Source organism: Panthera leo, chromosome C2 (assembly GCF_018350215.1).
Source record: "Panthera leo isolate Ple1 chromosome C2, P.leo_Ple1_pat1.1, whole genome shotgun sequence".
NCBI classification, from domain to species: Eukaryota; Metazoa; Chordata; class Mammalia; order Carnivora; family Felidae; genus Panthera; species Panthera leo.
The window spans coordinates 151,642,355-151,764,250 of record NC_056687.1 but is presented as its reverse complement, the minus strand read 5'-3'; the positions used below and the strand labels follow the sequence as shown (position 1 = coordinate 151,764,250).

The 121,896-nt window shown below is 53.8% G+C and overlaps 1 protein-coding gene across 1 annotated transcript; it reads right to left on the bottom strand.

Moving 5' to 3' along the window:
- Window positions 1-1,290: 1,290 nt before the first annotated feature.
- Window positions 1,291-95,227, bottom strand: SCN5A (sodium voltage-gated channel alpha subunit 5). Its single transcript, XM_042955342.1, has 28 exons — window positions 95,171-95,227; window positions 79,754-80,068; window positions 76,877-76,995; window positions 70,022-70,111; window positions 68,565-68,693; window positions 61,639-61,730; window positions 58,044-58,274; window positions 56,346-56,409; window positions 54,830-54,971; window positions 54,102-54,299; window positions 52,518-52,694; window positions 51,493-51,864; window positions 46,238-46,370; window positions 45,128-45,366; window positions 36,951-37,124; window positions 35,328-35,684; window positions 31,318-31,764; window positions 29,877-30,032; window positions 27,258-27,378; window positions 26,184-26,338; window positions 18,094-18,267; window positions 15,086-15,208; window positions 12,586-12,867; window positions 10,560-10,613; window positions 9,805-9,942; window positions 9,062-9,166; window positions 7,287-7,557; window positions 1,291-4,515 (listed from the first exon to the last, which is right to left on the bottom strand). The coding sequence occupies exons 2-28, from the start codon at window positions 80,024-80,026 to the stop codon at window positions 3,284-3,286; spliced, it is 6,048 nt and encodes a 2,015-aa protein (XP_042811276.1). The 5' UTR covers window positions 80,027-80,068; window positions 95,171-95,227; the 3' UTR covers window positions 1,291-3,283.
- Between the last annotated feature and the right edge of the window lie 26,669 nt (window positions 95,228-121,896).

Below are 121,896 nucleotides of genomic sequence, written 5' to 3'. Positions count from 1 at the left end.
GGGTGGAGGGAACCAGAAGCTGGCAAGGCCGTGAGGGGGAAGAGCCGGGGTCCCTGGGGGTTGGGGAGAGAGGACATCACGGAAGTTGGCGGGGGCCGGGGGCCGGCCGCGGCTTGCCTGGGCCCTGAGGCAACAGGAAGCCAGCGAAGGGTTTTATCCTGGAGGGAATGATCTTGGATTAAAACACTCTGGTAGCTGAGCGGTTGGGAATAGACAAGGACGGAGGGGGGGAGGCCCCTGAGGAGCTGCCCTGGTTTCAACCCCGGCAGCGGCCAGTGCAGGACACGGAGAAGGCAGCGCCGACGGGGCGTGGAAGAGACTGCAGTCGATGCTCCGGATGAAACAGAAGAGCCCAGGTTGGACGGTTGGGCTTGAAGGCTTTGCGGATGTCCCAGGAGGCAGCCGGATATGCCGGCCTGGGGCTCAGTGGAGAAAACTGGGCTCCAGATAAAGAGAGGACTCAAAGCTTGGCCGGGGTTGGGGCAGAGGGGGTTTCCTGCCCTCTTCCTGCAAGTGGGCCCAGGGCCTAACGCCCTCGGTCATTCAGGCGGATGCTGGAGGCCGTGCCCCCAAGGGAGGCGAACCCAGAGACCGGAGGAGAGCCGGGAGGGGCTGGCGCCACAGAAGGCCCGGGAAGAGCAGGGGCTGCTGTCTGCTGAGTTAGGTGCTGTGGAGGGGACCCGCAAGATGGGACAGAGACCCAGCCACAAGCAGGCCTCTGCTGGCCGCAGATCGCATTTGGTAGGGTGCAGGGGCCGTGGTGAGGAGCCAGGGGGAGGTGAGGGCGAGGAAGCCAGGGTCCGGTGTCCTGGGTCCAAGCCTGGCTTGACACAAAGACCATCTGGCTGTTCTCCATGACCTCCCTCTTCCCGACCCTTCCCATCGTGGGAGCCCCAAATCCCGGCCCTGCTTCTCTGCAGTGCCCCAGACTGGGGGTCCTGGAAGGCAGGACCGGGGTGACCCCACTTTTCCTGGACCGGCCACTCTGCCAGCTGTTTTCCCGGGAAAGCAATGGGAAGTCCCGCGTGATTCTCGGGATCTCATCCCGTCCCCCCTGTACCGCCACCGCTGTCCCGGGTTGCCATCCTCATCAAAACACAAGAACAGAGCCCAGGCCAGGTCATGTAAGCCATTTATTGGTTTGTTTTAAAAATATGTATCTTATTTATACACGGAGTTTGGTGAGAAGTGCTCGATTAGCTCAGACAACAGCTGGCACTTGACGCTCCCTCCTCTTCCTACCCTCCTCTCCCCTCCTGCTGGTCATCGTGCAGTTCTGGAAAAAAAAAAAAAAAAAAAGAGAGAGAGAGAGAGAGCCACGCTAAAAGCTAAGGAGTCGGGCCTAGCTCACCCTGCCTCGGCCACAGCCCGGGCACCTGTCTCAGGGCTCCCGGGCCGTCCGCGGACACATGAAACCACAGCCCCTTCCGGCCAGCTGGGCGGCCAGCCGGCCTGCCTCCAAACCCGCATTCCTGGCCTGCAGTGGGCACAGAGTGCCGGGGAGGGGCACACGCCTCTCGGAGCCCGGAGCAAAGCACAGGGAGCTACGAAAATAAGGTTTCCACTCGGAGAAGTGTGCCTGGGACGGTCAAACCACGTCCCACACTGGACTCAAGGGGAACACGGGAGAAGAGAAGTCCCTCGGGTGGGTGGGGTGGGGGCTGGGGTCGCCACCAAGGGAACTCGGGGCGACAAAAAGAAACGTAATACTCGACTCGCCGGCAATGCCCCCTCAGCACTGCCACGAGCTCACGATCGTCCAGCCCTCCGACGGCTTGGCGAGGTAGGTTAGGGGCAGCAGGCTTCCGGCTTCCCGGGCTGCCCCGCGAGGCGGGCGGCGGCTCTGCTGGAGACCTGGGATATCTCCGCCAGCCAACACTGTCACTCGCGGGGTGACAGGTCTCTGCGTTGAAAGATTTGCATATGCTAAATAGGATTGTCAGCAGCTGAAGAGGCCCCCGGGGGGAATTGGACTAGAAAAAGTATTTTTCCCTGAAAAGGCCTTCTCACAAGACCCGTGGACGGCCCGGACCCTGCCCCGGACTGTCCCGCGGGCGGGTGCCACCAGGACCCCAGGCTGAGCCAGAGGGGCTGGTCCGGGGCCACGCCGCTCTCTTCCCCAAGGAAGCCCACAGTCCAGGCTCCTCCCAGGGCAGGGAACAGTTTGACCACCCCAAGGCTCCTTCCTTCCCGGCACAGGGCCCGTGATGCCCTCCCTGCTCCATCTGGAGCGTCGCTGGGCACCGCGCGGGAGATCCCCCCTCCCCACACCCGCACACAAGGTGAGAGGCGGAAAGGTCTGGAAAGAGAGCCCTGGCCACGACAACAGATTCCCTTCCTCACACGGCTGAAGCCTGTTCAGCTTCTCAGCCCTAACGGTGCCGGGCTCAGACTTCTCTTCCCGGCCTGTGGGGCAGGGCCTGCCGGGTTTGGGAGCTGGGATAAGCTGGGGGCCGGGCCGTGCGTGGGGCTGGTTCCCTTGTGCCCTTCACCTTAATGTTAATACTCTTGCAGAAGACCGGGCCCTCCTGGGAAGAAAAGGCAACATCAGTGCCCAGGACCGGCCCTGAGACCCGGGCCATTCCCTCCTGGAAGCTTTTCCGTTTCGTAGACGTGACCCCAGTATGGCCTGCATAAAAACACGGGCGGCAGACAGGACCCTGGGGACCACGGAAGGCCAGAGTGAGCGCCCACTGACAAGAACCCCTCTGCCTGACACGTGCCTGAGGGGAGCCGGGGCCCTCTGTGCGTGGACTGCGTGCGCGCGCGCGAGGCAAGGGGGTCGGCCCTCCTGGCACCACAGCCCAAGCAGCAGGGGAGACCCCTTCTGCGTTTCACTTTTGCTTTGAGAACAGACCTCCAGCAGCTCCACAGACCCTCCCGTTTGGAGTGAAGAAAAGGCAGAGTGAATTACTGCCGACGTCCATGGAAAAAACGTTAGTTCTTTGCCCGAGTAAAAAAATATCAAATATAATAAATTTATGAAAGCCCCTTCACGACACGTACAGTCTCAGCTTTGTACTTCGCCTCAGCAGCTGGGACAGCGCTGCCTCGCAGGGCGCCGGGGTGCTGCCCGGCCAGACCCGGCCACCGGCGTGTGCCCCGTCTGGTCGGCTCGGCCAACGGCCTCTGGCCGGCGGCGTGGCGGCCACAGAAAGAGCTCCGCCTCGTCGATCCGTGGGGCCGAGGCCCGTCTCCCACGCCGGAGCCCAAAGCAAGGAGGGCCCAGGGGGTGCTGGCTCGTGGCTGCCTCCCGGCGCGTCCTGGCCGGCTGGGGTGCGGCTCACACGATAGACTCGCGGTCCCGGTCTGGGGAGGCGGGGAAGTCCGCGAGGTCCTCGCTGCGGCTGCAGTCGGACACCCTCACCTGGGGGTTATCGCTGGTGGCCCTGGTGACGCTGTCATAGGAGGGTGGAGAGGACGTGGAGGACGTGGAGGGCGGGCCGCGGCGCCGGGAGAAGTTCTCGTTCATCACGTGGGCGATGAGGCCCTCTCGCTCGGGGGCGTCCTCTTCGGAGAGGCCGCTGCTGCCCGCCTGCTGGCGGAAGAGGAAGGAGGCGTGCTTCATGGAGCGCTGCAGCAGGTGCCTCCGGAAGGCCCGCTGGATGATGGTGGCCGACACCTCCTCGTGCTTGCGCCGCAGCGTGGTGGTGATGGGCTCGTAGGAGATCTTGGACGGGTTGGCCGCCATGAACTTCTCCTCCATCTGGATCTTCAGGGCGTCCATCTCCCCGGACTCACCCAGAACCCTCTTGGTGAAGGCGAAGAGGATGTCCATGCAGTGGATACGGTCCCCGCTCACCATGGGCAGGTCCATGTTGATGAGGCTTATCTGGTTGGGCTTGGCGATGCGCAGCGGCTCAGACAGGGCATCGGCGAAGTCGGACAGGGCCGAGTACTCGATGAACTGGGTGGCCTCCGGGTCGAACTTCTCCCAGATCTCATAGAACATGTCGAAGTCGTCCTCGCTCAGGGGCTCAGTGCTCTCCTCCGTGGCCACACTGAAGTTCTCCAGGATGATGGCGATGTACATGTTGACCACGATGAGGAAGGAGATGATGATGTAGGTGGTGAAGAAGAGGATGCCCACGGCCGGGCTCCCACAGTTCCCCCGGGAGCCGTTGCTGTTGGGCAGATTGGGGTCGCAGTAGGGGGGCCCCGTGTTGAGGATGGGGCTGAGGAGGCCGTCCCAGCCGGCCGACGTGGTGATCTGGAAGAGGCACAGCATGCTGTTGGCGAAGGTCTGGAAGTTGAACATGTCGTCGATGCCGGCCTCCCACTTGACGTAGGCGAAGTTGGCCATGCCGAAGATGGAGTAGATGAACATGACGAGGAAGAGCAGCAGCCCTATGTTGAAGAGGGCAGGCAGGGACATCATGAGGGCAAAGAGCAGCGTGCGGATCCCCTTGGCCCCTCGGATCAGCCTGAGGATGCGGCCGATTCGGGCCAGGCGGATGACTCGGAATAGCGTTGGGGAGAAGAAGTACTTCTGGATGATGTCTGAGAGCACAGTGCCTATGGGAAACAACAGAGACCATGGCCACCCATGCACTTCTGTCCTGCCTTTAGCCCCACATCACTGGAGGGGGTCTCTGTACAGCCAGGAGCTAAGGAGAGGAGGCCATTTCAGGAGGACTGGGTTGACCGGGGCAAGCAAGGACCCTGCGTCCCCCCCACCTCTCTTGGTCTTTCATTCTCATCTCTGATGCAGGAAAGGAGGACCCAAAGAACCACATCCTTTGCAAAGTGCCTTCCCAGACCTCTCGTCCCTTAGTCTTCCGGGACTACCTGCACAGCAGAGCTGGACGGGGCCCATGTTCTAGATCTTGGGTTCTGAGGTCTGAAGGGACTTGCTCAGCATCTGGGTGGCCCAGCACGGACCAGAGCTCAGGCTTTTCAGCTTCTCATTACTCAAAGTGCGGTCCGAGGGCCAGCAGCCCTGGGATCTCCCGAGAGCTTATCACAAATGTGGGATCTCAGCTCCACCTCCAGACCCACTGCGTTTTCATAAGCCCAGACGATTCACGGGCACATTGGAGGGCAAGAAGCACCGGCCCAGAAGTCAGCGTTCTCCCCCACGCCACACCTGTCACAACTCAGCCTCTCTGAGATAGCTTCTGTCACCCTCCCAGGGCTTCCCACCCCTGGGTCTCTATTGACTAACCCTGGGTTTGCAGTTTGAAGAGGCAGGGATATAAGTTATAGGAGAAAGAGTGAAATACGCTTGCTTTGTATTGGCCCACGTGACCTTTCCAGATTCCTCACGTAATAATGTCACTGGCTGACACGTGTCCTGTTTACTGTCAAGAAGGCACTGGGCTGAGCATTTTATATCCATCCATTTAGGCCTTCCGGGCACCCTAGGGGGGAGTAAGCTGATACCATAATCCTCATTTTCCAGAAGAGGAAACTGAGAAGTGAGGTAACTTACCCATGTTGTCACCTAGTCAGTGAGACGCTGGGACTCGACTCAGACACTCTGGCTCCAAGTCGACCTGTTAACCAAGCCTCTGCAGTATGGCCAAGGACCAGGACCGGTAGTGTTCCCTGAAGCCTCTGAGAGTGTCCCTCATCGGCCCCCTTGCTGCGGCTGACATCCTGCATTCTCTAAAGCTTTTCTCTAGTCCCACCAGGCGTGCTCACCCTCACTCTTGCCTGGGACCTCCCAGAGTATTTCCTCACTCTACTTCCAGCTTCTAGCCATCCTCTGTCACTGCGGCTATGACAGCCCCTGCCTTAGCCCCCGTGTTTCCCTCTGAGTTCACCAAAGGCAAAAGCTGTACGTGGCAGAAAGAGGAAAGTCAGCCACCTCATGGCAGAATTGCACGGCGGAGGGGTCAAGAGTTTGGGCTCTGAGCCCGAGCGATGAGAGAAAAAAAAAATTGGGACTTAATCAAAATGAAAAACTTTGTGCTTCAAGAGACGATGACCAAGAAAGTGACAAGACAACCCACGGAATGGGAGGCAGTATTTGCAAATCGTGTATCGGGCGAGGGACCGGTATCCAGAATACGTAAAGAACTCTCGCAACTCAACGATAAAAACATAAATAGGCCAATTAAAAAATGAGCGAAGGATTTGCATAGACGCTTCTCCAAGACATCTCTCGTGTTACATACCAAGACAGACACACCACAGAAAATGACCAATGAGCACATGAAAAGATGTTCAGCGTCATTAGTCATTAGGGAAGTGTGAACCCAAACCTCAACGTGGTTATCACTTCGTGCCCACCGAGGTGACTATAGTAAGAAACTGAAGACGACGACAAGTGTTGGCGAGGGTGTGGAGTAACTGGAACCATTATACGTCGACGATGGGAATGTGTCTACTTTGGAAAACAGCTTGGCAGTCTCTCCAAATTTTAGATTAGTGGTTTCCAGGGGCTGGGGAGACGGAAAATGGGGAGTGGCTGCTAAAAGGGTATGGAGTTCCTTTTGGTGGTGAGGGCAGTCGTCTAAAAGTAGGCATGGCGGTGATGGTTGCACAACTCTGTGAATATACTAAAAACGACTAAATCTACTTTAAAGGGTAAATCTTATGGTATGTGAATTGTAGCTCAATGCAACTGTGCTGGTTATGAACCAGGAAAAGGACCCTCACCAGAAAACATGACCCTGCTGGTGCCTTAATCGTGGACTTTCAGCCTCCAGGACTGTGAGAAATAAAATTCTGTCGTTTCTGGGTTAGCCGGTCTGGTGTTTGGTTAGAGCAGCCCAAACAGACTAAGTGTGAATCCTCTCTCTTCCGTTCCCAGTTGCCTGATATCCTCGTCTCACCGCTGACTTTATAAGGCGGAATGCACAAGGTGAGTGATGTCTGAAGGAGCCTGGCCCACAGTGGTGGCTAGACTCTAGAATTTTCCATCTCCAGGGATAACTTCTACCCTAGAGGGCCACCTGCTCCCATCCCTGGAGACTCACCTCACCCTGAGTAAGCCCCTTCTTCCTTCAACCTAGGCTGCAGGCTTTCCCTCGGGAGGGCAGGGAAGTCTGCCCAGCCCCCGCTCTCCTTCCCAGACTCATTCTTGAAGCTCTCACAGAGAGCAGAAAGCTGTGTTCCAGGGTCCCATGGAGGGAGGGGGGGCGTGAGGGGGTGCCGGCTTCTCTGCCAGGATGGCTCCCCTGGACTGAGTAGGCGTTCCCAGACAAGTTCTCTGTGGCTGTGTGTGTATGCGTGTGTGGTAGGGAGAGGTGAGGAATGCAGAGAAAAGAACAAAGAAGACTAGTATACTTGGCATTAAGTACAGACCCGGGACTGGGGGAAAGGCCAACTTGCATACCCACCCACGATGGAGAGGATGACAACCACGAAGTCGAAGATGTTCCAGCTGTTGGTGAAATAATAGTGACGCAGGGCGGCCATCTTGATGATACACTCGCCTGTGAAGATGGCTACGAAGAGCAGGTTGATCTTGGCCAAGATGTTGACCTTCTCGGGGCTCTGGTCATCTGTCTCCACCATCATGGTCACCATGTTCAAGCAGATAAGGAACATGATGGTGACATCGAAGGCTTGCTTGGTCACAATGTCAAACAGGAAGCCCTGGTACTTGTTCTGAAGGGAGGGGAAAAGGATGGGCTCAGCAGGGGCCTCAGATGGGCTAGTAGGCCCCCTGTTGCTGCCCCTCTGCCCAGAACTTCCACCCTCCTGCTGTACCCTCCGCTGAGGCCGACACCCCAGCCAGACTGTCAGGGTGAGGGGAGGAGTCAGGAAATGGAAACAGCCGGTCTCTCCTGCTTCCAGGCCCGGCCCTCAGGCCCCCTCTTCTCTGAGGTCTTCCCGATCCACCTTCAGGAAGGGATTTCTCCTACCCTGAGCTTCCTTAGAACACGCACTGTGCTTCTCTTTTTGTTTGTACCGATGGCTCAAGGTCAGGTTTAAAGTTCAATCTGGAAATTGGATCGGCCCTCAGGTTAACAAATTTTCTCCACTCTTTATGGAATTGATTTTTTTAGCTGTTTATTTATTTATTTTGAGAGGGAGAGGGAGACGGAGAGGGAGAAGGAGAGACAGAGAAAGAGAGAGGGAGAGAATGCCCAGCCGGCTCTACACTGTCAGCACAGAGCCCAACACAGGGCTCAGCCTCACAAACTGAGATCATGACCTGAGCCCAAATCAAGAGTTGATGTTTAACTGACTGAGCCTCCCAGGTGCCCCTGGAATTGATTTTATTTATTCGATTAACTATATTTGTATGTCTTTAATCGTTAGCCACCTCAGATTATTTGGGGAAAAACAGAAGATTACAAATAAGTGAACACAGGGATGCCTGCGTGGCTCAGTGGGTTAAGCATCTGAGTTCAGCTCAGGTCATGATCTAACGGTTCATGAGTTCAAGCCCCACGTCGGGCTCTGTGCTGACAGCTCAGAGCCTGGAGCCTGCTTCGAATTCTGTGTCTCCCTCTCTCTCTGGGCCTCTCCCCCACTCACGCTGTGTCTTTCTCTCTCTCAAAAATAAACATTTAAAAAAAAATAAGTGAACACACACACACACACACACACACACACACACACACAGCTAACCTAGAATAAAGCATGGTGAAAGGGTAGGAATTAGATAAAATCGATGAGATGGATTTAAAAACTGGGCCTGTCACTTCCTAGCTAGTGATTTGGGTTGTGTCACCTAATTACTTTGAATACTGTCCTCTACCCCCTTTTCTAGAGAGTGGCTTCGTCAGTCAGCCCACGTGCCAGGGGACTCTGGGCCACGTCTGTCCCACTCAGGGGTTGCCAGGAAGAGGCTGTGAATGCGGGTGGGTGTGCAGAGGCCGTCCTGCTCTCCCTGGGAAAGGCTGCACTCCGGCAGGGGGGGAGGGGCGCTCGGAGGCAGAGGGACTCCTGTGGGAGGGAGTGCTCCTGGTTGTAACAGTCCTCCCAGGCCTTCCTCACTTTCTCCAGCAGTCTGAGGCCTCCGTGTGGTCAGAGGCCTGACCGAGGGCCCTGGGCCAGGCTGAGAGACTGTGAAGAGGCCTTGATAGCTGGTCCTGGGGAGGGGGGCTTCCCAGGCCCCCTCAGCACATCCTCCCCACTCTTGCTGAATCGGGAACTGGCTCACCAGAGGCCGAGGGATGGGCTTCTGGGGCTTCTTGGAGCCCAGCTTCTTCATGGCATTGTAGTACTTCTTCTGCTCCTCTGTCATGAAGATGTCCTGGCCCCCTAAGTGCAGAGAGACAGGCACCAGACTCATTTTGGGGTTCCTAGAGGCTCTGGCATGGCGGGGGGGATAGGGATCCTGCCTCCTTGATGAGGGTGCCTCGGTCGGCCTCCTCCTCACTTCCTCTCCTGCTGGAGAAAAGTATGTTGCTGGAGATTCGCCAGAGATTCCTCCCCAAATCTGCTTTTCCAGGGTCCCTGTCTCCCTTCACTTTGAGGGCTCTCTGGCTTTGTGAGATGCAAATCCACTCCCCATCTCCCCCCCTCCCCCCCACCGGCTCAGCTCAGCCACCCGGAGGTTCTCTCTGTCTACTTGGTCTGCCCACAACCCAATCATGGCCTGACCCGGGGCCACTGTCCCCCTTTCCCACCTTCCTGATCCTGGTGAATAGTCCCATCAGCCCAGCTCCTCTCAGGAGCCTCACCTGTCGGGTAGACTAGGGCAGGCCTGGGGCCCCTCCTTCCACTCCAACAGACTGGGCCTGTTACCTCATGGACGCCCCTCTCCCACCCACTCCAGCAGCAGCGGGAAAAGGACCATCTGCAGCAGGAAGGCCACGCGGGGCCGGGGCCCAGAACGGCTCCTCAGTGCCCCGGCCCCCAGCCCGGCCCTGCCAGCCCACAGGGGGCAGGCGCTCTACGTATCTTTTTCTTTTGTTGGTTGAAGTTGTCAATGATGACACCGATGAAAAGGTTCAGGGTGAAGAAAGACCCGAAGATGATAAAAATGACGAAGTAGATGTACATGTAGAGGTTGTATTCCCATTGGGGCTGCTCTTCAAACTAAGGGGGAGAAATCAGACAGGGGGATCAGACAGGCGGGAATGGGCGAGGGCCGGCTGGAGGTGTCCCCTCCACGGGTGAGAGGGTGTGTCCACAGGAAGGTCACCAGCACGGGGCTGTGTGTCTGTGTGTGCACGCGCGTGCAGAGCAGGGCCGGGGTGGGTGGGGAAGGGGTTCAGGAGGGTGACGGCTCAGGGCTGACACGGTGGTGCCATCTGGCTTCCACCCTGGGCCGTCGGGAGGTTCGAGTCTGTTCAGCACCCCCAGTGTTCACTGAACTATCAGTGTGATTGGGTGGGGTGCAAAGACACAGAAGAAACTTGATCTGCATTTCTATTCCTTCTACCCTGTCTCTCCTGGGGCAACACTAAGATTCAAGCAAATGACAGTGAATTTCATTTGAAAGATATTTGCGGATTTGGGGCTCCTTGGGAGACCATGCAACTCTGCCCCAGGGCCAGGCCTGGGCGTTCCAGACAGGCTCGACTGCAGGTTGACACGAGACATCTGGCCTGTATGGGGTGGGCTTCTGGGTGTGGACACGGATTCCCTAGTGGCCAAGCATCCGGGAGACTCAGGTGCCTGACTTGGTGGGAGAGGCCAGCGTGGTTACCTACCCCCCTGGAGTCCACAGCCGCATACATAATGTCCATCCAGCCTTTAAATGTTGCCTGGAAGGAAAACACAAGAAAATCACTTAACTTCCATCTATTGAGGTACTTAGGGCTCCTATCTGGACAGATGAGGCCAGGGACTATCCTCCTATGAGAAGCTAGCATCCCGCCCCAGCGCTGACCTGGCCCCCTTTGCCGTGTCCCTCAGAGAACCACGTGGCTTCTGCTCCAGGGCCTTTCAGGAAGGTCCTGAAACATCTCAACCTCCCCTCCCTCGTACCTACGGGGGTCCTCTTGCCACGGGTGTGTTGGTAAATGGCTAACAAATGGCCTTCCAGAAGCAAACAAAGCCCTGATTGTTGTGTTCGCCAATCTCTCGGTGTAAACACTCCCCCCCACAGCCCGTTTCAAGTTATCAACGTCTCCTTACTGAACACAGACTTGGGAAGAGACACACAGGAGCCTAGCATTACAGTATTTCCACTGTACAGCTATAGCTCATGTAAATAACCTCAAGAGCATAGAGAGTAATAGGCAGTAATGGTGAATTTTGAGTTTTTAAATTTATTTTAAGTGATCTCTACACCCAACATGGGCCTCAAACTCACAACCCTGAGACTGAGAGTTGCGTGCTCCCCCGACTGAGCCAGCCAGGTGCCCCATGATTTTGTGTTAATGTCATTTAGTGAATTATCAGTTTATAACATCTAATTTTTAATCAGGGCTTGCAAAGTATCTGAAAATGCAACAGTCAGCTCTTGTAGGCTACACAAACCTGCTCAGCCCACCCTCCAGAGCGGCAAAGGAGGAGGTCGCACGAAACGGGGCTCTGGCGTTGGCTACACTGTCTGCCCCAGTCGGGGCTGCTATGAAGGTTCAGGAAGGGCCTGAGAGACGTGTGGTGGCGAGGCCGACTGCCCAGGGGGATCTCACTTGTGTCCTTGGCCGAGGTCCAAACCTGCCCAAGCCTCCTTTCAGGGTACAGCTGCCCACACACACTTTCAGGCCTGAGAGTTCTTATGACACAGGTAGGGCAGATGGGGAAACTGAGGCTGCCCCAGAGGAGGCAGGCTACTTCAGCTCGCCGTGCCAGGAGGCCCTGCCCTGTGGAGAGAGGCCTGGAAATGCTCTGGAAACTGCTGGAGAGCATCCAAGGTGATGAGATGCTTGTGACTCTCTTTCCAGCCACTGTGTTGCTTTGTCTGGAACGGCTGGCAGTTCTCAGTCTACAAATTCTGTCGTCCAGAGGGAAGTCCCAGGAACAGAAGGCTCTCTGGGTTTGGCTTGAATCTTGTCCTCTAGGAGGTATTTCAGGGGAGTCTTTGGAGAGAGCTACCCCTGGGATTTAAGGGAGGCCCGCAAGAGTGAGGAGATGTACATTAGGTCCACTGAGTGTCCCTCTGCTTTGGGGACCAGAGACAGGTATCTGGTCTCAAGACCGGGGTGGCAAGAAGCTGTGGCTGTATGTGTTACGGCTATTTGTGGGTTAAGTTTATGGCATGTATCAGGCTCACTGAAGCCTCTGTCCTCCCAAATCAATGGAAACTTTGGAAAGACTGGGTAGGGTCATGTATGTTTCAACATCACACATCTTGCGCATCAGAGGTAGAAGTAAATATGTTCTCCGGAACAACACAGGAGGTATTATTACCTTTTATAACACAAGGCTGGAGTCGCAGCTTGGCTAATAGTTCCGGCTCTGCATGTCTATGGTCTTTGATTTTTAACCTGTGCCATCACATTGCCAAGCTGATGGCGTGAGGTTGTCCGCCTGACTACTGGCTGGGGGGTTGGTTCTGCGTCAGTGCTGAACCCCCAATGCCATGCCTCTGGGAGAATGTGGTATCTGTTCTAGAATGGAAAATCCAGAGACTTCCCAAGGAGCCACGAAGTCTCTGGAGAATCCTTAGCCTTCTTTGGGCACTGTGACCCTATCGTGAGGAACCAGAGTGGCCCCACTGTCCCCCTCCTGCCCACACTGTGGGTGAAGGTGCCTGTTGCTGGAAAACCAGTGGGAAGAAGGACTTACCACCTGCAGAAGGGCCAGGTACCCGGCCCCTACGTTGTCAAAGTTGACTTTCACCTTGGTCCAGTATAATTCGCCAGTCACATTGAAAGACTCACAGTCACTCTTGTTGTTCACGATGGTGTAGTTCAAGGGCAGGTCTCCTTCAGTCTGGTTGATGCACCGCCCAAACTTCCCCGCAAAGAGGTTCACGCCCATGATGCTGAAGATGAGCCAGAAGATGAGGCAGACGAGGAGGACGTTCATGATGGAGGGGATGGCGCCCACCAGGGCATTGACCACAACCTCAAGGAGACAGAGAAGAGGCTCAGTTCCTGGGGGTGCCCAGAACATATGCTCTTTTCGAGACCCACCCCTGCTCCCTCCCTGAACTTGTTGCCTGCAGGTCCCTGTGGGGGTGGGGGGGCGGGTGGAACACTTCCTGTCCCCAAGGAAGGGCCACCCCTGGCAGGAAGCCCTGATGGGGGGTAAAAGGAGAGATGATGGAGAGTGGGGCGGGGGAGAGAACACACACAGACACCTTTCTTATGTTTTTGGTCCTGCCCTGAATCCATGACCTTCAAACTGAATTTTCAACAGGGTCTGTCTGGTTGAGTGTGCCGGCGATCTGATGGGAAAGGGCCTCCGGAGACACATTCTCTGAGCTAAGTTTCTGGTTTATTTTGGGGTTGCTGCTACTAGGAAGGATGGGCGTTCTCCCTAAAGCACGCCCAGGGGACCTCTGTGCGGCATCTGGCGGGTGCTCTGGCAGCTCTCCGGGGCTGCGGTGAGAGCCGAGCGGGGAGGGCAGGGCGTGTGGGCACTCCCGGTGCCCCTCTCCCTCCCGGCAGCCAGCGGCTCTCTGACCCCATGGAGCCCTGGCGTCGTTCTCGTCATCGAAACTCACAGTGCCCGGCAGAAGCTCCCTTGGCAAAAGCATATGGGGCACTCCGCTCCACTGAGGGCCCAAGCGCCCAGCCGTCTGGGAGTCGGGAAGGTGTTTGCTGTGCAGACTGGAAGGGAGGCTGGTGCGGGGCTGTGTGGTGGGCCTGGGGCTGGACGGGCAGTGTGACACATGCAGATGAGAGAGGGCCCCTGGTCCCGGCAGGCGTGACGAACAGGGTGGGAAACCCAACTCCCAGGTTTGCCCTTGGCCGGCTCTGTGGCCAACGGCCACAACAGAGGCGTTCCTGGCAGCTCGCAGCGCCCCGTGTCCCTCTGGAAACAGATGCCCTCGCTCCCAAGAGACCTTTGGCTTAGGCAGGATGATTCACTTGCGAATGGTTTCCCACCAGGAATAAGTGACTTGTTTCTCTCTTGGGGGTGTGGGCAAAGGTCAGAACCGACAATAAGGAAGGCACCTGTTGGGACGAGCACTGGGTGTTACATGCAAGTGATGAATCACTGAATTCTGCTCCTGAAACCAATACTACACCTATGTTAACTAACTAGAATCAAAAGAAAAGAACAAAGAACTTAAAAAATAAAACCCCAACAAAATGGGGGCTGTGTGACGGTGTCTGCAGGGTCAGCGAGACTCAGGCACACAGATGTGGCTGCTGAAGCCACAACAGAACTGTGTATGTTTTGTAAAAAAACAAGTAATGCAAAACACACGCGCACACAAGTACACGTACGTGCGTGTTTTCTTGCTGCGTACTACAGGTAAAGTTTTTTTCTTGGTGGGGCTTTTAAATTTGCCTTGCGTGGCCATATTTGGTAAAATTTGGTGACCTGAAAAATGCTTAGGGCTCTGTACTTAAAAATCCGTGTAGGGGCGCCTGGGTGGCTCAGTCGGTCAAGCGTCTGACTTGGGCTCAGGTCAGGATCTCACGGTTTGCGGGTTCGAGTCCCGAGTCGGGCTCTGTGCTGGCGGCTCTGAGCCTGGAACCTGTTTCGGATTCTGTGTCTCCCTCTCTCTCTGCCCCTCCCCCCAGTTGTACTCTGTCTCTCTCTGTCTCTCAGAAATACATAAATGTAAAAAAGAATTACAAACGAAAAAGAAATCTGTGTAAGAGTTCACTAAGCAAATGACAACTAAGAGCTGGTGCTGAGAATACAGCTGCTTCCTCTGTTTCCTCGACCTTCATGACCACGGCCCTACTGCCCATCGCAGACCAAGGAGGGCAGCCTGTGTCTGCTGGAGGGCAGGGCGCACAGACGGGCACATGGAATCAGAACACGCGGGTGGCCCCCGCCCCGGAGCAGAAGCAGAGGGGCTCCCTGGCCAGTGGGGCTGGGCGGCAGCCGAGAAACCCACACCCAGACCTCACTTCTTTTCCTTTGTCGGGTTCTCCTGGCCCTCGTGGGGCCCACGGGGCTGGAGGTGACAGGCCTCGAGGGAGGGATCTCACAGCTCTCCACCCTCTGGGTGCCCGTGAGCCCAGCTGACCCTGTCCTGGAGGTTTTGCACCATGCTCCAACTGGGGCCGGAGCAGGGCCGCTTGGTCAGCGGGCGAACGTGGGGGCCCCTCAGTGCAGTCACCTCCCACTGCCCTGGCAGGAAAGCAGCCACTCCCCTTACCCTCATGCCCTCAAATCGGGACAGGGCTCGCAGGGGTCGGAGAGCACGCAACGTCCTCAGCGACTTGATGGGGCCCATCTCTGCGAAGCCCAGGGTGTTGGCCGCCAGGCTGATCAGCGAGACCTGTGGGAGGTAAGGAGGGCGGGAGCGCCATGGGGACAGCGCTAGAGGCAGGTGGGAGGGCTCCTGGCCCACCTAAAGCGCGGCTGGTGTCACAGGGCCAGCAGGCTTTCCCCGCGTCTAATCTTTGCTATTTCCGGCTGCGTCGTCTTCACGGGCTGCCGCGCCCTGGGCTGGCCTTGCTGGGGCCCACGAGGCTGGGCGTGAGGCCAGTGTGTCCCCGCTTTCAGATCTTTACTAAGGGCCTGCTCTGTGCACTCACTAACCCAAGGACTTGGGATGCCTTATCCCTATTCTCCTGTAGAAAACAGAGTTCCAAAGCCAGCCGCTGGCATGCAGGGACAGGCACACAAAGCCTGGGCTTTTGGTCCCCGCGGGCTTGCCTTCAGGTCAAATTCCTTTTGGGAAGGGAGGACTGTCCTGGGTTGACCGTGAGCAGACAGACCATCCTGGGGCTTTCCCCCAAAGCCATCGGCCGTCTTCAAAGAGGGTAGGCACAAGCGGAGCGTCTATGGCCCAGGGACCGGGTCGGGCCAGTCTGCCCAGCAGCGCACCCTGGTCATCATCTGTGCTTTCAAAGCTTGGGCCCCTGCCCCACTCAGAGCCCTTCCATCTCAGCTGACCGCAGCTCCCTCCTTCCAGCTGCTCAGGCCGCGAGCCTTGGCGTCATCCCCACCTCCTCTCCCTCTCTCACACCCTGCGTCCAACCCGGCAGGATTTCCTGTTGGCTCTGCCTTCGAAATACATCAGAAGTCCAAATATTTCTCACCATTTCCACTGCCACCACCCTGGCCAGGCCACGGTCATCTCTCCCCTGGACCGCCACCAGAGCCTCCTGACCCTCCTCCCTGCCTCCACGTGGGCCTCACCCCCCTCCCCCCCCACCAGCCCCTGTGCTCCTTCAGGAACATGTCACTCTTCTGCTCAGAGCCGCTGCAATGCCTTCCCACTTCGTTCTAAAGCCTGGCCTCATCTCCTGTACCTCCCTTCCCCACTCAGTCTGCTCCAGCCACTCGGGCCCCCTTGCCATTCCTCGAGTATGCCAGGCACGCTCCCACCCCAGGACCTTTGCACGGCCCCTCCAACCTCTGCTCGGAAGGTTCTGCAGATGTCTGCCCGGCTGACCCTAACTTCCTTCACGTTTGCTCCAACGTCGTCTCAGTGGACCCACCCTGGCCGGCCGATTTAAAGTTGTAACCTACACCTTCCCCTCGCCAGAGTCCCGGCCCTCCTCATCCCCTTTCCTTCTCCGCTTCCTTTTTCTCCTTCTCCACTTCCTTCTCCTTGACCTCGGACAAGGCCCCTCTCTGCTGTGGGCCTCAGTTTCCTTCTCCGCAGGCTAATTCTCCAGTTCTGGGACTGGGCAGCTCCCCACGGTGGCAGGTGGGAGGGGCTTGGTGGGCTTCCCCAGGAGTCTTTGCAAACGCCTCCTGCCTTCCTCGAGGGGAGTCGCTCTGCAGACCCGGCTTCCCAAGAAGCTGCAGAAATAGCTGGGTGGGGGCCTCAGGGCAGAGGCGCCAGGATCCCAGGCGCGGCCACGGCCCTGGGGCAGGAGGCCTCCCAGGCCCTCTCCTCCCTCTCAGGGAGGCTCTGAGGACTCCATGCACACGCTAACCCAAAGAGCCTCTCCTGTCACGGCCACCCACGGATTGGCCCCCCAGCAAGGCTGAGTCCCTCCCTGTGGCCTCTGAGTGGGGTGTGGGGTGGGGGGACTGAACAGAGACCTGAGCCTCTTCTGCAGCCACGTGAAGGACAGCCCCTGCTGGTGGGCGGAGCCTAAGGCCAAGCCCAGAAGCCACAGGTGCCCTCCGGAAAGCTCTTACCCGGCTTCGGATGTGGACCCACCTTCTGTAGGACCCGCTGCAACCAGATGGCGAGCCCTCACCTGAGCCCCTGGCCGTTCCCTCTGCCCTCAGTGAGTGCAGGCCCGAGGCTGTTCCACACCCTGCTCTCGGGCTCCCCTCTGGCTCTTCTCACACGCCACTGTGCTCAGGAGCCCAGGGGGACCCTGCACGCATCGTGCTTGGCACCCGGCAGCGTCCTGGGGCCTGGGTAGCCGTGGGGCAGGCCCCCCCCCGCCCCCCCGCTCCATCTGCCAACCGGGCGCTCAGAAGACGTGGCGCCTCCCGCCCTCCACCCTCCCGGGACAGGCAGGGAAGCTGTGCCCGCCTCCCCAGTCGTCCAGGGCACCCACCCAGAACCCCTCAGCCAGCGTTCGTGGCTTTCTGCCTTCCTGTACCCCTTTCTCATCCTCCCCAAGTGGTACCTTCTACCTGAGCCCGGAGGATCCCCCGCTGCCTGACCAGAATCCCTTCACCGGCCCTGTCCCCTCTGGCCTTTGGCTCACTCTGTCCACACGGCCTCCTACCATGTGTGGGCGCAGAGGATCCGAACCGGCGACCTAACTAGTGGGCCTGACAGCCGCTTCACAAGACGCGTAGCGGGTGCTCTGATACAGGCTGGTCTGCCCCCTGACTTCCGGCCCTCCTGGGAGGGGGCCCCACCCCTGTCCTGGCTCGCGCTCCTGCCTGGACTGCTCCTCACTCTCCCCCTTAGGGAGTCCAGTCTCCCCCAGAAGCCTCGGTCTCCCCCCCCCTCCCCCGGCTCCTCTGTCTCCCAAAACCGGGGTGCTGACGGCCAGACCCACGCTCCGATTCCCCCCAGACTGGGAACGTTATGGGCGGGGCCTGGGTCTCTCCTGCGACGGGGGCGTGGCCTCCTTCCCCTCTGCCTGCTCTGCGGCCCAGCCACGTGCCTCCGCGTCGGCCTGCGGACTCCCCCCCCCCCCCCCCCGCCCTGTCATTCTGCCCTTCCGTCCCTCCCATTCAGCTCCTTCCCACCCTGGCCACCGAGCTCCCCTCCTCCCGTCCCTTCCGGTCCACACTCACGTCCACGATGAGGAAGTCCAGCCAGCACCAGGCGTTGGTGAAGTACTTCTTGAAGCCGTAGGCCACCCACTTGAGCAGCATCTCCAGCACGAAGACGTAGGTGAACATCTTGTCAGCATACTCCAGCAGAACCTTGATGGTCTTCCGCTCCTCTAGGTAGATGTCCTCGAAGGCCTGCAGACCGGGCCAAGGGCGGCACCCGTGACGTCCAGACCACGGCCGATCCCGCTCCGCGCGAGACTCGCTCCCCTCATCCCGGCCCGAGGGGGCGGGAGCAGAGGGGAGGCACGTAGCGGAGGGGCCCTTCCGGGGTGATCACGCTGGACTGGATCCGCGCGCTCTCCCGGGAGCGCGCGCTCCGCCGGTGGCTCGTGGGGCGCGTGGACAGCAAGGCGCAACGCGCGGTGAGAAGGCTGCTCCCTTCCCACCGAGGAGCGAGGCTCAGTTCTGAGCCAGCGCACCGTTGAGACCTTCCTCAGACGTGCTGATCCCCCGTGTTAACCAGGAGCGTGAGGGGGCGCGGGCTCGGCCCACGGCCCTTCGGCCGAGAGCACCGTAAACCCTCTCTTTGTTGTTTTCATTCCACTGCGCCGTTCCTCTCTTTACGAGGTTACCTACTTTTCACGGGAAATGAAATTGGTTTCCAGTGGTAACGACCATTAGGTCTCTCTCTCCAATGCGTTTATGTAGAGACACAAAAGCCAGTGAGAGCTGATCCGAAGGAAAATTTCCGGTAAGCGCCGGTGAAGGCGGTTTGTCAAGAAGACGGTTGGAGGATGCGCGACTCATTATCCTGGGGATCGGGAAGCTCCCGCTTGCTAACACTCTCGAGTGTTCCTAACACTCTACAACGTGTCTTTGTCCACCGCCTCGTTCCCGCCTCAGCCCCGCTTCCTGAGCCGACAGAGGAACCCTTGCCCCGTCCCAGTTGCCCTCTTGCACCTCCTGTCCCCATCTGTCCCCGCTTGGTGTGCTCGGGGGATCCCAGTCTAGGCAACTGAACACGTCACTGGGGGCCCCGGGGAGCCACCTCCGCCCGTTGCTCTGGGCCTCCCTGCCTGCCCGCGGGGCCCAAGTGAGTCACTGGGGCCCCCGGTGGCCAGCGCTGTCAGCCCTGGTGTGCCCTGCCCAGGCATCTATATGGCTAGCCCAGTCAGCGTAGACAGGACACAGGAGAACTCAGGTCCCAAAATGGACTCTGGGAGTTGTTCAAGATGAAAAGTAGGTGTGTGTGTGTGTGTGTGTGTGTGTGTGTGTGTGTGTGTTTTCCTGATTACAAAAATGTGTGCTTCTTACAAAAAAATTAAATAATCTAGAAATCCTAAAGAAGAGCAGGAGGCCCTTCTGATTTCATGACATTACAGTTACCACTGCTAACATTTAGGTGAACATTCTTTTCAACACTCGCTACTTGTGTGCATATGACAGCACCCAATTTGCTAAGATATGCTCTGCTTTTAAGCTTCTTTTTCCACTCAACAATCTCTTGTGTTTACCTACTCTGTAATGTGACCGGCAGTAGCTACCTAGCATTCTTTTAGACGGCCGCATCCTGTTTCATTATTTGCACATAACTCTTGTTTACTGAGCTCACATGCCTATGAACGAACATTGCAGCTGTTTCCAATCTATCCCTAGTAGAAACAACATCGCAGCGAACAACGTGAATGATTATGTGTTGAGGATCCATGTCCAGAATTGGGGTGCCGGGTCCAAGGTGTACTTCTGGTACAGATGGGGAACAGGATCTCCAGCAGGGGAAGCCGATAGACATTCCCTGCACAGTCGAGGAAGCTGGCTCTTTGTTCCCCACGCCACTGACGGTGCTGGGGTTTCTCGTCACTTTTCCTAGCCTGAGGCATGGAAACTGCAATTTGTTACATTGTCATGTATTTTATTACTGGCCATGCTGACATCATTTCCTTGGATATGGGCAGTGTTCCTTGTGCGACCTGCCTGTTCATCTTCTCTAATTTTTTTTTTTTTTTTTTATTTGAGTGTCTGGTTTATTCAGAGACGTTATTCTTTGTTATATACAACTTGTCCTAGTTGTGTGCCTTTAAATCTTGTTTAGTTTATCCATTGCCTGGTGACTAATGAAGGTGTGGTACATCTATACAATGGAATAGCACTCAGCCACAAAAAAGAATGAAATCCTGCCGTTTGCAATGACATGAATGGAACTAGAGGGTATTTTGCTAAGTAAGTCAGTAAGAGAAAGACAGATCTCTGATTTCACTCCTATGTGGAATTTAAGAAACAAAACAGATGAAGGAACATAGGGGAAGGGGGAAAAAAAGGCAAACCAGGAAACAGATTTTTAACGACGGGGAACGAACTGAGGGTCGCTGGAGGGGAGGTGGGTGGGGAGATGGGAGAAATAGGTGATGGGGATTAAGGAGGGCACTTGTGATGAGCACGTATATACGTGATGAATCACTAATATTACACTGAAACTAATATTACACTAATAAAACTCACTGAAATTTAACTAAAAACTTGAAAGAGCAAAAAAAAAATTCAACCTTTAAAAAAAAATCTTGTTTATTTTTGTTTACCGTACGGAAGTTCCATACTTCATTTTCATTTATTATTATATCTAATGTAATCCTGTCATTCATTATGATTTTCACCTACTAAAACCTTCAGGATCACGTTAAGAAAGCCCTTACCTAGTCTAAGGCTAGGACAAAAGATGGCCCTTCTTTTCTTCTTTTTTCTTTTTAACTTTCTAGTTTCATTATTTTATATTACAACTGTAAAAATCCAATATATTTTGGTGAAGAGCAAATATCCATTTTAATATTTTTTTCAGAGTGGCTTGTCAGTGCTATGACGCTTTATTAAAGAATACACTTCCAATCCACAGATTAGAAGTCAACTTTATCATATAAACTACATTTCTGTCTTTGCTAAAATTTATTGAACCTGTCTGTGTGCTGTCCTGAATTAATATCATATGAATTTTCCTGGCCATTTTTAGTAATCTTCAAGATAAAATTTAGCAGTCTTTCGTCCAATTCCCTGAAAAATGTTGCAAACTTATCGTTATTGCACTTAATGCATTAACTGCATTAGGATGTAATATGGAACCTTCCTACCCAAGACCAGAGTATATTTATAGTATATTTATTGGTCTGTCTTTTTCTGCATTGCTTAGCTAAGTTTTAGAGTTTTCTTCATGTACCTCTTATACATCTCATGCAATATTTATTCCCACTTATTTTGTGTTTACAATGTCTGGCAAATAAGGACTATTCCAGAAATATTACTTATGACTAAATGGTTTCTGTTAGAATAAAACAGCAGCAACAATTCTTTGTGTATTTATTTTATAACTGGCCATGTAGTAGGTTTTAAAATTTTTCTAGCAATCATTATCTACAAGTAATGCTTCAGTTATATTTATTTCTATTATTTTAACTTATTTTATACTTGACTACCTTAACTCCAATTCTTCTATTTTCTTTCTCTTTCCCTTCCACCCTTTCTTTCCTTCTTTCTTCCTTTTCTTTCTTTTCTTTCTTTCTTTCTCTCTTTCTTTCTTTTTCTTTCTTTCTTTCTTTCTTTTTCTTTCTTTCTTTCTTTCTTTTTCTTTCTTTCCTTCCTTCCTTCCTTCCTCCCTCCCTCCCTCCTTTCTTTCTTTCTTTCTTTCTTTCTTTCTTTCTTTCTTTCTTTTTCTTTCTTTCTTATTTTGAGAGAAAGTGCAAGCAGGTGAGGGGTAGAGAAAAACAGGAGAAGGAGAGAATCCCAAGCAGGCTCCATGCTGTCAGCACAGAGCCTGATGTGGGGCTTAAACTCATGAACAGTGAAATCATGACCTGAGCTGAAGCTGATTGCTTAATGGACTGAGCTACCCAGGTGCCCCCAATTCTCCTATTTTCTAATTTTTATCTTTTATGTTTACTTTTATTAATTGGGCAGCTAGTGCTTCAAGATTATTACTAAATAATGGAACAACCACTAAAAAGTAGTTAAATCATCTTCCTAGTCCTGACTTTAATAAAAATGTTTCAAGTGCTTTACTACTAATGATGATAATAGAAGCTAATTTGAGAATGAGTTTTTCTCTAAACTAAGGAAATATATTTTATTTCTATTCTTACTAGAGTTTTAAAAGTCAGGCATTCATTGAGGTAACTACGGTTTTCATCTCTGTCCTATTCATATAAATAGATTTCCTAGTATGGCATTATTCTGCCATTTTAGAATATACTTGGCTATGATGTACTGACTTAAAAAAATATATTGTTGGATCTTATTTGCAAGTATTTCAGGATTTTTGCATCACTGTTTATAAATATGGTGTATGAAAACTGGTTTTTAAAAATCAGCATTATTTAACTTACATAAAAAGAATGTATAGACTTTCTTCATAGACTAGAACATTTTTATATTTTATTTTATTTTTAATTTAATTTAGTTTAATTTTATTATTTTATTTTACATTTTAGAGAGAAAGAGAGCACACAAGCAGGAGACAGGGGCAGAGGGAGAGAGGATCTTAAGCAGGCTCTATGCTCAGTGTGGAGCCCAACACAGGGCTCAATCCCATGACCCTGGGATCATGAGCTGAGCTGAAACCAAGATTGTACACTTAACAGACTGAGCCACCCAGGTGCCCCACACTAGAATATTTTAAATAGGATTGGAATTATTTTCTTCCTTGAGAATGCAGAAGAATTAATGCTTGGAGATGTGAGGGATCAGATTAGCTAGTGGTTTATCTGTTTTATTATTTTAATTTTTCAAGGAATCAGCTTTGGAATTTCATATCAGTTTTATTATTTATTTTCTGATTAATTTGTTTTTAAAATTTTATTAATTATTTCCTCATTTTCCTTAAGATGATTTTGTTGTTATGTTTGTAATTTCTTGAGTTAAATAATTAATCAATTTACATTCTTTCTGTTTAATAATAAAAGTGTTTAAGTCTATGAATTTTCCTCTTATTACAGCTTTGGCTGCATCCCATAAGCAGTACTCTCAGTATTATTATTTTCTAGTTTTTTATTCCCCCAGCCAGCTTTTTTTCTCTCCTTCTAATTTTTTTTCTTATTTTTCTAGATCTCAAGCGGACAGAATTGGTTGAATCATAATCTCTGATTTACAACACACTGTCATCTTCGGTCCATGAGTAGCCTCTATATTTTACTTATTTACTTACTTATTAATATAATGAACACTGATGAACCTACCACCAAACTATTTTCTGTTTGACCCAAAGTTTAAGAATGACTTTTACACTTTTAAGGATTATTGTTGTTATTGTTTTTTTATTTCTATTTTTGCCATATCTAGCACTTTCATTATCTGTAAAATAGACTTAATACTAGTACTTATCTCTTAGGGTTATTGTGAGAATCAAATGAATGAATCTTTGTAAAATGCTTACAACAGGGTCTGGTACATAGTGGGTGCTATTTAAATGTTATTATTTCTATTATTAGGTTAGATAAAATTGTATATACATATATTTTAGATCTCTCATTGTTTTGTTCTTTCTATGTGATTTGTCAAGAACTAATAGAAGTGTGGTAAAATCTCCCTGTACTGTTACACTGTTGCCACTTTTTTCTTGTCTTTTTATTCTAATAGTTTTTGTTTGATATAAGTGCTATGCAATCCCAAGCAAAAATATATTTATAATAGTTTTTTTTTAATTATAGCTTGGATCTGCTTGGTTTTATCTCAAGCTTCTTATGTTGAGTTAAACCTTGTTTAATGTTAACAAACAAAAACACTCTAGTTTTGTAGTCATTGTATTTACATTTGTCTGATATATCTTATTATTTTACATTTAATATTTCTGAGTGACACCATTTTGGTTTGTCATTTAAAAACACATAGTGGAAGGTTTTTTTTTTAATTTTGCTCTTAAATGTTTTTATTTATTTTTGAGACAGAGAGACAGAGCATGAGCAGGGAAGGGGCAGAGAGAGAGGGAGACATAGAATCAGAAGCAGGCTCCAGGCTGTGAGCTGTCAGCACAGAGCCCGACGCAGGGCTTGAACTCATGGACTGTGAGATCATGACCTGAGCTGGAGTCGGATGCTTAACCTACTGAACCACCCAGGCGCCCCTGTTTTTGTCTTAAATCCATTCAGGGGCACCTGGAAGGCTCAGTCAGTTAAGCATCTGACTCTTGATTTTGGCTCAGGTTGTGAATTCATTATTCGTGAGATCAAGCCCCGGGTAGGGCTCTGCATTGACAGCATGGAGCCTGCTTGGGATTCTCTCTCTGCCCCTCCCCTGCTTGTGCTCTCTCTCTCTCAAAATAGATAAATAAGTATTAAAAGAAATCCATTCAGAGTCCTTTCCTTTTAAAAGATGAATTTTATCCAGTTACTGTTATTATTAAAGCACATATTTGATTTTGCCTCCGCCATATTATTTTCTGTTTCCTGGTTTCATGTTTCCTTGTTCCTTCTTTTTTCTCCTATCTTTTGCTGTAAGAGCTCTGTTTTCTTTAAAAGAAAATTCCCTCCAACAGTTTGGAAGGGATATATAGTTTGCTTTCTGTTAAACAAGTTTATAACTTTAAATAACACACTCAGACTTCTTTTTCTCAATATATCATCGACGTGGTTTTTTTTTAAACTGTGCTTGGCTGTCTACCCTGATTAGATTCACCATTTGCTTGCCAAACCTCCTCCTCACTTATGCCAGGCTGAGTTTTTCCTCCACAGCCCAGACTACATGGCTCTGGCTGCCCTTGTTTGTGGCTGTTTAAAAACAAAACTCGTTAACATATTGTCAAATCATCCTTCTCTGAAGCCTACAGAGATTTGGCTCTAGCTGCCGATGGTAAAACAGCACGCAGCCTGCAAGTCATGGCTCCAGGCCCACTCTGGGACAGGGGAGGGCAGTACAGAATGGGGTGGGCCCAGAGATTTAGGAGTGACAGCCGCAGTGCCTCCCCATGGCCTGCCCCCGCAGGAGGCAGCACAGAGTGGAGGCACATAGCCTTGGGTCAAAGTGCCCCTCTCTCTCGCTCTACAGTTCAAAGCATTCCCTGTTTGCTACTCATCCATGGGGTTCTCACCTCCCCAGCAATATCAAGCGCTTCCTCCCTGCGGCCAGGAAAGTTACTATCTCTTCTGCCTGCTTGACCACCTGTCTCCCTGCTCACCAGCATCTTCTAGAACTCTCTCCGGGGCTGTCCCATCTCCTCCTAGAAGGACTGAGAGGTCAGAATCGGGTGCTTGGTCAAACCTCCTTGTCCTCCACAGTCCAGCTGCACTTGCTGTCTCCAGGGAATCTTCCTGACCGCTCCAGTCCCCCTGACCTCCCAGCCATTTACTCCATTCTTGTTCCGTTGTCTCTCTGGAGCTGATCTCTACCCCAAACCTACTGAATCTGGTTTCCCCAACTAGACTCTGAGCCACTGAGGCTGGGGTTGGGGTCTCCTCCTCTTGCTGCCCCCCATGGCTCATAGGCCTAGATACAAGGAGAGCTTAGAAAAGGCCTCTTGAACGAACAGAAGCTCAAGACAAAGGACTCTGGAATCTGACCGCCTGGGTTCAAATACCACGTCTGCTGCTGAGTGAGGTGGGACCTTAGGCAAGTCATTTAACGTTTTTACAAAGGGCTATTGTCAGGATCCAAGGTGATACTGTGTAGCCTGCAGAGCATGGCCTCTCGCCCTAGAAGACGGGGAATAAGTAAAACTACCAGTGTCACATCAGCCAGCATTGTTAACTGCACTGAAACGGCCTGACGGGGCTGTTTGCAGCTGGGTGTGTCACCGGAGCTTGGGGGGTAGGAGGCTGGTGACCTGCGACCTATGCCAGCTGGGTGCTGTGAACTGGGGGCAAATCACCCCCCTTTTGTGGAACACGGGGGTCTGGAAAGATGACCTCTGTGAGCCCTTCCTGCTCTGACCTCCGTACGTGCCGTGGTGTTGGGAGTTTGTGGGCTGACTCCCGCTCCCGGGGGGGGGGGGGGGGGCGGGGGAAGCACATCTTCAGCAGAGGCTCTGCCCCAGTTTCCGGTCTCCTCCCCAGCCTCTCCAGCGGGAGACTTCCCTTCCCCGCCCTCCTCCCCTCCTCCATCCCTCTCTGCCCAACCCTGCATCCCCAGGAGGGTACCAGTGCTCCGCTGCTGAGCAGGATCATGAAGATGATGAATGTCTCGAACCAGCTGTGCTCCACGATGCGATAGCAGGTCTTGCGCAGCCGCCACCAGACCTTCCCCGGGGCCTGCGTGGTGTCCACGGCGCAGCAAGGACAGCGCCGGACGCAGCCTGCGGGGGTGGGGAGGGGGAGGGGTCAGGCCCAGGCCGGGGCCTGCCAATGCCCACGCCCGATGGCGGAAGGTCGGATGGTGGAAGGAGTGACTGAGAGAAAGAGGGTATGATGTGGAGTAAAGAACGGGGCGGGCGGGGGTGGTGGACGGCAGGAAGCACCGTGGTGCCGTCCTCGGGGCCCACGCTCAGCAGGAACTCCAGGGAAAGGCCGCGTGGACTGGGCACCCAGTGAGTGGCTAAAGGGCCTGGCAGGTCTGGGGTGGGGGGAAGGCTGGGGCTGGGCTGGGCTCCTGCTTCTCCTCTGCTCATCTGGGAAACTCTCCCCCTGGGGAAATATTCCCGAACCCCTGGGGTGCTCTGGGGCGCTCTGTCCCCGGGCCTTGTCCATGTTTGCAGTTTTTGAACCTTGGGAAGGGCAGACCGCTCACTGAAAGCCCCAGATGACAGGCCACGCGTGGAGGGCGAGCTCTCATTTTAGCCCCAGCCGCCTTGCGAATACACCACCCATCCGTAGAGTTACAGACGCCGGCGACCAGCACGGCCACAGGTCACACCCACAGGTATTTACAGAAGGCCCACGGCGTGCCGGGCACCGTGCCCACCTGGGGGCACAGGTGAAGACGATGGCGTCCCTGCCGTGCTACCAACACAGTGTCACTACGACTACCAACGCAACGTCGCCGGTCCTCGGTGCCGCTGACCCACACTGCCCAGCCCAGCACTCCGCGGGCAGACTTGCCGTGATTCAAGTCCTGGGCACGAGGAGGGGCCCTGGGGTCACGAGGAATGGGGTAGAGAGGGCAAGCATCAGGGACAGGGTGCGGTGCCACATGGCCCCTGGCCCCAAATTGCTCCTGGTCGTCCTGCCCCTCTGGGCGGGGCAGAGGCCGGGGCGAAGGGCCACGCCGGGCAGTACCTTCGGTGAAGCAGTCCTCTGGGTCCTTGACATCCTCACCCAGGTCAGGGATCTGCTCCAGGAGGTCAGCAGTGTTGGTCATGTCTGCTGTGCTCCCTTCCGAGTAACTGTCCTCCTGAGTCTGTGGGCAGGGGTGTGGGGTGGGGTGGGTGAGGGCCATGAGGAAGCCTCCAGCCTGGAGCCCAGAGTCTGGGGCAGCCGGGGGCTCCCTAAGGGAAGGTGCCCAGACTACTTTCCATTACACACCCTGGAAATCTGAGCCCAGGGTGGACGGGTGGGTGGGGACCTGCCCCGGGCTGAACTGAGGCCCCTCGGGCGTCCTGAGTCTGTGCTGGAGTCTAGTGTGGGGTGCAGGGGGTGTGTGGGGAGGGAAGGCACTGGGGACGGGAAATGCATCCAGCCGGGAACAAACGGACACGGGCAGCAACACCGACACATCCGGCCAAGGATACACGGTAGTGGCTTGGCACACAGAGCCAACAGACGTGCCACCAGGGGAACAGAGTCAGGACCAGGAGCACAGGCACATACAGGTGTGAGGTCAGACACGCAGAGAACAGGCCAGCAACCCAGCCCGCACTTCTCACCCAGTTCACAGGGAGGGTCTGGAGTAAAAGCAAGAAAAGATCGGGAACGTCCCTGCCCGGCTGGGCGGGGTTCTGCTGCCCTGACCTTGCATAACCTGATTACAGCCGGGCATGTGCACGCAGCCTGCCCTTGTGAGTGTCTGTGTTAGTCTCGTGTGGGTTCCAGCGTGCAGGGGCGCAGTAGTGGAGCCTGCTGGTGCCCTGCCCAGTTCCCTCTTAGCCACGGCACCGTGAACGCCGGCTGCTTAGCTGGCTCCTTCTCCAGAGCCCGGTCTTCAGCCGGGGGCGGCCGTCCCTGGTAATGGCGTGGGGGCTACGGCCCAAGCCAGGGGCGGCTGACAGTGTTGCACCGTTATGGGAACACAAAAGGCCAGCCCCTTGCCTTGGGGTGGGACAAGGCCATGTGCAGCTCATGCTCCAGGGCTCCCAGCGGACCAGGCTGAGGCCTGAATCCAGCACTGGCCTTTCGCAGCTTCTTCCTTGGCCTCACCCTGCTTCTCCCATTTCTTTCCCTATCGGCTTCTCTGAGGGCGCTCCCTCGGTAAATCACTTGCACAGGAAGCCTGTCTCAGACTCTGCTTCTAGGAGCCCGCTCTACAGACAGCCATGGCACGGCCGAGGCAGGGGCTTCTGAGAAGGAAGGGAAGCCTTCAGTGGCTTCGGATCCCATCTACGCCGCCAGCTACGGGGGCAAGCCCGCATCTCCAGCTCCGCCTGGAGATGAGCTGGTTTGAGTTCCCGGGCCTGCCTCTGCTCCTGAAGCTGCCTTCTCTTCCCTTCCTCCCATGACTCACTCCTCTGGTTTCTCAAAGTCCTCTTAAGTTTTGGTGTTTGTGATGGGGAAGGGCTGGACGCTGGTGGGAAAGTCGAGAGGGCCCGGGTATAGGGTGGAGCCGTGGCCCTTTTGGGGTCCCCGTGCCTTGGAGGGCTTCCTCCTTCTGCCCCCAGCTTCACTACGCAGCGGAGCTGGGAAAGGCACGAGCCCGAGGAGGTCTCTGTGCTACTTCTTCAGACACCGGAGCTGCGTAAAGTCCGCGGGGCATCCGGTGGGAGCCAAGCCTTCAGGACCCCGCCGCAGGTGAGATGAGGGGTCCTTCTCCCAGGAAAACCCAGCCCACTTCTCTCTCCCTTTGATGGGTCCCACCACGAACTGATTTGAGGAAAGGAAGACGTTTCAACATTCCAGTACGAGAGCCCCCCCCTTCTCTGCGACTTTTGTGCCCCTCCTGTTTCCAGGTGCCTTTCTGCGTCAGACCCTCCAGGGGAGAAGTGCGACCCGCACCGTCAGGGTGAAGACCGTAGCGGGCGCTCGTGCTCCAAAGATGACCATGATCGCGAGGCCTCCCACGAGCCCATCCCGTGACAGGGACCCGGCAAAATGGGTAGTGCTCTGCTGGGGCAAGTCACAACTGCCGGCCAGGGCCAGGCTGCAGGGCCAGAGCCACGGAGCGCTGTCTCTGAACGCCTGACCTCCCCCTTCCGTGGTGAGTGGGGGTGGGTGTGCAGGGTCGGGGGCGTAGTGGGCAGAGCCATGGTCCCTTAGCTCAGGGGCTGCCGACTCCAATGCTTACAGGGGCCAGGCAGGTGGTGGAATGAAGTCAGGCAAGTGGGGTCTGTGGCAAACCAGAGGGCTCCTGCCAGTGTCAAGGAGGGTGGGCAATGTGCCAAGAACTTGTTCTCAGGGCCCCCTGAAGTTCCCTGGGATGGGGTAATTCATAGGACAAACGTTTGGCAGAGAGGAGCAAAGCACAGGAACTGAGTGAGGAGGGGTGAACACAGGGAGGTGTAGGGTTAGTCCTGCATCAGGGGTCTCGGCTGGCTGCTTCCAGAATTTCCCGGAAGCCCTGGGCCCCAAGCCATCCCTCCCCCCATCCTGCCCACGTTCCCCTCCGTCGACGGGTTTCCCACGCTGCCTATGACAGCGGCTACGGTTCCCACCAGCAAATGCAGGCGTGTGCCAGGGCCTCTCACGGCCTGGCTCCAGTCCAAGCAGCAGCACCCAGCCGGCTTCAGGGACAAAGGTGTGCGTTACCTCACTGCACCCTGGGGCCGGGGGCTCCACTCTCCGCTGCTGCCGCCAGTCTGCCTGAGCCACACTGGCCTCGGAGGAGGGGGTCTCTGACACCTGGCTCCAGGCCCTGGGCTTTGGGAGGGCCTCTGGGCTGCCGGAAACAGGCTGGGATTCCTGCTGAAGAGACCCCCAGCCCGTGAGCCACCCAGCCAGAGTGTTTTCCAGGGCCCTGCCTACGCGACTGGAACACTGCCTCCTGCCCTCTTCATGGGGCCTCCTCTCACTGAAGATCAAGGGCCTCCAGGGCCGGAAGTGGGCCGCTGGGAGGCTCCTGGCCAGCCTGGCATAAATCTCCCCCTCCTCCCATTCCCTGGAAGGGTGCAGCTGGGCTGTGATGCCCAGCTCCAAAGTGCTGGCAACTCCACTTAGGAAGGATACGCTGACTTCTCCCATGAGTTCCCACGGCACTCCTTACACACACACACACACACACACACACACACACACACACACACATCCCAGGGAGCCAGAGTCAACAGGCTCAAGAGAAGGAAGGGAAAAGGAAAAGGAGCATCCTGGAGATAACTGGAAGCCGTGGTCCTGGCAACACCCACGTTGCCCTCTCCCAACTCATACTGTCACTGTCCCGCAGCCTGGTCTGACTCAAGGGGCGGAAGCTGGCCTCCGGGACCACTGGGAGGCAGAAAGCTGTGGAAGCTAGCCCGAAGCCTCAGATTCACTTCTACACACGGGGAACCGTTGTTCCTCACAGCAAAGCCGCTCAGGGCAGGCCTAAATGAAGCAGCCAGGACAGGCCCAACCGGACAGAGAACCACTCACTGTCTGACCTGAAGACCTAAGGAGAAGCCATCTGAGCCTGGCTCAGGCCATGGGAAACCTGAGGGGGCGGGGGGCACCGTCTCTTTTGTCCAGACTCTGGTCCTAAGTGTTAAAAATAACAGGTTGGGAGATAAGATAGTGCTGTCTCTGACACCTGCCATCTCAGGGAGGCTTATTTTTAAATCTCAGAGTTAGCCCTGGGCCTGGGAGGAGGGGAAAGGGCAGTGGCGAGGTCAGGAGACTGCACTCCTTCCCCACTAGGACATTCTGGTCGGGGGTCCAGGATGTCTGGCTCTGTCGCAGGTGCATGAGGAACTCCTAGCAAGCCTCTCTCTTGCCGTACCTTGGTTCCCCTTTCCGTGCGATCAGCTCTCATGGCTAGCATCAGATGAATGATGGACAGCAGCCCGTCCCTAGGTCCCCTCCGGGCTGGCTTGGGAAGAGAGGGTTGACAGCTGGCCTCAGCACCCCTGTGTGAGGCTGCCCTTTGGGAGTGGCCTGTCGTCTACCTCCATCCCGTTCCTGCTGGGGCAGCTGCTCTGAGCGAGGCTGGGATCCCTGGACAGCAGACCCCTGGGCCCCGTATGTGCAGGTGCTGCACAGGTGGGCGGGGGGCACTCACCTGCTTACTGGACTCTTCCTCTGTGCCCAGGCTGTTTTCCTCGTCCTCCTCCTGCTCATCTGTGTCTGACTCAGCCACGGCAATGGGCACACACACAGGCTCTGTATCCCCCGGGGTGCCCTGGCCTGGCCGCTTGTCTTCCTCAAACCGTGTCTCCTTGCGGGCCGGAGGCGCCTTCTCTGGCTCTGGGGGCGGTGGGGGTGGGGAGCTGGAGGTGGCCACACAGCGGGGCGGCTGGCCGTGGGCGGCAAGGGCCGCGGGCTTCTGAGGCCCCCGCTGAAGGAGCCCACAGCAGAAGTCCCAGGTGGTCCGCTTGAGGAAGCGCAGGCCACGCTGGATGCGTGCCAGGGCCAGCTGGAGGTTGTTCATCTCCCCGTCGTCGTCGGGGGCCGTGAGGTTGTCTGCACTGAAGGAGCTGAGCAGCAAAGCCAGGAAGAGGTTCAGGACCTGTGGAGGCAACAGATCCGGCCCATCGGGGCGGGCACCACACCAGAGGCATTCGGCCTCGGGTCCGTTATGGGGAAACTGAGGCCGAAGGACCTTAAGGACTGCCGCGGCAAACAGCTCTGGGCGCGAGCCCTGGGCCCTCATCCTAACGCTCCAGGTGTCTTGAACATAGTGAGTTTGGCTATAAATGAAAGACCAATTCCCATCCCTTTTCCCAAGGGCTCGGATACAGTCTGAGTTGAAGGCATTCGGGCCCAGGGTCAATGGGAGAACCATGGCTTCCTCCAGACAGGGCCTGCTACCTTGCAAGACAGAGCCTTGCTACCTTGGGAGTAATGGAGGACTGTGGGGTTAGGAGGGGCACAGCGTTGCTCCCTGGGAAGTGGGATCCGGTCTGGGATCACCAGGGACAAGACAGAATCCCACCCAGAAGCAGTCTAGAATTCCCGGAGACTTTCCCGGGAAGGGACTTCTACATCTGTTGGCGAAGGAGGGGCTGGTGATGGGCCCCTGAACTGGCTCGACACCTGAAAATCTGGGGCTTCTGCTGTGGAACACACTCTACCTGTGTCCTTAAGAGACTCCTTAAGTGAGGTGTGCAAAACCCGTCTCTCTTTGCATGGTCTGGACTATTGCTCGCTGTTAAACCACCCTGCAAGTGCAAAGCTTTAGCTTTTAAAAAAAAAAAGAGAGCACTTTTGCTGAGTGACAAGGGGGTGGCCGTGGGTCCATTTCCCAGCCTCGTGGAGGGTAAGGGAAAAGGGTGGTGGGCTTGTTCCCACACGTGTCGTCAGGCTGACAGGCCAGAGACACAACCTCCCCACCTGGGGCTTGGTGCTTTTTCCTCCCAGCTGCCCCCAGAAGGGAGTTCCCTCAACGGGGGCCCCCTCGGCAGGGAGCTGTGTGACGATGCGTGTGCAGTTCTCACTAGTAACCCACTCTGGGCCCCTCTCTGGCTTCTCACAAGCCCCTAAGACATGCCTCGTGCCAGTCCGAGAGCTAGGGATGAGAATTCTGAAGAAAGCAGCAGTCAAGTTGGAGCGCCAGGAGTCAGAAACACGCCTTTAAGGAGTGCACATTCACAAGGACAGTATGGGAAGGTTGAGGAGCAGGATCTGGCATTCTGCATGGGGAGATGATCGCTTTTGACACCTGGCAGCCCTTTTCATGTCACCCCTGGGGGGTGGGGCACGTGATGTGATTCAGGGCTGCTGTCTACACTGACCTCTGGCCTGGCCCCTGGCCTCGGCCACACTGGCCTAGGCCTGGCCTGCTTCTGCTCCCAGTTGCCCAGCCCGGACCCCCTGCCCTCCCCCGTGCCTCGCCTCCAGGTATCTGGAGTCTAGGCTGGGGGGCAGCGAGGGGGGGGGTGCCTGGGCAGCCCTGTCCACCCTTACCAGGCGCCAGGTCCTCCCTTGTTGCCTGCTTCTGAGGCTTGGTTTCTTCCAGCGCTTTCCCCGTCAATCACGCTGCCGCTCCCCAGCCCCTGCCTGATCATGACTTCCCATTTCAATGGCAATCTCGCTTCCACCCACGCCCGGCAGCGGCCCAATTCCTGAGGCGACCAGGGTGGGGGCTGTGTGCGCTGCGTTAGCTTCCCTCCTCCAGCGGCCTCTAATCTTCTCATCCCAGGCAGATCCGCTAGGAAATCGCAGGGCTGTATGCGTGAGGGCAGCGGGCCTGGCCCCGGGCTGAGAGCCTGGCATACCCGCGTCCTCCTTGGAATACACAGTGTGGTGGCCCCGGGGCTGGGCCAGGGCTCAGTGAGGCTCCATCCTGAGGGGCGGCCAGCAGAAGGAAAGGAGGGGGGTGCACTGTGCACCGATGCCCTGCCCCCTCTCTGGGCTCCACCTGTGGGGCTGGGGGAAGCCCGATCCCAACCTGAACCGGGCCCACCCTTGCATGGTTAGGGCACACTGGAGGAGAAAGCGGGCAGGCTTGGGGAAGGGCTCTGGAGCCTACAGCCCACGGTACTTGAGCCAACCACAAGCCCTACACTGTGAGTCTACACGGCCCACACAGCAGGAGTCAGGCCGTGCGGGTGTGATGTCTGAGCACGTACGGACCACCTATGTGCTCAGGCGGGTAGCTTCACGTCCGCAGTGGACAGTGACTTCTTCCTGAACCACTCACTCGCCTCTTCCAAGAGCTCATTCTCTGGCATTTGGATTTTTGATCTCCCTCAACTCCAGAATCCCCCACATTTAAAGATACAAGGCAAGAAGCACATGTTCTAGGACAGACAGGTGGACATGGGAACAAAGGCCTGCGTCCCTCATGACAGGGTAGCAGGGACTGCCAGCATAGCTACCCAGGATGACATACGAGATCCCATGGGCCCTGCCTTACCTGGGCCACCACCTGCTACAGCTGTGCTTTACTCCCTCTGCTCCTTCCCACTCTAGCATCACCTGTCAGGTCTGCTCCAAATCCTCCTCTAGGAAGCCTTCCTTGATTTCCCCTGCTGGAGGGGATCAGTGCCCACGGGCTCTTCCTTAATGCTTCTGATCCTTCTAACCAGATTGACAGTTATTTCCGGCCTGTTTGAACTCTCCACTTCCCCACTCTCCCGTTGGTGAGCAATGTCAGGGCCACATTCACCTCTGCATGCCCAACGGCATCTGCCACAATATTTTGTATGCAGCAGGGGCTCAGTAAATGGCTGTTAAGCTGAACTGAAAAACGATGTGATACATCATTGGTGGTAAATAACTAATATAATAGCGGGTAGATGAATAAATAAATAAGTTAATGGATACAAGACGAGTATACAATAAATAAGCAGGTAAAGAGGTGGGTGATTGAAGGAAAAAACAAATGAAAAGTGATGTGAAGGGATGGGTGGATCAGTGAGTGAGTAAGGAGAGAGCTGGATGGAAAATGGGCGGATGGATAGGACTGGTGAATGAGTGAATGGACGAGTGCGTTGCCAGATGGATGTGGGGGTGGATTAATGAGTGGAGGGACAGATAAGAGAGTAAGAGTGTGGGCGATGGATGGATGGACAGATGGATGGACAGGTGGATGGACGGATAGGTAGGGGTGTGCGTGTGCGTTTAGGAACGAAGAGGGGTTGATGGATGGGTTTGGATGGGCAGAGAAGTGGGGGGGTAAAAGAATGAGGAAGTGGGGACGGCCGGAGGAGTGAATGAATAGATAGGACTGGTAACTGGGTAGACAGAGCGACAGAGAGGTGGACAAGTGGATGGGCGAGTTGGCGGGTGGGTGACTGGTAAGTAGATGGGTGGCTGGATCGGGAGGTGTGTGGACGGGCAGAGGGATGGAAGAATGAGCGGATAAGTGAATCGATGGACTGGTGATAAGCGCGTAGGGGGATGAGTAAATGGGTACAGAGGTGGTGGATGAGGAGACAGACGAAAGGATAGGTAACGAACAGGGGGACGGATGGATGGGTAAAGGGATGATGCGAGACGGATGGGTAGACGGATAGTTTGATGGAAGGCCGAGTGAACGAGTGGATGCACGGGAGGAAGGCCAAGTGAATGGACAGACGGGTGACCGGGCGGGTGAGTGTGTGTGTGGTGTATGTGTGGCCAACTTACCACAAGGTTGCCAATGACCATAACGAGCAAGAAGACCAGCAGGCACAGTGACTGGCCAGACACCTCCATGCAGTCCCACATGGTCTCGATCCACTCCCCACAGAGGATGCGGAAGATGATGAGAAAGGCGTGGAAGAAGTCCATCATGTGCCAGCGAGGCAGCAGGCCCGAGTCGCTGATGCGGTGCCTCAGCTCTGAGTAGTTCTTGCCAAAGAGCTGCATGCCCACCACGGCGAAGATGAACACGATGATGGCCAGCACCAGCGTCAGGTTCCCCAGCGCCCCCACTGAGTTCCCGATGATCTTGATGAGGGTGTTCAGCGTGGGCCACGACTTGGCCAGCTTGAAGACACGCAGCTGGGGAGGGAGGCGTCATTGTGAGGCGCTCTGGTTCCCGCTGCCCACGGACACCCTTGCCCCACTAGCTCCCGCCTGAAAACCCAGGGAGCTTGTGGGCACGTGTCCCCAAGAGCGCACACTGCTGTTCGTCTCTACAGCCCGAGGGCAACCGCCCTGAGCGCTGCTCTGGGAGTCAGGTCACCGTGTCCAGATCACCCCCCGCCCCCCATCAGCCCTGCTCTCCGTCCCTACACCGGCTTCCGACTCAGGCTCACTTCCAGGAACTTCCCGGTAGATTCCTCCAGCTTGGAATGTCCTTCCTCTTCCAGGCTCATCCTCATCAGGTCAAACCATCTCTGATTTGCCCAACTGCCTCCAACCTTCTCTCCTCTCAGTTCTCACGGAGAAAGGGGGCAGGCGCTTAGCATTTAGTGGATACCTGCTGTGCCAGGCCGGGGCTTAGGATGGCTCACCTCACTCAGGATGGCTCCCAATAACCACATGAGGCCGGCACTCACCTCCTCTGACAGATGAAGAAGCCAGCCCTGAAGGGTGCAGCAACTTGTCTGCGTCCATTGGATCATGGCAGCGGAGTCGGGGTTAGAACTCATAGCTTCCACTTTCTCGACTGCCCCTACCATCCTGCCTTCCAAGCCCCCAGTGAACCCAACATTGCCCAGACCTCTTCCAGGAAGCCTTCCCTGATCTCCTCCAGCCCCCTGCGTGGACGTCGCCGGCATTCTGCACTCAGAGTGGTCCACAGACCAGCAGTTTGGCATCACCCTAGACCTACTAAACGAGTGTCTGTGGTTTCACAAGATCCCCAGATGATTTGTATGTGCATTAGAGGTTCCCACATGCTGACTCTGAAACCAGGAGGCAGGGGAGCTGTCGGCAGACCCGGCTCCCACCTGCTCCTTGCCACGTGGCTTTGGGAAATTCGTTTCACTTAAGCCTTGCTCGCCTCATCTGTGAAATGGGTATGCAGTAATACTAGCTCCTGTCCTGGGATTCTATGAGGACTAAAGGAGGCACGGTGAGCCACAAAGAGCTTTGCAAGTCGTCAGGACGCCACCCCAATAGTCCCCCCAGAGGAACCTCTCCGATCTTGCCCCTCTCCGGACCCCCCACGTCACCAGCGCTGGGGTACCCAGCAAATAGCTGTTGGGCGAAAGCACGATGGGTCCGAGCAGGGGAAACTGAGTGGTGACCTCGGGGGAGGGGGGGTGGCCGCAGTGCCCCGGGCCCTCACCCCACCCCCCTGCAGCGGGCCCAGCCGGGTACCAGGCGGAAGGAGCGCAGCACTGATAGGTTGCCCATGCGGGACAGGCCCAGCTCCATGAGGCTCAGGATGACAATGACGCTGTCGAAGATGTTCCAACCCTGCTGGAAGTAGTAGTAGGGGTCCAGAGCGATGATCTTGAAGGTCATCTCTGCCGTGAAGATCCCCGTGAAGACCTGGGGAGGCACACAGATCGGGGTGCCCAGTGTTTGGGCTGGAAAGACCTTCTGGCCAGGAGGGGCGCCCTGCTTTCTGACTCTTGCAGCCCCGGGACCCCCACCCACCGGGCTGCCAGCTCTGGCTGCACCCCGGCTCCCAGTGGGTGCTCGCTCGGCCACGGCCCAGCCCCTCGGGGATACCTGCAGCCCTAGCTGCCTCTTCAGCTCACCACCCGCGACCCGCTGGCCTGGCCCTCAGAAACAGCCGGGCCCGCCTCAGGCTCTAGGCAGACTCACAGCTCTAGGAGGCACCTGGGGGCAGGGGAGGCCGAGGTGGGGGTGACACCACCCAGCCTGACACCTTCCAGCCCGTGTCACCGCCGGAAGCGCTCTCCCTCCGCGAGGGCCAAGTACACGCACTCCCGCCAACACTCAGGGCTCTCATGTCTCGGGGCCTTTGCCCCTGCTGTTCCTGCTCTGCCTTGTCCACGCACTGAACTCTCGTCACTGCAGTAACAGCCAGCCCCCCCCTTCTTGAGGCCTTGACAATGTGCCAGCCCCGGGCTGGAACGCTCCTTTTAACACAACCAACAACCCGACGAGGAAAGTATCATTATCCCCATTTTACAGGCGAGGAAACGGAAACACAGAGAGGTTAAGTAATGTGCTCGGGGACACGTAGCTGGTACCTTCGAGAAGCAGGAAATGAACTCAGTGTTGTGCTTCAAGATTTAGAGGAACCGCCTCTGCCTCCTGAAGAAAGTTTCCAAGAGGCAGAGGCTGGGTTTCCCTTGGTTCGTTGACACAGTTCGGAGCCACCCAGCCTGGGCCAGCAGAGCCCCGCGGTCCAGGAGCCCATCGCGTGGTGGGCCAGGCAGCCGTGATCATTACCAACTGCTCTGCAATGTGCCAGCTGCCTCGACGGGAACGTGGCTCCTGGAGGTGGGGATGGCCTGTGCAGGCACGGCTGGCAGGAGGTTGGGGCCTTCTTGGAGCTGAGGGGGTTATTGTGAGGGCAGTGAGGAGGCACTGGGGCGTTCTGTGGGCGAGGGGCCAGACCACCCCTGGGGACAGTACCAGGGCTTGAGCAGCTGTGAGGGAGGTAGAGGCCAGGGATGGGAGCCTGAGGTAGCTTGCCGGGGTCAGTAAACAAGAGGGGATCACCTAGCCCTTGGCACCCTGAGGGGGCTCTGAGCCGAAAGGAGAGACGGAGGGGTACCTGCATCAGCCCCTTCCCCTGCTGTCTGGATAAGGGGGGGGCTGGGGGCAGGGATTGCTACTGGCCAGGGTGGGGGGTGGGGCAGCGGTGGGGTGGGTGGAGCGAGGACCAGATGACAGGTGGGCGGGCCCCATGACTTCAGCGGTCCCAGAGGGAACTGTTCCCCCACCAGCTGTGGTCTTGGGAAAGGGAGGGCCCCCCAAATCGCTCAGCCTCAGCTCCAATGCCTGGGCTGCCCTCACATGTGGGGAGACATCCTTGGGTTCTTCTGCCCCTTTCCTCCGCACCCAAGCCGGTCTCCGGGTTCTGTACGCAGAACCTTTCCATCCCCCTGACTCCATTCTCCTCCTGCTCTTCCAGCCATGCTGGTCTCCTCCCTGCTGTTCCCTCCTCGGGGCCTTTGTATGTGCCGCTCCCTTTCCCTGGGCCATCCCCCCCTCCCCCAATCACCGGGCTCATTCCCTTCAGGTTTGGGCTTAAAAGCCACCTGATGGACGAGGCTTCCTGATGCTTAAAATCATGACCCTCTCCCACCAAACTCCTCATCCCTCTTCCCTGCTTCATTTTTCTTTCCCTCACTTACCACCATCCGACATACTGTGTATGTGGCTGCGGATTTGGCTAGACTGGAATCTCCACAGGAGGGACCATTTCTGTCTTACTGCGACAAGAACAGTGCCCGGCCAGCGGGCAGTCCACCAATATTTGTCGAATAAACACACAAACGGTTGGGCTTCCGACCTTCAGCTCCTGCAGTGCCCGGTGTCCTGCCAGCCACACTCCCTGCACTGGGTGTCCCTGAGAACCCCTAAGGGGGGGGCCTGGGAAGCCCCTGCCTCTGACCCCGGCTGGCCCTCTGGTCTCCCCCATCACCTGCCTGAGCACGCCAGGGTAGGTGGGTTCTTAAGGCCTGTTCGACAGACCCACGGATGCTAACACTCATTTCTGGGAAAGGAGTTCAGGAAAGATCCCTGCCTCACTTTGCCCAGGGGCAAGGCTATTCTGGCGGCAAGAGAGCAGATATTAGCTGGCATTGGAAGTCAGAAGAAAAAGACAGCAGAGGCTCTTGGGGAATGCCTCTTGGGGGAGTGATCACTGGAAGCTCTTTAGACACGCAGCATCTTGAAGAGCCCCGATCTGCTCAAGCAGAACCTGCATTCTGACTAGATTGCCAGGTGATTCGAACACTGGTTCTCAAACATGAGGCACTTGGGGAGCTTTAAAAATACTGATGCTTGGGTCCCACTCCCAGAAATTCTCGTTAATTGGACTGGAGTGCAGCCCAGGTATTGAGCTGTCTTTTGTTTGTTTTTGTTTTTAACTTCCTAGGTGACGCTAACATCCAGCTAAGCTTGTGAACCATTGCTTTACAAATGCATACATTTTGGTGCCGGAGTCTTCCTTCCAAAGGACCAGCTCGGGTTTTCTAAGGCCTTGTGATCAAAGCTTGATGGTTTAAGACACACAGAGAATGGCAGCCAGACCCAGGTTTCAAAGCTGGATCTGCCACTTTATGATCTTGGGCCAGTTTCCTCATTTCCCGGAGCCTCAAGTGTCCTCATATGTAAAATGGGGATAATAACAACCCCATAGGAGATCTCTAAGGGTTAGAGCTAATGGATGCAAGGCAGAGGCTCCTATGAGAGGGCCATTATTGTTATCAGCAGCAGCTTTTATTATGATGGATGCGAGTGGCCAAGAGTGCCAGGCCTAGGTAGGGTCTGCCTTCAATTCTGCCTGTTTTATAGCCTCACTGGGATCTGGTAGGCAGAGGCTGTGTGGGTGGGGACGTGCTTTCCTTGACTCCTGGCAGGGGGGCCACTGCGCAGTGCTGATGGAACCCTAAACTTGCTTTTACAATTTAATTATTTGTAAACATCCTTCAATACCAATTAAACATGATCTATGGCATCTTCCTTCCTTCCTTCCTTCCCTTTTCCTTCCTTCCTTCCCTTTTCCTTCCTTCCTTCCTTCCTTCCCTTTTCCTTCCTCCTTCCCTCCCTCCCTTTCTTCCTCCCTTCCTGAACAGTTGTGGAATATTCCACTGTACAGATATGCCATAAGTAGTTTAACCATCTTCCTGCAATGGGCATTCTTTTGTTCCTATTAAATACATTGCCATAATAAATATCCAATCACATACATGTTTTAAAACATCTTGCCCAGTTCTGTTCTTAGGATAAATTTCTGGAGATGGAAGTGCATAGTCAGTGAGATTCTGACACATATATTTCTAATTTAATTGCACAGTGGTTGGAGATTGAAGAATGCATGATACCCTGTCTTTGCTGCAACTTGCTTTGAGACATAAAATGTGGTCATTCTGTAAATGTTTCCTGTGTATTTTCTTTAATTGTTGGGTGCTGTGCTCTGCACATTCAATAAATGAAACTTTTTATTCCTGTTAGTCAAGTCCTCTAGATCCTTGGTGATCTTTTGTAAGCTTGACCCATCAGTTATGGAGGGTGGCCTCTCACTAAGATTGTGGTCTTGTTAAATTGATCTCACTGTCTGCTTTACATATTTAGAAGCTATGTAATTTGGTGCATGAAGGTTTAGAGTTCTATATTCCTGGTGAATCGTTCTTCCATCTTTATGTTTTGGATCTCTTTATCCCTCAATAACACTTTCTGCTTTAAAGTATTTTTTTGTTTGATATTAATATAACTCTATTAATTTTCTTGATAGTATTTGACTGTTTTATCTTTTTTCCATTTCTTTTTCTTCAATCCCTTTTAGGGATTTGTCTCCCAAAATATGTTTGGGCATCTTTTGTAAAAAAAAAACATATAGCTGTGTGTAATTTCTTTACCAAACTGACGATCTGTGTCTTAACTGGTGAGTGCAGTCCCCACTTCTATTTATTGCGATTTCTGGTATATTTGGACCTACGTCTTCATTTTATTTTGTGCTTCTATTTCTTTTTCTTTTGCTTCCTTCTATCAGGTTGAATTGTAAAATCGTAAAATTCCTCTATTTTCCTCTCTACTGGCTTGGCAGTTAAGACTTTCCATTCCTATCCTCTTAGTGGTGGCCCTAAAAAGTTTTAACAATCAGTCTTGAGTTCATAACATCTAAATTAATATTTCATAGTGTACATGAACTTAGGCCATCCTACCTCCAATCCCTGTTCCGCGCCTATCTTAGATGCTGCTGTTGTTCAATATTTTAGTTCCTACTTTTTATACCCTCCAATCAGCAATCCTTATTATTATTGTATTTACAGTCAATGCTTGCTTGGTTTTTCCCACATTCTTACTATTCCTTTCAGGATCTTCTCAAATCCTATTTCTGCAGTCATTTTACCTCTTTCTGAAGTATAAATTTTTGTTATTGTTTAAGAGAGACAGTCTGTGTGTAGTAGGCTCTTGGTCTTTGTTTAGCATACCTTTGTCAATGGTAGGATGATGGGTATAGAATTCTAGGGTGTCTAGTGTTTTCTCCCTGAATTGTGAAATGATTATGTCCCTGCCTTCTGGATTTTGTTGAGGCAACTGCGGACTTTGCCGTCTTTCTAACTGTTGTTCCTTTAGTAGGCAATCTTTCTTGTTTTGGTTGCTGTATGATGTCTTTGCTTTTGATGTGCAGCATGTCTAGATATCTTATTTATCCTGTGCAGGATGTAATTCCTGAATCTAAGGGTTCATTTCTTTTATCAGTTCTCACCTATTCTTTCCCTGAATATTCCTTTGCCCCCATTCTCCTACTTTCTCCTTCTGGAACTCCTATCAGCTGTATGCCTTACCTTCTCCTTCTGACTCTGTGTCTCTGAACCTTGATTTCATAATTTCTGTCTCTTTACTTCCATGTTCTACATTCTGGGCAACTTCCTTAGATCTAAAATTATATTAATTTAATTCTCTCCCCAGCTATATGAATGTGCTATTTGATTTATATATTGAGATTTTAATCCCAATGACTGTTTTCCATTTCTAGAGATTTGATTTGGTTCTTTTCCAAAGCTGTCTTATTCTTTTATGTTTTTAATTCCTTCTTTTTTTAATGTTTTATTTATTTATTTTTGAGAGAGGGAGAGAGAGAGAGAGAGAGAGCGCACAAGTGGGGGAGAGGCAGAGAGGAGAGGAAGACAGAGAATCCAAAGCAGGCTCCAGGTTCTGAGCTGTCAGCATATAGCCCGACACAGGGTTTGAACCCATGAACCGTGAGATCATGACCTGAGCCAAAGTCAGTCACTTAACCGACTGAGCTACCCAGGTGCCCCTTTAATTCTTTCTTTTATGTCCTTAGTTTTTACAAACATTCTTACTTTATAATCTCTATTCGACAGTTATATCATGGGACATTCTTAAGGGGATAAGCCTCCGTGTGTGTGTGTGTGTGTGTGTGTGTGTGTGTGTGTGTGTATCTGCTGACTCTTCTTCATAGTGGGGTATTTCCTTGTGTATTTTGTAATTTTGAGAATACACTTGGCCTGGGTTAAAAGTGTGTCTTTTCAGAAAAGTTTTGTGCTTGCTTCTTGCAGCAACATATCAACATATCATAGGATCACTTTATCTGTTAAACTTTAGGCATAGGTTCCAGAAACACTCAGCTATAAACCTGAACTCCACATCTACAGAAGGCCAAATTCATTGTCACAAGCTTCCAGGGGTTACTTTTTCCTCCTCTTCAGTCCTGGCTGAGACTGACAAGCTTCCTTCTATATCATTTCCCAGTTTCAGTGCCAGGAGTTTTTTCTGGTTCACTGTTCTGCCAAATGTAGGGCTATATTCTCATGGGGCTACTCAGTTCCAACCCCTACTCACAATGTCTAAAGACTTGTCTTGTCTCTACATGTTCACTGAAATCCAAATCCCCAGATTACCCAAATCGGCAATATCACCTGCTCCCGACCCCCACCCGGGGAACTACAGAAACACCTCACCTGTAAACTGCTATGGTTTTTAAGTTCCTTTCTGTTTTTGTTACTTGGGGATTTTTGTTATTTTCTCATGAGCTTTGATATGCATTTCAAAGAATACGTCCTATATTTTTAGTTGTTTCCTAGTAGGAGACTCATCAGGGTTTTTGGTTCACTGTGTTAGGAACAAAAGTTGCATTTGCTCTCCAAGTGATGGGCTAAAAGTCAAATCTCGCGATCTTCTCTTTTACGGAATTGGTCTTTGACGACATGCTTGGAAAGGTTTTTCCCATACCGAGGTTATTTTCCCATGCTTATCTTTATGGTTTGTTTCTTTACATATAACATTTAAACCACTGAGGATATATTAGCTTCAAGACAATCAAAACCTTACGTAGCAGCAATAAAGCTATCCAAATGAAACACAATGCAGCTATAATCCAATTACATGACTTATTACTAATAACAGAGCCCCAAGTTTAACACACCTTCGCTTCAGTCACAACTCAGTGATCCAGGGAAGCCACCAGTGTTCTTTATCACCTTGATTTGCTGCTCGCCCCAACTCAGCTGGTCAACATTCCAATAAAACTGCCTTCAACTGCAACCCACCTGAAGACCACCCAACACGAGCCAGGCGCAATTGTTCCGTGAGACACCTACAGACTATAATATAGCTTTCTATATGCATATGGAAGAAGGAACGAAGTACAATTATAGCAAAATGGACTCACGTTTGCGAAAAAAATTTGAGTAGACCCCAAGGTAACTATCTAGAGTTCTAGATATGGGAAGTTATAAACGAAGAGAATCCTTACAGTCCTTGGTGTAGGAGACCTGCCTGCCTGGGGTGGGGGGGGGGCACCACCTGTGACACCAAGATAGGGCGGTCTCTGTAGTAAGAGAACGCTTGGGCTGAATGACCCTCTCCTTCACCCAACCTCAGTGATGATCCCAGGAGCTCCTTTCAGAGGCCACTGGACACTTTGCCAGAGTTCACCTGGAACCCCCTGGGAATGGCTGACTGTGCTTAGCTGGGCAGAGCCCGTAGGGCCCTGCCTGTCAGAGTCAGGAGACAGTAGTTACATGCCCAGCTCTGCCACTACTATGTCACCTCTTGAGCCTCAGTTTCCCATCTTTAGAATCAAGAGGTAGGAACTGATTTGATCTCCAGGGGAAAAAAAAAACATCAGAATTAGAACCCAGACATCTGACTTCCAGGGGCAGTCTCTTTAATAACATCAACAGTGACAATAACCACAGACCACAGCTATCATTTATTTCGAGTGCTTACTGTTTATCAAACTCTGAGCCAAGCACATTACACACATTATCTTATTCAATTCTCATTAGCTTCCTATGAGCTTGGTATTGTCATACTAATTTTACATTTATTAAATTAAACAAATCCTTATTTTGCCAATGACTGAGACTAAGTAATTTGCTTGAGGTCACATAGTAAGAGCTGAGTCAGAATGCAAATCTGGCTCTGCCTGATTGATTCACTACACCCAACTATCCATCAGTCCATCAGTCCATCATCCATCCATCCATCCATCCATCCATCTTTCTATCCTTCCTCCCACCTCTCCATCCATTCATCCTTTCCCTAAGAGAACTGCCTTTTATTGCATAGGCTCCTCCTCCAATCCTAATGGCCGTATGTCCCTGCATATTTCAAGTTCTCCTTCAACTCGCTTTTGTTTTCTAGCCTGTGGGCATCTTTATCCCCAACTTCTCACTCTCATCTACATCTCTCAGCTCCTTAAAACCTGATCCTGACACTTCCTGCTCCAAGATGTTTTCCATGATGACTCCCACCTTCAGAAGATCCTGCTGTGCTCTGAATCCCCCCTCGCTATCCACGAAGGCTGAGCCAGCTGGCCAAGAGCCCTTCACACTAGGATGCCCATTTGAGAGTCGGCTGCCAGTGGCCCTTACCAGGTTTCCAACCTGCAGCATCTCCTCGAATTCAGTTGTCATGTTGTAGTGCTCCAGTGCCATGAAGAGCGTGTTAAGCACGATGCACATAGTGATGGTGAGGTCAGCGAACGGATCCATGACCATGAACTTCACTCTCTGCTTGATGGACATCCACAGCGGGCAGCATTCCCAGATCAGGTAGCGTTGGGCGAAGCGGGTCCAGCATGGTGGACATTTGCGGTGAGACTCTTCCAACTCTGGGGGCAGCCAGTGAGCAGGTTTGTTTTTTGTGGACTGGCTCACATATAATTTGGTATTCCAGAAAAGACCTATGACTTAGCTGGGGAGATGGCAGGGCTGCTACGTGACAGGGGGACCGTGAGAGGGGCACGGAAGGCCAAGGAAAGGTGTGGCTTGTGTCCTGGCCCCTTACTCTGGAAATATGAGAGTGGAGGGCCACAGGGACAGGAGGTCAGGATGGATGTGGGGACAACTGGGACGAGCCAGATTAGGACAGATTTGGGCTCCCTCGAGACAACAGTCTCACATAGACATGGGGACGCTCAGAGGAGGACAAGCTGAAGAGGATGAGACAACATCTGAGATAGGCAAGTTCAGATCTAAGGACACGCAAAACAGAAGAACAGACGTGGGCATCTGGGACATGTTAGGACAGATGGCAGGTGCCTGGAACGGGCCAGAAGAGAGATGAACACATATGGGACAGGAGGGAACAAGACTGGGGAGTGATGCCAAGTTCAGACTGGAATGGCTGGGGGTTGCCTAGGGTGGGAGTGGCCGGGACAGATGTGGGATGCCTGGAATAGCCTGTGGTAGGCATGGAATGGCTGGGAATAGTCTAGAACAGGCATGCTGGGCCAGGGTGGTCCCAGGAAGGCATGGGGATGCTTGGGAGAGGACGGGATGAGACTGGTAAGCACTTGGGACAGGCCAGGACAGCTAGGGGGAGGTTTGGACGAGACACAGACGTGGTGAGGACAGACAGGCAACAGAGACCAGAAAGCCTGGGCCAGCTGTGGGGACGTCCAAGGCAAGCCAAGCAGCTGGGGGATGTTTGGCTCAGGTCAGGCTAAGGAGGAGCGTTTGGATGACGCCGGGGGTGCTGACCTTCCAGGGCGCTGGTGAGAACACTGACTGCGCTGAGCGCCCGCTGTCGCTCTCCTGGTCCCTCGAAGCCATCGGCACGTGGAGCGTGGGGGTTCAGCATCTGGGGCCTGCCCGGCTCCTCCGACGGGGTGGTCTGGGTGCAACCAGCAGACAGGCATCAGTCTGGGCGCCAGGGTCCTGCTGAACCTGGGGAAGCTGCTGGGCCTGGGGCATCTGTCCCGGACAGATCATCAGGTCTCGGGGGCCACAGGGAGACAGGATGGGGGTCTTTATGGGACACGGATGCTGGGTTTCTCTGCTCCCAGAGAACTCCCTCCCTGTTAATAACTCCCCCATCCCTCTCGCCACTCATTATCTCCTTCATTCTGCTTTTCGTCGTCTGCTCTCGTCAGTGGTGATTCTTGAGCGTGGACAGGAAACTACATGTAACCAGATGCTGTCATTATACATTAGGACATGCAAAACCAATCTGGGAGTCTTAATTGACCACAAGGTCCCTAGAGTCAAGAGCATAAAGAAACAGAAAAAAAATCTCCCGTGCTCTAAGGTGACATTAATAGAAGCATAAAGCACAATGCTTAGACACAGCTGGTGGGAGCTTCTGTGGAGGCAGCTTGGCTCTCTCGGCCAAGAAGATGTTAAATTGGCTCTGCAGTTCCTCATCGAGCAAATCTACCTTCATAAATAATTATACACGTGCACCAAAAACATGTACGCAACGATGTTCACCGCAGCATGCTTCCTAATACCATAAAAACAAAACTAATCAATGCAAAGAATCCTAAGATCAATTATGGATACAGCCCAACTCTGGACTCGGATACGGACGATAAAGACAACGACGTAGTCCCGTGTGCGTTCCCACGGGAGCCCCTCCGAGACGAAGAGTTTGTGGAAAAGCCAAGAAAAAGGTCTGGAGGACACACACGGAGTTGTTCAAGGGAATGCTTCTGGGGGCTGGGGTTGGGAGGAGAGGGGGAGGCCAAGGAGAGGGCGGAGTTGCCCTTCACCTCTGCACTTCTGCGCTGGGGGACTTGGTCGCAGTGCACCTGCACCGTTTTGGTAAGTGAAAGAAGCAGATCTAGACATGGAGACGTGGTGTCTGAGGAGGGGAGGCGGCAGCAGGCACTCTGGGCCGGCTCAGAGCCCCGCCTCTCAGCGCCACGGGGGGAGCCCACAACACCGCCACGGCGGCATGGCCCTGCGTGACCGGGGTCCACGAGCCCGAGCCGGGGCTGCGCAAGGCACCGGGCTGTTCAGCATGCAAGGGTGAGGCTCTACGATCTCTGTGGGTCGGAAGCAAGATGGCCTGGGCTCCCCGGGGCGGCAGAGCCAGGGCCTGGGGTGGCTACCAAATCCATCCGCGCTCAGGCCAAAGTCAACCTTTGCGATCGGTGGGACTGGCCTGAAATGTTGCCTCGGGAGGGAGTGAGCTCCCCAGTCGGGGAAGTACTCAAGCAGAGGCTCCTGAGAGGGCCGCGGTGGCTGCTGTAACAGTAGTGGCTCCGGCCCAGTGGAGCCACAAACAGGGCCCCCTTAACCCACAAGCATGTCTTAAATTCTGCCAGCTTCTCTTCTCCTCCTTGACACTCTGCAATAGTCCGAGTTATCAGTTAGTGAGTATTTACTTGCTGCTCTCCCACTGTGGGGTGAAGTACCCGTCCCTGTCCCACTGATGACACACGTGCTTTGGCCAATGGGATGTTAGTGGACGTGACGTGAGCAAGAGCACCTTAAACGCCGTCTGCCTTGCTCTTGCGCTCCGGTAACCGTCTATGAACACAGTCTCCCCAGGTAGCTGCCACCCTTTCGGCCTGAGCCTCAGCACAGAGACATATGGAGCAGCGCTGAGCCTGCCCCACAGTGTGCTGACCGAAGCAGAGCTGCTCAGCCAAGCCCCACCCAGATCTGTCAAACCATGGTCAACCTGCAGATAAGGGAGCGTGAGAATAAAGGCTTACTGTTAGCCACTGACTTTCGGGGTACTTTGTTACACAGCATTATTGTGGCAATAGCTGACCGATACACCACCCTGGTGCAATCTATCATCTCTTCCCTCTATTCTCTACCCAGCAGAAAGGGATTCCCTTAAAAAGTGAATCAAGGGGCGCCTGGGTGGCTCAGTCGGTTGGGCGGCCGACTTCGGCTCAGGTCATGATCTCGCGGTCCGTGAGTTCGAGCCCCGCGTTGGGCTCTGTGCTGACAGCTCAGAGCCTGGAGCCTGTTTCGGATTCTGTGTCTCCCTCTCGCTGACCCTCCCCTGTTCATGCTCTGTCTCTCTCTGTCTCAAAAATAAATAAAAAACGTTAAAAAAAAAAAAATTAAAAAAAAAAAGTGAATCAAGTCATAACAGTTCTCTCCTCCTCTCACCCCACGCTTCCCATCTTAGAGTAAACCCACACTCTATTGCCTACAGGTGCTGCACAGCCCAAATCCCTTCTTGCTGTTTCCACCACACCTGACCCTGCCTGGCCCTCTCATGCCTCGAACACGGCAAGCCTACCCTTCTTGGGGACTTGCTGCTTCCTCTGCCTACAACACTTCTCTTCCGTATCTTTGTGGCTTGCTCCCCAAATCATTTGCCTGCCAATTTGAATGTCACCTCTTCAGGAAGGACTTCCTGAGTATTCTAAGAGCCATCCCCAACCCTCCCCCTAGCAACGTTCTATCCCATGACCCTTACCGCTATCTGGAAATATTGACCAGTTTGCCATCTGTCTTCCTGACCACAGTGTAAACTCAGAGCTCAGAGCTCTTGTCTGTTCACTGCTATATTCCTGGAGCCTGCAACTCAACGCAGCAAGGCTGGCACTGGATAAATGTTGGTTGGGTGAATAATTACTTGGGAATCAGGGGCTTGGGTTTAGTTCTAGCTCTGCCCATAACTTGCCAGATGACCAGGGGATAGGAGGATGCAGTCTAACCTGTGGAGGAAGAAGAATGGCCGTTCCCCACCCCCATCTGGCCTTCTGGGACAGGCACTCTCATATAGACAGCTGACAGAATACATTTTCACCCTCCACCCCCTCAATCGGGATAAATTAAACATGAGCTGTCTGTTGGGCTGGCCCTTCCTCCCCTCTCCTGTGTTGGCTGAGCACCCACTATGTGCCCCACACTGTACCCTGTTTTCAGACTAGAAGTGAGCAGACGTGTCTCAATCAGATGCGGCGGAAGCTGCGAAGGCATTCCCAGGGGCCTATGCCTGCGAATCTCTTTAACTTTACAATGTCTCCATCCTGGTCTGCTAATTCCTTTAACTTTGCAAATAAGCCCCTTGGCCTGCTAATCCCTTTGAGGTTACAAATGGGCCCCACAGAAGTGAGAAAGGGTGAAGTCAGAGTTCCCAGTAATGAAGTGTTTGAACTTGGATTCCTCCTGACGTGTGCAGCACAATGAGATGATTTTCTCCCTAATGAGATTAGGAAATTCTATTAGTGTTCTGGGCTGCTGAATCTGATTCCACAAGGCTGAGGCTCCAGGGCTGGACCTGGAGGGGAGGCCTAGACCACCAGGATGGGGTGTTCCTGGGAGGCCAGACATCCTGCCTTCCAGGTGATGGCTAGGGCCTTCCCAGGCCCTCCCAGACGCTGTGATCTGCCCCCAGGGCACTCCCAGGACCCTGTCCTTGACCCCCTGCTCCAGAGGAGTGTGAGGGCCTCTGGCATACTGCAACGCACCCCGGGAATCCTTACTCCTTCCTCCTGGATAGTAATGGCAACAGATAATAATTACTCGAACCTGAGGCAAGTACAGGTCTAAGCACCAGACAGGTTTTCACCCTTTTCGTCCTCACCACAACCTGCTGACGTGGATATTATTTTATTTCCACTTAAGCGACGAGGAAACTGAGGCACAGAGAGATTCGTTAACCTACATCAAGTCCCGCAGCCAGAGCCAATGTCTGAGCTGGAGCAAAACTGGCCATTTGGCCGTGAGGCCTCTCTCTTCAGCCCCACCTCCACCTTCCTGATCAAGGCTCCGGTCTTGTCCTAGCTTCCTTAGAAAGTCTCCCCTCCCCCGTCTCCTGCAGGCCCTGGCGTATAAGCCACACATTTGCCCTTTTCCTGGGTGGGCTGCCCTGGGCACTGTGTTGGGGGGCAAGGGTCAGCAAGGACACTCCAGGGCTGACTGGGCAGTCATCGGTCGGTCACGGGCTCAGATGACCGAGTGATAAGAGCTCTGGCTGGCCTTTCACACTTTGGCAGGTCCCTCCACTACCTTTTTGATGGTAACTTCAACTCCTTTCCTCTTTGCTCCCTGGGTTCCAGCTATTCCGACCTCATGGCATTTCCTTCAAAAGGGTGGGCATGCTTCTGCCTCAGGGCCTTTGCACTGGCTGTTCTCTAGGCCTGGAGCATGCTTTCCTCAGATGCTATAATGATGGTATATTATTATGACATTATCACAGCATCAGCAGGCTCATGATGTCCTGATATCCATAGCCACGTGAGCCCATTCGTCCCCACGACAAGACGAGATGGGTGTTTTAAATTCGTTTTACAGATGACAGACATACAGAGAAAGAAAGTAACTTGCCCACTGCCATTCAGCTCGTAAGCTATGAGCTGGGATTGAAACCCAGTTTGTGTCCAGAATCTGGGTGCTATATCACCCCCCCCGAGAGTTTCAGAAAGCAGCCTCCGGCTCCCACTCTTGCCCCCTTTAGGTCTTTGTCTAAATGCCTCCTCATGAGTGAGGGCTCCCGCTCTTCCACACTTATTTGCCCTCCTACAACAGCACTTCTTAGTTGGGCTAATGTTGACCAGTCTGTAAGTTACTGAAGTATTTCAGGCTTGGTCAATTACTGTTGCCCAGAGCCCTGTAAGTAACCCCTTGCCACTCTGGCCCCTTTCCCAGAACCCCCTGCATTAAGCAGGATCCAGCAACAACACGGGCTGAGAGCTGGCACACACGGGGCCTCCAGGACACGAGTCCTGTGTCACCATGGCATCTCGGTGCCCGAGCTTTACCAGTTGCTACATATTTAACTATTACCCCCGTCTATCAACGTTATATACCACGTATACATATATACTTATTTTTCTTCTTTCGTTGATTTTTGCCTGTCTGCCCCATTATCATGGAAAATCTGTGAGGGCAGAGATTTTTTTTTTTTGCTAGGTTTATTCAGCCCCAGAGCCCAGTATACAACAGGTGCTCGGTATATACTAGGTGAGTGTTTTGGACCCGGCACTGGTGGCCAGTTTGGGAGAGCAGATCTGCCCTGGGGCTGCATCACGGGGCTGGCTCACCGTGTCTGGGGGGCGATCCAGCATCACAGGGCGGAGCAGGCGGCTCCCCGGGGAGGTGGCCTCAGGGTCGCCTGTCCCCAGCAAGGAGACCACTCCGTTGCAGTCCACGGTGCTGTTCCTTTTACCGTTGAGGGCGTGGCCGAGAGCCGAAGTCCCGGGGCTGGGCTGTCCCTGGGCACTAGGCCGGCGCAGAGGCCACGGCACGAGCAGTGACGTGCGGTGGCTCTCGCTGTCCCCCGCTGTGCTGTTTTCATCATCTGCAAAATCTGTCTCCGAGCCCAGGTCTCGCCTGCGAAAGGTGAAAATGCTCCCACGGCTGGAGCGTGGCTTCACGGAGGTCCTGCTGAGGCCATGGGCGCTGCTCAGACGGTTCTGGGGGCACAGGGAGAAGCCCGCTCTTCATGTGCTCGCAGCCTGTCCCTTGCCGTGTTCTCTGAGACCGAGAGAGCTTCTCAGAGCATCCGGGGCTTTCGCTGGCCACACGGGAACTGGGTGGGCTGCGGCAGGGTGCGTTCAGAGCGCAATCCTGCGCTACCTGGGATCTCTGCTCACCTAAAGCTGGTGCCACGGGGCCTTCGACATTCAAGCTTAGCTGGGGCTGAAGATGGGGCTCTGGCTGGGCCCGGGGAGAAGGAGGCAGCAAAGCTCCTCGTGGTGCAAAGAGGCCCGGCCCGAGCAGGACCTGGGGCGGTCGGCCAGGCACCTGACTCACATGGGCATGTCCTCGGGCGCCTCCCGTCCACACCACAGGGTGTGGTCTCAGCCCTAGTCTCAGCCCTAGCCCCAACGCTGGGGACTTAGCTGAGGTTGAGGACACCATGACACCCAAATCTAGCTCGGCTCTCTGCCCAGACGCCCTCCACTCCAAGAATGGGCATGGGAAACAGGAAGGGCTGGGAGGGGGCTCGAGGATACTCTCCTCGGGGAGCAGCTGTGAGGGGCTGTGACGGCACCAGGGGCCCAACATGATGGGCTTTGGATGCCAGACCCACCCAGAAAGGGCTGGAGCCCCCGCCGGGGATTACCATTGCTCTGGGACCGTCCTCCGAGTCGGATTTGGGGAACCTGTCATCTCCACACTCCTCTGTCCCTGAAGACATTCGTTTGCTCCTCTTGCGTCTTCTTTCATGGGTTACTGGGGCCAAAGGGGACATCTCCAAGGAGCTGCGGGACACGGTATCCACACCCCTGATGGCGAGGGCCTGGAAAAGGTGGAAGGGGGATGTTTGGGTTATTGAGATTTTGTGCAGCCTCAGGCTAAGTAAGGCAGGCCAGGCAACTCTCAGTATCTGTTTCCCCATCAGGAAGTGGGCTTGAACGCTCACCCCAGACAAGGGCGTCACGGAGAGATGAGCCCAAACAGACCCAGGCTGTTTTCAGAGAAATCAAAGTCCCGGGAAGAGGAAAGAAGTGGCTGATGTGGGCAGCTCTCGGAAGAGGGGAGTGTGAGGGACAGCCGGGGGGAGGATGTTGATGAGCAGAGGAAGTGACAGAACTAGAGGGCAGGAGATCTTCTAGAAGGTTCAGCTGGCTAAAACAGGGGCTGGGGGGAGGTGGCATGGGGCAGGGAGAAGAAAGTGGATGTCCACATGGCTTCTAACAGGCATGCTCTGTAATCAGCCTCCAGGACCTGTGTGTGGAACTATGAGTAACCATGGCAGCACCGCCAGGGCTTATTTTCTGAGCTGGCTCAGGCCTCCAACCTTGGACCTTCCTCACTAAGCTACCAGAGGCATCCCTTAACTAGGATAAACTCAGTCCTTAGACACGTGGTTCTCTTTTATCCGGCATGCATAGGCTCCTTTACCCAGCAGGCATCATTTTTACCCGACAGGCACCATTTTTTACCCAGCAGGCACCACTTTGACCCAACAGGCACCATTTTCACCCAGCAGGCACCACTTTGACCCAACAGGCACCATTTTTACCCAACAGGCACCATTTTTTACCCAGCAGGCACCATTTTTACCCAACAGGCGCCATTTTTTACCCAGCAGGCACCACTTTCACTCAGAAGACACCACGGTCATAGGGAGCGCTTCTCTCAGCACGAACCACACTCCCAGGGCCCACCTTTACCCGGGGGGCACTCCTTTTACCTCTCAGGCACCTCATGAGCAGGCACCGTCTTTACCTAGATACCAAAGCTTTACCTACCAGCCACCACATTCACATAAAATACCTTTATCAGCAGACACCAGCTTTACCCAGCAGGAACTGCTCTTTATCCAGCAGATGCCAAGCTTAAACACACCAGATTCACCCAGCAGGCACCACGCTTACAGGCACCAGCTTTATGCAGCAGGAGCCATGCCCACAGGCACGTTTTACCCAGCATGCATCACACTCACAGACAGCAGCTTCACCCAGCGTGCACTGCGCTTATAGGCCCCAGCTTTATTCAGCAGGCGCCATGCCCGTGGTCATCGGCTTTGCCCAGCAGGCACCGGGTTTACAGGCACTAGCTTCCCCCAGCAGGACCTGCCTTTTATCCCGCAGAGGCCACACTTAACAGGTTTCAGCTTTACCCAGCAGATGTCATGCCCACAGGCACCCACGGTCAGGCGAGGGGTTGGTCTGGAGGCTTCCTGGCGGCACTGCTCACCCACCTCATGCTCCTTCTTGAGCATCTCCATGGCTTCCTGGAAACGCTTTTCCTTCTCCTCGGTCTCGGCGATGGTGGCTTGGTTTTGCTCCTCGTAGGCCATGGCAACCACAGCCAGGATCAGGTTCACCAGGTAGAAGGAGCCCAGGAAGATGACCAGCATGAAGAAGATCATGTAGATCTTCCCTGCAGACCTCAGGGTCTGAGGGAGTAAGGGGAGAGAGGTTATCTTCACTGGGGCCCCTTCTGGGTCATGATCGCGGAATTTCAAGGTGTCCGGTCTGGCTGTGCCAGGGGTTCAAAAGGCCACAGCCTGGGGAGGGAATGGAGCATATTCTACTGGAGAGGCAAGTGTTCTAACCCACAGAGAAGAACGACCCACGCACAGGGGATAGTGTCCCACCCGTACAGGGAGGCAGAATGTTCCAGTCAACGGAGGAAATGTTGCATCCACAGACGGGACTATTCCATCACACAGGGTGGAGAAGGGTCCCCCTCACAGAGCACAGAGTATCCCATATGAAGGAATGGGTACCTGGTCACCAGCAAAAAGAAAGTTCCTTGGCTTACTGTGTCCCCCTCCCTCAGATGCAAGCGTCCCTGTCCCCCGTTCCTTGAGCCTCCTCAAGTCTTGCCAGTGGAGAAGCTGCCGGGGTCACTTCTAGCTGATCACTCGTAAGTGGGCCCCTGGCCTGTTCCCGGTGTCCCCCCGCTGTCCGCGCACCCACGTACCTGCTGGTAGAGGCGTTCCCAGCAGTCCTGCGTCATCAGGCGGAAGAGCGCGAGGAAGGCCCAGGCGAAGGAGTCGAAGCTCGTGTAGCCGTGGTCAGGGTTCTCTCCCGCCTTCAGGCAGCGGTAACCCTCTGGGCACGTCCTGCAGTCAGACACACAGACTCTGTCCCATGCTGTAAGGGGCCCCCTCCCCCTGAGATGCTCCCTGGGCCTGACTCCTCTCCCTGGGCAGCCCAGCAGAGGCCCCACTGCTTCACGAGGCCGAGTTTCACGAACTTGGTACCGCACTGCCGGGCCTGACACCGGGACTTTTCGTGCTGTGCCTCGAGCCTGGGACACCGTCTTCCCCTTCTCCCTACCCATCTGTATTCAGCTGGGCCTAAATCCAGCTCCCTTCTGCCCACACAATACACCATCCCCGCTGCTATCTGAGTTTCCTCTCCTCTCACAGAGGAAGTGCCAAGGGCTGGCTCACAAGTCTCTTCCTCTGGCTGCTTACCCCACAGGGAGATGGGCACAGAGCAGGCATGCGGTGGGGGGAGGGCAGGGAGGCTTGGCTGAGCAGCATGGAGCCCAGGGCGAATGCCAGGCCACGGGGCTGAGGGATGGTTCTGGGGCGGACGGGCAGGGGCCTGGCCACGTCCGGAGAAGATGCCCATTTGCATGACTGCACACGCAGACAGAGTGAGGCACGTTGATGATTCGCAGGGCTCGATGGGACAGCCTCTCTGCTCAGAGGGACTGCTGGGCTGGATTCACGAGCGTGAGACGTAGAGGTGGGGGGAAGGGGGACTCGGCGAGTGGGAGGCTGCTGCAAGGGGCCTCCGTGCCTTTTGCTAACGTCCTAAGACCTTCCAGAAGATCTCTTTAGGGACAGGAAGGGCTGGAACTTCGTACTGAGCAGCCCCACAGAGCCCCTCCCTCGCCAGGTAAGCCTGTGTGTCCCCTTCTCCTCACAACTGTGGCACAGTCACGCTGACCCAGACCCCGTATGCCCAGGGCCCTGGGAGCTGCACGTGGTCACCGGGCATCTCTGGGCACCACACTCAGCCTGCAGGTGTAGGCTCTGCTTGTCCTGGTGGAGAGTCTAGGCCGTTGAGGGGTAGCCATACTCACTCCTGACCCAGAGGACAGATGGGCAGGGAGGGAGTAAAAGACTGGAGGGGAAGAGAGCGGCCCTGGGGGGCGGGGGGCTTCTGGAAAGGAATGGAACCAGGGTCGGGCTGGTGGGAGGCACTGTAGGCTCTGTTCGCCCTCCCTGCAGATCTGAGCCCCCTGCCTTTTTTTTTTTTTTTTAATCCCCTGATAGCTGTCTTCCCTGTGGTGGGGGTGGGGTGGACAAGATACCAGGGCTCCGGCAGGGAACAGAGGTAGGGGAAGGCCTGGGGTCAAGGGCATACACTCAAAGCACAGTCAGTTGAGAAAGTACCGGGGGACACCTCCCCCTGCCCCCGCCTCCCTCACCTCACCTCACCCCTTCTGGGTGAGGTGGCTCCGGGGGAGGGGTGCCACATACCCGGCATCAGAGCTGTTCCCACACAGTAACACGTCGGAGGTGCCGTTCTTGAGCAAGTAATTTTCTGAAAGAGAAACATCCGACGGTGAAGGGCACGCGTGGCCCAGACTCGCAGGGTTCTCGCTTGGCACCCAGGGCTCTGGGGAGGTAGAGACACCGTTGGTGGTCTCTCCTCTGCCCCTGCCCTTGACCCCCCCCCCCCCCGCCCCCGCCTGGCTAGGCCTGAGGCAATTCCAGCTGCTTCCCTGGCCTGCTTCTTCTCCTCCTCAGACATTCAGCTGCCAGTGGTCCCCACAGTCCCAGAAGACCCAGGAAGTCCCCGCAGGGAGCTTCTTCCGTACCCTGCCCTGAGCCACTCAGGGGGACAACTGGGGCCAAAAGAGGCCCTGAACCAGAGGAGCTGAGTCACTGCATGCTCTTGGAAGGCTACTGCCCAGCTCTGTCTGGGCCCACTTTTTTTTTTCAAATAGGATCCACACCCAGTGCAGAGCCTGACTCGGGGCCTGAACTCACGAACCCGAGATCAAGACCTGAGCTGAGATCAAGAGTCAGACACTCAACTGACCAAGCCACCCAGGCACCCCTGCCCGGGCCCACTTCTCTGTGCACAGGTGGTGCAAGTGATACCTGTTACGTTCACCGTGGCATGCCTCGGTCTGCTCAGACAGGGCTGGGCTGGACCGGGTGACGTACGTGCCACCAGTCCTGTCCCCTCCTCTCTGTGGCCGTCTGTCAGTCCCCGTCACCCGCCACCACCCGCCTTAGTTTTCTGCAGCAGTTCTCCAAGTGTGGTCCCCGGACCCGCGGCATCGAGCACCAGTCGGGGCCTGGTTAGCAACGTGACTTCCCGGAGTGCCGCCCCCCGTCTACTGACTCAGGAACTCCGGGGCTGGGGCCCAGCGGCGAGTGTTTTCCGGAGCCCTCCAGGTGACTGGGACACATGGAAGTCTGAGAAGAGTCACTGCGTTTTTGTCTGTTCCTTTTTTCCAGAGTGGATGTCTGGGGTACAGAAGAGGCCCTGACTTCAGAATGCCCCTTGGGGTCCTTGAGGCCTGGGACCTGGCCTCGCACCAGTGTCTACCCTTGATCCAGGCTGACGGCACCGGGTAAGAGAGGTGCTAGTCATCAGCCTGGAGAACAGAAAACCACGTATCAGTGGAACGACGGGAGGGGCGTGCACGAAACTGTGCAATCACTGAGTTTGTTCCCACCCCCTCTCGGGGTTCTGGGGGGCACGCGTATGGAATCAACATCCTGGCACGGAACACCGTTGTCAGCTGAAACATCCCATGTCGGGCAGGCGGGGCCTCCCCTCGGAAGCCTCGCACGCTACCCTGGCTCAGTACCCCTCCCCTCGGCAGGCGGGCCGGTCTTCTCCCCATTCTCGATTCTCTAGGGTCAGTCCCACCTCCAGCCGTGGCAGCTGCCATCCCTTGTCTGCCTCTCTAGCTCACTCCCTCCGTCCTGTTCCTCCAGCGTCTTGCCATCGAGCCCGAGAACTCGCAAGGGCAGGCCCAAAGTCTGCTCCCCTTCCGTCCTCTCCCGGAGGTCCGAAGGGCAGGGGCTGGGATCCTGAGCACACCTCTGGGTCTCCGGGGGATCAGGCAGGGCCTGAACGGCCCCGGGGGAGGTCTGCCCCCTGGCGAGGCCCGTGAGGCCTCACAAAGCCCTTCCCCGGGCCACAGACCAAGCCTGCACCTGGGTCGTTGAGGTAGAGGTCCAGCGACTTCCAGACCAGGCCGTCGGCCTCCACGGAACCGTTGGTGTCGTTGAGCGCCGTGAAGTTGCGGACACACTTGTGCCTCAGGTTGCCCATGAAGAGCTGCAGGCCGACGAGGGCGAAGACACTGAGGCAGAAGACCGTGAGGACCATCACATCGGCCAGCTTCTTCACGGACTGGATCAGGGCCCCCACGATGGTCTTCAGACCTGGGGAGGCAAGAACGAGCGGCGGGGGGGGGGGTCACCCACGGGCACCGTGCTCCCCGCTCCGTCGGGTGGGGGCCAGGCCTGAGGGGGTGCTGGGCCAGATGGGCAATCCTGAGGTGGGGGCAGGCGAGGGAAGCCTCTTTCGGGCTTTCCAGACCCAAACCCCCATTTCCTCCACGACTGAGATTCTGCCCTGATTCCCCCAGGGCAGAAGTCCAGTCTGGCCTTGTATTTTCAGAGGGCCCCCGTTCTTTTCGCTTTTCACTAGCCACATATATGAAACGGGTGTGGGAAATGCTGGTTTCTTGAGGAAGAAAACGCCCAAAGCCTGTCCCCGTCTGGCCGGTCCCAAGGTATGCGAGGCCTTGTCCTTTAAATGTGACCCTTGGGAAGGACGCTTAAAGGTAACCTGTGGGAGGTCCAGGCCCATTCCAGGGCGATGGAAAGGCATCAGCCTTGATCCCGGAGATAGAGAGACACAAGCCATTCCTGGCAGAGGAATGCGGTGTGTGCATGGTGGATGGGGGGCTGTCAAGAGGTGTGGCAAGGTCATGGTGGGTGATGTCCTAAGGGGTCTGTCCTGGCCATGGGAAAGGTTCACGGACAAGAAAGGGGCTGACCTAATTTGCATTTTCCTCCTCTGCCCTGTCCCTCTGGGACCCAACCCCATGCATCCCATTCCCCCAAAGCCAAGAGGCCGTGACACGTTAGTTGCACGGCCCAGCTCCCTGCAGAAGCCAGCACCACACAGCGAGGTGACAGAACAGCACGTGTAGACGCCTTTGGTCTGACACTGAGCTACTGTCCTATGACAAGTTCGAGCCGAGCATCGGGAGTGAGGGGGCTTCTCTGCCAGCAGCAGGGCCCTGCCTCCCACCCCCACTCCCCACCCCGCATCAAAGCGGCCAGATCTCAGATTAAGCTCCATCCGTCCGTCGTCCAGCCGGTTAATATGTTAGGAGCACCCGTGGTGGCCGTGCCCACAGCTGCTGTGCCCATGACCTCGAGACAGGGAGGCAGCGAGGGGCAAACGGGAGAGGGGGAGAGGAAGCCCTCCCACCGTGCCACTGGAGCTGCCACCTGCCCACAGCTCAGAGGCTCTCAGCGTGCTCTGTGGAAATCGTCCTGGCAGATGTTGGCAACCGCCCCGGGCAGGCGCGGACCTTGCGGGGGTCCGGGCCTGGAGTGGTGGGGGTGGGTTCCCGTGCTGTCGCCCAGCACCCCTCACCTCCAGCAGAGGTTCTGGGACACCTCAGTGAGCGCGCTCTGGTCCTGCTCACCGGGCCCGGGGACCCTGCCCGTCCTGTAGGTGGCGGGGCGCACAGAGCAAGAGGTAATGGGCAGCAACCTGCACACCCAGACTGGACCCTACCTCAGCTGTTAGGCTAAAATATCTTTGGTCCAGAGCATCCAGTTCAAGGCCCAGCAAAGCACCTCCTGGTCTGTGGACATGGTGTCCGTGCGGACAATCAGTTGGTGAGGCACAGGATCCAGTCCTTTAAATAGTTGTCATTGATGACAGAGTTCACTTGCAGCAAGAATGAGTCCAATGAAGCAAAGGACTTCTTTCTGAAAAGACCCAGGAAGGGAAGAGTCCCGGGGATCAACTGGGAAACTCTCCTGCCACCGAGGTTCTAACAGGCTGGGCAAAGAGCCCCAACCGTTCTGATTTCATTCCCATTTTGTGGGAGAGGAGACCGAGGTCTGGAGAGGGCCAAGGCTCTTTAAGCCTCGGCTCAGGGGACCTCCTCCAGGGAGACTTCCATCATGCTGACCACAGCATTTTTCTAATGGCCACATTCACAGTCTGTTGCCCGCTGTCTCACTGGATTGCTGGATGCCTCGAAGAGGTCCTGGTGGGGCTGGGTTGAGGTTGGCAGGCTTCCTCCTTTTCCCCAGGACTGAGAACTATTTTCCTCTGCTAGCCTTTCTTATAAAACAGACTGGAACTTGCCTTTTCTCAACTGCCGTGGTCAGTGTGCTTCTCGAATCTTGTGGGTATGTGATGCGAGGTTGTCCCTGGGACCCCGGAGGACAGGCCCTGAGGCTTCTGAGCATGAATGTGGGCGCCGAGGCCAATGACAATGCCTGTCCCAATGGAGGTGGCTCCGTGCACGGAGCACAGACCGCCCCACCTGCTACTGGCTCTTAGCAGGAGTCTGGGCCACTTGCGGGGAGCATGGCAACAAGAGGCCCTGTGCACATCCCATGGGGTTCAGAGGCCAGGAGGAGCACTCAGAGGCTCAGTTTGAACCCAGCATAAGTGGGGGGTCCTCCTATAAGGTAATTAGCCCCACCAAAGGAGAGTCTGAACTCCTCCAGGTTGCTCAGAGCAGAGCCCCTGCCTCCCTGGGGGCCGCTACGGCTCCATGGGCCCAGATCAAGGGCCCAGGACGTACGGCTTTCCAGATCAGCAATGGATGCGACCATCTGGTTCACTTACTTCTACCCTCGGCTCTGATACCTCCCCAGATCAGCGGCATCCAACCTGTCTCTAGCTGCCTTCTTAAACCAAGTGCCTTCTCCAGTTCTGATTGTGGCTGCATCCAGAAAAGGCCCTGGAAGGAACCTCTGGGCACTGCCCTCTGGGCTGTGAAATCATCATAAGCCTCTTGAGAGCCTTCCTGGATGGATGGGGTGGCCTGGCTTTCTAGAGAGGCCATCCGGGCTTAGATTTCCCGGGTACAATTGCCAACATCTGTCGAGGAGAATTTCTTCCTGAGGCTACCATGCACGGTTTGCTAAACCTCTACCGCACCATGCAGTGAGGGCTGTTAGACGCCAAGGCCCGATGACACCTGTCCACAGAGTACACGCTGTCTCACAAAAGGAGGCTGCAGCGGCGGTGGCTGCTATGTCACCAGAGGGGGCACAATGTCGGACCGGGCACTCAGCCCTGAGTTTTCCTTTTTGGCTCTGTGTGTGTGTGTGTGTGTGTGTGTGTGTGTGTGTGCGGTTTCTCTCAAGTCCAGTTTTTTTGTTTCCTTATTGGAGGACGATGCTTCAGGTGGAAGCAATTCATATACAAGCATTTAGCTATTCAAAGCACTGAGTTCACTTTGGGAAGGACATCACTATCTCGGGAAGAATTTGGGTTCAATGCAGGACCTGCCAGGGGTGCCGTGTGCCCCCCTGGCATCCGTGAAGGTGGGCTTTGCCGGGGTGGGTAGCCCCGAAGACGCTTTGTGAGGCTTTGAGGGCACAGCCGTATCCGCCGCCGACAGCCCCCCCACCCAAGCTCTGGGAAAGGTATTCTGGTGACAGGCACATTCGGAGGGGCCTTCCCAACGGTTGCCTTGGCCCCCGGGTGGCTGGGAAGGCCTGAGTGTGTCCCTCCAGCCTTGGCGTTTAACCTGATTTTCACCTGAAATGACTGATATAGTTTTCAGGGCCCGGAGGACTCGGAAGGTACGTAAAGCCGAGACATTGCCCAGGTCCACAAATTCAGTTGTGTATCTGTAACAAGGGAAAGTCACACACAAGACAGTGACAACAGGCCAATAGGAGACACACGGTTGGGAGGGAGGGAGGGGAGACAGAGAGAGAGTCACTTGTAGCTGAGATCTGAGAGGCAAACCTGGGCATCTTACCTGGGATAACTGAAATAGTTTTTAGAGCTCTCAGGACTCTGAAAGTTCGAAGAGCCGACAAATTGCCTAGTTTTATATTTTCTGATACATACCTGCAGAATCAAACCACAGTTATTGGGAATTACAAAGCAGCACCTCAGCCGGCCCTCCCCCACCAGCCCGCTCCCTTCTCCCCCTCCCACAGGGAGGGCTCCGGATGGCCCAGGGCTCCCTCAAGCTTTCCTCCTCATTTCAACCCTCCTGACGCCAGGACCTCGGTGAGGTGACTTAAGGATGTCCACACGGGAAGCCCCACACAGGAGGCGGCTCTCTCGGTGACGGTCCCGTAACCGGCCCCAGGAGGCGACTACCCTGCCTCACTGTCCATGCCACTGGGGATGCCGACACGAAGCCACACGGCGGGGTCTGAGGCTGAGGACACAGCAGGGTGGATAGGGAAACCATTTTCCAGGGTATCAGGCCAGGTGACAGGGGAGCCCAGTTTCTGGTCCTGGTTTTGTTCCGCATCTTCTGGGATCTGTGATCAGCTGGTGCCTGGCTGCCTTGAGCCGTGGGATCCTCGGGTCCTGGCTGAGATCATCATGGAGGCACAGCAGCATCTCTGAGGGCCGAGGCCCCCTCAAGTCTCACCCCAAGACCTCCGGAGACTCCCAAGGATGGCCCTGGGTCTTCACAGGAGGAGCGACCTCAGGAGCGAGCAGCCTTCTAGGTCTGCTTGGGCCCGAGGGACACTCGGCAGGGCCGGGTGACGGAGGCGATCCTACCTACAGCTTGGACAGACATCCGTGCGTGGTCCTCACAGGCACAGAGGGAAGGAGTCGGTCTCTGGGGGGCAGGGGACTGCCCAGAGTGTGAAGGCATGCGTGGATGGGCCACGTGACCAGGGTGTCTAAGAGCTGCGTGGACGGTGTGCGACCAGGGCCGTCGGGACCTTGGCAAGCGACTTGTGATATTTAACCAAAGAGTTCACATCCAGGGTATCTGACATTTAAGCGATGGTGTCTGATGTTTAACAAAGGACGGGGGACTCAGGATATCTGATTTTTAACCAAGTGTGTCTGACCTGGTGGCTGAGTGCCATCAGACCCAGGATGTCAGGCCAGCGAGGCCAGGTGAGTGTCAAGGGTGGGCTGATAGTGCAGCTGGAATCAGTCCGCCAGTCTGGACCTCCGGGCCCCTCCACTGGCTCAGAGCTTCTGAATCTGCTTCTGGGCTGTGGATGTCGGCAGGGAAGGACTCGGTCGGCTGTGTCAGGGCACAGTCCTGGAGCCAGCCGGGTCCTGCCTGGTCCAGCTCGGACGCTCGGTTCACACCAGCTTCCTCCATGTTCGCTCATATGGCCCTCCCATCTTCCCATGCCTGCTCCCTCCTTAACTCGCCACATCCCTTCGGAGATGGGAAGTCAGCAGACACATTCTCAGAGCTTTCCCTCTGGCTACGCCAGATCCCTTCTGTGGTGTGGTTTCGGTGCCGCCCCCTGAAGCTACTTCAGCTTGTAAATCTTTCTCTGGTGCGGCAATCAGAGGCAGCCCCAACATCCGATGCGGAGTAGACGTCACCTCCCTTGTTCTGGCCCATCTACACCTATTCATTTGGTCCAAGCTCCCTCTCTACTTGTAACGGCTATTCCATTCTCCGTGATGACGCAGATCCCCAAACCTCTGCCGCCCATTCTCCTCTCAGGCTTCGACTCTCCATCCAGATGTGGTGCTGCCACAAGCCTGTCAGGTTTAGAACACGGCTGAGGTTGCCATCACATGCAATCCACGGGTTCAGCCTGCCGGTGGCTCTGGGCCCCATTTCCTGCTGCCGGACAAGTGAGCGTGGCCGGGGCCAAAAGCTCTTCTTGCTCAGGACAGTGGTTTCGAGGCTGTCTCTTCTGGTCACAGGGAGTGAGCAAAGTGCCGTGCAGATCGGAGAGAGTCAACCGTCCCTGCGTCTCCGCTCTCGTCCCTTACGGGTCCCGCGTGTCCCCCCACGTCTCCAGGGAAGCCCTGTCTGTGCGAAGCTTGGATTTTGCCTGTCTGTGCCTGTCCCGCTGTCCCCACACCCTCAGGCTCGCCCTCCATTCATCGTCTGCCTCCTCAGCAGCTGGTACTGAGCACAGAGGAGCCAAGATCCCGAGGCGTGTGCTCCCTCCCGGCAGGCTTAAGGCCGGCCGAGTGGCTGAGAACGGGAGTGGGGCTGGTGGCCGTGTGTCTGTGAAGGCAGCACACGTGTGGGAGAGCAATCCTGAGAAGGAAGTCTCGAAGGTGAGACGTGGGGCTGGGTGAGGGCTCTGCGTGTCTCTGGCCGTGTCTATGACATGGGGGGCTGCTGTCCCTTTTATGTGCCCTGGCTCCTTCTGCCTGGCTGCGTCCCATGGCGGGGGGGGGGGGGGGCCTAGACCTCCAACGAGGCCTCTCTTGGGGCCCCGAGGCGTGTGGTGAGAGACCCTGTGTCTGGCAAAGGGCCAGGCTCATCAGTGGCCGGGTTGGGGCTACAGCTCTGCCCCTGTGAGGCTAGCAAAGCGTTCCTCCAAGCCACTCTATTCTTTGTGCTCTGGCCACGTTGCCGGGCAGGGGCGGCCAGCTGGGGTGGTGATCCTGGGCCCTGAAAGAGCAGAGGGTGCTGGGTGAGGGTTCCCGCTGGCACACCAGCCCAAAGGCAGGGGGATGCCCTTTTGGAAGCTGAGGAACCGAGAGCAAGGGCCCCCCCTGGCCCCCCTCCCGCTCCACCCCCACCTTCCGGTGTAGCCCTCCTATCGATGCAGACCCCCCCCCCCCCAGGGCTGCTGCTGGGCAGAGGTAGATCCCACCCTCTCCTCTCTGCCCTGCCTCCCTTCCCCTCCAGGTTCGGTTTCCATAACAACCCCAGGAGGTAGGAGGCTGTGCTAACTGGCAGGTAATGCCCAGCCGGGAGGGGCACCGGGAAGAACTCTGGCCCGGGGCCGGGTGGGGGGGAGGGGGCCGCCTGGCAGGCTTCCCGGCAACCCGGACCCTCCCACAGCCTCTACACTGAGTGAGGGAGGGATCAGGTGGAAACCTGGCCGGAAACATCAGACCTCCGTGCCTCTCCAGTAAGGAGACCTGGTTTTAGTTCCCGCACTGCTGCTGATTCATTTCATAATTTGGGGCAAGTGGTAGGCTCCCTCGGAGCCCCAGTTCCCCATCTGCACCACGGAGGATGGGGAGTCTCATTGACTCCAACATTTCCGCCACCCAAGGCTCCTCTGATTATCCTGGGAGCCCCACGTTCCCGAACCCCTTTGGCTGCGGCAGGATGCATGCCGCTGCATCACCACGGCAGTCCCTGTTTTCATAAGGCAGAACCGCCGTCATTCAAAGCTGCCAGGCCAATCCAGCCCGGAGCAGAAACCTGACATTCCGGTGGGTCCATGCGGCCCCAGGGGAAGTGAGTGCCATTTCTGTGACATGCTCAGGAACTTGGAAATAGCCTGCTGGCCTCTGAGGCTCCCTTCTGCTTTGTCACCGCTGGCCCCGGTACAGAGGGGAGGCAGGCAGGCCTCGGTGAGGCACACCTAGCTGCTCTATGATGCCAAGCGGAAGAGGCAGTGTCCTTGGGGAGGGGGGGGCCGGGGGTCGAGACCGAGATTCTCTCATGAGACGAGGCAGCAGGGCTTGCTAAAGGCCCGAGGTCGTGCAGAACATCTCCCAGAGACATGGGCTGAAGACAGGCCAAAGCCTGGCTCCCACTGTCAAACAAGAGACCCAGGGTCTGGGAGCAGGGCTGCTGTGACACAGTCCTGTTTGGGCTCCAGGATGGGAAGGTCGGAAAGACTCACGCAGATGCCGTGTCCTGTCCTGCCAAAGCCCCCTTCCTGTGACACCAGGCCCTCAGGGGGCCCATGGATCACTGCCCGCCTCCCACAGGGCACCCCGGGGCCTGGGCCTGGCATGGGAATCCCACCCCCTTCCCAAGTCAGTGCAACGTCTCGGCTCTGCGTGGAGAGGGCTCCCTCTCTCCTCAAACCACAGACATTCTTCCCCACTCTGGGTTCTCAGCTGATGATCCCGCTTCTCACCGTGGAGAAAATAGAAGCAATCGGAAGAGAAGTTCCTCTTCTCTCATCACCGACTCTACCAATCCGTCTGAAACTCTGCCCTCCCGGCTCTTAAGGCCAGTGCCCTACTCCACCTGGGCCCTGGACTCCCAGCCCTCGGGCCAGCTCAAGGGCTTTGCTCCTGCGACGCATCCCCCTCCAACGCCAAGCTTCCCTTCCCCCCGCCCCCCAGGATCATGCGCACCCCCTTACAAAGACACCTCCCTTCTTTACTCGTGTTCCTCTGCCGGTCTCCCCAAGCCCAGCCAGCATCTTATGTGCAGTCCTGTTTATAGCCAACCCCACAAGGTGGATGTCTACACGTGCCCTACTCTCTCTTGAGCCCTGTTTAATCACTCCTCTGGCCCCTCACTCCTCTGGCCAAGGCCATCAATGCTGTCACGGTCATCGGCGGTGTCACGTCGTGAACTGCAACGGTCCTGCCGTGGATCTCACCTTCCTCAGCCTTCTCGGGGCTTCTTTCAAGTGGAGTCACGCTCCTCAGCTGGCTTTTCAGGACAGTCCTCTGTCCAGGCTTTCCTCCACCCCCTCTGGCAGTGCCCTCCAGGCTCCTTTGCTTACCCCTTCTTTCTTGACCTCGAGATGCTGGAGCGTCCCCTGGTGTGGTCCCCAGGCGCTGTCCCTTCCCCAGCCATGCTCACTCTAGATGATTCATCTGGTCTCCCGGCTGCAAGCATCATCTGCACCCTGATGGCTTCTAAATATATACCTCCACCTTGGACCTCTTTCCTGATCTCCAGACCGGAATATCCAGTTGCCTGCTCCATATCTCACCCTGGCTGCTTTCAAACTTAATGCATTCTGATCTGGACCCTTGATTTCCTCCCTCCCTCAGCCAGCTCCTCCCTTCACCCTCCATTTTAACAAATGGTAACCCTGTTCACCCAGCTGCCCAAACCGAAACCACCTTGGGGTCTTCTTTCAGCCCTTGAAGTACATCCAGAATCTATGTTCCTCAGCTCCTCTACTTAAACCTTCGTCCCAGCCGCTGTCTCTCTCCCAGCTACTGAAACAGCTCCCCAGCTTCCGGGTGAACTTATAAAATGTAGTTCAGGGAGCCCTTGGGTGGCTCAGTCGGTTAAGCATCTGACTTTGGCTCAGGTCATGAGCTTGCGGTTTGTGGGTTCGAGCCCCACATCGGGGCTCTGGGCTGACAGCTCAGAGCCCGGAGCCTGCTTCGCTCGCCCTGCTCGCGCTCTCTCTCTCTCTCAAAAATAAAATAAACATTAAAAAAATGTTTTTAAATGTAGCTTAGCTCACGTCACTCCCTGCTCTCAACTGCCCGTGGCTCCCACCCCCCGGGGCTCGCAGGATGGCCTGCAAAGCCACACGGCTGTCCTCCGCTGTCCTGCCTCCTCCCCCACTACGCTCTCCCTTGCTCACTCAGCTCTGCCCAGGCCGAGGTCTACACTGGCTTTGGGCAAGGGGCAGCACCTCTCTGAGCCTCAGTTCCCCTACCTGTAAGCTGGTGAGCTGGAGTCGGTCTGCAAGCAATGCACCTAGAAACACAGGTCCTGATGCATTTTCTAACCACCAGACTCTCCAGCTAGCTGGAAAGTGCCCCATCAGCAGGGTCCGGCTGCCCACTCTCCCCTCCCTTCCCCATGGCATGGCTGAGCTGACAGCAGGACTGCTCATATCCGGGGCAAAGCGGACCTAGTCGCGAACGGGCGGATGCGGTGAATCTGAGAGTCTGAGAAGGTGGGCGCTGAACTGAACCTTTGATTCCAGCCGGGCCAACACTGTGCTTCCAAAAGTTGGAGAGCGGAGGCTCGGCTTCCTGCCAAGGTGTGGTGCCCAGGCCTGGGCACACGGGGTCTTGCACGCACATCAGGCTTTCAGAAAGGGCTTGAGGACCGAGCCCGGGCCACGACTCCTGCCCAGGAGGCCCGCCCTGATCAGCCACCCCCACCAGAACGCAGCATCCGTCGCCGGCACACCCCGAGTGGAACGCGTCAGCCCAGCCTCAGCAAGGGTCTCTTTCTAGACAGAGAAGCGAGGCCCCAGCCTGCACGGCAGCAGGGCCGCGGCTATTCACACTCACTCTCTGGAAGGCTCCTTGTGTGTCCTTGGCATCTGTTTTCTCATCTGTCAAATGGGGACAAGGAATCCCCATCGGCGATACCTCTCTGGCCGGTGTGAGGAACCCTTGGATCATGTCAGTGACCGGTGCCTTAGAACGTGCCACATGGGGAGTCTCTGAGTGGAGACGGCACTGGTGTGCCTGGCACGGGCTCCTGGGGATGCCCGGTCACTTCTCCAGGCTCCTTCTCTTTCCTGCTGATTCATTCTTAATCCCCGGGGAATCCAGGTCGTTGTTCACAGCGGCTCAGAGATTTGGGGCTGCGACACTGGTTTCCCTTGGTGGAAAGGGCAGAGGATGCTAAGCCTGAATCTTAATGATGTCCCTGGCTGCCACGGGGCCACAGAGGCGCCCGTAAGCCTGCCCGCCACGGCCCGCCAGGATGAGCTCAGGGCGTCCGTCCTGTCTTCCTCTTGCTCTACAGAAATGCAAAGCTCTACACGGACTGGAGTAGGGGGCCGAGAGGGCCCGGCGGTCGGGGGCCAGGGAGGGTGCGCACGACCCTCTCTGCGGCCTGGCGTGGCACGGCGCGGCCCAGAGAGCAAGGTACTTACGCCATGACAATCACACTGAAGTCTAGCCAGTTCCATGGGTCCCGAAGGAAGGTGAACGCGTGTAGGCAGAACCCTCGAGCCAGAATCTTGACCAGAGACTCAAAGGTGTAAATGGCAGTGAAGGTGTACCTGGGAGGAGAGACCGGCGGGGCTTCTCAGGGCGGCCGAAGCCCGCAGGCCAGGGCGGCCAGGTTCCTCACAGGCATGCCACGGGCCCTGGATGGCCCCTCTCTTACGGAGCCCTCGGACCGGGGCCTCTGCCACGCCCCGTGAGCCGGAGCTTTGTTGCAAACATCGGGCCAATTCTACAGCCACGTGCTCCTTCGGCGCTGCTGAGGGCCCGCCGCGTGCCCACCTGAACTTTCCATTTTGCCCCTTGGCTGTCTTGGCCAAAGAAGACCCTCGACTCCTCTCCTCACCCCAGACCTGGGGGCATGTACCTCACCGGGAAAATGGTGGCCGCTGGGTCGGCCCTGGGAGGACACTCAGATCACGTCACTCCCTCCCCCTTGCTGCGGCTTCTCCGCGGCTAGAGACAGCCCATCCCCAACTTCCTGCAGGAGGGTGTATACAACGGCCCAGGGTGGGCTGGGAAAGGGGGCTGAGGCTGTAGCACCTGAGGCTGGGTGGGCTGGGCTGAAGAATCCCAATGCCCGGATGCCAGGGCTGTGGCCCACGGACTGGAATGGGAGCTGCCCCACCCCGGTGCGACCTCCCTCATCCCAGAGGCACCGAGGACACTGGGGGTCCTGTGTGAACACAGAGAGCCACAAGGCAAGCCACTCTGGTAAGAGAGGCTTCCCTAACATTCTGTCAGTTCCCCGAAAACCGGCACCGAATGCCCCAAGGGCCTATTAGGTCTCTTTAGAACTTGTGGGCAAGGTACTGTCATTTGAGAAGAAAGGACTAGAAGCGGTTTTCTGAAACTGCAAACGGTCACAGGAGGCAGTACAGACAGGGCGGAAATGGGGACCGTGCTGGGCCTTGCCCGGCTGCCACACCCCCTAGCCACGTCACGTCGGACGAGGCGCGCTTCCCATTCCCAGCCTCCTCTCCTGTCAAAGGGGGACAGTGGCCGTACCCATCCTATCGGGTTGCCCCGAGGGTCAAAGGACATGAGGCTTACCGTTCTGTGGCAGGGCCCGGCATACACTAAGTGCTCGATAAATTATTAGGATTTTATTTCTGAGCCTTCCCCAGTGTGCTCAGTCCTTGTTAGGGCGGGTCAGGGAGGAATCTCCCACTTTGCTAACCCGGAGGGCTTCCTCCCCTGACGACACAGCTCAAGGGGAGAAGTCGGCAGGACCAGGAGGGGCCAGAGAAGGAAGGGGCTGGGCCAAGGACCCTCCAGGTGGGCAAGTCCCTCGGGCGACTACCGGGGTGACCTCAGGGGCCCCCGTAGGGGCTGGGAAGGAAGGGAGGGCGGGGCCGGCTAGAGAGGCCCTGAAGATACTCACTCAACATACTTGGTCCAGGGCGGGGGGTCGTGCTGGGCCATGAACACACAGTTGGTCAGGATGGTGCACATGATGAGCATACTGAAGAATGTGGCGCGGAGGTCAAGGAAAGCCACGTGCAGGGGGCCGGCCGGGCCACTCCCACCCGAGGGTCCTGCCCCTGGGGTTGTCACCGCCAGGCCGGTGCCACCAGATCGATGAGGCGGGGGCCCCGAGGGGGACACTCTGGGGCTGTGCCAGTCCCTGCCGGCCTCTTCCCACCCAGGCGGGTCCTGTCCCCTCCCCTCCCTGCAGCCCCCGCCAGGGACCCGGCAGCTGACACCGCACCCTTAGTAGAGTTCCATGGAGGGTCCATCCTGGAGGGCAGGGACGAAGACACCCAGACCACGGAGGCTTTCACCCACGGCCGCGTCGGAGTGCTGTCCTTAGCGCCGTGACAGGGAAGTGGGATTTATAAACTGTTCCTCGGGGGCCACGGCTGGGGGGAGAGGAGGACCCTGGCAGTGGGGCTCCCAGGTCTCTCCCCCACTGCCCCAAAAGCTTTTCGCCTTGGGCCTAGGATTTCGCTGAAGGAACGTTCGGCTGCGAAAACTCACACACCTCATCAGGACACGCTGCCCGAGGGTGCAGGTGACGGCTTCTCGAACTGCTTCCTGCCTTTGCACACGCTCCACCTAGTGCCGTCCTCCTCTGTCAAGAAACTCCTCAGCAGGAGCACCCCCTCTGAGCAGGAGCACCCCTTCTGAGCAGCCTGCTCTGACTACTGGGTGGCTGCAGCCTCTGCACCCCGGGGCATTGGGCATCTCTTCTCGTGTGCGGTTGCTCCCAAAATAGCAATGCCCATCTGTTCCCCAGGAGAAGGGGAGCTCCTCAAATGCTGGGACTGCGTCTTGGGCATCCTTCTGGGCCCTTGGCCTTGAATGAACTGCCGCAGGCCTTGGGTGATCCCCGACCCTCTGGCTACTTCTCTGCCGTGTCAAGCTGGAGGGAGCTGTAACCGACCTCCACGGTCTCTCTCACCTCGGCAAGGCCTATGGAGGAGCAAGGGGCAGGCCCTGGGCCGCTTAAGGGCTAGGGCACCCCCAAGGGGCCTGATCCGGAGCAGGGACACTCTGGTACTCTCACAAATTCCCTCCCCAGCCAAAGAAGAGAGGCTGAGACCGCGGCTCCCTTTGGCTGCCCCCAGACTCACGACCCGGCCCCGGCCCCGCGTGCAGCAGCTGGCCGCCTGCGATCCCCAGGAACCCCACGGGCTGCCAGGGAGCTGAAGTAATTGAGCCCTCGGGGCCTGCCTCTTTCCTCTCCAGTAGAGCTCCACCCTTTTGCAAGGTCTGAGCCGGAGCCTGGTGCAGTCAGACTGGAGACTGGGCTGAGCTGGGGTGCTGACTTGTGGGGGGAGTGCGGCGCTGCCCCAGCTGGGGAGGGAGGGGAGGCGAGGGAGGCCTCTCGGAGAATCTAGGTGCGAGCCCTCGGCGCTTCTAGTCGTCTGTCTAGGGAATCTAGGGGACTAGGAAATAGCACCCCAAGCCCCACCCCCAGTTTATAATGAATTCTCCAATTTCTCACCTGAGGTAAAAGAAGATCAGGCGTTGGGAATCTCCCTTAGTTAAAGCAGAGCCTTTCAGCTCACAGCCGTGGCTCCAGGAAGTCCTGATTCCTCCCTGGTGGGAGGACATCCCTCCGGGGATGGGGGTGGGAGTGTGTGGGGGGTGGGGGAGGGATGTCCCTCAGCCCGACAGCTGCCCGTCCCTCTGCCTGTGTTCAGGTCTCCAGGGCCGAGCCTAACTCCTTCTCCCTGACACATGCATACGTTCCCCACACCCTGGCTCTGTGCCAAGGCTTTCCTTACTGGGCAGGTAACTCGCCCCTCAGCCAGCTTTACTCACCCCCATGGATCCACTACTGGGGATCCCAGGTGACTGCCGGAATATGAAAGGAACGACCCTGAAGAGCAAATATTTATTGAGCCCTTCCTAGGGGCCAGGCTCTGCTCTCTGTAACCAACCATTAACGAATTCAATTCTCCCCACAACTCTATGAGGGGGGATTTGGTCTCCCTTTCGTACGGGGGGAGACTGAGGCACAAGGCTAGGCTGCTAGTGACTACAGCAGGTCGAACAGCAGCCCTCCACCCCCCACCACCCAGACAACCACATCTTAATCCCTGACAAGCACGAATGTTAATTTATATGGCAAAAGGGACCTTGTGGGTATGATTAAATTAGGGGTCTTGAGAAGGGAGATTACCCTGGATTGTCTGGGTGGGCCCAATGTCAGCACAGGGTCCTTCTAAGTGGAAGAGGGACACAGGAGCCAGGTGGGAAAGACTCCACCAGCGGTTGCTGGCTTTGCACACGGAGGGGCCACAAGCCAAGGAGTCCGTGCAGCCTCTACAAACCGGGAATGACTAGGAAACAGATTCTCCCTGGTGCCTCCAGAGAGGAACCAGCCCCACTGATACCCTGATTGGAGCTCAGTGAGAACTTCTCGGACTTCTGACCTCCAGAACCGGAAGATGATGAATTTGTGTTGTTTTAAGCCGTCACGGTTGTGGTAATTCCTTGCGGCAGCCACAGACGACCGCTGCAAAGCTGGTCAATGCACGGCCGGGCTCGGAGCCCCGGCTGGCCCAGCACAGAGCACCCCACGCTGAGCCCGGCTGCCCTGTCTCTGCATGACGACACCGAGGGTCCAGCCAGAAGGGCTGGGGGGAGTCCCGCTGCCTTAGGTCCCCACCCGCCAAGGGGGAATGCTACCCCGCACTTGGCTTCTGCCATTCTCAGGGCAGTAAGCCAATGAGTGACGGGCTCTGTAAAGTGTGAGCAGACTGCCACCCGGGGGGAGGATCGCAATTAGCTGCCATTTTAAAGAACAGACCTAAGGAGCACGTGTACCTGGCCCCGGGTGGGAGACAGGGAGGCGTCTGAAGAGCTCCGAGATAGGACGGTATGAGAAACGACACCCGCCTCTGGCCGGGCCGGGCAGGAAGGCTTCCTGGAGGAGTCATTTAGACGGGCACCCACGGCTGGGCAGGGGTGGTCTCTTCCTGCCTAGAGGTGCTTGGAGTCCACGTGACTCTGCCCAGAGCATCCCCAGGTCCCCCATGGAACTCAGCGTGCAGCCGATACCAGAGGGATGAGTCAGGGGCACAGCCGGCCAGGGCACACCTGCTTGCATCGTCTGGCAGTTTCAGGCCAATGACTGAGCCGGCCCCGTGTGTGGGCAGAGGCAAAGGCCAGCTCTCGAGGTCTGAGCTCAGCTGAACATCTTCAATCCTGTCGTGTCATTGTCCCCAAACACCCACTCCCAGCCTCATGATTAAAATGCCAGCAAGGACTGCCTGCCTGGGTGGTGGGGAATGCCTGAAACTTGGCCCGTCTATCTTCAGATCCCGGGGAGTCAAAAAAAAACCCAAAACCCTCCCAAACAGAAGGGATGCCGTGGGGGGCATGTTCATATATTTGTGCTATTCAATGAACATGCACACACACACACGCACACACACACACACACACACAAACATGTGGTTTGATTGCCCATTTGAATCTGCTAGAGAAACGTGGGAGGATTTTGTGAACAGATCCTGTGCACCCAGGAAGGCAGAAAGCTTCTCGGCGTGAACGTGAGGCCTCTCTGAATGTGGCTGCGGTGCAATCGGGGGTTCAGTTGGTTTCTTTTATTTGATTCTGGCAGGAACACATCCTGCAGGATTATAACAAAAATACATTGGAAAAAAATAATTCTACATACCCATATTTACTTTGTAGGCCACTTCCCAGGGACGCGTTGCAAGGGCGGAGCACAGAGCGAAGCTGGGCGGAATTACGGGGCGCTCGCTAGCACGTCCCTGTGAGTGCCCGGACTGTTACTAGTGAGTGGGTTTTGAGAGCAGGGGCTGCCCTCCTGCCCTGTCTTAAGTTTGTCTTTGCTCCCTTGCCCTTTCCGAAGGGCCCGGCGCAGAAATGCGCACCTGTGTGGCTCGGTGGGTGTCAGCGGATGTGAAAACGGGAGCCGACCATGGGTGCAGACTTTCGGTTTTGCAAGACGCAGAAGGGTTAGGTAGAGCTTTGCTGCGTGACAATATGCATATAGTAAACACTGCTGAACTGTATACTTAAATATGGCTCGAGATGCTAAATTTTGGGGTGTGTGTATGTATGTGTGTGTGTGTGTGTGTGTGTGTGTGTGTGTGTTTTACCACAATACAAAGGAATGTCAGCAGAGCGAAAACTCACTATTCAAAACACGAAATCTGTGTGCATTCGAAACGCATAGCGACTGCTAATGGGCACAGGGTTCCTTTTTGGGGTGATGAAATGTGCCGGAATTGGAGAGCGGTGATGGTTGCACAACCTTAGGAATACATTAAAATCCGCTAAATGGTACATTTTAAAATGATAAATTGTGTGGCATGTGGATTATGTTTCAATTACGAAGGAAAGGAATACACGGAAAGCTAGTGGACTCCCAGGCCTCCCACCGGGGATTCTGGTCTGGAAAGGGCCAGGAATCGGCATTTTAAATGATGGGGCCCTCACAGACCGACACTTGTAAACGACTGCCCAGGGCGGCGTGTGCCCGAATCACGGGGCCCTGGCGAAAATGCAAGGGGTGGGGTGGGGCCCGAGATTCGGCAGGTCTTACAAGACCCTCGTGATGCGGGCGTCACTGGTCTGTGCCCCACTCTTTGAATGGCAAGGCTCAAGGGCACGGAGGCTGCTCCCAAATCCTGTGGATCTGGACCCTTCTTCTCCCCCGCTGCACTGAGCCCACCAGGGGGCGCACCAGCAGAGCGCTCCCATCCCCACGCAGTGGCTTGTCAAGGCAGCCCCTGGGAGACCGTCGCGGGGCCTCAACGATGGCAAGCCACTTCCCTGGGGCAGCGACCCTGGGGGACACAGGCCGGCGCTGAGGCCTCAGGGTGGGTCCCGCCGGGTGGAACGAGCACCCCACAGGCTGGGCCTCTGCTCCATGGACACTGGCCAGGCTGGGGACTCCAGTGTCCCGACTGCCTCCCTGGCTTCGTCTGCCTACCCCCGCCCCCGCCCGGCCCAGAGCCTTGCAGGAGGAATCCTGGGGCTGCTGTCGCATCCCTGGGGGCCCGCTGCGGCTGCCAAACAGTGCTGGGTTGGTTAGATACCTGCAGGAGAAGCCCCAGGTGGGCTTTCAGGGAGGCCCCGCCCCTGGAGTGAGGCGGGGACCAGCTCAGAGCGAGCAAGAAGGCCGGCCTTCCCTCCCGCTGCCGCTGTCCCCACCAGGCTGTGCCCACACGCTGGCAGGAACGACAACCACAACCGTTCCTGTAGCTGTCTTATCACTCTTAGGGGGACTGCAAAACTCCCACGGGGCCAAGCACAGAGTCTTATTCAGCTCCCTACACCCCGGTGCCCAGCAGAGTGCCCGGGCATCTACGGGGCGCTTAGAAGCAGTGGGCAGAACGGCTCAAAACTCAATCTCGAGCTACTGGCGCCTCGCTTTGAAGGGCAGGCGGTCCCCGGAATATGGCCCCTCCCCCCACGGCGTCTGTCCACCCTAGAGACCACCCTGCAGTTGCCACAGCCGCGGCTGGGGCTGCGGGTGAGACTCTCCCTGGACACACACAGGTCTCTGGAGCCCTGTGAGAAAGGCAGGAGCCAGCGGGAGGAGGGGAGAGCGCGGCTGCGTGCAGAGAGCAAATCTGGCAAAGCGCCCCTCGGCTTAACCCCTGGGGTGAGGCTCAGGCACAAGTGGGCAGCAAGTGCAGCCAGGAAGCAGCACCCTTCATCCCCGCCTGGGCGGGAGAAGCCCCTGAGCTGTCCGCCTCTTAGCGGACACGGGGCAGGGTGTTTTCCCGAAGCCTCCTGCCCTGCCCAGAGGTGAACGGGTCTTTGCCTTGGCCTCAGAAAAGGTCCATCCAGAGTGGGGAACGGAGGGGGGCCCTCGGGGAGGGCTATTGGGCCCGCCTGCCACACCCACGACTCATCGCACCGCCGCAGAGCCCAGCGGCCCTGATTCGATTAACAGCCCAGCCAGCTGCCAGCCCAAGGAAGGCTGCCCAGGCGGGCGCACTGAGACGCAGATGCCTCCGGCTGCATCCGGACCCCCGCCTGCCCGCCTCCCCATCTGTGGGGCCCCTTTCCCGAAGTCCGCAGAACCGCCGCGATTGGGTGCCGGCGCCCCGTCCCACGTCCCACGTCCCACGCGGCGGAACGAGGCCCCCCTGGGGCCCCGAGGCCAGTCCCGTCCCTTATTACACTGCAGCAGTCCCAGAGCGCTCCTCCACAGCCGGCAGCTTTTTTAGGCTGTGGTTTATATAATTTAACGCTAACCGGAGTTCTTTGAGATAACTCTGAAACTGCAAACATTTTGTCAACACCTAATCAAAAAGCAAGTGTCGCCTCCCTCGAAGGATGCCCACGTGTGACTGCACCAGAGGCCTCTTTACCGGGAAGCGGTTTCTCCTTGGCTGAGCCCCGGTGACCTGCTTGCCGTCCCTGCAAGGGGGTGGGGAGGCAGCGGGAGGGGACTTTGGAGCCAATATCGGAGTCAGGGGACCCTGACAGGCCTGTGTCTTCTTAGTAGGATCCCTACTAAGGATCCCTTAGTAGCTTGGCTTCCAGGACGTTTCTCTCCTGAAGAAGCAGGGTTTCCCAAACTTTCCCGTGCCTGAGAATCCCCTGGGAGGTTGTTGAAACGCAGAGGCTTACTCGGCAGGTGTGGGGTGGGGCCCAAGAGCCTGCCCATCCAACCGGCCACCAGGTGATGACTGTGCTGCCTGGGCCCTCGGGACGGCCCTGCTCTCAGCCTTAAACACCCTGCCCACCTCCTCGTGGGGCCCAGAGAAGATGCACAGCACGGACCGACTGCAAAGGATATGAATGAACCAGAATCTTCACAGCCGCTCTCCGGATAGGGTGGAAGGGACTGAGGACATACAAGGCATTCGTGGCACTGAACCGGAAGATGGTCTTGCCTTTATTCAGCACGATGAAGGTCTGTGAACAGAGAGGTGTTTTAGGTTGGGGCGGTGGCCCCTCGGCCCTTGTGGAGAGAGGATTCTGGGGGGCAGGTGTTGGCTCAGAGCCCTAGAACCCTGGCTAAGGGGTGGGGTGGGAGAAAAAGAGGGACTGAGAGAGGGGGAGGGGGAGGAAGGAAGGCAGCTGGTGTGTTTGGCAGGTCAATGGGCCCTCACGGTGTTGCCCACGGCTGCAGTGGGATCAGGTCAAGTTTAGGGGAATGCCAAGTTGGGTGGGACTTAGTTTCGTTTCAAAATTACGGCCTTAACAGGAAGAGGCCTCGCATGCGCCCAGCCGAGCTGTTATCACAGCAGAGGCCAGGATCTGGCCAGGATCAGCTCCTTCCCCGTCCCCCTGCCGACCCCTCCCTGCCTGCTGGGGCCACAGGGACTGATGAGGGAGCTGGTCCTCGAGAAGACTGTAACAGGTGAGAAGTAGGGATGGCAAAACGCAGACCCCAGCCCTGAGGCCCTGTCTCCTTGAGTCCAGGACAGGTGTCAGCCCTGCAGCCCCCACCAGAGGAGATGACCGATGACCTAGCGTCTCCCCCCACTGGGGGGGGGGGGTGTCTTTTTTTTTTTTTTTAAGTGTGTTTGTTTATTCATTTATTTATTTATTGTGTGTGTGCATGCACACACGAGTTGGGGAGGGGCAGAGAGTGAGGGAGACAGAGGATCCCAAGCAGGCTCCTTGCCATCAGCACAGAGGTGGACTCAGGGCTCGATCCCACACACCATGAGATCACGATTTGAGCTGAAATCAAGAGTCAGACACTCAACCAACTGAGCCACCCAGGCGCCCCTCTTTTTTTTTTTTTTTTAGTAGGCCTCATGCCCAGCACAGAGTCCACTGTGGGGCTTGAACTCACAACCCTGACATCAAGACCTGAGCTGAGATCAAGAGTTGGACATTTAACTGACTGAGCCACCCGGGTGTCCCCCTCTCTGGGTGGGGGGGGTCTTGAGCAGCCCAAGGCGGACCCTCTCTGCAGGCTTCCAGAAGACACTGTCCACACAGCACCGTGGGATGTGGGAGTGGACAGGAGGTGCTGGAGGCTAAGCCACGTGCAGATACAGCCCTTGAGGACAGCAGCTCACCCCCCCCCCCCCCCCCAGCTACCCAGGCTAAGCCCAGCACAGCTGAGGTGGCTCAGGGGTTGTGCTTCTGCGAAGGTTGAGCTGGTGAGACAAAGTTCTATTTAATCTGAGCTGGAAAGATAAGCTGACTGGATGTGTCAGGACAAAAAGTTCTGCTGTGGTACCTGTGCCACCCCTCGGGACTTCAGGCAGTGTGGCCAGGGGGCAGCAAGGAGAGACAGAAGGTTAGAGGCCACAGTCAGACCCAGGCCATGGTTCAAGTATTCCTGATCACAGGGATGGAAGCCAGTGTCCCCGGCCGCCTCCAGCCTCAACTCTTACCCGCCCCCCAAAGCCCAGCCCAGTCTCCCCTCCATCCTCAGTTGGGTCCTCCTGCCACGGCTCTGGCCCGTCCCAGCTGACTCCCACCTAACTGCCGCTCTCATTTGCCACTGAAACCCGGACTGGCCAGCAGCTCAGGCCTTAACCCTCACCCTAATTCTTACCTCCCGCTCTGGCCAACTGGGACCTAGGCCCACCTACCCTGACGGATCCCAGCTTCCAGCCTTACTCTGAGCCCAACTGTCGCCCCAGCCTTCGACCTCAACCTCACGTGTGTCACCTGAACCAGGGGCAAGTGCCAGCAGGTGCGAGGTGTCTTCTCTCACTGCGCATGTCGACTGGGTGGGCTCTCCCTTTACCGATGGACCCGCGCACCCACTCACGTCACACATGGAGACAACTGTGCAGCACCCCCACCCTCAGGTTCCTGGTCTCTTAAATGCAGTCTCATGGCACGGTCACACACACACTCACACACACACACACACACACACACACACAGGCACCTGGTGACACAGACACACAGGACTTATACTGCCGCATGCTCATACTTGCCCTGTGAATACCGACTCTGTCTGCCCTCCAGCCACCTTCTTCCTTAGGACCTGGCCGTCTGGGGAAAGGCCTCCACCAAATGTCTGCTGGTGGTCTGAGAGGTGAGGCCAGGGCAGGGTACCCAGATGGGGGGAATTCACGTCTTGGGTGCAAATGCTTACTGGGAGGAAGCCTGAGTCACCCTTCCCGGTGGACAAAAGCCACTTCCCCGCCCCACACTCAGGGGGACAATGGCAGAGTAAGCTCCCTCCCCACCCCTCTCGGATGTCCCACCGGCCCTCACAGTCCCCGCTGCCAGCCTGCGAGGCCCAGGAGCCACTGCCTCGGCCCCCAGCCTGAGCTGCCCAGGCACGGCCAACGCCCGGCAAACCCTCCCGCCAGAGCGTGCGGGCCACAGGGTGTCCTTAGTAGGAGAGGGGACCACGTGCTGTGCTCTGGGACCCCCAAGACGGGGAGAAGTCTGCCAGAGGGGAAGTCTAAGCACAGATGACTTCCAGAATAGGGCACTCCACAAGGAGGCGAGACAACCGCGGCTCTGCCCGCTCCTTCCCTTCTAACACCAAACCGTATCAGGCTGCGTCATTCTGGCTTTTATTCCGGAATAAAATTCAGATGATCGGAATATAGATCACCAATGACTCACTCCCTCGAAGCCCAGGGAGCCTACCCCGCACGCAGCCCCACGTGGAGGCGAGGCCCTCTCCCTATCTGCTGTCGACAGGGAGCCTCAGGAAGGCGTGGGCACGGGGGTGGGCGGCCGTCACCTTTTGGGTGCTGTAGAAGGGGTCCAGGTCCTCCAGGGGCTCCCCGATCAGCTCTCGGGGCGGGTTGCCGTAGAGATCCGGCAGCTTTCTGGAGGCCTGCAGGTCCAGCTGGGGCCGGGGAGCCTCCTCCTCGGGCAGCCCTTCCCGGCTCTCCTGAGAGGCGGCCGAGCCCCGGGCTTGCTTCTCCGCCATGCGCTTCTCGATGGCCGCCAGGGACTCCCGGGTGAACCTGCGGAAGCTGCCGGTGCCCCGAGGTAACAGGAAGCCTGCCATCTTCTCATCCTGCTTCTGGGGCACAGGCAGTCCTCGCGTGGCCTGTGGGGAAGCCAGAAGACACAGACGCGGCGCCTGATGCGGTGCCCGGACCCGGGGGGCAGGGGGGCCGCTCCTGCCGGGGAGGGGAGGACGAGGTTGGCGGGCAGGGCCCCGGGCGCAGTTCCCAACCTCTCCAGAGACACACCTGGGCGACCCTGGCCTGGGTAAACCCCGTGTCCTCCGGGCTGTGGGCTCCGCGTGGGGACCCGCGGGACAGTCCCTTTCCCATCCCAGTGAGCACGCTTGATGGCAAGTAGGCAAGAGTGGCTGCCTCACCGAAGCCCTTTGCTCTGCCCCACTCGACACAAAAGGGAGCCCTTGCACCTGTTGCTTCCTTACCCGAGCCTACTGAGATACTTCCCACCAAGGTGCTGACACTCTCTGGACTAGGAGGGACGCTCCCTAGGGCAGGGATGGGGCCTGTCATCTTTTTATCGCAGGTCTGTGGCAGGGCTGGTCCTGAACAAGCGAGTGATGGAGGGAATCATGAAGAACACATAGGTGAGGGAAGGGCACGAGAAGGTGCCCAGTGCCATCCCTCCTCTCAAGCTCGTCCCTTCTATAGGGACCCCTGGGGCCCTGTGGAGGGTGATCACAGGCCTCCTGGGCCGATGCCCAAACTCTGGGTCTCTTTTCCAGGCAGACGCAGCCTGGGCACTGGGGCCAAAGGGTGGGGGCCACTCTGTCTCCCCACAGCACCACGCGCCTGCAGGGGAAGGCTGCCCAGACTTCTCCTGGGGCACGGGGGGTGCCAGCCTCTGGTAACTGAAGGGGCATCTGTGTCTGCCAAATGAGACGCAGGCAAATCCCACGGGTTTCTGGAAACAGCAGGGTAACAGTCATGCAGGTGCTGGCCCCCTGGTGTATACGGCTGCAGCAGAGGATCCCCCCGCCCCCGCCCCCGAGATCCCCAGGGGGAGCATTTTTCCAAAGATGGGAAACTCAGACGCAGCATCTCAGGCTCCTCACACCTCCCCACCTGCTCCCTTCCTCCCATATCTGAACAAGTGACAGCAGGAGCAGACAACAGTGACCACCATCCACGCGGGTGTCCAACCGGCACACATGTATGACGCCAGACCGGGGGAATGTGGGCCCCAGTGGCCTCAAACGATCCAGGACCTGGTGCGAACAGGCTCTGCCTATGACATGGAGGCCAAAGAATGCGCTCCTGACCGTCCCAGCAAAACAGGATGTGGTAGGCACAGCTCCTGACTGGGACACCACCGGGAAGGGGGAGGCAGTGTCACTTAATTACCACATCAAACCCAGGAATGGCCGGGCACCAGCTCAAGAGGGCAGGGTGGACACCTGTTGGAGATCCCTGCCAGGACAGAATCCCTTTCCGCCAACCAAAGGCAGGCTTTGCCTTGATCTCACTCCCGAGAAACATGTCACCAGTGACCCCAGTGATCTGCCGCATCGGCCCTCGCACACAGCCGGCAAAGAGCCCGGGACCAGGCACCGTGATTGCTGTGAGGCAGGCACCTGGCCAGGTGACAGGTAAACAGTGAGCAAGCACTACACAGCCTTCCCCAGGGAAGCGCAGCAAGGAATGTGTGGAGGGAAAGTCAGAGCAGAGGTCCTAGGACCCAGCACCGTAAGAACCACCCCATCCTTCGGTGTCTTGTTCTTCTGTTCCATTCAAGTCAAGTTAAAGGAGCATCTCTGTTAAAAATAGCAAGTGAGGGAGTGGGCTCCCATTTTCTAAAAGCGATCTCTGTGTAGCTTCCATCTTCGAGTGAACAAAGAAAGGCGCCTGTAATACTCATCACCAAAGGTGAATGATTTTTTTCCCCTTAGCTGGTAAGAATTTGGGTAATTTTACGCTTTCCTTTTTGTACTTTCCTTTAGTGCTTGAATTAGTTAGGATGATCTTGTATTATGTTCACAAAAGCCATAAAGTCATTAGTCTTTCTTTTAAAAAAGGGTGGGGGGGGAGGAGAAAGAAAGAAAAAAAAAAAAAAAAGCCAGCCTGGATGACAACAGCCCTTTGCAGGGCAATTCTCTCCACCATCAGCAATCACCAGTCAAGTAAATCAGGAAGCCTCCTCTTTGACTTGGAAGTATTTCCTAAAAATAGTGTTCTCTGTCTCAACTGTATGCATCTGTGTCCACATGCCTGCAAGGGTTCTGGAGACACGTGTATGCCCATGGACCTGCAGAGGCTCACCGGTATATACTGGTGTGTGTGTGTGTGTGTGTGTGTGTGTGTGTGTGTGAGAGAGAGAGAGAGAGAGAGAGAGAGAGAGAGAGAAAGACAGAGACAAAGAGAGAGACAGAGAGTGTGTGCATGCACGCACAAGCTGACACCTGCATATACGTCTGTTCCAGTAAAGGTGTTTTTAAAACGCGTATTGAAATCGATGATTCGCGCAGATCGGGGCGCGTCTCCTAAGTGTACAGGTGGATGAACGTCTGTAAACAAAACAAACCTGGTAACAGCACCCAGGTCAAGAAAAATAATTGTCTCCGGTCCCCCAGACTCAGATTCCCCTCCGGTCACTACCTCCCTGGGGGGGGCGACCACTCTTCCGACTGCTGACATCAGAGACACCTCTGTTCGTCTATGGAGTTCGGGAAAGAGTTCGGGGCAGGGGAAACGACGACACCTCATTCTCACTAACTTCTCACTGCAATTAAGCACCTCCCTCAATTATGAATGTAGGCAGCAAAACGATGGCGTGAGCGGTACCTGTGACCAGTAGAAGCTTGCAGATCTTTCCCGGACCCATGACAGGTGCCGCAAGCATCTCAAATATCATGAACGCTTATCGATACTTCAGAATTACAATGCTTATTAGACCCACTGCTAGATCTTATTGTTTAACACGTTCATAAAGAACGCTGACGATGGGGGCCTGGGTCTTAGGAAGGGTCTTGTCCCAGGAAGTCTGGGAAGTCTGTGGTTTCTGAAACCAGATTCCAGATGAAGTTCCCTGCCAGCGCCGCCCCCCCCCCCCCCACCTCAGCCAGGCAGCCTCAGGTTCCAAAGTAAACCAGTCACCCCCCCCCCCCCCCCACCACCTCAGCCAGGCAGCCTCAGGTTCCAAAGTAAACCAGTCAAGAGTGTCCTTTGTCTCTGGCCCCCGCAGGCGGTGCGTGGTGGGTGGGCAGGATGGATCTGTTTTCTCTCTTGTTCTTCCCCTGCCTGCACCTGGCTTTGGCCTTGCCCTTCCTTCAGCAGCTCAGGGCCCACGCCCTGCCGGTGGCCGAGACCCGCTGGGCCCTGGCTGCGAGGTTTCCGGTGAAGCCAAGGTAAGGAGGGGTTGGGGGTGGGCCAAGGACGCTCCAGGCTCAGGCCCGGCTATAGCCTTCCGGCCTGGGAGGTCAGGCCCCTGGCTTTCCAGGGAGGCCCCACCTCTGGCTGGGAGGAGCAGGGGGCCTCTGTCTTGCACAGCTCCAGCGTGTGGGGGAGCCCAGACCTGGTTTCATTCCAAGAGCATGCTCTCTGGAAGCAGCGCGCCCGTGACTCTCCCCTCGTCTGGGACAGCTTGTCTGCCCGCTCCCTGGAAAGGCTGGAAAGGCTGGAAAGGCTTCTCCCAGCCGATCACCCTTCCCGGCCCACTTGCCCCTGTTCTGTCAGCTTCACTCAAGCTCAAGGGGCCCCCGACTCCATCCCCTCTCAAGTTTATCAGTTTCTGGTTACTGGGGGCATCTCTCCCAAAGTTCTGCTGGCTCCCGAGATTTCACGGAAGCAGACCGTGAACCCTCCTTCTCAAATCGGTTCTTCCTGATCCTTTCCTCTGACCCGGGCTACACCCCTGCACCCTCACCAAACACCCCCGCCTCCTTTCCCACCGCCGCTGCCCAGGGACAGGCCTCCTCACCCGGCTGGCACTGTGCTGACGCCACGGCCACTGGCCTCCTCCTTCTTTCCTTCCATCCTTTACATGAAGCTCCATCACTCCCTGGCTCAGACATTCCCAAACACTGTCCCCTGCCCCGTGCGATGGCAGGGCCACCCTGAGGGCTCTCCTCACCGACCCACTTCCTCCAGGACACCCTCTGTGACTGCCCACGCACACTGACCTCCCTCCTCTGGGTACCCTGCCCTTCCCCGCTTCCTGGCCTCGGCTGTTCTCTGATGGTCCCTGGGGTGAGTCTGATTTCACCCAACAGCCTGAAAACCCCTTCTTAGGGAAGGGCTGGGCCCCCCTCCTCTGAGTCGCTGGCCTATACGTACCAGTATTCACAACAGGGTGAAGATGCTGTGGGGGAGAACAGCCAGCGTCCACACCAGAAACTGGACCCTTCTGGACTTGTCTCTTATTTTTTGTCTCTTCAGGTGGCCTCCCTGAAGAAAGATTTTCCTGAATGTATGGGGCACAGAGCTAGTGCTCAATTCCTGGTGGTCACAATGCCATGACGTGGAACTCGACAGGGTGCAGCCGTGGGTACTGTCCAGGGTTGGGGACTGATGCTCTGGACCTCCCTGGTTTCAGCACTAAGGTTTCTGCATCCTGAGATGCGATACCCTTTGGTCCCGGACAAACCAGGATGGCCGGTCACCTGAGAGGTAAAGAGGGACCGGACTCTAGCCCAACCTCTCCTTGTGGTGCCTTCCTGCCTGTTCCGCTCCCGGATCCCAAGGCAGGCATGCTCCAGCATCCTGAGTCACCTCTGGCATTTTGGTCGCCTTGGAATCGGAGCCTCTGGAACACAACATGCAAAGAATATTCTTTGCCATGTAAATTTATGCAAGGTGCTCCGTGGAAGTGGTTCCCAGGCTTCCTAGAAAATCTCTACCGGCTTCCTCTGCTCTGTGCTCCTCCCTCCCACCCTGCAGGCTCGGGCAACCTGTGCCCTTGCCCCATGGCCCTGCTTTCCACTGCTCCTCAGTCCTAAAGCAAGAAGCTCAGGGAGAGCGTGTGGGTGCTCAGGAAGCCAGGGCTCACTCCCCACAGGTGGAGGGGAGGGCACCAGGAGCGAATTCATATCTTCCTGGAGGAAAACAAGTTAAAACTAATCAACACCTCAACGCATAGAATCCTTTTATCAACTGAGTGATTCAGTGAGCATTTAAGCAGCACCCACTGTGTGCATGGTCCTACAAATGACTTCCTAGAGTACTTTTCTGCCCAAGGTGATGGATCCTAAATCAACAGGTCATGATGGGAAAATGAGTCCGAGCCATCCACAATGTGACTCGGTGGCTTCTAAGGAAGTTTCCACTTAGCCTTGCTGAGATTAGCAAGGAAGCGATGCCCTGGGCCAGAGAGCCGGGCCCTGTGCCCAACTCCGCTTCCACCTTTGGCTCCCCCACTTCCCTCTCTGGAAGATTCCCTGTTTCTGTTCTGCGTCTGCCTTCGGCTGTGTCCTGAGCTCCCAAAGCACAGTCCGGCCCAGCAGAGATGCCTCGAAGGGCCTGGTGAATGAATGAATGAGTGAATGAGCGCCAGATTAACCCTCCTATTGCCCAGCCACTAGCCCACACGGTGAGCTTGGACAGCATCAGCACGCCCCCTTTTTCTGGACCTTAGTTTCCCCAATCGTGAGCTGGGTGGGCCATGCCAGCAGTATCACGTGATACTAAGTAGCACTTAGATGGCTCTAAGTGCTGCTGTGGGTCACCTTTCATCCCTGCAACAATCCCAGGAAGAGGGGAGGTTATTATCTCCGTTACACAAAGGGAAATCTGATGCTCGCAGGTCAAGTAAGCGAGCCCCAGTCTGTGCGAAGCCAGGCCTAACCAAGGTCCTACCTCGTCTCCCACCTCTGATGGCACAGAGGGTGGGGAGGAAGGGGCAAGGTCTACCGTGGGTGGGGCATGTCTGTGATCCCCACTACAGAGCTAGGAGTCCCTGGCTTAGTCCCTGTTGGCCTCCTCTGGCTGGCCAACGTGTCTGTGCCCACTCGTGGGCAGATGCTCCCAGGGAGCCCTGGCCTATTTCTGCCCATGCCCAGAGAGTCAGCAGTTCCCTCGTCGGAAATGATTCCCTAGCAGGTTCTCTCTCCAGCTCCGGCCCTGTCCAACTGCCCTGTCCAACAGGGTGGCCACCCAGCCCCCATGGCACGGAGCACGTGGAATGTGGCTCGTGCCCATCGAGATGTGCTGTTGTACGCTCCACACCGACTCTGAAGGCTTAGTACGGTCGAGAATTCAACGATCCCATCATTAACTTTTAAACGTGGATTACGATTTACACAGACGATATTTTGGATATACTGGGTTAAGTAAAATATGTTCAAATTAACTTCACTTGCTACTTTTGACTTTTTAAAATGTGGCTACTAGAACATTTCACATTGCATATGTGACTTGCGGTTGTAGTTCACGTTATATCTCCACTGATGGCGTGACCACGGTGTCCCGGCCACCAGGCTCTAAACCCTTACAGAACTCCACCCGCTTTGGGCTGGGCCTCAGGCTAGCTGGGGGTGGGGGAGGGGAGGGACAGGGAGGGGGTAGGGATGGGCTGAAGGGCAGTTGTCCTCCGCAGACCAGAAAGTGGCCACCCCGGTTTGGGGCAGTGGCTGTGGGTGGTTGGGAGGGAGGTGGGGGACAGGGGGGAAGTGGGAGGGGTCTACAGCATCCCTCCTGCCCAGGCAATTATCTGCACAGTCCTGGCGCTCCCAGGGTACCAGCTTGGACAAAAGCTCAGCGGGGGTGCCAGCTGGTGCTCGTGGCCTGTGCATTCAGGTCCTTGCTCCCGGATCAAAGGCACATTGGCATGTCCTTGTGCAGGGCCTCAGCTAACCGGCTCCCTGCAGGCTCCACTCCTTTGAGGCTGCACACGCATTAACTCTGTCTAGTCCGAGCCCTATCTCTGGGGAGGGGGTGAGGATCCTGAGGGGGCTTTCCTTCTCTAGTCCCTATCCCAGCCCCCAGCAATCTGGGGAAGTCCTGCAGAATCCCCCCCCCCCCCCATCCCTCCCGGAGGCGAACACGCCCACCCCAGAAGCTGGGGATGCCCTCATTTACATTCATTTGCATCTCATTTATTCCAACACTCAGGCTGAAGCCGAGGCTAATTCAGCTGACAGGAAAACCCCACCCGCTTGTTCTGCGAGTGTTTCCCCAGGCAGGATGAAATGGGGTCCCTGAGACCGGGGCGGTGGGGGGGGGGCTCTCTGGAGTGGACGCTGAAGGGAGAGCTGGAATGGGGGCGGGGGTACCTTTGGCTTGAGCCCTGGATTCAGCCAAAGCCTCTGTTTTTTCAAACTCCTCCTTCCCCACAGTAAGCACAGGGCCCACCGGGCTTGGAAGCGGTTCATTCATCTCGGGGTCAGTGGTGTTCCCAGTGCCAGGTCAGGAGAACTGCAAACTTCCCAGGTCATTCAGGGGCCCCTCCACAGGGCACACGACATCCTCTTCCCCCCCAAGCCCGAGTCTGCCTTGTAATCCTGTTCACTGCTCCATGCACAGGGATCTATAATGTTGTGCCAGGAGGCACTGAGCTGTTAGTCAAGGCCCAGGGCTGCCTAGAGGCCCTGGGTCTCCAGGGTGGGGACCTGAATGATCCACGATGCGACCACAGAACTCAGAAGTCAGAGAGCTGGCTCGGTCAACCAGGGCACTTCTGCCCCAGGCCCTGGACCATCTATACCCATGCATCTACACACAGTTGGGCCAGAAAGGTGCCCACCTATGGCCTGGGAATCACCTTGAGGGCACACAGGTGCCCAAGAGACAGCAATCAGCATCCTAAGCCTCTTTCTAGCACCATTTCTTCCAACTCATTTTGCTCAATACCTGGGCTTAAAAAAAAAAAAAAGCCTTCGTGCACCGATGTCATGGCAACCGAAGCATTTATGGAGCACCTACTGTGTGCACTGAGGGAGACAGAAGTTCCCCCAGTGAAATCTGGGGAGCATAGGGTCCCTTACTCCTCAGAGATAAGGCAATCCACCCATAAATACACAAAATCTATGCCACAAAAGTGTCTGTTGACACAGTATGCATGTGCAATCCTTTTGCCTTAATACTCTGAAATTGAGGTATAATATACAAACAAGAAAATGCACAGATTTTTAGATGCTATAGGTGAATGACTTTTAACAAATCTATATACTTGTGTAACTACCCCCTCCGCTCCCCAGTTAAGATCCTAAACATTCCCATCACGGCAGAGAGTTCCCTAAGGTCCCTTTCCGGTCAATGTTTCTGATTTCTATCAGCACAGATTAGTTTTGCCTGTTCTAGAACTTCACATATATAGAAGCACACTGTATGGGCTGTTGGCCTTGAATGTTCTTGCTCGACATAATGCTTCTGAGATTTTTACTGTGTATTTGTTGGTGACTGCCGTCTAAGTCATCTAAGTTCCCTTTGCAATGCACAGCGACCATAAGTGACCCATCTGGGGACAAGCCCTTCAGAAACAACTCAATCATAAAAGGCAAGGGCTGGAAAGGCCCCAAAGTCCAGCTATCTCTGGGGACGGCCGCCCCCGGGGGATCCTTAGGGAGTATTTTTCTCTCCTTCCCTCAGACATTTCCTGAAACAGAAACTCAGCAATTATACATCTAACAGGCACCCAGCTCAGCAAGGGAGTGGGGGCTTTCCCTGGGTTTCCAGTTTTGTTAGCAACTAGCTGTCGCTTTATTTAACTGGCAGTCTGTGCCTCATCCAAGCCCACCACGGTGGGGGTGGTGGCTGGGTTGGCACTGCAAATGGCCAGCTGAGCTCCCGGGCCTTCTTTTGCTCAAGTCTGGCTGTGGCGGGCAGGCCTCTGTCCCTCTGCCTCCCTGCACCCCCACACCAGCTGGGTGTCCCTTAGTCGGAGGATGGGAGAATGGGCTGAAGGGCCTGGATTCTTCCCGGGGATGGGCCCCGAAGCAGGCAGCAGGGCTGGGCAGCAGAGGGCAGGCACTCTGGCTCTGAGGAGCTCTTTGGACCACTTTCCTGCTATGGGCGCAGGTCGATGAGGCTGGGGCTCTGATGGCCACACAGCAAGTATTGATGGGGCTGGGCTGGTCCCTCCCGTGGCCTGATTTCCAGCCCCCCCCACCCCCCGCCCCGTCTTAGATCTCCCAGCCTGGCCAGATGGAGGGACAGCTAATGTAGCCCGAGAACTGAAATCAGTGCTTCTAGCCAAACCTCTCCCTGCCCTGCCATCCCTTTGAACACTGCCTCTGGAGTCAGGCCCTTCCTTCACACAGGACTTCGAGGAATCAATACCCGCCAGAAAGGCATTTACCATCCTTTAATGCCAGGAAGAGCCTTTCTACCCTTCAAAATCCATTCCCAGAAAGCACGGGGACTGTCCGGGCCAGGCCTGGGTGGGGCGAGGGAGACAGGGGCCCAGGCTTAGCGCCGCCCCAATGCCTGTGTGACCTTGAGCCTACGGGCTGACCCGCACTGGCCCTCGGCCTCCAGGGCTGCAAGGAGGGGACAGGCCCCTGGAGATGACACCAGCGGGATCTCCAAGCGGGTGAGGGACCTTCCGGCGCCCACACAACTGCCACGAGAGCACCTCTATCCTGCTCTTTCACTCCCTTAACACCCCCGCGTTGGGGGGCGGGGGGAGGTGCGGCTTCCCACGGCCTCCCTGGAGATTTGGTCAGAAGGCGAAACGGAGGAGGAAGAACCGAACTCCAGCCCCAGGGCACACACGTTTGCTTCTCAGAACAGGCCCGTAAGCACAGCCTGCTTTCACCTCTCCAAATTCTGTGCCTGGGCCTCAGCTCGACTCTAATCCTACCTCTTCCAGGCGCCCTCCCCTGGCTGCTCTGGGCCACGCTGACCTCCACTGGGGAGGCTGAGCCCCCAGCCCCAACCACGTGTTTCCTCTGCCCTGAGCAGCCTTCTCTCTGGCCCGGGGGGTGAACCTGCCAGGCCCCGAGGGTCTTCGGTATCCTTTTCTGCCCATCCAGAGTAGTAAAAGTGAGGAACGGACAAGAGACATTCGCAGAACTGTCCCACCAGACTCTAGCTTCAATAACCAGTAAATTTTCTGTTGGGCTTGGGGCACACCAGATACTCCTCCAGGAAATGAAGCTGGTGGTGGGGAAACCGTGGGCACCCAGCGCCCCAGGCCAGGGCTGTGATTCTGCAGGGTGGGGTGAGGGTGGCCTGGCAGGGGAGGTGACACAAGTTTCAAAGAGTCCATGAGTCACATGGCCCCAGTGCTGTGCCAGCCACGGGGCTTGCTCCTGAGGAGCCTGCTCCTGGGCTCCCTCCCCCATGTGAGGGTCCCAGGCCCCAAGAATTGACGTGGAGGCTCTATAAATAGCACCCATTCCATATTGATCATCTTAAAAAGACACGGTATGTTCTAGGCCCACAAAGAGAAGAGTTGTGTCTAAAAATAGTCTCATCCCCAGGAACCACTGCCAGTCCCAGGCAGTGGTATAACCCGTGCATATCAGAAGGGGGCAGATGATGGAAAGGGTGGGGGTCAGAAACTGAGGCATCCAGCTCCCCCTCATTATCTCTATTCTGGCCACCTAAGCCACCCATGCCTCAGGAGCCTGTCACTGCCTCAGGGCCTTTGCACATGCAGTTCCCTCTTTATAAGATATTCTTTCTCCAGATGTCCTCTGGATTGGTTCTTTCTTGTTATTCGGGTCTCAGTTCAATCACCTCCTTCAAGAGGCCTTCCCTGACCAGCCAGTCTAGGGTCACTCTTGTCTCTCCATCACATCATCCTGTTTCACTTCCTTCATAGTCCTGATCATGATCTAAAATTATCTTCTGTATCTATTTGTTAAGTGGTATCCAGACTGTCTTTCCCCAGTAGCAGGTAAACTCCATGAGAGCAGTTATTGTGTCTGAATTGTACACCTTCTAGAATCTTCCATGGCACAGAGTAGGTCCTGAATGTCCTATCCAGGCTCTCCCCAACCACCTCAAGCTGAACTCTGCCTCAGACCTCCACCTCAGGCCAGCCTGGGCTGGCAGAAGACAGTGGGCATCCAGTCCCGGCTTCCTCTGCAGCCGCCCCCGCCCCCCATGCCTGCTCTGCTCCCTGCAGCGTCCAGCCTCTCTCCATAGGCTGCCCCTGGCTTCACCCCTTCTCCTCCCTGCTTCCTCTGTAGAGTTTGCCACGGGAGTTTTACGCCAGCCCCCCTACTCCTGGGTACCTGCTCCATACAACCTCATCGTGTCCCCAGATACTGCTTTCTGGAACACCTTTCTCTCCTCACAGCAAGATTTCCTTCTCCTTCGTGCCCCCACCCCCAGGAGGAATCACAGTGCCTGCCCGCAAAATCCCCCTCTGAGAACAACTGAGGCCCCATGGGCACAACGTCAGTGCAGAGACCTCTGGCCCCTCCCTGTGAGGAAAAGGTATTTTTCCCTATAAGCACTGCCCGTGGGTGCACCGCATGAACACACATGCCTAGAGTCCACTTCAGGCTCTCCCTACAACCCCCCCCCCACCTTGACCCCCCCCCCCCCCCCGGCCAGCTCCCCTCTATCTCTTCCCTCCCTCTTAAACCATCAAACTCTTGCAAAGAGCTGTCTACACATGCTGTCTCCACTTCCTCACCTCATGCTCATTCCTGGATCCACTCCAAACTAGCTCCTACCCTCACTGATTCATTCATTCATTCATTCATTCATTCAACAACTGTCCATCTGCGCTGGGCACCACATTCTGTAGGTGTTAAGGAAGTTTCTGTTGCCAAGGTCACGGGCACCCTTACTGTTGCTCAATCTAACAGACACTCGTTTTGAAATTATGCATCCTTTTTGATCTATCCATGAACTTCTCAGAATGCGAAACATTCTTCACTCTTCGGCAGAAGGAAACGGAAGACACCCCTTCCTCCAGGACGGGCTCCCTCCTTGCTTTCTGTGACACCTCCCACTCCTGGCCTGCCTCCCACCCTCGGACTGCTCCTTCTCAGGCTCCTCTGCAGGCTTCTCCGGCCTTGACTGTTGGACTGCCCCCACCCTGTTGTGTTGTACCCTCTATCCCACATTAGGATCACCTAGGTGCTTTCAACATTTCTGGTGCCAGATGAATTAGAACCTCTGGGGGTGGAGCCTGGGCATTTTTTTTTTTTTTTTTCAATTTAAAAACGCTTTCCGAGAGATGCTAACATCGCCAGGGTTGAGAACCTCTGGTCTGCACTCTTGCTGGACAGTCTAATTCACTGCCATGGATCCCATGGCCGGCCTCTGCAGATGCTTCCAAGTTTCCACCGCCAGCCCAGCTCTCCTGCCTGAATGCTGGACTCTCCCCTCCAAATGACTGCTGGACGTTGGCATCTCTCTCTGGAAGCACCGACGGTTCCAGTCAGAGCCCCGCAACGTCCGTCGCTTCTCCTTTGTCCTTTATCAAGCTTGCCAACCTAAACTTCGCTCACGGTGTGGGAGGGCGGTGGGGAATCTCACTTAATGAGCAGTCAAAGTTAGGGACGGGAGAAGTGGCGAGTCCCTGAACAGAGAAGAAAGTTGGAACAGGACAAGTTCCACCACCTGTGGTAACCTGACTGTTCTTCTCCTTCACTTGAAAGGCTTTTGGTGGCACCCACGGTCTGCACTAGAGGGGTAGGACAGTCTAGAGCAGATATATGGACACCTGGGTTCAAACCCAAGGCCTGCTACTTAGTAGATGTGTGACTTAGTAGATGTGTGAGCAAGTTATTTAACTTTTCTGGGTCTCCCGTTTCACCACCTGCAATACTGTCCTCAGTATGGTCCCCCGCCTCCAGGGTTGACGCAAGGATTCAGGGGATGAGCCTTATAAAGTGATTAGTGCCATGCCTGGCTGGCAGAAAGCACTCAGTGAATGTTAGCTATTTTTAGTACCATTACTGAGGATAAATTCCCAATTCCTGAGTAGAGCTCACAAGGGCCCCCGTGACTGTGACCTTGGCTTTAGCTTCTGCTCTTCCCTCCCTCACACCATGAGACCCAAACGGGTCGCTGAACTGAATTTGTGTTGTCTCACAAATCGGCACTGGGTAGCTGGTCCTGATGGCTAGACTGTAGCTCCTTCATCTAGAAAACTCCTATGCATCCTTCAAAACCCATGTGGAAGGTTATTTTTGTTAGATAATCTTGACTCTTCCGGCTGGAAGATAATCAGCCCTCTTTCAGGTGAGCAAGGGGGCTCACGCCTGTCGTTACACACCTTTCCGATAACCTTCCCATGGGTGAGCGGGAACTAGCCTCCTGTGAGCAGAACGGAGACTGCCCCTGACCTCTGTCCCAGGACGTTCCCAGGACTCCCTTCTTGGGTTGCTGGGGCACCAGCCTCCTCTGCTCCACAACTGTCAGCTGTCTCTGATGCTTCCCACCACTCCGAGCTCAGTCTTCATGCTGAGTGAGTCAATCCTGGAACTTTTCCAGAGCAGCTCTGAGCACCACACAGAGACAGGCCAAGCACCTCAGAGGCACAGCAGCTGCCCCCACCACCCTGGGCTGAATGCTGGTTCTCGGCACTCCAGAGCCCCTTCCCTGTCTGCTCAGATCCTCTTTGATCAGTCCTAGGTCCTTCTGGCCCCCAGGAAGTGGCTCTCAAGGAATCTTCACCCCAGGTGGTGCGCCAAATTCACGACCTTGGGTAAGTCCTTGGCCCACCGTCAGCCTCAGTTTCCCCCTGTACAATGTGGCAGTGATGACAGGGTTAGATTAAAACTTCAACGAGGCTCACTGCAGCACAGAGCTGGACCTTCTAGCATAAAATCTGTGTTCCACGGTCTGGCTGTGCCCTGACCCTCCCCTTCCGATGCTCCTGTGACTGCGGCATGGTCTCAGCTATCAGCCTGTGCCACCCTCATCCGCCTTCCAGCTCCATTACCACCCACTCACGTGCACCTGCCCAATTCCAACTGGGAGGAGTTGAGGGCGAGGAGATGGGAGCTGAGGACAGCAGTACCCAGGGCTGGGCTCCCAGTGGCCTGGGCCTCTGCTACTCAGGGTCCCCGTAGATCCTGAGGGGTTTGACGGGAAGCAGGGAGAAGGCTGAGGTGCTGCAGCGCGGTGGGGTCATATGGTGTGTCTGTCTCCACTGAGCTGTCCAGGCTCACGGAGGAAGGTGACGAGGGTCTCAGCAGGAGCTGGGGGGATGGAATGCCAGCCCAGGACCCCAAGAGGAGACGGATCCTGCCCTCCTGGGACTGGTCTCGGGGCTCTCAGGAGAGAAGACTGACTCCTGCCCCAACCTCAGTCATGGCTTCCTGATTCATCTGTGCACCGGCCTCCAACAGGTGTTTGCAAGGCGGGCCTATGCCCGGGGCCTCGTCCCCAGCATCCCCCCCCCGCCACCAGCACTCTCCACATCTCTGGCCTCCACAAGGCTAGGCACCACGACTTCCTCCCGGTGCCACCAAAGACGATCAAATAACGCAGAGAATGAGAGCCGCCTCCCTCCCGTCAGGGCGAGTGGATCTGCCCAGGTCAGAGCGAGGAGGGCAGAGAACTCTCGCCAGTCCCAGCGCACAGAGATCTCCTCTGTTGAGGCCACAAGGAGTTCTTCCCTCCTTCAAGGCACACAGAGACCAGATGCGGCCCCGTTGGGGCGTCAGAGGGCACAGAGATCTCTTCGTGGTCGGAGCGCGCAGAGAGACAGGACACAATATAAATCTCTGCCGCCTCAGGGCGCAGAGATCTTTCCCAGGTCAGGACGGGCAGAGATCTCGTCCCAGAGAGGATACCCTCAGAGGACGGCTCGGCGGGGCCCAGAGAGAGGGGGTGATTGGCCCCCTCCCCCATCCCCAGCCCTGCTCGGTCGGCTCCCCGGCTCTCTGGAACCACACTCACTGCGCGCCTAGTCGCCGCTCTGACCTTGGGGTCTCCGGCCTCGGGAATCCGGGTCCCAATCCCAGACCCTCCCCGAGCCTGCGCCAGGGTCGGCCGGGAAGCCGGGGCCGCGGCTCCTCCTCCCCCCCCCGGCCCTCGACAGCGCACCGGGAAACCCGGAAGGAAAGGGATGAGGAGGGGGCGCAAGGCGATTACAGACGCCCCCCTCCACCGCCCCCCCCCCCGGGGGTCCCCTCCAGCCCGGCAGATCTGCACCCTTTCTTCTCCCGCCTCCCAGCCTCGGGGGGCAGCGATGGGGGAGGGAACTGCCGGGCGCACCCGGGGCAGGGGAGGGGGTGCGCAGGGGCTGGAGGGTCCGACCCTCGGGGAGGAAAGTTGGGCGGCGGCAGGCGGAGGGGGCTCCGGCCGGGCCGGGGCTCCCGGGCGCGGGGGCGCTCGCTCACCTGCTGGTCCCCCGGCCCGGGCCCCGGGATGGGCGGCTGAGGCTCGGCGCGGACTCGGCTCGGCGCGGGGCTCGGGGCACTGGGCGCAGGCTCAGCGGCCCCGGGGGCGCGATCCCCGCATCCCACGGGCGCCGCCGCCGTCTCGGCTCCGCCGCTCCGCTCGGGCTCCGGGGCTCGGCGGGCGGCGCGGGCTCGGGCTGGGGGCGGGGTCGGGGGCGGGCCCCGCCTGGGCTCGGCCTGGGGCTTGGGGCCCCGGGCTGGCTCCGCCCCAGAGCGACGCGCCCCGGACTCCGCACGTGGCGCTCCGCCCGCTCAGAGGGTGAACCCCTGGGCGCCCGCCGGGGCGCACACCCCCACGCTGCCCCGGGGGCGGGGGGGGGGGCCGGCCGCAGACCGCCGCCCACGCGGACACGGACAGGCACACGCAGACGCGGGCACACGCTGGGGTGCACGCTCACCGACCCCGGGACGCTTCGCCACATGCAGCCACCCACGCGGACGGGGACGGGCACACGCCGGCACGCACCGGCGGATACACACAGGCATCGCCACCGACCTGGGGACCCCACGAGGGATACTCAGCCCCCTGGACAGGGACGTACCCTGATGCGGCCTCACGACACACGCGGACGCACTGGACACACGCACACCTGCGCAGTGAGAGAGACACGCACCGACACACAGACACCCACATGGACATCGGCAGACACACTCTGATGAACTCAGCGACAGGCGACTCGGAGACGCACATTCCCTGACACGCTGCCGCGGAGGCGCACACGCTCACACGGGGATCACACTGGCCCGCAGAAGCACGGGCAGCACCCAGTTCCGCACGGTACCAGACGCCTGCACCGACACACAGACACACGCAGACCAGAGACGGGGACACAAGCAACAAATAGACAGACACCCACACATGCTCACGTACGCCCACCTCGTTGGGGCACACGCAACCTGCACCTCGACACACACACACACACACACACACACACTCAAACGTGGGGACACTGAGTTAGACACTGCCTCTCACACACAGACAGAGACTACCCTGCAAACTAGGGCTTGGGCACCCGGGCTGACCCATAGGGACACATGCCCGGGAACACACGCCTTTTTAAAACAAGACAGGCTACGAGCTCTTTCCCAAAGGCCGGTGAGATAATTGGAAGGGATGATGCTTTGTCCCGTGCAGTGGCCACTGCCCAGAGCTGTCACAGGAGTGCAGGAGCGCGGACACACACACACAGGCACACAAGCACACACATGCACGCACACACGCACACACGCACAGCCTTTGTCTTCTTTATCAGTAGCATTTTACTTTCCTGACTTTAAAGCTGCTCTTGGAGGGCAAAACGGGTCCTGGTGTCTCAGAAAGCACCAAGGTGCTGGGTCTGAGAGTTCAGAGGCTGTGACCTGCCCCTCCACGGGGATATTGGACAGGTCACCCTGAGGCCATTGTCCCTTTGGGACCTGCGTGTGGGGTTCCAGGTGTCCCCTGGTGCCTTCTATATATACTGAGGAGCTATTCCTGCTTTCAGGACGGCTAGACCAGGGTGGGGGGATCGGTGAGGAAGTCTGTCTGCAGGAAAGTTTAGGTCACAGGACACTTTCTGGGCCTGGATTGGGTAGGATGGCTCCTCGCCAGACAGATGAATCACAAACAGCCTGCCGGCTTCTAGCCCCCTGACGGGCCTCAGGTTGGCCAGCATCTCCCACTAGCGGTCAGAGCGGGAAGTGCAGGCAGTGTCAACCGGCAGCCGGGGGCGCGGGACCCACCGCCTTCCCTGAGCTCTCACCTCCCAGGCGGGAGGAGAGGGCTGTACAATGGGGGTCCTCCCGAGGTTTTCCACCACCGGCTTCTAGACCCCAGAAGGCAGATCGGAACTTACAAATGGGCATTGGGCCAAGCAGGAGACTGAGCTGGAGCGGAGGCTGCTGGGACGGGGGAGAGGGGGTGGGGGGATCGTTAGAGAGGTCCCTTGCTTCAGCTGCATGTCGCAGACGGGAGTACTCTGAGTCTTCCTTAGCTCTGGGCATTTGGATGGTGCGCGGGAGAGGTAGGTTAAGGCATGAATCTAGACGCGCCACAGTTGTAAACGAGGGGAGAGAAGCCCAGGGGAGGGAGGAATCAGAATTCTGACCACGTGGAGATTCAGCTAACACATCTAGTGGTCTGAGAGGGCCCGCAGGGGGTCAGGAAAGGGCACAGGCCTGGGACCTTCTACAAGGAGCCCTTGCCAAGATCTGGGCGACTTTCTTTTCTTGCCGGGACCCCATTTAATTAAAGCAGGAACATACGGTCAGGAGTCTGAGAACAATCAAAGTTTTTAAGACTAGTGTTTCCTTATTCCATCCCTCCTCCCCCACTTCTGGTTCAAAAATTAAGGGCACTGGAGTCGAGCACCGGGTCAAGACTCTTCTCCTGTATTACTTCCTGTTAGTTCTTCCCTTTGCTGCCATCATCACGTCGTTCCCTGGCCCACACAGTTTCCCTCTCTAGTAGAAAAAGGAGATCTGTAAAATGTGTAATATGGTTCGCACCTGTGTGTTTTCTGTTTTCATTGCCCCAGGCTTTTCTTTCTCTGTGTTATTTCTACTGAATTATAACTTACACACGGAAAAGAGTGCAGACCCTCAATGTTCAGCTCAAGGGTGGTCGCTAGTTGAAAACCTGTGTGTAACCAGCGCACAGATCAAGAAACCAAACATCACGAGCCTCCCAGAAGCCCTGTCCACACCCTCTTCCTGTCACTGCGGCTTCTCCCTGTGGGTAACTGCTACATGCACTCAAATGGAGCTGTCCATGTTAGTTTTGTCTACTTTTGATATTAAAAAAAAAAAAAATGGAATCATAGAGGGGCACCTGGCTGACTCGGTCAAGCATCCGACTTCGGCTCAGGTCATGATCTCACAGTTCGTGGGTTCAAGCCCCGCGTCGGGCTCTGTGTTGACAGCTCGGAGCCTGGAGCCTGCTTCCGATTCTGTGTCTCCCTCTCTCTCTGCCCCTCTCCCGCTCATGCTCTGTCTCGCTCTGTCTCTCAAAAATACATAAACGTTAAAAAATTAAAAAAAAAAAATAAAAATCTTAAAAAAAATAAATGGAATCAGCAAGTATAAACCCTAGTATCTGGTTTCTTCTGAAGAACCATCCCGACCACTGTTTGTAGTTTCAGTGTGTTTGTTCTCATCGCTTTTTAGAATTCCATTGGATGAGACTAGCACAATCTATCCATTCTACTGCTGATGGGGGTTGGTAGTTTCTCATGCAGGGTTCCCACGGACGGCACTGCTACGAGTGTTCTAGTATATGGATTTTGGTGAACGTAAGCATGCCTTTCTGGGAAGGAACTGCTGGGTCACCGGAGAGAGCGTTTTCCCTTTTAGTAGACACTGCCGAGGAGTTTTTCAGAGTGGTTCTACCAACGTATACTCCATCAGCAGCGACTATATGAGAATCTAGTTTATCCTCCAGCAACCCCCAGTACTTGGTATTTTTATCTTTTTCCTTTTAGCCACTCGAGTGGGTGTGCAGAGGTTTCACATTGTGGTTTTAATTGGCATTTCCCTGATGACTAATGAAATTGGGCACTTTTTCATGGTTTATTGGCCATTTGTGTATATGTGCTTTTCATTTATATAAATGGGTATTGTTCTAACTTTCATTCTTCTTCTTCTGTGTCTCCCCTAACACTCTGCTTGGGAGCTCTTGTCCACATTGTAGTGTGGGCAGTTAATTCCTCGCTCTGACAGCTGCAGAGCATTCTATGTCACGCACACACCGCAGCTTTTCTGTCCATTCCCCTATCCATTCTGTCCTATCTAGAGATGGACAACAGGTAGGATAGGAGATGGTAATTAGAGGGAAGAGTGGTAACGAGCTTGTGCTTCTGTTTTCTTCCCTCTGCTAATGCCTGGGGTAAGGGCAGGTGAAGAGGCAGGCTGGTCTGGGGCTCAGAACCCATAAACACTCAGGACTAGGCATCTTGGAAGGCGGAGGTGCAGGTCGGGGCTGGAAGCGGGAGGCTTGGTGGAAAGCTCACACAAAAGCCAGGAGGACCCAGAGATGCCTCTCCCTGCCCCTCCCAGCCAGGGGCTGGTCCTCCCCCATTTGTGACCAACCATATGACTCTGGGAGGGGGCATCTGGCGGAAGTGAGGGGCTTTACTGAGAGTAAGATCTCCTGGGACCCTTGGTTTCCTACCTCTGCTAGGTGCCAGAACTCTGGCAAAGGATTGGAGAATTTCACACTGAGAAAATGCCCAGCCCGAGAGACAAGACCTCTAATGCTGGGCCCCCAACCGTCCCCACCGTAAAGCTCACCTGTCGGGAGCTCTGCTCGTTCCACACTTATCCTCACCCTTTCTCCCTGCCTGTCTCTCCCAGGAAGGCTGTCCAAGAGAAGTACTTGCCTCCTCATTTCTCCTGTACCCAGGGCTGGCCATGTGGCCGCATGATGGCCACCAGTCATGAGCAAAGTTTGGCTGGGGCGGGGCGGTTTCTGGGAAGGCATTTGCTTTCCTGATACAAGAGGACAGGGGCAGCTGGATGAGCTCTCTCCCTCTTCCCCTTCTTCCTGCCTTGAACGAGGCCACCGTGCTTGGAGCGGCAAAACCATTGCACGAGCGTGGGGGTAAGGCCAGGAGATTTGCAGAGGTTGGCCCCAGGGACAGTCAACTGCAAGCCCACACCTTCATACTTCTTTTTCACTCTGCGTGTGAACGAATGACACTGATTCTCTGAAGATGTAGCCAGATTGTGTCTGGTGGCGAGGGATCTGGAAGCCCAGGTGCTCTGAATACAAACTGTTGCCCAGCCCTCTCCTTTTTTCAGCCGCGTCCCCTCCCCCACTTCCAAAGCTGCCTGGTGCCAGTGCCGGAATCCCAGGAACCTTCTAGGGTTTCGAGGAGGAGGGTGTCCTTGGTTTTCCTTTGGCACCCCTCCCTCTGCGAGCACTTCGAACCCAGCTTTCCGGCTCTGCTAGGTCACTTGCTGCTCCAACGTCCGAAAAGTTGTCACGACTACCGTTGCTACCTCTTCCACACTTTTGTGGTGTTTATGCCTCTTTAAATCATTGCACTGCCGTTTTAAGTGACAATTTAAGAGGTATCTTCACTCCGCTGTATTTTGCAAAATTAAAAAAAAAATGTTTACTCATTTACTTTGAGACAGAGAGAGAGAGAGAGAGTAGGGGAGGGATAGAGGGAGGAAGAGAGAGAGAATCCCAAGCAGGCTCCGCAATGTCAGTGCAGAGACGGAGGCGGGGCTCGAACTCACAAACCGTGAGATCATGACCTGAGCCAAAGTTGGACACTTAACTGACTGAACCACCCAGGCGCCCCTGCTATATTTTGAAGACAGTCTTCCATTTCAGTTTTCACCCCAGGTAATTTTAAGAAGTGATTTAAGAATTGTCAGAGCTCTCCTCAGAAGAGACTTTGCTGTATTTTGAAGCTTGAGCGGTTTGAAGTTGAGACCTTCTATCTTAGGAGGGGCAGAGAAAAGGAGAAATGTATTCGTGGTCAAGGGCACGGAGGGACCTCCGTGGAGATGGTGACCTGATCCCTCCTATTACCTAAATGAACAGGTTAGCTCATATCTGAGGGATTGTTGTCTGGTGGGATTGGCTGTCTCCTACATGTACCCTCTGCCCTAGTCTCTCTCTGTCTCGCTGTCTCTCTCTCTCTCTCTCTCTCTCTCTCTCACACACACACACACACACACACACACACACACACACACACGTCCCTTGCCTCTGCTGGCTCCCCAGTAACCCAAGTGATGCTGGTCTGCAAATGAAGAGCTGCCCCTTCCTCAAGTCACTTGACTGCCATCTGCTGGAGAGATGAGAGAAAATAGACGTGAAACTCTGTTGTCTAGGAATGTGCATCGTGCCCCACGATTGTGTGAAGCCCAAGTGTACGTGGCAGCCTGCTCATACCCCCCACCTGTTCCATCTCGTCCCTATAAAGGGCTGTCTTTCTCCCAACAGCTCCGGCCATTGTAGTGAACTAGAGAGCAGGGCTTGGAGGGTCAGAAGCTTAGATCCGATTGTTATTGTCCATGTGACTGACCTTGGATGCGACACCCAACCTTTCTGGACCTTACTTTACTCATGTATAAATGGAGTAACTATATACCCACCCACCTCTTTGAGTCGTTTGCAGGATCAAACGAAATAACATCTGGAATATTGAGAGATGGAGTAAATACTTTACAGGTGACTCTGATATTTGTACTAAGTAAAGCCTGTTCACCCTTTGCCTTTGGTTGGGTTCCTTAGAAACAGACTCTGAGGTGGAGGCTTGTGTGCAAGCGGTTTCTAGGGATGCGCTTGGGAAGCCGATGTGCAGGGCCTGAGCGAAGCAGGGTCGGGCGGGGGGAGAAATTCCCTCCAATGCGGTTGCAACACAGACCTCGTCCAAGCCCATAGAAGGGTCTGGAGCTGGATGGCCCCTTGGAGTGGTTCCAAATTGAGACCAGAGGAGAGCGAGCAGGCTTTTCTACGGCGACTTCAACCGGTTGTGGTCGTAGGCTGCACCTGCCAAGCGGCCATAACCTTGGGCGAAGGGCGACACCAGGAAAGGGCACAGTGGTGAGCTATCAGCAGTGGAGGGACAACAGTACCTCTATCCAAGAGCTCTGGGCAGCTCGCCCCCTCCCCCTCCCCTTGGTTGTATATGTGGGGGGTTGTGCTGTTCTTGGTGGATGGGACACGGCAGGAGTAAGGAAAGAGCCAAAGATGGCCAATCTGTACCCTGAAGAATGTTACTGTAAAGAAGCACCAGACTGCTGTGACTGGGGTGGGGGTGGGGGGGTCTCCTTGCCATCATCCCTTCCACTCAGCTGGCCTCTCGCACAGCTTTACCTGCACGAAGCAGATCCCATAGACGTATCCCAAGTCCGCAGAGGGTCACCTGCTTCCCCACGTTCCATCGCATTCCGTGGGGGACACGTGGTCACCCTGAGTTCTGCCTCCTGCAGAACGGTGACATGGTCGCCCTGTGTGCTGTCATAGTTCGTAGCGGTGCAGTGGTGGAGTGGCGGAACAGGCTCCATTCGAGAGATTCAGAGGCGGCAGGCAGAGTCCCCGCACCTGAATGCGGCCCGCAGATGTTGTAGCTTTTGGGGGGGGTGGGGCAGGAACAGTGTATCAGATAGTTTCTACTACCGTGAATGTCTTTCGCTGGGATTTCGCTCTCCAGTTGTGTTGGGTTGCCACCGTTCCTGACTGCATCAGGCTTATTAACACTACCTGCATGGCTCTGCGGGTGTCTGGGTTTCTCCCTCCCGGATTAGGGCCCAGCAGCCCCGACAGGACTGGGGAGCAGCCGATGAACTAGGGGTCACGTGAACTAGGGCGGGCTGCGGGGCGTGGTGATCAGGCAGGTCAGGGGCCCGAACGGGACCGTGTTGGTGGGGAGGATGATGCTGGTTGGAGAGGAGCTGGGGAGCCGTGCTCATTGCTGGAGCCCCCCCCCCCCACCAGATGGACACTGACTCTTCTGCACAGTTCATTTTCATACACTGATGTATTGGACAAATATTAATATGGATATGAATGTGTTATTCTCAGTGAAGGAAGCCAGCCTCAAAAGGTTACCTATACTATATCATTACATTTATATGACATTCTGGAGAGGGGAAGCTTAAAGGAACAGTGATTGCCAGGTGGTTGGGTGTGGAGGGAGGGGCAGGCTTCAATACGAAGGGACCACGTGAGGGGCAGAATGCTTTAGGACGACAGAACTATCTGTACCTTGACCATCCTGGTGGCCCTGCCTTTGTCAGGACTCATAAAATTGTACACCAAAAAGGATGGATTTGCCTGCATGTGAATTAAAACGTAAATAAGCAACAAATTCCGAAAGAAAGAAAGAAGACATCTTTACCTTTTCCAACAGACGTGGCACTTCCCTCAGGAATGTGTGAGTCGGTGGGTGTGTGAGCGGAAAAGAAGACAGGTGTGTGTGGTTTTTGAAGGATGGAGGTCAGAGCTGCTCTTCGGAGCCTCAGAGAGCTGGAGGAGTCCCTGGACTTTAGGTATTCAATCTCCACTGCTCTGTATATGAGCTTGAACTAGAGGCTTCCGTTGCCCAGAAACAGGGGTCATGGACTTAGAAGCGAAAGACTGTGGGTTTTTTTTTTTTTTTTAATTTTTGTTTTCGGTTTGTGTTTTGCTTCTGCTTGTTGTTTTTCCAGTCAGACATTTCCTCCCCCAGTACTGCGGGGGTAGAGAAGAGGGAGGCAGCCAGGGGATGGGTCCCTATCTCACACTTAGGGAACCTCTGAGCCTCCCCAGCACCTGCCCCGCCCCGCATTCGCAGTTTCCTGAAAATACAAAACTGCGATGGTTGTGGGAAGGGGGCTGGTTGTGGGGTCAGCGACTCCAACTGACTAGTGCTGAGCAGACCCACGGCCAGACTCCTCTGGGCCTCAGTTTCCCCATCTCTAGGAGACGGGACTGTGAAGTCCCCTTCTAACATTCAGCAAGCGTGTCCCAGGAATGAAGGAAGGCAGCCCCTAAGTCCACAGGGACCAAGGAGGAACTCTGCCCCGGGGCTACCCACCTTATCTCCGCCCTTGGTGACACGGGTCTCGGGTGGCCCTGGCCGGCAGGCCGCCTACCTCGCCTCGTCGGCATGCTCCCAAGGGAAGCAGAGGAACCAAGGTGCCAGACCTGACCAGAGAATTCAGGAGACTTTGTCGGGAAATTGGGTTTTTCACCGGAAGTCAATGCTTTGGGCCAGAAAAAATGCTCAGAACTGGCAGCGACTGACAAAAATCGCCTCTTGTCGGCAAGCGCAGGAGGCAAGGGCTGGAGTGCAGGCTTCTCGAGTGAGCACTGACAGGAGAACACAAGAGCTGCCTCCCACTCTCACCAGCTCAGACCATCCCGGCTGCCGGGGCTGAGACTCCCCGCTCGCAGTGGGAGACAGGCCCAGGACAAGCAGTGACCTCCTAGGGCCTGTGAGTGGCTGTGGCCATTGCTGGGGTCCCTGGGGGAGCGTCTGGGGACCTGGAACCCCGGATGTGCATTGTGGGAGTGTGGGGCTGCTCTGGGCTCGTCTGTCGATGGAGGCAGCCTTATAATTTCTAAGGGCTGTGGAGACAGGATCTGTATGGCCACCCGCATTCTGGGAGACGAATGTTGGGGACCCGATCACACTTCCTAGGGAGCTTGGCTTCAGCCTGGGCTGACATCAGGGCCACGGTCTTATCAGCAGACCTTTAGAGGGGTAGATGAGGGTGAGCACTGGCCTGGCTTTTGTTCTTTCAGAAATCCCTGTGGAATGGCTCTCGCTTGTCCCCAGAGTCCGAGACCTCAGCTGGAATATCTTCAGTGTGCAACCCCAGCCCCCAGCTGCCAGCTGGGATGCCCTTCCCAGGCAGATAAGCATCCAACAGGAACACCTTCTAGGGGTGTATCCAGGCCTCTGGGGGTGGAGAGCAGCGAGCAGCCCCCATCTGCCTCCTGGCTCACATACCTGTCGGCTCGCACTTAGGAGCAAAATAGAGCCGTCTGATGGTTTCTGGTGCCCTCCAGTCCCTGCGGACGTAGTGGGCAGGGCACTTAGCTTCCCCTTTAGCGTTTTTCTGGTGCTCCTTTCTATACCCAAGCCAGAAACTAGACTTCCTAGATTCTTTTGCAGACAGAATTCTGGATTGGAATTTAGATTCCGCCAATGAGATGTGCTCCAGGAAATCTGAATAGCAGAAAGCGTGTTCCTAGGGCTTTGGCTGTTACTCCTGGCAAGCACGGTCAGGGAGAGGTGGGGGCTTTGCTCCGTCAGTATTCCAGTGATCTGGGACCAGATCTGTGGGTATGAAGAGGCACAGGCAGCACACTGTGGCTCCTTGATTGTGGTGGATTAAAATGGCGGCACGTTCTTTGCAAAACCTCATCACGGGATAGATAGACAGATGTATTCCTTCCTCTGAAGGATCACAGGACAACTTGCCTTGACCCGCAGAATGTAGCAGAAGTGATACTGTGTAACCTCAGGGACTGCCCCTTAAGAGGTTTGCAGCTCCTGTTTTCATTTTTTGGAACGCTCTCTTGGAAACAAAACACCATGTAAGAAGCCTGACTCCCACGCTGTGGGGAAGCCCAAGACTGCCCGGTGGAAAGATGTCATCCGTGTGAAGGAGCACCTTCTTGGGTCTTCTAGCTCCTCCAACCACCAGCTGAATGTAGCTGAGTGAATGACCCCAGCCCTTGGCACAGGAGCAAACCAGCCAGCTGAGCCCTGCCCAGGTGCCTGATCCTCAAACTTCTGAACAAATTAAATGGCAACTGTTTCAAGCCATTGAAGTTTTTGAGCTAGGTGGTTACGTAGCAGTAGACAACTCAAACACTGATCCTCGGATCACAGTTTGTGATGAGTTCTTTCTCTCTGTCTCTTTTAATATAATTCATGGTCAAGTTAGCTAACATACAGTGTGTGCTCTTGGCTTCGGGAGTAGATTCCCATGATTCCTTGCTTACATACAACACCCAGATGCAATTTACATAGAATCAAATTTAAAGTGCACAATTTGATAAATTTTGACACATGTATACATGAAAGCATTGCCACAATTAAAATAGTGAATGCATCCATTACCTTCAAAAGTTTCTTTGTGCCCCTGGGCCCCTTCTTAACCCTTTCTACACCCAGCCCCTATCACTGGGCAACCCCTGATCTGGTGCTTTCTGTCACTATAGATTCGTTTGCATTTTTCTGGAAGTTTATAAAAAAAGAGACTCATACCATACTGGTTTTTTTTTTTTTGGGGGGGGGGTGTCTGGCTCCTTGAGGCATAATTATTTTGAGATTCACCCATGTTGTTCTATGTGTCAGCATTTCACTGTATGGTTGTATTAGAATTTGTTTATCCACTCACCTGTTGATGGACATTTGATTTGTTTTCAGTTTTTAGCTTTCATAAATAAAGCTGCCCTGAATATTTGATACTAGTCTTCATATAATTATGTGCTTTTTTTTCTTTTGGGTAAATATCCAGGAGTGAAATGGCTGGATCGTATGGTAGATGTATATTTAACTTTTTAAGAAATTATCAAATTGTTTTCCAAAGTGCTTGTACCATTTTACCTTCCCACCAGCGGTGTATGATAGTTTCACTTTCTCTACATACTCACTAACATGTGGTCTTTCACAATGTTAACTCTCTGGGGCACCTGGGTGGCTCAGTGGGTTGAGTGCCTGGTTCTCCATTTTGGCTCAGGCATGATGTCGTGTTCCGTGGGTTCGAGCCCCACGTTGGACTCTAAGCTGACAACACAGAGCCTGCTTGGGTTTCTCTCTCCCTCTCTCTCTGCCCCTCCCCAACTTGTGCTGTCTCTCTCAAAATAAGTAAATAAACTTAAAAATTTTTTTTAATTAAAAAAATAAAATGTTAACTCTGTATGTATGGTAAATCATTGTAGTTTTAATATGCAGTTTCCTAATGACTAATGATGTAGAGTATCTTTTTATGTGCTTTTTTGCTATGCTTATATCTTTTTTTTTTTTTTTTTGTAAAGCATCTGTCCAAATCTTTTGCCATTTTTTTTGTATTAGGTTGTTATTTGCTTATTATTGAATTTTGAGAGTTTTTAAAAAATGTATTCTGGACCTAAGTCCTTTATCAGATTTGTGTTTTGCAGATATTTTTTTCCAGTGTCAGAGTTGTCTTTCTTTCTTTCTTTTTTTTTTTAGTGTTTATTTATTTTTGAGAGTGAGAGAGACAGAACACAAGTGCGGGAAGGGCAAAGAGAGAGGGAGACACAGAATCTGAAGCAGGCTTCAGGCTCTGAGCTGTCAGCACAGAGCCGATGCGGGGCTCGAACCCATGGACCACGAGATCATGACCTGAGCTGAAGTCGGACACTTCACCGACTGAGCCACCCAGGAGCCCCAGATTGTCTTTTCTTAAATGTCTTAAGTGTCTTTTTCAGAATAGGAACAATAAATTTTAATGATGTATACTTTATTTTCTTTTTATGTATATTGCTTTTTGTGTTGTATCTAAGAAATCTTGGCCTAGTCCAAGGTCAAAAAATATTTCTTCTGTATCTTCTTCTAGGAGTTTTGTAGCTCTAGGGTTTACAGTCCATTTAGAGTTAATCTTCATATATGATACAAAGTATGGATCAAAGTTCTGTATGGATGTCCAATTGTCCCAACACCATTTGTAATTTCCTTCTTTCTCCACTGAATTGCCTTTGTCAAAAATCAATTCACCATACGTAGGATACATACATGCATCTATTTTTGGGCTCCCTATTCTGTTCCCTAACAGAATGTATCTACATATGTCTTCTCTTATCAATATTGCACTTCTCAATTACTAATGATTTATGGTGAATGAATCAGGTAATGAGAATTTTCCAACTTTCTTCTTTGTTTTTCTTGAAAAATGTTTTGGCTATCCTTCTTTCTTTGCCTCTTCATATACATTTTAGAACCAGCTCATCAGTGTTTACAAAAAATTACACTGGGATTGATTGGGAATGTGTTGAATCTATAGATCAGTCTGAGGGAGAATTGACATCTTAGCAATATTGAGTCTTCTATTTCATGAACAATTCAGATCATGCACATTTATTTATTTCTTCTTTGATTTCTTACATTGTGTTTTGTAGTTTTCAACTTACATCTCCTGTACCTATTTTGTTATATTTATGCCATGTATTTAATGTTGGTGCTATTGTATATATATATATATATATATATATATATATATATATATTTTTTTTTTTTTTTTTTTTTTTTTTTTTTTTTAAATTCAACTTGTATTTCACTTTGGAGGAATTCTCTCAACAGGCTCTAGATCCTTTGGAAATTTTACCGAGGTTATATGCATTTTAATGGAGTTTATTTTCCATCCTCTGGTTCACATCTGTCTTGCTGAGGCAACTAAAGAACTTGCTACTTCCAGCTGATCAGATCTAATCAGCACAATATCAAGAATGAAGCATGCTGTTGTGTAGAATGCCAATAAGATGAAGATTTCTGCAGACTATCGCTGCAGAGATAGTTTACTAGCCCCGCAGCAAAACCATGTAGTAGTATTGCTAGCCATGCCAGGTAAAAGCAAGCTGCTTCCGGTAATCTTTACAAATTGATACGGAGGAAAAAGCATTTGCGAGGTCAATAGCTACGTATGGGCGCCAGGGGCTATGTTGATTTATTCTGGTAAAGATACTATGTCTGAAACAGCAGCTGCCCTTAGAGCCACCTCCTGGTTAGGTTTACAATAATCCACAGTAATTCTCCAAGATCCGTCTACCTCCTGCATAGGCCAAAACTAGTGAGTTAAATGGAAAGTGATAGATGTCATTACCTCTACATCTTTAAACTCTTTGTTGGTGGCACTAATCTTTTAAATTCCCCCGGGGCGTGATATTGCTTTTGGTTTACTCTCTGGATGAACAGCGAGTTCAAGCACCTTCTACTTGGCTCTATCTATTATAATAGCTCTTACACCATATACCCAAGAGTCAGTGTGGGGATTTTGCCTGTTGTCAATTATGCCATTTCAATCGTGAGGGGTCAGCAGGCTTTTTCTGTAAAGGGCCAGTTACTAAATGTTTTAGGCTTTGTGGGACAGCTATTTGTCTTCTCCTCCTTCTCAACCCTTTAAAAGTGTAGCCAACAAATTGGACAATCTAGAAAAAATGGATAAATTCCTGGAAACATATAACCTTCTAAAACTGAATCAGGAAGAAATATAAAATTTGGACAGATCAATTACTAGCTATGAAATCGAATCAGTAATCAAAAAACTCCCAACAAACAAAAGCCCGGGACCAGATGGCTTCACAGGTGAGTTCTACAAAAGATTTAAAGAAGACTTAATACCTGTTATTCTCAAACCACTCCAAAAAATATTGGCAAAGTGAATCCAGTGATAACATTAAAAAAATCATTCACTGGGGCACATGGGTGACTCAGTCAGTTAAATGTCCTGCTTCAGCTCAGGTCGTGATCTTGCTGTCCATGAGTTTTAGCCCCGTATCAGGCTCTGTGCTGACAGCTCAGAGCCTGGAACCCGCTTCGAATTCTGTGTCTCCCTCTCTCTGCTCCTCCCCTGCTTGCACTCTGTGTGCGTCTCTCTCTCTCAAAAATAAATAAACATTAAAAAAAAAACTTAAAAAAAATCATTCACTATGATCAGATGCGATTTATTCCAGGGATGTAAAAAAAAAAAAAAAAAAAAAAAAAGGTTGAAACCTTTCTTAGCTTGTAGGCTATACCCCCCCTCCCAACCAAAGAACAAACAAAACTAACAAAACAAAATGAAACAACAGCAAAACAAAAAGAAGACAAAGGCAAAAAGCAAGCTAGATTTGGCTCACAGGCTATAATTTGCCAATCCCTGGTCTCCACCAATGCTGCCCAAAAGAGCACCTGGAGATAGTGGAAATTTAAATTTAAATAGCTACATGTGGCTAGTAGTGACTACATCGAACTACACAGATCTAGATTCAGTAACTAGAGAATGGGTCAGCGGACCTACTGGATCTACTATGATTTGACCTTGAGTCATAGCTCTGTTCATCACCTGACCCTCATAGGCCCCCATTTTGACTGGTAGGGCATAGAAGCAAATTAGTGTCAACCCAGCCAGTGTTTTGTAATCTTTGAAAGGTCTGAGTATTTCCTTTCCCCCAGTGCACAGTTACTACAGAAAACAATTTCAGGTCCCTTTGGGGAAAGCCTGATGGAAGATTTACAGCATTTACACTTATGGGAACTCTGGAATACCATTCTTTAAGGAGAATTTGTCTTCCCTTCAAGCAAAGGGAACTTAGTCTGTGAAGTCGTTAAGGGAGAGGGGCTTGACTCTTAATTGTAGTGACCCACGTTGTGTTTCTGGCCACTGGATCTGGGGTTTTTCCTGTTAAGTAGATCCAGTGAATTTTGGTGGACTTCCCGTCTATTTCATTTCCATCAATTAGCCATTCTCAGTGAGTGCTATGTCTCAAGTTATTTTTATTACCTCTTCTCCTCTGCTGCCTATTAGAGTAAAGGTACACCCACCTGTCTTTTTAATTGAGGCAGCTATGCACTGCAATTTGGCCTCTGCTACTCTGGAACACATCATCCCCCTGAAATCAAGGCACCCAGGTCACTGATAGCATATGCCATCATCAGACCTGGATTGCAGAGGACAGACACCACAAACTTCTCAAAGATGCTGCTTCCCCCACCCCCCCACTAGTGTATTTTTCAATACATTACAGTAGGGAAGTCTCCTTGGCTATCTTGAGGGTTAGATCGGAAAGGACTGATATGCAGCTCACGCATAATAAATCTACCCCAACATTTCATGCTAGGGAACTTCCTAATATCATGTTAGGGAAGTTCTATCATCTCAGCTTTATTAAACGTAGGCCACCATTGACTCCAAGTGGCACAGTTGGGCATTTCTTTTCCTTTTGCTGGGCTGTCAGCTGGTGGTGGTCGTAGGGGTGGTGGCAGTTGAATCAGTGGTCGGGCTGAGTTTGACACTTTCTTCTATTTGACTTTAGGTCTTCCCTTTGTGCTGTCCTTCCGAGGGAGTCCACTTCCTGCAGCTCTCAGTTGTATTCCACTGTGATTTTTATAGGACATTTGCTAGCATGGTGGTGGGGGGCAGGAAGGGAAACATTCTTTGATGTATTGACTTAACCTCAGTCTTGGGAGGGTATGTGAACCTGGGTCTTGAGAAGGTAGCCTCCAAAAGTGTTCCTGCCTCTCCATATAATTCTGGGCCTCCCCGTATATTCCTGTCTCCCCGCCTCCATCCCCAGAGAGTTTTTCCTTGTTTTTGTTTGTTTGGTGGTTTGTTTGTTTTGTCTCTCCCAGCTATAGTGGGTTTCCATCACGCTGTTAGGCTCTTGTTCTATTGTTCTTCCCCTTGTAGAATAAAGCTTTGTTCTTAAGGGGAGATAAGAGAATACTGGTCTGGGGGGAGTTTTGGCAGTGGCTGCTGTTCCCCAGCCAGCCGAGGGAGGGAGCTTTAGCAAGATTCTTCCTCACCTTTCCTGTGAAAGTCAGATGGGTGTTCCTGGAGTAAAAGGATGAAAGAGAGTGTGAGCTCCCCTATTTCTGGGCCCCTCAAGAACTCTACACTCTCATGCTAGCCCATCCTCGTCCTTCACAATTTGTTAAAAGTCTCCAGTTCAAGCTTCTTTTTGGCATACATGGCATTCCAAGGATCTGTTGCTGTTACACAAATGCTCAGGTCTTGTTTTTTCTCTATAGAGCCTGTCTCAATCCAGATATTGGGTTAGTTGTTGCCCCGTAACCTCAGTTCTCTCAGGTTTTTTGCTAAAGTCAGGAACCGGATTATGATGCCTACTCTCACTGTCACTGATCAACATTGCGCAGGAGGCACTCAGTGCATTAAGAAAAGAAAGGGAATGGAGACTGAAAGGGTGAAAGGAAGAGATAAACATTTATTTACAAAAGACATGGCTGTCTACAAGGCAAATTTAAGAGAATGTGCAAATGTAGTCCTAATAAGAAAGTTCAGAAAGGTTTCCAGATACAAGATCAACATTTGAAAACCAATAGTATTCCTATCCAATAACAAAAACTAGTCATGGAAGATACTCATAAAAGGTAAAATGTTACCCTTCCATTATCATCTGAATATTTGTATCCTCCTAACATCCATATGCTGAAATCCTAATCCTCAAGGCGATGGCAATGGGAGGGGGTGTTATAAGAAGTGCTTGGGTTATGAGGGTGGAGCCCTCAGGAGTAGGATTAGAACCCTTACAAAAGAGTCTCCAGAGAGTTCCCTAGCCCCTTCTTCTGTGTGAGCATACAACGAGAAATCTGCAGTCCAGAAGAAGACCTCACCCAACCGTGCTGGCACCCTGATCTCGGACTTCAGCTTCCAGAACTGTAAGAACCGAATTTCTGTGGTCTGTAAGCACCTCAGTCTATGGCGTTTTGTTATGGCAGCCTGAACAGAAGATATTTGTATGATAGCAACTCAATATTTCCTAGGAATAAATATAATAAAAACATGCAAGTATTTTATGAAAATTACTTCCAGATGTTATTGAAGGACATAAATATCTGAACAAATAGGTAGATCTTGATATTGGACTGGAAGACTGAATATTTTCAAGATGTCAGTTCTTTCCTAATAAGCTATGAATTCAGTGTATTTTCATAAATATTCTAGCAGGTGATTTTATGGAACAAATACTAATTCAAAAATTCATATGGAAAATGAAAAGGCCAGGACAGTAATAAAATTCTGAGTAAGACCAGGGAAGGGAGAGTGCTTGCCCAAGTACCTAGAGAGCTAGAGTAATTTACATAGTACATTACCAGTATAGGGAAACAGAAGTAGCTTAGCGGGATTGCACAGAATGCCCACAGATACAAGCATATTTAGGAACTTGATACTATGCATGTCAGAGGTGGGATTTCAAATCATTTGGGGAGTGAATGGCTCTTGAAAAAAATGATATTGGAACAAATGATAAGTAATATAGAAAAATATTGAATTCTGTGATAGAGATAATTGGTTATCCTTCAATATCCATTCTCCTGTTTTCAGAGTAATAGAATTTTCAGTTGGGCACACTGCCACTATATCAGCCAAGGTCCTCTGAGGAGACAGAAACCACATCAGTTATTCACATAAGGAAAATACAAAGCATTATAAATTAGGTAGTGCTTAGCTACTAAAAGTAGTAAAGAAGACTTTAATGGGTCCCAAAGCAGCAGATGTGACAAGTAGCCACCACAGGACAGAGGGATAGTGGGAAGAAATTATTAGGAGCACACAGCCCGTGGGTGGTAGAGAAATATACTGTAGCGTGTGGGCTGGAGTTGGTCTTCAGAATTGGTAACCATTGGGTGTCTGTGTGGGTGGGCCAGACCTGACCCGTAGAAGTGACTTAATGGCTGGTGTGCTGTTGCCTAAAGGTGCATCCAGAGCTGGTCGTCTGTGATGGATAGTTGTGATGGAGGCCCAGAACCTGAAAGGGAAGGTGTTCTTGTTAGAGAACCTAGCCATCTGGCAACAGGTAGCTGCGTGAGGGACTATGAGAGAAGAATTGTGGGCAACTTTCAATTACGCCTTTAGAGGAGAGAATGTGCCCTTCCCTTTCCTGCTTCGCATTGGCTGGAATGCGGACGTAACAGTGGGCACCAGAGCAGTCCTTCTGGACCACAGAGGGAAGGTTCAAGCTGAAGATGTCACAGCAGCATGATAGAAGGAGACTTGGCTCCTGGGCACTCTAGAGCTGCCCTTCTAGTCCTACACTTCTTCTTCTTTAATGTTTATTTATTTTGGGGAGAGAGAGAGAGAGATTGGAAGCTCAGGAGGGGCAGAGAGAGAGGGGGATAGAGGATCTGAAGCAGGCTCTGCACTAACATCAGAGAGCCCGATGCAGGGCTGGAATACACGAACCGTGAGATCATGACCTGAGCCAAAGTCAGACACTCAACTGACTGAACGACTCACACGCCCCTCCAGTCCTACACTTCTTGTTTGGACCTTTACGTGACAGGGAAATGAACTTCTATTAATATGGCTCTCTCTGTTTACAGCAACCCAGGCTATATCCTAACCAACCCAGACTTAGACCTCATATATCAAAGAATAAAATTCCAGGTGAATTATAGACCAAGATGTAAAAACAAAACACACAGAAATTTAAACCTCTAGAAGAATCGTAGAAAAATATCTTTATATTTTCTATTCTGTAAGAAGTAATTTCTTGGATAAATCATAAAAAGGGAAAACATTGGCATACGTGACTACGTTTAGATTAATATCTTTCTTTCTTTCTTTTTTTTTTTTTTTTTACAAAAATCATCACAATAAAGAAATAGTAGCTAACATGTATGGTGAGGGCTTATTCTTTGCAAGTGACTGTTCTGAATTTCTTTTCAGTTATCACATATTTATGGTCAAAACAATGCTGTGAGGTCTGTGCCGTTGCTATCTGCCTGTTGCCAATGAGGAAATGAAGGCAGGGACAGGCTATGTCATTTTCCCAAAGTCATAGGCCTGATAAGTAGTAGAAGTCGGGCTTAAACCTTGGCAGTCATGTGCCAGAAGCCATACACATGACCACCACATTATACTGCTCTTCATTCATTTCTAAATAGACTAGAAAGGGAGAAGATAGGGCGGGAGTAGACATTTTCAATTTATATAGTAGATAGTGAATTTATATCTGGAATACATAAAGAATTCTCACAAATTTAGAAGACAAACAGTGCAAGGGACAAGTGGACAAAAATACAAAGAGGCAGTCTATAGAAGAGAAATTCCAAGTAGCAATTTTTTTTTTTAAGTTTATTTATTTTTGACAGAGACAGAGTGCAAGCACGAGCTGGGGAGGTGCAGAGAGAGGGAGACACAGAATCTGAAGCAGGCTCCAGGCTCCAAGCTGTTGGCACAGAGCCTGATGCGGGGCTCGAACTCACAGACCATGAGGTCATGACCCGGGCCGAAGTCGAACGCTTAACCGACTGAGCCACCCAGGCGCCCCTCCAACTAGCATTTTTTTTAAACATTTATTTATTTTGAGAGAGAGAGAGAGCACGAGAGGGGGAGAGGGGCAGAGGGAGAGAGAGAGAGAATCCCAAGCAGGCCTCACGTTGTCAGCGCAGAACCCATTGAGGGGCTTGAACCCACAAACCATGAGATCACGATCTGAGCCTAAACCAAGAGTCAAATGCTTAACTGACTGAGCCACCCAGGTGCCCCCAAATGGCAAAACATTTTTAAAAAAGAATCATGTTTACCTATTGTTCAGAAAGTGAAAGAGGAGAGAACACTTCCCAACTCATTTTATGAAGCTAGTATTGCTTTGATGTCAAAACCAAAGATAGTACCACCACCCCCCACAAAACCCAGAAAGAGACCAATATCTTTTATGAGCTTAGTTGCAAAATCTTCAAAAAAATTTAATAAATTTAGTCCAGCAATGTATGAAAATTATCATACACCATTGCCAAGTGTGATTTATTCCAGGTATTCAAAGCTGACTGAAAAATAATTTGAATCTTTGAAAATAAATTAATGTGATCACCATATCAACAGGCATTAAAAAAAGAAAAATGTTATGATCATATCAACTGACGCAGAAGAAAGCATTTGACAAAATCTAACACCTATTCATGATAAAAACTCCCAGCAAGTTGGGAATAGAGGGGAGCTTCCTCAACTTGATAGAGAACATCTACCAAAAAACCTACAGCTCACCTATTTAATGGTGAAAGACCAAATACTTTTTCCTCTAAGACTAAGAATAAAGCAAGGATGTCCACTCTTACCAAACTTGTTCAACCAACATTATACTGGAAGTCACCATTACGATAAGGCAATATCACAACCCCCAACCCCCCAAACAAACAAGCCTGCAGAGTAGAAAGAAAAAAATAAAATTGTCCCTACTTGTAGGTGACATGATTTTGTAGTAGGAAATCTCAAGGAATCTACAAAAATAAACCCTCAGAACTAATCAACAGGTTAAGCACGATGGCAGGATACAAGATCAATACACAAACACACACAGTTCAAGTATATTTCTATATACTAACAATGAGCACGTGGAGACTGAAATTAAAACCCCAATATTGTTATAATTACTCCAAAAAATGGAATACTCAGGTATAAATATAACCAACCATGTACAAGATCTGTATCTTGAAAATTACAAAATGATGGATTAAAAAAATTCAAGAAGATTTAAATAAATCGAGAGACATACTTTATTCATAGATCGTAAGACTCAAAACGGTAAAACTGTCAATTCTGCCCAAATTAATCTATAAATTTAGTGCAATTCCTATAAAAAAAATCTCAGCAATAGTTTTTTTCTAATGTTTTATTTTTATTTTTGAGGCAGAGAGAGACAGCATGAGCCGGGGAGGAGCAGAGAGAGAGAGGGAGACACAGAATCCGAAGCAGGCTCCAGGCTCCGAGCTGTCAGCACAAAGTCTGACGCGGGGCTTGGACCCGCGAACCGTGAGATCGTGACCTGAGCAAAAGTTGGATGCTTAACCCACCGAGCCACCCAGGCGCCCCTCAGCAATAGGTTTTGTAGGCATTGACAAGCTTATTTTAAATTTTATATGGAAAGGCCCAGGACCTGGAACAGTTAAAATAACTTTGAGAAAAAGAATGGGAAGAATCCCTCTCCTCAATGCTAAGGCTTACTGCATAGCTACAGTGATCGAGACAGTGTAGCAAGGGTGGAGGGACAAACACATGAGTCAGCAAAATGGAACAGAGAACTCGGAAATAGACCTATACAAATACGTCCAGATGATTTTTGACAGAGGTTACAAAAACAATTTAATGGAGAGAGGATAGACTTTTTAAATGTTTTATTTGTTTATTCATTTATTTATTTTTAAGGTGGTGGGGAGGAGAAGAGAGAGAGGGGAAAAGAGGATCCAAAGTGGGCTCTGTGCTGATAGCAGAGAGCCCACTGTGGGGCTTGAACCCAGGAACCATGGGGTCATGACCTGAGCCAAAGGCGGATGCTTAAGCGACTGAGCCACCTAGACACCCCAGGATAGGTTTTTTAACAAATGGTTTTGGGGCAATTGAACATCTGCAGGCAAAAATGTGAACCTAAACTGCAAAATTAACTGAAAATAGATCACAGACGTGCAGGTAAATGTAGATCTGAAGACCTTAGGAAAATATGTAGGATTTCAGGCTTTAGACTTTGATGCCAAGTGTATGATCCATAAAAGGAAAACTTGATAAATTGCTTCTCACCAAAATTTAAAACTTTTGCATCTCCAAAGACTCTGTTACGAGGATGAAAAGACAAGCTAACAGGGAGAAAATATTTGCAAACCACATATCTGGCAAAAGACTGCTGTCTAGAATATGTATAAAATTCTCAAATCTCAGCAGACAAGCATTGAACAACACTGAAAAAAACGCCAGAAAAAAAAAGAACAATGAACAAAGGACATGGACAGATATTTTACTAAAAAGGATTTACAGATGGCAAATGAAATCACGAAAAGGTGTTCAGCATCATTAATCATTTGGGTATTTATTTATTTATTTATATTTAAATCCAAGTTAGTTTCAAGAGCAAAATTTAGTGATTCATCACTTACATATAACACCCAATGTCCATCCCAATAAGTTCCCTCCTTAATGCTCATCACCCCTTTAGCCCATCTCCCCACCCAATAGCCCTCCAGCAACCCTCAGTTTGTTCTCTGTATTATGATTATGTATTATGAGTCTTATGATTTTCCTCCCTCTCTTTTTTTATCCTGTTTTTCCTTCTCTTCCCCATGTTCATCTGTTGTGTTTCTTAAATTCCGTATATTAATGAAATCATATGATATTTGTCTTTCTCTGACTGACTTATTTTGCTTAGCGTAATACATTGTAGTTCACTCCACATTATATATATATATATATATATATATATATATATATATATATATACACCCACACACAATGGTTCACAGATGGATGTCTTCACACCGTGTCTTGACATGGTGGGAAGGTCAAGGGAAGTCTCTGGGGTTTTTTATATAACAGCACAAATCCCATTTGGACGGGTTCTGTCCTCATGACCTAACACCTCCTGAAGCCTCCACCTCCAAAAGCGATCACACTGGGGATTAAGTTTTAACACATGAATTTAGGGGGGAAACAAACATTCGGTCTATGGGACTGCTTTAGGACATTTACCCCAGAGAAATGAAAACTTACGTTTATACAAAAACCTGTACGTGAACATTCATAGCAGCTTTATTCTTAATAGCTGAATACTGGAAACACCCTAGATGTTTCCATTTCCTAGATGATACTCTTTCAATGAGTAAATGGTTAAACCTACTGTGATACATCCATACCATGGAGTATGACTCAGCAATCAAAGAGATGAACTACTGATACCCACGGTGACTGGGATGGACCTCAATGCTGACTAAAGAAAACCAATTACACATCAAAGACTATTGCATGATTCTATTTGTGCATAATTATTGACATGACAAAACTGTAGAGAGGGAGAATGGATTAGTGGTTGCCAGAGTTTGGGGGTGGGACAGAGAGGGTGCTGACTGTGCTGTTAAGGGGAATACAAGAAATCCTTGTAATGAATTTATTCTGCGTCTTCCCTGTGGCCACCCTACGAATCGCTATAAGTGGTAAAATTGCACACAACAAAATACACACATACAAATGAAGGCTTGGAAAAACTGGTGAAATCAGAGTAAAGTCAGTAGATTATGTCAGTGTACGTTTCCTGGTTGTGATATTATACACTATAGTTGTGAAAGACATTTCCACTGAGGGAGACTAGATAAAGGGCGCATGGGATTTCTCTGAATTATTTCTTACAACTGCATGTGAATCCACAATTATCTCAAAATAAAAAGGTAAAAAAAAAATGATTCGGGGTCACCTAGGTGAGTTGGTTAAGCATCTGACTCTTGATTTCAGCTCGGGTCATGATCTTATGGTTTGTGAGATCAGCCCTGCATTGGGCTCTGTGCTGAAAGCACAGAACCTGCTTGGGATTCTGTCTCCCTCTCTCTCTGCCCCTCCACTGCTCTCTCTCTCTCTCACTCTCTCAAAATAAATAAATAAATAAATAAATAAATAAATAAATAAATAAATGTAAAGTTTCTGACATCTAAGTGTGGATGATGATGTGGATAAGTAGGAACTTTCTACACTACTGGTAGAATTTGCTTTGAGCATTCTGAATACTTTGGTTTGAGTATATATGAACCTTGAGGGTATGTCCCTAAAGAAACTTTCGCATATATATGTGCAAACAAGTGTATATAATTGTTCTCAGCAGCATTGTTTTTGATACTAAAAATCTGAGCCAATTTAAATGTTCACCAATTGGAAATGGCTCATTAAATTATGGTATACTCATAAGATTACAAACAACAGTTAAAATGAACGATGAGTTTAAAAAACAATGTTGAATGAAAAAGTAAGATTCAGAGAGTCATATGAAATATTATGCCACTGACGCAAATTTTACAAAAATACCTGATGTCACATCTCATCCGCTAAAAAAAATTATGTAATATAAATATAAAGACCCAGCAAAAATATATGTGCTCTAAATCTCTGAAAATGGTTGTTTCTGAGAAGGGAGGAAAGGGAGAGATTGGGAATGGGTACCAAAGGGCACCTCAACTCATCTTTAACATCTGAATTCTTTCAAGAATGAGGGAAGAGATCTGAAGTAAATGGGATGGCTAACATTTGCTAAACGATCAGTGTTCCAGGCACAGATCTGAGTCTTTGATTCAGTCCCTGAGTATACATAATAATACTATGAGAAAGAGGCAGATGAGACAGGAGAGGTTAGATAGCTCACCCAAAGTCCCAAAAGGGCAGATCGGCATGAGATCATGGCCTGAGCCAAAATCAAGGGTCAGACACTTAATCGATGGAGCCATCCAGGCACCCTGAGTGTGTGTGTTTTAAGAGGGGGTATATAGAACATACCGGAAGGCTGATTGGAACGACAGCATTGCTGATGAAGGAGAAGGGACAACCCTATAGTTAAGAGCAGAGTATGCAGAGAATATGCTCAGAGAGCTGAGTAGACCCTTCTACTTGCGGATGGGACGATAGCTGATAACTTTATTCTTTCAATGAAGTGTAACAGGATGTTCCATTGGAAGTGTTGATTGCAACACCAAAATGTAATAGAGCTGACACGCTAAAGTGAGGTGCTAGACCCAGATGCAAATTTCTGAAGAAATTGTAACGTGACTCTGAAACTCCACCCACACCGAGGGATGAAGACGTAAGGTTGTCAGGATGAAGGTGGAAGGTTTCTTGAGGACGATTCTTTGTTGGGGAGGCTAACGTGTGCAGAGACAGTGTACAGGGACGCATGCCCTGGAGACGTGTTTTGTCAGGAAGTCATTTAGAGAGTCCGGTGGTTGGGAGAGGTAGTGGTCAGGGTTGGATTCCTGCCTGGGACATTAAACAGCTCAAGACGGGTTGTCTCGCTGCTGACGGAGAAGCTGAAGGAGGGGTGATCGTGTTGTGGTGTGGACATACCTCCCAGGATTTGTCCAGGTAGAGGACCTTGTATGTTCCCATACATCAGATAGGGCCTCTAAGCAGACCGAATCTGGAGGTGGACCTCCTCAGGGTTTCTCAGGGCTGGTGGAAAGAAGTGAGTGGGCAGATGAGCTGGAGAAGAGCATGTTACCCTGAACAAAGGAACGGCAGCTGAGAGATCTCCAGGAATGAAAGCTTTTAGATGAACTCATAAAAGCTCCCAGAGAGTCGTCTTTAAACATTGCCCAGGCTCAGCGAGAGAGGATTTTCCACTTCTCGTCTCTCCAATCCCAAGCCCTGTAAAAGTCAGACACAGCATCTACAAGAGAGGGAGTGGCAAGTGAGTGAGAAAGCAAGCGGCACCCCCTCCCTGGGGAAGCGGACAGCTGACTGCAGCAGCCCTCCACTTGAGCGAGGGGGAGCAGCCAGAACTCTGAATGAAGTTGGAGGCCTTGGCTATTGCATGGGACCAAGATCCTAAATATCAAATCAACTGTGTTTTGGGACTTAAAGCGATCAGTGGACTTCTTCTTACAAAAAAGTAATCAGAAACATTATGGGACACACCAAGATTTCATTCAGAAGTGTTGCAACTTCCAGCCCATATAAAATTTAAGGGACAGTGAATGACACAGGTGAAGTTGCATTACTGAATAAGGAAGTAAGGGTTGGGGGCATAGACTGAGAATGAAGGAGGGGAAGAAGGCAGGGGCTGGGAGGGTTGGAGATTTGAGAAGAGAGGAAGAGCCACCAAGATGCCATTTTGGTGGGAAGGAAAATGAACTTTTCAGGGAAATGCAATGGGACCATTGGACAGTATTCACAACCCACGTAAAGTTTGCGGTCGTGAAATTGAAGTGATACCAGCAATTATCTGGAGGGGGAGCAGCGAGGGTAGCAATCCGGGTTTAACTGGAGCAGGTCAAGGTTTTACCAGACATGTAGGATGCAGAGAGAAAGTGGCAAAAGATTTGAAAGTGTTTGCAAACTTGTGAAAGTGTTTGCAAACTAGCTCATGACATCCAAGTGGGTAAGGATAGAATGGAAGTGAAGGCAAGTCAAAGACCTACAGAAGACCTGGGAGGATTGTTTTGGTGGAAATAATAAGGTAAGTGTACCGGAGAGGGGAGAGCTGGAATCAGGAGACTATGAGTGATGACAAGGTTCAGCATATGACTGCCCGAGCGGGTGGTGGAGATATCATCACTGGGCCTGAGGAAACCTGTGTATTGGACGAATCACTCTGGGACTGAGGACAGGAAGAGGATTGGGAGCAGTGAGCCAGAGGCCATGGCATTGGTGAAAGGTGAAGAATAAGCTTAGACTTACTGCTGATGATATCCAGAGTTCAGTGGATGAATCGGAAGCACTGGTCATCAGGGTCAGGATGAGGACTGAGGCAAGAAAGGTGCCAGGGTGCCCTCACTCTCAGCTTAATGCAAGTGCAAGATCAGCACTTGAGAATGAGCGCTTCCCTAACTTCTGTGCTCAGGGCACCTTGCTTGCCCCGCTCCAGTTCCAGCCCGGTAGATGGTACTAGATGGGAAAGGACACCCCGCAGGAGGGGAGGAGGCAAACCTACTCTCTGAGTTCTCTGCATACTGTGAACGGTCAAAAGTGCTGTGTGGGGGCTTCTTGAATGGGGCTGTGCTTCAGAAACCCTGCTCAAGGGTACTGAAGGCAATCCC

Bases quoted from the DNA above. Each gene is read 5' to 3' on its own strand.
- SCN5A (XM_042955342.1), bottom strand. From the start codon at position 80,026: ATGGCAGGCTTCCTGTTACCTCGGGGCACCGGCAGCTTCCGCAGGTTC. The intron at 54,972-56,345 runs GTATGTGGCACC...GTCTGACTGCAG, and splicing joins GGGAACAGCTCTGATGCCGG to GACGTGCCCAGAGGGTTACC. The intron at 27,379-29,876 runs GTAACGCACACC...CCCTGCCCACAG, and splicing joins CGGCCCCAGGGTGCAGTGAG to ACTCAGGAGGACAGTTACTC.